General features: G+C 33.0%; 15 protein-coding genes and 1 long non-coding RNA gene across 29 annotated transcripts; 8 read left to right on the top strand and 8 right to left on the bottom strand.

Annotated features, from left to right (window-relative positions):
* The first annotated feature begins 17,502 nt into the window (after positions 1-17,502).
* Positions 17,503-20,920, top strand: LOC110821901 (10 kDa chaperonin, mitochondrial-like). Its single transcript, XM_022051862.2, has 3 exons — positions 17,503-17,744; positions 18,833-18,972; positions 20,670-20,920. Exons 1-3 carry the CDS (start codon positions 17,637-17,639, stop codon positions 20,716-20,718), a joined length of 297 nt encoding a protein of 98 aa, XP_021907554.1. The 5' UTR covers positions 17,503-17,636; the 3' UTR covers positions 20,719-20,920.
* Positions 20,921-24,459: 3,539 nt separating this feature from the next.
* Positions 24,460-25,504, bottom strand: LOC110822093 (transcription factor bHLH35-like protein). 2 transcript variants are annotated; one of them, XM_022052099.2, is made up of 3 exons: positions 25,338-25,504; positions 25,069-25,209; positions 24,460-24,953 (listed from the first exon to the last, which is right to left on the bottom strand). In XM_022052099.2, the coding sequence occupies exons 1-3, from the start codon at positions 25,449-25,451 to the stop codon at positions 24,648-24,650; spliced, it is 561 nt and encodes a 186-aa protein (XP_021907791.2). In that variant the 5' UTR covers positions 25,452-25,504; the 3' UTR covers positions 24,460-24,647. The 2 variants fall into 2 exon arrangements, with proteins under 2 accessions (XP_021907791.2, XP_021907790.2); XM_022052098.2 differs by having other exon boundaries at positions 25,069-25,215; positions 25,338-25,498.
* A 7,142-nt stretch (positions 25,505-32,646) lies between these two features.
* LOC110821969 (ras-related protein RABA1c) lies at positions 32,647-39,023 on the top strand. Its single transcript, XM_022051954.2, has 2 exons — positions 32,647-33,012; positions 38,214-39,023. The coding sequence occupies exons 1-2, from the start codon at positions 32,792-32,794 to the stop codon at positions 38,644-38,646; spliced, it is 654 nt and encodes a 217-aa protein (XP_021907646.1). The 5' UTR covers positions 32,647-32,791; the 3' UTR covers positions 38,647-39,023.
* Positions 39,024-41,643: 2,620 nt separating this feature from the next.
* Positions 41,644-43,203, bottom strand: WRKY65 (WRKY DNA-binding protein 65). Of its 2 annotated transcripts, none has more exons than XM_022051953.2 (3): positions 42,727-43,203; positions 42,433-42,576; positions 41,644-42,284 (listed from the first exon to the last, which is right to left on the bottom strand). In XM_022051953.2, exons 1-3 carry the CDS (start codon positions 42,864-42,866, stop codon positions 41,786-41,788), a joined length of 783 nt encoding a protein of 260 aa, XP_021907645.1. In that variant the 5' UTR covers positions 42,867-43,203; the 3' UTR covers positions 41,644-41,785. The 2 variants fall into 2 exon arrangements, with proteins under 2 accessions (XP_021907645.1, XP_021907644.1); XM_022051952.2 differs by having other exon boundaries at positions 42,433-42,579; positions 42,727-43,202.
* Positions 43,204-47,377: 4,174 nt separating this feature from the next.
* On the bottom strand, positions 47,378-49,756 carry LOC110821978 (uncharacterized). The gene is made up of 3 exons (XR_002541182.2): positions 49,618-49,756; positions 48,407-48,552; positions 47,378-47,903 (listed from the first exon to the last, which is right to left on the bottom strand). It is a non-coding gene; the product is annotated as an uncharacterized LOC110821978 (long non-coding RNA).
* Positions 49,757-49,909: 153 nt separating this feature from the next.
* Positions 49,910-53,149, top strand: LOC110821977 (10 kDa chaperonin). 2 transcript variants are annotated; one of them, XM_022051967.2, is made up of 3 exons: positions 49,910-50,100; positions 50,960-51,099; positions 52,867-53,149. In XM_022051967.2, the coding sequence occupies exons 1-3, from the start codon at positions 49,996-49,998 to the stop codon at positions 52,913-52,915; spliced, it is 294 nt and encodes a 97-aa protein (XP_021907659.1). In that variant the 5' UTR covers positions 49,910-49,995; the 3' UTR covers positions 52,916-53,149. The 2 variants fall into 2 exon arrangements, with proteins under 2 accessions (XP_021907659.1, XP_088063483.1); XM_088207357.1 differs by lacking the exon at positions 52,867-53,149 and having other exon boundaries at positions 50,960-51,103.
* Positions 53,150-53,358: 209 nt separating this feature from the next.
* On the top strand, positions 53,359-56,664 carry LOC110821976 (10 kDa chaperonin, mitochondrial-like). Of its 2 annotated transcripts, XM_022051966.2 has the most exons (4): positions 53,359-53,693; positions 54,792-54,931; positions 56,347-56,401; positions 56,495-56,664. In XM_022051966.2, exons 1-3 carry the CDS (start codon positions 53,589-53,591, stop codon positions 56,393-56,395), a joined length of 294 nt encoding a protein of 97 aa, XP_021907658.1. In that variant the 5' UTR covers positions 53,359-53,588; the 3' UTR covers positions 56,396-56,401; positions 56,495-56,664. The 2 variants fall into 2 exon arrangements, with proteins under 2 accessions (XP_021907658.1, XP_021907657.1); XM_022051965.2 differs by having other exon boundaries at positions 53,361-53,693; positions 56,347-56,664.
* A 2,785-nt stretch (positions 56,665-59,449) lies between these two features.
* On the top strand, positions 59,450-67,936 carry LOC110821973 (O-fucosyltransferase family protein). Of its 4 annotated transcripts, none has more exons than XM_088207076.1 (10): positions 59,450-59,895; positions 61,427-61,493; positions 61,601-61,697; positions 61,826-61,896; positions 62,283-62,371; positions 63,788-63,908; positions 64,647-64,790; positions 65,412-65,746; positions 65,860-66,100; positions 66,267-67,936. In XM_088207076.1, exons 1-10 carry the CDS (start codon positions 59,804-59,806, stop codon positions 66,573-66,575), a joined length of 1,566 nt encoding a protein of 521 aa, XP_088063202.1. In that variant the 5' UTR covers positions 59,450-59,803; the 3' UTR covers positions 66,576-67,936. The 4 variants fall into 4 exon arrangements, with proteins under 4 accessions (XP_088063202.1, XP_021907651.1, XP_088063201.1 ...); XM_022051959.2 differs by having other exon boundaries at positions 61,404-61,493; XM_088207075.1 differs by lacking the exon at positions 59,450-59,895 and adding an exon at positions 59,902-60,800 and having other exon boundaries at positions 61,404-61,493; positions 62,283-62,354; positions 63,792-63,908.
* Positions 66,670-70,030, bottom strand: LOC110821974 (Xanthine/uracil permease family protein). Its single transcript, XM_022051962.2, has 13 exons — positions 69,675-70,030; positions 69,497-69,594; positions 69,141-69,317; positions 68,807-68,907; positions 68,638-68,713; positions 68,475-68,534; positions 68,172-68,356; positions 67,956-68,052; positions 67,733-67,878; positions 67,565-67,656; positions 67,329-67,406; positions 67,086-67,246; positions 66,670-67,013 (listed from the first exon to the last, which is right to left on the bottom strand). Exons 1-13 carry the CDS (start codon positions 69,766-69,768, stop codon positions 66,801-66,803), a joined length of 1,578 nt encoding a protein of 525 aa, XP_021907654.1. The 5' UTR covers positions 69,769-70,030; the 3' UTR covers positions 66,670-66,800.
* A 1,875-nt stretch (positions 70,031-71,905) lies between these two features.
* On the bottom strand, positions 71,906-77,192 carry LOC110822040 (transcriptional regulator family protein). 4 transcript variants are annotated; one of them, XM_088207801.1, is made up of 8 exons: positions 76,516-77,191; positions 76,208-76,253; positions 75,507-75,745; positions 75,128-75,329; positions 74,265-74,501; positions 74,083-74,174; positions 73,885-74,003; positions 71,906-72,108 (listed from the first exon to the last, which is right to left on the bottom strand). In XM_088207801.1, the coding sequence occupies exons 1-8, from the start codon at positions 76,912-76,914 to the stop codon at positions 72,054-72,056; spliced, it is 1,389 nt and encodes a 462-aa protein (XP_088063927.1). In that variant the 5' UTR covers positions 76,915-77,191; the 3' UTR covers positions 71,906-72,053. The 4 variants fall into 4 exon arrangements, with proteins under 4 accessions (XP_088063927.1, XP_088063931.1, XP_088063928.1 ...); XM_088207805.1 differs by having other exon boundaries at positions 74,265-74,396; positions 76,516-77,190; XM_088207802.1 differs by having other exon boundaries at positions 75,507-75,742; positions 76,516-77,190.
* A 3,454-nt stretch (positions 77,193-80,646) lies between these two features.
* On the bottom strand, positions 80,647-83,217 carry MEE62 (Leucine-rich repeat protein kinase family protein). Its single transcript, XM_022052136.2, has 2 exons — positions 81,739-83,217; positions 80,647-81,545 (listed from the first exon to the last, which is right to left on the bottom strand). Exons 1-2 carry the CDS (start codon positions 83,105-83,107, stop codon positions 80,926-80,928), a joined length of 1,989 nt encoding a protein of 662 aa, XP_021907828.1. The 5' UTR covers positions 83,108-83,217; the 3' UTR covers positions 80,647-80,925.
* A 3,282-nt stretch (positions 83,218-86,499) lies between these two features.
* Positions 86,500-90,765, top strand: LOC110821956 (CBL-interacting serine/threonine-protein kinase 12-like). 4 transcript variants are annotated; one of them, XR_002541178.2, is made up of 3 exons: positions 86,500-88,123; positions 89,414-89,597; positions 90,470-90,765. XR_002541178.2 is itself a non-coding variant. In XM_022051936.2 (2 exons), exon 1 carries the CDS (start codon positions 86,656-86,658, stop codon positions 88,117-88,119), a length of 1,464 nt encoding a protein of 487 aa, XP_021907628.1. In that variant the 5' UTR covers positions 86,500-86,655; the 3' UTR covers positions 88,120-88,123; positions 90,470-90,765. The 4 variants fall into 4 exon arrangements, 2 of the variants coding, with proteins under 2 accessions (XP_021907628.1, XP_021907630.1); XR_015813311.1 differs by having other exon boundaries at positions 86,500-88,141; XM_022051936.2 differs by lacking the exon at positions 89,414-89,597.
* Positions 90,766-92,252: 1,487 nt separating this feature from the next.
* CIPK20 (CBL-interacting protein kinase 20) lies at positions 92,253-94,339 on the bottom strand. Its single transcript, XM_022051970.2, has one exon. The coding sequence runs from the start codon at positions 93,866-93,868 to the stop codon at positions 92,525-92,527; it is 1,344 nt and encodes a 447-aa protein (XP_021907662.1). The 5' UTR covers positions 93,869-94,339; the 3' UTR covers positions 92,253-92,524.
* Positions 94,340-95,401: 1,062 nt separating this feature from the next.
* LOC110822039 (110 kDa U5 small nuclear ribonucleoprotein component CLO) lies at positions 95,402-101,326 on the top strand. Its single transcript, XM_088207568.1, has 11 exons — positions 95,402-95,807; positions 96,074-96,825; positions 97,289-97,357; positions 97,456-98,649; positions 98,796-98,894; positions 99,033-99,191; positions 99,345-99,430; positions 99,556-99,754; positions 99,939-100,049; positions 100,276-100,482; positions 100,959-101,326. The coding sequence occupies exons 2-11, from the start codon at positions 96,085-96,087 to the stop codon at positions 101,055-101,057; spliced, it is 2,964 nt and encodes a 987-aa protein (XP_088063694.1). The 5' UTR covers positions 95,402-95,807; positions 96,074-96,084; the 3' UTR covers positions 101,058-101,326.
* Positions 101,327-107,388: 6,062 nt separating this feature from the next.
* On the bottom strand, positions 107,389-108,299 carry LOC110813033 (protein DELAY OF GERMINATION 1-like). Its single transcript, XM_022040060.2, has one exon. The coding sequence runs from the start codon at positions 108,297-108,299 to the stop codon at positions 107,517-107,519; it is 783 nt and encodes a 260-aa protein (XP_021895752.1). The 3' UTR covers positions 107,389-107,516.
* Positions 108,300-117,080: 8,781 nt separating this feature from the next.
* LOC110822038 (transcription factor-like protein) lies at positions 117,081-118,171 on the top strand. The gene has a single exon (XM_022052042.2). The coding sequence runs from the start codon at positions 117,221-117,223 to the stop codon at positions 117,938-117,940; it is 720 nt and encodes a 239-aa protein (XP_021907734.1). The 5' UTR covers positions 117,081-117,220; the 3' UTR covers positions 117,941-118,171.
* Positions 118,172-132,119: the final 13,948 nt, after the last annotated feature.

The following is a 132,119-nucleotide window of genomic DNA, read 5'->3' as shown; positions in this document are numbered from 1 at the left end:
ACCAAAACTTCATCATAGGTCTTCAATTCTAGAACTACAAGAGCATCCTGGATCTCTAGGCATAGCCCCCACTAAAATTTTCTCACCATCTGCCCTTCATCAGTCAAAATGGCTGGTGCAAAATAGATCAACTCAGTGAATCTTCGAGCATATTCAACACTAACAAGTTCCCGTGAGTGAGCTGTATGAACTCTAACTCTTTATGATGTCGGAGTCGTATTAGAAAGTACTTGGCATTGAACGCCCCCAGAAATCTCTCCTAGGTGATGGGAACAGGTAAAATAGTTTGTCTGAATTCCCACTAATGGTCAGCTTCACCCACAAGCAAACACGTAGCCAGGATCCCTTTCTGTTTAGACGTCACCCCAAAACTCGGAATGTCTTTTCAGTTTCTTTCAATCATCCTTCAACTTAAATAAAATTCTTAGTACCAGCAAATGTAGGAGGATGGAGTCTCAGGAACTTTCTATGACAGTCTAGATCCATAACGATTGGTTCTAGATTGTATGGGGCTGGTATTGGAGGAGGGCCAAGTATCCCTTTTCTAGGCTGGTTAATAGGCTCATCTACCATATGGTATAACTAGTCAATATGCTCTTGAAAAAACATATAATCGGGAGGTTGCTCCAGTAGAGTCCGTCCACGTCTCATCTTACAACCATTTATTCAAAAAAGAATGAATTAGAACATTTAAAATAATGTTTCATACTTCTCAGTACCCCAATAGTTGCAAAAATATCATATTTGAACTTTAAAATCTCATGCACAAGGGAAGATTCTTGGAATGTGGACTCTGATACCATCTGTCACGCCCCAATATTCGATATGAGGTGCAATTTCTACTCATGTCATTTCATGCAGTGAGCTCGTAAAATATATACATGTATAGATAAAAGAATATAATACAACCTAACATTTCATGTGATATGTACAGTAACTATATATACAAAACATGAAGTCGAAATTTAGAGTCTAACAGAACAAAATAAATTTTTTTGAATATATACAAAATATACAAAAATAAGAACTTTTTTACAGGTTCTACTTGTCCGACAGTGGTGCTGACTCTTCATTCTCCTATGAAAAATATTAGAATAAAATTTAATGAGCTTCACAATCTTAATAAGTATTCCTATTCTCTTAATATAGATAAAATTTCATACAAAACACACGGTAAGAGCAAAAGCAATAAAAATATTTCAGTGCCAAATTCATGTTCTTATTTTTACTATTTCACATTTTTCTAATCAATCCTATGAATTCTTTCGAATATCATATATAAATCTCAAATATATATTCATATACTCTTGAAAGTCATAAATACACTGGAATATCAATCGTCATTTTGAAACATAATCACAAATACACTCAAAATGTTATTTCTATGATTTCATCGCGCGATGCTATTTATATCATAATTGAGGAAAGGCAAAATGGATCTCATCGCACGGATAACACACACATAAATCTTATCATGGCCACAACAGGTATGTTTGTTAGGTGACTCACTCTCACAAATGCCTATCCACGTCTAAATTTGGTTTCAGACTCTATCCATGTGCTGGTTCACCATGCCTGCTGAACTTCAACCACACACACACTCTCCTCCTCGATTCAGACTAAACAAGAAGGTATTCAGGGTTCCTACCCTATTCACTCCTACCCTCTCATTCCAAAATTTTTAATTTATTTAAATGATCATTTTATAACCTCATTATTTCTTTTCCTTTCTATTTTTACCTTTTTGTTTTATTTCTTTTTCTTTTTCAATTTTTTACTTAATTGGAACTTTTCTTAATTTTTAATTTTGTACTTCATCAGTCCAAATAACTCTTAGTCCATTGAGTCTGCTTTCTGATTTTGTCTTCTCATAAGGTTCTAATTGCTTAGGTTTATTGATCATAGTTTGAGTTCTGTTTTTTATCAAAAATTGGGTCAATGTCCATTCAAATTTTTAAAATTCATATTTTTTATAAAATGAATGCACTTTTCAAAATTCAAACCCAGTTGAGATTTAGAAATACTTACTCTCCTACGCATCTTCCCAGATTTGCCTGAATGTCCTAATTTTTCTTTATACACGACTAAAATTAAATTACTTCGAAATACTAAAAATTAATTTAATCGAATTACAGGTTCCAATGACCACCCAACAAAATACCCAAAATTATCGGGATCCATACTTGGAAAATCTTTTGATTTTTCGTTTAGCAAATCAAATTTCTGATTTTTTAGGAAAAAATTTTAGCTTTCCAAACAGCCAATCGGAACCCCAAAATGATGGATCGGGTTCCCATGTTCGGGGAATACCCTTCAACTTCTAGAATGGGTCGGCTTCCCCACACCTGAGGAAGGCCTCTTGGTTCTTGAGCAGGTGAGTGGCCCGACACTGTCCTTGCTCCACTGCCGCTCAATAACCACCAAAAATACGAAAAAGCTTTACCTTTCCGGTATGGGGCCATTCGACCTTGGCTTGGCTCCCGGTCACCTCCTCTCGGTCACCCTGTGGTCCTTTAGCTCCCAAACCTACACACACACACACATGAACACTCGTTTGGTCAAAAGCACAAGCTGAAAGAAGAAAAAGAATGCACCTAGCTCAGGTGCGGTGCTCGAAAAACCTGAACAGCCTCGGTTTTGGATTCCACCATCACACGGTGCTCCTCGGCTGCGATTCCCTTTCTTTCTCTTCTCTTCTCCCCTTGCGCGGCCGTTCTCGGCTTCCCTTCTTCCCACTTGGCCACCCTCTTTCTCTTCCCTTTTCTCTCCTTTCTTTTCCCTTCCGCTCTTCCCTTCCGACCTTTCTCTTCTTTCCTCTCTTTTTTCTCTCTCTCGGCTTCCCTGCGCGACCCCCTCTTTTTCCTTCTCTCCCTGATCGCTCCTCTGTCTTATTCCTCTCTCTTTTTTGGCTACTCTTCAAAATGAAGAGAAAATCTTAATTTTTTCTCCTTTTATACCCGTTCATCCCAACCGTTGGATCTTCATGACTCGATCTGGGTCATCTATTTTCTTTTAAATCTCCTCCAATGGTTCGATCTGAGCCGTCCATTTTTCTGATTTCCTTTGCCCATTTCCACTTCCCTTTATTTTTATTTTTGCCCCCCCCCCCCCCCCCCTTTCTCACATGTTTTCATTTAAATTCTAATTCTAATTTTATTTTTTATTACATTTCTTCTCTTTTTTTTTTCTTTAGGTGGATATTACAAAGACATGAAAAATTAGAATGAGAAAGTAATTTAGAAGCCAAATTGATCAACACATTTGCTCTCCTTAAAAATTAAAAAAAAAGACATTAAAAAAACTCAAGTGATCTACCCATACAACCTTCTAATTTGAAGTCGTGGAAAACCTCATATACACATCACTACAAAGTCAACCAAAGGTTTGCAAATTTGCCTTCATCTCTTTGTATCTTCTCTTCTTTTCCTCTCCAATCTTAGTTTTTACCTAAACACTAGGATATATGCCAAATTGTGTCCATTCTCTGTATGGATAACACCTCAATCAAGCTCTTTATCTCTTTCTTTCTTTCTTTTATTTCTTTTAGTCTCTTGCACTGTTAATAAATACAAAATATATCTTATCTAAACATGCGAGTTAAAGCAATTGGTGGGGGTCCAATATAGATTCGCATAAAATATTTATATATATGTGTATATATATTATGTATTAAGGTTAAAAGAGGAATAATATAATATATAACAGGGGTAAGTGTGTCATTTTTTGAAGATATATAAATCTATATTTTGATTGTAAAAAGCATTTAGAGAAATTGACAAATAGAAACCGTACAAGGGTTTTTGCCCAGTCAACAACTCTCCTACACTTTCTCTTTCTTTGTTATTCGAAGAGTGGAACAAAATAAATTGAATAACCTTTCTTTTCATAAAAAAAAAAATCTTAATTAAAAACTATAATTTTTTTTTTCAAAATTTGAGTTTTAGATTTTTTTTTTGATAATTTAATTTGACTCGATCAAGATCGAAAACTAGATCAAAATACATTACATTTTTAGTTCTGTTATCACTGAACCAATAACTAGACTAAACAGTGTTTGGTTCTGTCTGAAACTAAGAAATGTACAATTCTAAATCTTATGTTGAGTTTGATTTAAATTTAAATTTAAATTTTATAAATATATAATAAAAACTAAATGAAAATGGTAGTCTAATTTCATGTCAATGAACAATTAGAGTTCAGCTTTTTTATAATTTGTTCCTTTATAAATGAGAATATAGAATTCATAATTGTAAAATTAAAAATATGGATGAAATTAATTTAATTGCTTATCAAAAGTTTATGTTATGATTTACTTCTTCTATGATTGTGTTTTCATAGGGATAAGATAAGTTCAAACTAAAGATTTTATGATTGTGTTTTCATCATGTTTTACTAAATGTAACCCGAAAATAAAACGTCGATGTAGCGCCCGGAAAGGGGCCGAAAAAAAAAAAAAGCCACGTCGGCAGACACGTCAGCAGGCCCGGTCAGCAGTCCCGGCCAACCGGGACCTGCCACGTGGCAAGACCACATCGTTCCGGAACGGGCCACGTTGGCGATCCGCGTAGGCGCGATCAGACGACCCAGATCAAGCGTGCGATCGAACGGCCCAGATGCAATCGCACGAAAGGCCCAAATTCAATCAAAAACGGACGACCCAGATTAAAACAAAATGGACAGCTGAGATCAAAAGGCAAAGGGTTATAAATAGAACCCCCACACCAGACCACAAACCCTAGCCGCTTGCCGCTCGCCGGAGAAGACGAACCAGAAGCTGGCCGCCGCCACCCGCCGCCACACCGGGGAAATTTCTTACCGCCGATCGAGGTAAATTTCATACCCCCGACTTGTTTTTCCACGCTGATTCCTCCTGTGGTCAAATCGGAGCCAAAATCCCGGCCAAGCGGCCGGAATACACAGCCGAAGCCCAGCGGCGCCGCCGCGCCCCTTCTCGATTTTTGCCTCCGATGAGGCCCTTCCCGGCCTCCGTTTGATGCAATTTTTATATCACCGTGATCACCATTCTTTTCTCTACAGGTTGACCGAAGCCGAATCACCAAAACACGAACCTCGCCGGAGAGCCGCCGCACCCGAGAGCGCCGCCGCTGGTAAGCTCCGTTTTTTCGTGATTTTTTGGCCCCCCGAGGGCCCTAGGGTTGTTTTCTCGCAAGGACCGATGCGAGTGTGGCCGAATTCGGCCGGAAACGGCCGAAAACGGCCAACCCGAGGCAAACCGCCGCCGGAGCACGGCGGAGCCGCCGTGCCGGAGTTGCGATACTGGCCGAAAGGGGCCCTGGGCCTAATTTTGGATTTTTTGGAACACGTGCAGGTACCAGTAGTGCGTTTCAGTTCCCCGAGAAAAATTCAGGGAAAATTAGGGACAGCCTGCAAGCGCACTGTGAAGCCGTGTTCGGACCCCGAAACGAGTAAGGACCCCTCACCCTATTTCTTATTACGGTGTTAAAGTTCAATAATGATAAAACGGTATTTCTTGAATCATTGAATGTGTGAAATTGCTTAAGGTCATTAATGGAGCCCGAGTCTAGTGTGTTTGTTGGTTAACTGTGATTTGGCATGTTTTACAGTTTTAAATGCAGTATGAGGTTTGATGTTTTTATTTTATAGTTTCGTGTACATATTTTACTGTTTTACTGATTATGGGTTGAATGACTGAGATACTGATGCTGTGTGTTGTCTGTTTGGCATAAATTACTTTTTGCTTGTTTAAATGTGAATTGATGATGCTGATTGAGGAAAAGAAGAATGAAAGATTGTATAGATTGATTATTGTATAATGTGGTCAGCCTGACTAGATATCCTGGGAGATGGTGGACGGACCGGGTCCATAGGGGACCCTACCGAGATTGTGGTCTCTCATACCGAACGGGGTATGGAGATCTTATGAGTTTTGGCGCCCATACCGGATGGGGTATGGGGACGGCCCGTTTCACCCTCATACCGGACGGGGTATTGAGATTTATAGTTTTGACGCCCATACCGGACGGGGTATGGGGACGGCCCTGGAATCTGATTTCAAGTATTAAGGGTAACGGGTAGTGGGACCCTATGGATCCCCATGGATACTAGTAGGCTGGTGAATGAGGAAAGGTGATTGTGTAAAGATTGAATTGCAAAGACGTGATAAATATTATGTTGCATAGTTTACATGATTTCATAATGATGATAATGCTATTGTTTTCGTATATTGTTTTATGAATTCCACCGAGGTAAGTGAATGGTAAAGGTTTTATTACTGATAAATGAGTTTTTTGTAAATTATGCTCCATTGGTCTTTTTGTGTTTTCTACCCGCCTTTACCTCCGTGACGGTGAGATATCGTAATGTCCTTACTGGGCTAGTGTAGCTCATTCCTTATTTAATCATTTCAGATCAGGAAGACATTGTTCCCGAGCCTGTTCCGCAAGAAGACGACGAAGGAGACGCCTAAAGACTCCATAGTTACATTCATAGCTCTTACTTTCGAATTTCCCTTTTAGTTAGCTTGATCTTTTATATTTTGAGTACGTTTTTAGTTTTAGTGTAAGGGATGTTAATCGAATTTTGACTTCGCTTCCGCATTTGATATTTTTAATATAAATTTCATTTTAAATTTCCGGGGCCGTTACAGTCGAAGTCTTTTTTTTTTCTTTTCTAATTTTGATAATAATTTGAAAGATCTACATAATATTTCATTTCAAGAAAATTTTGGCATATATACAAGATCGATCATTTAATCCTGTTTTCATAAGGTAACAATATAATTAAGATAGATGAATTATCTTGTGTAACTAATAATCAATTATTAGTAAGTTATTAAAATATAGAATAAAAATGTAAGGATTATTTGCTATGTAAATTTAAATTGAAGTTTGTTGATTGGAGTCCGTACCAAATATAATCACAATTTTGTTTTTAAAAAGAATTCCAATTAACTGATCAAATAAAGTTTAATCAGAAGAAAAAGGATTCTATTTCTGTAGAAAAGTGAAAGATGGTAAATTAATAATTATATGATCATTGTCCCATAACCTCTCTCTCTCTCTATCTATATATATATATATATATATATATATGTGTGTGTGGGTGTGTGCGTAGACAATCATACATTTGATAATTTAACTTCAAAATTAATAATTTATAGTAAATTATGTTATTTCACGTTAAGAAAAAGATAAGTTGCTGCATGGACATACATAATAGCTAGGACCAACATGTTATATACATATATATATATACATGTCCACACACACACATTTACCTTTAGAATTCTGACCTTCAAAGTATATCTACCACTGGCTTTTGGATGTAAAACCTGAAAAAATGAAAAAAAAAACGTTAATTATGATAATTAATATTACAATATTATACTGACGAAAATTGAAAGAGCTACTTAGATTGAAGATTATTAATTAATATTTATGCATGGAACTAATTATTATTCAATTATATATACATATATATAAAATGAATCTAAAAATTGTAGATTGAAAATTTTAAGAATGAATCTCCAGAAGGCTGAAAGTTTTTACTTGGTTCATTGTATATACTCTCTAGTAGGGCTCACGGTGCATTTCCAACACTGTTCAAGAAATTTTCAGAAAAGAATTTAAAGATAATTTCTATTCTTTGAATATACCTAATTATTTTTCTTATTAAATATTCGTAATACACTCAGAATTTATGAAATCATGAGAAGGCAAGGCAAAAAATTGATAATAACTAAGAGAGCTGTATATATACCCTCCTAAAAAATGATAGGAAACATGAGAACAAATTTGTATGGTGTTTGGTATCCGCACGATTTCCAGCTTCCAGTTGCCCATGAGATACATATATATATATATATATATATATATAAACTGTGAGAGGGAATGGCAGGGCAATTCTCCTTTGGCAAACCAAGAACATGAATGCATGCATCACCATGATCATTGTCGCTGGCTACATGCTGCAGCTCTCTCTGCCAAAGGAGGACTGCGCTGTTATTCCTCAACCACACTCAAAAACCCTCTTTAATTAGTCTGTTTCAGAAAAGCCAATGCATGGTATAGTTTGAGCCCTGATGATATAGTCTTGAAACATCCATATATATATATATATATATATATATATATAGATGATTATTCGCACCATGCATGGATATGCCATGCACAAAAGAGAAATAGGATATGCTATTGAAAATTCCTGTAAATGATGTTTTCCCTTTATCTTTCATGGATTTTTGGTCCCTCACCAGTACATAAAACCATGAAAGGACTTGTCTACATCCTTTAATATTTCATGTCTTGAACTTTCATGAAGCGACGTTAACTCTTCAATGCAAAAAATTTCACTGTTTTCAGAATTATATATATATATATATATAAGAGGAATTATTTGTTCTGAAATTAGAATATTTCACAATCGTCCTCGTTAAACCTTGGAAAAGCTTCTGAAATTAAAAAATCATTTTTGTCATCGCTAATTCTATATTGTTCTGAGTTTAATCTACAAGAATGAATTCATTAACAAAAATGAAGAAATTCCATATTAGATAAAAATTAATAAAGTATAGAGTTGAAAAATTCTAATCATAAATAAAACTCGTTACATTACAAGTTTAGTTACATCGCTATACTGTAAAAACAAACAAATTATTAATTTCGATTATAAATTTTTCTTTTACATTATATGAATTATTAAAGAGAACCAAACATGTTTGGTAGTTCCTCGTACCAAAAAAAAAATTAAACCTTCATTTCATTTTTAACAATGAAATCATTATCATATATTACGGTTATTTAATCAATTTAGATTCTAATGTTATCGTCATATCTTTAATTCTAAAATTGTATTTGATTTAAGTACATTATTTAGTTTTTAAATCTTAGTATTTAACATGTAGAAGCTAATTAGTTTGTATATTTTTCAATTATTGAGTCAACTTCATTCATATATATTTGATTTAACAATAATGACTTTGTATTTTGTATGACAAGAAATGAATCACAAAAATATCTTACTTCAATTAGATATAAAATTATTTTATTAATTTATTATATAATTTTTTTTTTATAAAAAAAAATGAACATGTGCATAATGCATGTAGAAAATCTAGTATTTAATATAAATAATTTTTTAATAAATACCCGAATGACAACCAATTTGAATTATTCTAAAAACACAAAAATATTATAAAAAATTAATTTGAATAAAATTAATTTATACTAGGCCTTTAAAAAGAAAGTAAGTCTCTTAAAATTAATTTATTATAAAATTTATTTTCTTTTTTTTTTTTCTTTCTAATATACAACATAACTAAAAGAAAAAAACAAAAACAGAAACTGAGAATCATCGAGCCAGCAACAAGTTTGTTTTGTTAATTTCATCGGACAGTGCAAGCAACTGCATAAGCCCATGATTTCAGATGCTCTTTCATGGCTATTCCGTCATTTAATGGCGGCATTTTCATCAGATTCTCGCCTGCGAAATCTCTCTCATACCTCTCACATGCTTCAGCTCCTTTTCCAACAAGCTGCCAATTACTTCCGCGCCTATAAAAATCTCTCCTCCAAAATTCAAAATCAACACCAAATCCATCACCTTCTCTTAGAATCTTCCTGCTTATTCGATTCCTCCTCCTCCTGTTCGTCCTTCTCTCCTCCTCGTTCTCTACTTTTCTTGCAAATTCCACCGATTTCATCGCTTCTCCAAGTGGCTGAACTGGTTGCGATCCGATCTCTCCACATTCGGGGCTTTTTTTTGGGCCAGAGATGAGAGAAATCGGAGAGGGGGTTTCAGAATTCTGCGAAATTGGAGCCACGGTTGTTGTTGCTGTTGGAGGTTATTCTTCTTTTAGTGCGTCCTCCTCAGTAGAAGGATTCAACTGCGCCTCTTCTGTTCTTCGAGAAAGCACATTGGCGAAGAACCAGAGAGAGTCCAGATTCTCCATCACCATTGCTGAAACCTCCATCGCCCCAAACCAGAAACGTCCTAAAAGAGGAGCGTCATTACCAAGGAGAGAAGAGTTGAGTGGAGAGCCGACAAAAGAAGGAAACCAACGGAAATTTTTTAAAAAGTTCTTCAAAGTTGTATTTTAAATTTTGGCCGAAATACCAAAAAAGCCCTTCTAGCGTTTGAATTTTATGCCTTTTTATTTTAAAATTTGTATTAATAAAATATTAAAATTAATAAATAAATTTAAAACTTCAAAAAAAAAAACACGAAAATATTATTCTCTCAATATTTTTTTTAGTTTGTTTATCTTGAAAGTCTAGTTAATATTATATTGTCTTATTTTTATTTTATTAAATAAAAATAATTAATTAGATTAAAAAAATCACACAGAAAATTATTCTTGAAAATAAGATAGAAAATACGTGAAAAACTGAAAAAAAAAAAACACTAATTTATGAGCTAAATTAATTAAGACATTTGCTCTTCTTAGAAAATAAAAAAAGAAGTAGAAAAAGAGAGAAAACAAACTCAAGCCATCTTTGATTCATATAGCTAACAAAAGTACTCATATAACCTTCTAATTTCAAGTCATAGAAAATCTCTCATGCACTTAACTATAAAATTGCCCTAAAGTTTTTTTAATTTGCCTTCATCTCTCTATATCTTCTCTTCTTTTCCTCTCCAACCACAGTTTTTACCAAAACACCTGCTTATATACCGAGTCACATTCGTCTTTTTTGTGGATAATACCTCAATTAAGCTCCTTATCTCTTTTTACTTCTTTTTTTTTTTTTTGTCTCTTGTATTTTTAATGGAGCATAGTTTCTTCGAAGAATTTTATAAAATAAAGTATAATAATATCACAACATATCTATAACAATAATTTGAGAGTAGTTTATAAAAAAAATGATGATGTTGAGAGAGTTACTACACATATCAAATGTTAATATTTGGGTGAATCTAAACGCAGTAGTTGAAGTTATAAAATTCAAAGTAGAAGCCTAAATCACTATAAAGATGGGGGTAGATTAGAAAAGATTAAGGTCATGGTATAATTAGGTTTAGGAAGAGCATAAGAGGATGGAGTATTAAAATAGTGATGCATTGGCATTGAAAAATTTATCCAGAATTTAGGGTGTGGAAGGATATCAAGACTGATGAAATCATGCTCTTTTGTTTGCTAAAAGTTCGCCATTAATACTACATCTTCTAAGTAAGAATCTTATTGATAATAAGTAAGTTTATTACATTAAAAGAAAATTCGATATAAGTACTTACAGATATATAGTTGTTCTTGTTACAAAAAAAAAGCTAATAAATAATCAATGAATTGATTGTATTGAAATAATTAGTCTAGCTACTAAAAACACCATACTTTATATTATCTTTGTTTTTGCATCTTCACAATAATGACCACTTCTACAATTTGACATCTCAAATGCATTTTTACATTATAACAGACATTTCGTTTCCTCATTTCTTACTTTCCAAGTTATGTATGCATATAAAATATGTGCTCTTATGGTCTCAAACAAGCACCTCAAGTTTTATTCATTTGATTAAATTCCTTTTAAATTTTTGTGGCTTTACCTTATCTAAAGTAAATGCTTTAAATTCAAAATTGATTTATATGGATGATATTATTATGGGTTTTTTTTGTTACTCGTTTATAAAGTGAATTCTCAATTTTTAATATTAGTTTTTAAATCTATTTCTTGAGAATTCCTAGATTCTTTTATCTCGAAATACATAATCATACTTTATTTGGTCCCAACATAATTAATTGTAAGCCTTGCTTGAGTCTAATAGCTTTGTCCTTCACTTTTTTTTATTTGCTCCAAGCATCTGATCAACAAGAATCATCCCATAATTTTCTACATTAATTTTCTTTTAGTTGATGTCCTCTGACTTGAGAGTTCTCTCTAATGAATATTGTTGAACCAATAAAATCATGTTAATAAATGTATTTCAGAGACTAATTTGATAGCTTATCCCTTAATGTATTCTTTAAATCCATAAGTATATATGTTTGTGATAATTGTTTTGTTCTTTAGACCCATAAGTAATATGTTGGGTAAAAAATAGTGTAGTGACAAATTAAAAGAGTTAAAAAGTTAAAATATTTCAGTTTACTTAATTCAAATATATAAACATGTTCGAACTAACTTATCAATTTAAGATTTTAATACAAAATTATATGATATTAGAATAAATCATCTAATAAATATGAAAATTAAATATGTATACTTAATGAACATAAAATTACATTCATTAATCAATATTTTGTTGGGTTTTGAGTTTCATACAGAAAAACCTAAATTTTTTTTTAGCCCACTTATTTTTGGCCAATTATGCCTATTAGAATTTTTATAGTATACCACTTTAATCCTAAAAAACAGTAGAAAAAAAAAATTTAATCTATTAAAAAGAAAAAAAAAAGAATTTTTGCTATAAAAATTACACCTAACGTGTTTTGGTTCTTCCCACAATCAATGGCTATCTTTATTCTGATCAGATTGAAATTTGGCAGCTATTTAGAAAATTCATTGTTCTTCATTTTGAATGGTGGAGATCGATTTTGGACTACTGAATTTTTGATATTTTTTCTTTAAAGTTACTGTTCATATGTTTTTCTTCTATGCATTGACCAGTTTGATTTTCTCTAACGATCAGACAGTTATTTACGGTCTGATGAGGCTGAAATTTGGTGAGCATGTTCAGGATAAGTTATTCTTTGATCTGAAAAGTGGAGATCGAATTTGAACAATTAGAACACATTCGTTTTGTATGAACAATAATTATTTTGGTGATATTTCTCAATTCATTTATTTATTTCTTTTTGTTTGATTGATTTATTATTGAGAATTCGTTTGATAATTATTGTGTTTATTTGTATTTGCTGTAAACACTAATTTTTATAGTAAAACTCTTTTATTTAAATCAAGAGAGATTTCATAATTTTTATCATTCACATTAAATGAATTTTTTAATTAAAATTTTAATATTTTTATGTGATTATTTTTAAATATCTTAATACAAATTTTATCTTATTTATTTTTTTTGAGTTTTTAGCTACTCATAAATTCATTCAATTCAATTGCTTCTCTTCGTAGTCTTAGTCACGCTCCTACATGGAAATGCTCTCCTTGTCCGTCCTCGTGCTTTTCTGTGTTATATATATATATATACACACATTTGTATACACATTATCTTTAGAAGTCTGACCTTCAAATTATATCCACCGCTCGCTTTGGATGTAAAACCTGAAAAGAAATGGAAAAGAAAACGTTAATTATGATAATTAATATCTCAATATTATATTAATGATAATAGAGAGAGCTACTCAGATTGAAGATTATTAATTAATATTTATGCACGGAATTAATTATTATATAATTATATATACACATATATAAAATGAATCTAAAAATTGTAGATTAAAAAATTTAAGAATGGGTCTCCAGAAGGCTGAAATTTTTTACTTGGTTCATTTTATATACTCTCTAGTAGGGCTCGCAGTGGATTTCCAACACTGTTCAAGAAATTTTCAGAAAAGAATTTAAAGATAATTTCTATTCTTTGAATTTACCTAATTATTTTTCTAATTAAATATTCATAATACTCTCAGAATTTATGAAATCATGAGAATGTAAGGCAAAAAATTCATAATAACTAAGAGAGCTATATATATATACCCTTCCCAGAAATAATAGGAAACATGAGAACAAATTTGTATGGTGTTTGATATCCTCACGATTTCCAGCTTCCAGTTGCCCATGAGATACATATATATATATATATAGAAACTGTGAGAGGGAATGGCAGGGCAATTCTCCTTTGGCAAACCAAGAACATGCATGCATGCATCATCATAATCGGCCTTGCTGGCTACATGCTGCAGCTCTCTCTGCCAAAGGAGGACTGCGCTGTTATTCCTCAACCACACTCAAAAACCCTCTTTAATTAGTCTGTTTCAGAAAATCCAATGCATGGCATGGTTTGAGCCCTGATGATATAGTCTTGAAACATCCATATATACATATATATAGATGATTATTCGCATCATGCATGGATATGCCATGCACAAAAGAGAAATAGGATATGCTATTGAAAATTCCTGTAAATGATGTTTTTCCTTTATCTTTCATGGATTTTTGGTCCCTCACCAGTACATAAAACCATTGAAGGACTTGTCTACATCCTTTAATATTTCATGTCTTTAACTTTCATGAAGCGACGTTAACTCCTCAATGCAAAAATTACAATGTTTCTAGAACTATATATACATATATAGAAGGGTAATTATTTGTTCTGAAATTAGAATAATTTCACAATCTCCCTCGCTAAACCTTGGAAAAACTTCTGAAAACTCTAGACAAAGTAATTTTAAAACAATATTGAAATTTCCTAAGTTACTTCATCCGACCTAATTAATACTAGTTATAAGTACCTACACATTTTAAAAGAAGAAAGAGGAGATATATGGATTCCACCATAAAAAAATCAATATCAATTATTGGTTTTCATTAGTGTAGAATGGAACTATACGTAAAACCATACTCCAGGATAAAAAATTATAAAAGAGGTGGACCGAGGCCTTAGCTAGTCTACATTTCGATATGGAGTGAATCGAAAATGAACTTTTACAAAATCTATTTTAATTAAAAATTAATAAAAATTATAAATACATAATTTATTTAATAAATTATTTATTTCTAAAAAAATAGTAAATTTAATTTATTAGCTAATTCTAATGTAATATACAACTACATTTTCAGCCTACGCTAGGAACAAGATATATTTTAAAAGAAGTTTTTATAATTATTATAAAAAATAACATAAATATTATTTTACACCAACAAAATTTTATAAAAGTAAAATAATTAATAACAAAAATGAGGTGTAAGAAACAAATAAGTGATCAAAGAGATTATCATAGTAGAAGACATACATGATAAATGAGGTGTGAAAAATAAATAAAGGATGAAGAGCTATACCATACATAATTTCGGAGTTTGTAATCAATTTAAAATTTAAATATATAATTATATAATATATTTTTTGTACTCATCTTAAAATATAATTACTTTAAGTAACAATTCATATAAAAAAAATAAGTACTTCTATTATTGCTTGTGAAATTAGAGTAGCGGGTTGAATCACAATTATTATTGTCTTCATGAGAAATTCACGCTGAGTGTTAGGAATATTATAATGGTGAAAGAAGTGTTGCTCTAATGTAGTGTTGCTCTAATGTAGTGTTGCCTGTGTGTGCTACATGCGATGTTATAGGTGAGTGGCAACGATGCAATGCTCGGTGCCTATTGATATTGTGATTGGTATTGTATATGCTGCAATAGTGAATGAGAAGATTAGAAGAAAGGAGCTAGTTGAGAGAATATTCGACTTATTAGGGTTTGTGAAAGAAATTTACAGACTGGATTAGCTGGATCCTGAATATTTTAAGGAAGACGGAGTCATACTATTTAATTAGACTTAGTTGGTTTCATTTTTTTTTTAGTTATTAATTTCAATTTTTTTAACTAGAATGGAATAGAAAGATATGAAATTTTCTTCATAATTAGCTAGAACAACATCTTATAGACAACTGCTAAATTCTTAGTAAAATTTTACTGATGACTTTAGTTGATGTTATAGGCACAAAAATTTTAGGAAAAACCTAGTATTGATGTGAAGAGGCAAATTGAAATCACCAAGTATAACTATCAAACAGGTATAAAAGGACCACTTGGTACATATACAGCACAAATTTATTTATTTACTTATTTTTTTTATAAAGAAAAAAAAGAATTAGAGCAGGATGTGCTGAGAATATGCTATTTATAAACTCCGAAAAAATAAAAATAAAATATAATCAAAATCTCCAAATATCAATTATGGCAGAAGGGTAAATATATATTACTTTAGAATTGAACATTTATTCAATGTGGGATAATAGAGCTGTAATTATCTTTGTAATTAAATTAAAAAAATAAGATAACGTAGAATTCAGAGGTCAATATCTACAAGAATATGCCATTGATGCATGGAATTATATCACCCTCCTTATATATATATATAGCATTCCCCCCTCCGACACTGTTCATCAACCCAACCCCCAAACAAAAAAACAAAAAGCAAAAGCAATTAGAGATATAGGAAGCGAAGAAGAAGAGTGTAGGTTTGCATTACTGGGCAATTACTCCTCTGGCAGGTAGCAATCCCATTTCACCATTTATAATGGAAGTAACTTGCTCACTGCCAAAGGAGATTTGCCCGGCAATTCAACCCTACTTGCAATCGATAATCCATCAAATATTTTTAACTGAGGTAATAATATTCTTTTCATCTACAATGATAATATAGTTTTAAAATTGGATCAAATTGGATTTGTAAAACTAATTAATATTTAAATAATTTAGGTTAATAATATATATATATATATATGATGCATTCTACTGTAATCATGATACATTATGAAGAAATAAAAATTTCATGAAAGAGAAGCAAATGAAAAGTTTTCATAAAAATTCTTGTAAAATCAAGCATAAAATTATCATTCTGTATATGTCCAGATCATGAATTAGTAACTGCATGTAATCTCCAAAAAAATTCCAATTGTTTCTATATATATATATATATATATATAAATATATTATATAGAGAGACACACATACAACACATGTTTTTGAAATCCAGCAACTCTGATGGCTCTGTATTATTTATTTATAATTTAGATTAAGAATAGAGATTTTTTTTTAAGAAATAAATTAGGGCTTATTGATTTAAATATTGATTTAGTGCTTAAAAATTATAGTTGTTTTATTTAGAAATAAATTAGCTTGAATTAGTGCTTAAAAATAAAGTTTATTGATTTAGAATGAAATTCTTACTATTTTTTTATTTATGTTTCTAATTTGACTGATTTTTTTAATTATATTCATTTACGCTTTAAAGTAATTTGTAGAAAAAATATTTTGTATTTGACAAAATCAATATAAAAAAATATTAGTGTTTATTTATTTATTTCTTGATTCGTAATAAGAATAATTTTTTTTAAAAAAATAAATTAAAGTGTCTAGAATTGGATCACGAAGATCTTTTAAAGCCATCTTTTTGTTTCTCATCGGAATTATTTCACAAATACTTGTCGCGGTAAGAAAAAAGTGGAGAACAAGCACATTTGAAAAATGCAATACAAGGGAGAGTCCTATAATATTTATTTGTATTATATATATTTATATATACTCAAAAATAAAAAAATTATTACAATAATAAATTAAATTTTTTATTAATTTATAACATTTATTTACGAAATACATAATTTTCAAAATGTTTTTTTTATTTCTTACATTTATTTACTCGTATTTTTTAAATTCAAAACACAAATTTAGACCCAAACGTTCCATTTAGCTTTAATGCTAAGAACATATACTTGGGCGTTACTGTAATTTCCCGGTGCCATAAATCCGATTTTAAACCCTACTCTCGGCTAAGAGCAGAAGCTTCTAGCACTCTGCTTAACATAAATCCCGCTTAAACCCTACAATTCTCGACCCAAGACAAGAGCGGAAGCTTCTAGAGCTCGGATTCACATAAATCCGACTTAAACCCTACCCTTCTTGGGTACTCCAAACAGAAGAGCAGGAGCGCCTAGCATTCTGATTGAGCTTTCAGTTTTTGTGCGATCGCATTCAGAAATGGCGCTGAAGCGTTTGATTCCATCCTTCAATCGCGTTTTGGTTCAGAAAATCCTTCCTCCCTCCAAGACCCAGTCTGGAATTTTACTCCCTGAGAAAACCCCCCAGGTTTTTATTTATTTATTTATTTATTTTCTTTTCCGTCCCCCTAGTGTATTCTGTGTAACTTCTAGTTCTCGAGTATTCATTCTTCCAAATTGTATATTTTGTTGCTTACTTCTGGAATTGGTTGTTTTCTCGAGTATTATTTTCTCTGTGTGTTGTTTCTTTTTTCCTTCTTCAAAAGTAATTTGTTTTTGCATTCTTCTTTCTGGCCTGTTGGAACTGTATAGTTCATGCAATTACTTACAGATCGGTTCGTGTCTGCTTAATCTTCTGCATGCTTATTTGCCAATTTAATCTTAATGGAAGTTGAATATACCCTTTTCTGCCTGTCTTCTATTCTGCTTGCTTTCAGTGGAAGGTTATTTAATCTACAGCAAATATCCACTTTCTTTATATATTAGACATGATTTTGATTTTATTAATTAATATCAAAACCCATGTTTCCTTTTGTTTCTGGTTATTTATAATATGTACTTCCTCTGTAACCAGTCTCCGAATCTCTTTATATGGTTTTGCACCTAAGAATACATATGTACACGTCTATATATATGTATATGTATATGTCTTACGACTGTGTATGTCATTCTGGGTAGGATAGTAGAGCTTTTTCGTTTAGATAATGGATTATTTTTAGCAGTTCTGTTTAGTTTTATTGTATTATAAGAATTCTTTTTTGTCTGTGGTTATCCGTCATTTCTCTGCTGTTGGGATTTCTTCCATGAATGCCTTGTTTTTTAAAGTCTGAAATTTAGAAAAATTAACTTTATAAGCTTTTCACCATCGTGTTCTGCAAGTAATAGATACATGATTCATCTCTGTGAAGAAGAGTGGTAGACATTTTTGATCTTTTCACCATTGACAGTTTATTAATTTCAAGACTCTAATGAAAATTTTGTTCGTTTCCTTGTGATACCTATAAGTAGGTCATTCATCCGTAATTACGGTCATTATTCTTTCAATACTCTTGAAACATTTTTAAAATTGCTTTTTGATTGGAAGCTTGATGAATTTCTTTCTGAGCCCAGAGCTTTATTTACATTTTCCATTATCTCTGATCTTGATTGTCTCATAATGCATGTTTCATTAATCAGCTGTTCTCTGGAAAAGTTGTAGCTGTCGGCCCTGGGAGTCGTGATAGAGATGGGAAGCTTATTCCTGTGGCTGTAAAGGAAGGAGACACTGTTCTTTTACCAGAGTTTGGAGGCACTCAAGTGAAGCTTGGTGAGCAAGAGTAAGTTCCACTGCCTTGATTGAAATGAGTTCGTAGTTTGATTCAAGTTTAAGATAGCAATAATATACTTCAAGTTGGATTTTTATGACTGATGCTTTCCTTTCCATGGCTGGTGTTTCCTTGTCCTAGAAACTATCGTGTGTTCAGTTTATCTAGAGAATAATTTCCTTCACATTTCTTTGCAACACCATGACTTCTTTTAATTACTCAACGATATCAAACTAAGTTATCGTATTTTTTGTTTCGGACAAAATCCCATATAAAAGGTCACTTCTTACGTAATAAAACAAGAGGCATTTCAGTGGCAAGTCTTTAGAGATTTATGAGCATTGTACTGCCTGCTTTAAGAATTCAACAGGCTTTATGTAAAATCTTGAGCTGTTTTTTTTTTAAAGAAAAAAATTATAGTGATTGCTTTAGTTATATAATTTAGTTTTTTGGTGTGCTTAGGTATATAATGTTTCCAATATCTTATGCTGCAACTCACATTGGCTTAGCATAGACCCCTCCAGATTTGGTGATCAGCTCTTGGGCAAGTTATTGAATTTTCTTCTTTCTCTCTCTCAAAAAGGTGTTTTCAAAAATGCTTTGCTCTACTTCAGTCTGCCACCAACTCATAAACTAAACATAAGTGCTGGTATTTTCTTTTGTCATGAGTCACAAAGTGAATAATATTTGCGTCTCTACTTTGAATACTTTTTAGATAAGTTTTGTCATAAGTCACAAAGTGAAGAGTATACTACTTTCCAGTTTATCATTTGGATTTTCTAAAAGTGATTTTCATTATTTGTCAGCCCGTCTTTTGCATGCTTTGCTAGTAAGGCCCAAGAATGATTTTCATCATTTGGGAGCCTTTCTTTTGCAGTCTTGGCTTGTCCTGTAAAGATTGGCCCCCTGAGGGTGCCATGAAAGTTTTAGTTCATTTTTGTCACTTCCAAACTTCTGTCAGTTGCTTCTTGTGAAATGGACGATAGCTCAGTCCTTGATTATGAAGGGACAGTCTATGACTGTACAAGCTTTATTTTTCTCTTTATTGATTGTGAAATGCGCTGAAATCGCCAATGTGTTCTTGGCATGTTTTTGTTAGACAGCAAAACCCTTGTAAAAGAAAAGAGTAACCTATAAACGAAATGTGATGAGCATACTTGTTTTTTTCCTTGTATATGTCAGTTGATATGTGTTTACATGCATGTGTTTGAGGCAAAATCAAAACAAAACATGCAATGGGGGAGGAGCTCTCCTAGTGTAGTATCTTCCATTCTGCTTTTACAAGTTTCACAGGACTTTGATGATTAATGTGATTTATAAATTCCTCAGAAAATTGCTTCTGTTTTTATTTCATTTTATTCATTTTTTGATAGAATGAAGCAATTTTATAGTCAGCTATCTTCTTGCAAGTTTGTTACAAATTTGCTGCTGCATTTATTTACAATAACATCCATTTGTTGCAAGCTATCATAAATCATCTGCTGTCGTGTATGTCGCCTCTCACGGGTACCATTAGTAATGTTCATATGCTTTTTTTTTTGTGGGTGTCTAAAGTTAATCTACTTTTTTATACGAGTTGAATTTCACTGCACATTAGCTGAAAAGATTATGAAAGGAGAGGGTTATTGCTCATTCAGCTGATATGACTCATTCACGAACCAGAAAAAACAAATACTTATTGATCTACATTCTTCTGTGTGCTATTTCAGGTATCATCTTTACAGGGATGAAGATATTTTAGGAACTCTTCACGACTAATGCATTGCATTCCTTCCATTCAATCAAAGAATTGAAAATGCCATTGCTTTTGAATGTAGTAGGATCTTTATTATGACTGTATTTCTGTTGTATCATGCAATTTTATGACTTTGAGGTTCTGGCATCTGGAGGGAACTGTTTGCACGCAGAATGTGTTATAGTATCTTCCTTTCCATAATCTAAGGTCCGAACAATGCTTACATGCTTTCATTGTTTACAAAGAATCTGCGGTATCATGTAATAATGATAAGTAACAATTAAGTCTCATTAAACTGTCAATTAATTGTGGTAACGACTTGTGAAAACTGTCATAAAAAAAACTGTGAATTTAGAAAAGGACCAAATTAAATTCATATCTGACATAGAGACTGATACATTCCATTTTTCTAAATCTGCAACTTAAATAAAATTCTGCTGCGAAATCAAATGACCATACCACGGTGATTGAAAAGTCTGAGTGGACGATGATCTTGGGAGAATTAGTGGTTAGATTATGAAGTTAAAAGCCTTGATGAAGATGTCTATGATGATTCCCTCGATAGCTTCCATAAACCATGAGATGTTCTCCGCCGCCTCTCTTGGTCAGATGCGCTGGAAGTGGCGCCTTCCTCCAAGATTGTGATAACTTGGTTAATGGAAGGATGATGCTCAAGTTGATTCAATCTTTTTTTTTTTTTTTTTTTGGTAATCCACCGGTTGTCTCATACAATGATATTAATTGATGTCTGAGAGAACTAAATTTTCAGGTCTCGTTACCCAAAGTAGCGATTGTTTAAATTTCTTTAGGAAAATAATAATAATAATAATAATTAGTAATATTTATTTATTATAATTAATATATAATTTTAAAAAATAAAGTTCAAATAATTTATACTTACATAAATTTCATGTGCTTTCCCATACATAAATGACTAGTTAAGCCTGAGTAAGGTCGTGTGCATCTTGTGTCATCGCCCAGCTCTTTTAGTCTTCAACTATAACGATGCAGCAAGTAAAATGATTGCATACCTAAATAATTTTCTGTAAAAATCAAACTTATATTATTCGTACGAGTGACTCGAGCCCTTGATAAAAGCTTAGCAATTCACATAGTTGAGATGTTAGATTTAGATATCATAATCTCCGCAACAAGATCATGTATCACAATTGTGAATCATAATATAAAGACCCACAAAATCCAAGATTGCACTAATGCATGTTTACATAATATAATTTAATACCATTTTGTAATACCTTGAGAATTGACCTTCCTTTATATGATAATTAACATTTTATAACTACACAAAATAACAATCGTTATTGGATGTTCCGTAAGATTATAAAATGCTTATAAGAACTACAAAATAAACTTAATATTAGAAACAAGCTTAAAAAAGACAAAACAAATCATTAATTGAGAGTAAATCCTATTCTATGTAAGTTTCAACGCTCTGGTTATTATTTTTTATATTTACTAAATGTTAAAAATGTGTATAAATAAGAGGAAAAAAAATAACTTTTTTCTAAATAATAAAATAGTAGAAGTCTTTTTAAATTAAGTTAATATAGTTGAGTTTAGAGATATTATAACTTAAAATATAAAAAAATATGGTAGAGAAACACATATATATATATATAGTAGATACTACCTTAAATGAAAAGATGAGATGACATTCTAAATGATATCAATAATAAATAAGATCAAGTGTCCAAATATCTTTTGAAGGCAAAAGAACAAATAAAATGCAGAAGAATTGCCGGGCAAATCTCCTTTGGCAGGAGGCTCATTGAAGAGAAAATTGCCCACCTGCCTAAAAAAGATTTCACCCAGTAATCTTCAGCTGCATCACCTCTTAACTCACCTGAGTTATTGCTAGAAACTAAGCTTGTATTTATGCTTTCCTACATGAAGCATATACCATGGAACAATACCATTCATCGTTTTATGAAAAATGGTTCCTCAACACTCTCTTTTATCTCCTTGTGATTCCACTCTTTTCAAACCTACACTGGTTTTCTTTTTCTTCTCCTTTTTCTATGCTACATGAATTTGATCCATGTCGTATCATATTTATCAAGATACGAATATATACTGATTTTTAAGCAAATATTTTGTTCTACTATTGTAATTTTTTTTTAATGTAATATTCTAATTTTACATTTTAACGATACGTGATTACTGAGTTTTATATAATTGAATTTAAATATTTGAAGATAAGTAATTTGTGTTTGAAGAGTCGTTGAATTAGTATTACTTAAAATTCTAAATGTTACAATTTATGCCACAAATTTAATTTATAACCAAATATTTTTCTAACTCAAAATCATACATTACCAAAAAGTTAAATTCAAATTGTTAGTAGTAAATCACTTTTAAAATTGATGATAACTTCTTACTACAGAGTACAACTCTAACTTATTGTAGTCACACGTCGGTTTACAAAATTTTTAATGTTTTGAACGTAAATATATTTTGTAAACCTAATAATTTTTTAATTTATAAAATATTTATAAAATTATGTTACCGAATTGTAGTACAATAATTTGTACTGCACCTTTTATTTGTTGTACTGGTATAACGCATCGCGTATATAATTTGAATAATTTTTTATGGAATTACTCAAAAAAGAGATTGTAATAAAAGTAGGGAGATTGCAATGTCGACATTGCATGGTCAATGCATGAATTTAAGTGTCTTTTTCAATATTGTACGAAAGGGGAGGAGGGATAAGTTAGATCACAAAGAGAATCAAGTTAAAGTTGTGGTTTCGACACAATGTATACACACACACACACACATATATACACACACATGTATTGTTGATAATAAATTGAAAAGGAAGATGAAAACAGGCTGTCGACAGATTCTCCCAGATTGAAGATCCGAGGGCATGTTCTGTGTACGTTTAGTTTCTTTTCATGGCTGCCAAGAGGTGTTGTATGATATGGAGTGGAGGCCAAACTGATGAAAAGGAGAAGAGAAGTACAAAAATGGACCTCAAAGTTTATTCCCATACGCGGAAACTCGAATTATGCATGAATTGTAATAATAAAAAGGGAGAGAGTCGGATCACATGACACCAATTTCTGGTCCAAATAATCAAAACCCATTATCAATGAAACAACCCTATTCCAAATTGGGCCGGATTCAAAGCCCATGGACCAAGTCCAAGCCCAAGCCCATTATTTTTCTTATGAAAACCCTATTCCAATAAACACCCATGCGGGCATGAAAATTAAATGGTCAAGTCAAAGTAATTTGAATAATTTCTAAGAATGTTTATAATCATTTAAATACTGTTTTACAATATGATTGTGTTTTTCACATATAGTTTTGAAAAATATAATACATTATTTTACTACAAGTTATTTTGACAATACTTTTAATAATTCACTATACAAACATCAGGATTTAACTTCTATCCTATTGATGCACTTATCTATATATAAATGAATTAGGGCCAAACATATTTGCTTATCCTAAAATCAAATCAAATTTTTTTCATATACCCTTTTTCCTGTGATATAACTCTTTACCATTCTGCCTGGAAAGAAAAATAGAACCTAGGTATAAAGTAATAAATTTTTGGGTGTTGTAGTTAAAATATTTCCTCAAAAGAAAATTTGAAACCAATATTTTAATCCCGGATTTCAGCAACTAGATTGGGCAGAGAGGTTTTTTTTTTTTTTTTTAATTTCTAGAACCCATTTGATCTTTTCTTGAAGAATGAATCAGTCAGTCAATTATCTGCAGCCAGAACCTCATGAGAAAATAAACATATTGAAAAACAAAAAAACAAAATCCAAGTTAAATTTCAGAGCTCATTCCCAGTCTACCCTTTTTACATTAAAGATGACAGTGACAAAGCAGTAGAGATCAGAACCTACCTACACTCATATATAAATCTTCAACACACAGGAAGTTAAATTACCGTCAATGAGAAAAATAATTAAGCATTTTCATCTGTGCTTTTACAGTCCTGGTTGATTTCTTCCTTTTGTTTTTTATCATCACCGTTAATGGCGTTAGCAAGAGCTTGAGTCATATTGCTGACGTCCAAATCTCGATCATCATCAGCTGCAGCAATGGCTTCCATGGTGAACAGATTAGAGGTGCATGAAACTCTGGCTTGAACGACATTTAGACCCATCTCCTCCAACCTCTCTAATATTGCCATAAGTCTATGATCTCCTCCTTGGTTGCAGGTTATCCTCAATAAAAACCCTTGTTCAATCTTCACTACCTTCACTAGAGCCTGCAAAAATGTAATAACATATATATATATATATATATCTACTTACCCATCAATATATATTCACACACACACACACACACATATATATATATAGAGAGAGAGAGATAGGGCAGACCTTGGGCAACTGGATCTGTTTAATTAGGTTTAAGTATTGTTTTTTGATTTCCAACAAATTAGAGTACTCTCTGTTGATAGCCTCCATCTTGAGTTTTAGCTTGAATATGTGGAGAAGAGCCTTCATAATGACTTTCTCCGTCTTTTCCTTCAAAAACCAATATGTATATTACACACATATATACAAACACAGAGGCACGTCAAGAAAGAAGAAGATTATATAGTTTGTTGTGTATATATATATATATATATATATGCGCGTGTGCGTACCTTTTTCTTTAGAGCTTTTGATGATCTCTTTCGCAATACCTTAGAAACCATTTTCTTCGTTTTCCTTTTGTGAAACTTTAAGAGATGAGTTAGTGGATTGAAAATGGTGGGCATGCTTTTTAAGTGTATGTCATAGACACATATATATATACACACACACACACACACACACGAGAGAATGTGTATTGGGATCTCTAATTTTCAAGCTACCATCCTCTGTCTTATGTGATATATATTAATAAATAAATAAATAATAATATCTGGAATTGAAAAGGAGACAAGAATAAGAAATATTTAATCAATAGAAAGGAAAAAAAAAAAAAAGAAAAAGAAAGTTTATTCGTCGTTGGTTGGTTTTGTTACTGTCTGTCAGAATTTTTCTTTTCAAAATTCCAAAAACTAGACGATGAATCCAAAATGTTTGAAAATTTTTAGAATTTTATTGTATTGGAATTATACAAACTTCTTCTCCAAGTTTTCACGTGCTGCCTACTAGACATCACACACAGTAGTTTTTTCGATAATCGTCTCAATAAATTATGTATTATAATATCAGACTCAAATTACTTCTCCAATTTTGGTAAACATACATATAATTCATGCTTTTTATTCTAATAGAATATAAATAATAAATTCATCTTTTTCTATAAATTTAAACTTATTACATAACTGGTTTAATTAATTTTTTAATCCTATAAATAATTACAAGTACTCCCTTACATTAGAATTAATATCCTTACATGGGTCTTTTTCTTTTTTCTCCGCATAATTAAATAAAATTATATTAGGGATGCAGTTTAGAATATAATCCTCCATTGTTGTATTATTTTAGAGACTTGTATAGGAATAATATTTTTGACTTGGATTTCTTTAATTTTGTAACACCTACCAAAACTTTTTTATTTATTTATTATTTTTTATTAATAAATATAATTAATTAATTATTTATTTTAATTTAATAAAAAATAGAGTAAAATATATGGAGTATTAAATTAAAAATAATTTTGAAAAAAAAGAGTAAAAAATTAGATTTTGAGAGTATTTTTGAAAGAAAAATCGGAAACTGAATGTCAAAATGCAATTTAAAAAAAAATTTACTACGTCAAACGCCCGGTCAGTAACCCCAACCAACCAAGACGCCCCAAGTGACAGAGGTGCTGACGTGGGAGGCCATGCGGGAGGAGCTAAGTTGGCGATCCACGTGAGTACGATCCAATGGCTGAGGTCCGTTCCTGCGCGCACGGACGGATCAGAGTGAATCGCGATGGACGGTTCATATTGGATCGCGATGAACGATCCAAATTCACTCCCTATTTAATCGCGATCGGACGATCCAGATCAAACGCGATGAACGGTCCAGATCAAAAGTGAATTAATATAAATAACCACCATCCACACCAAATCCTGACCCTAGCCGCCAGAACCCCTCGCTGGAGAAGACAACCCAGCCGCCGAGGAGTCGACCTCCGCCACCCGCCGTCGAATCGGAACCCTTTTCGACTGCTAAAAAAGGTAAAAAAATTTCATTTTGCACGAAATTCAATTTTAAGCCCATCTATGCCCAAATTGGAGTGAAAAAAACCGACGAATTGGCTGGAAAATACCGACGGCGCCGCCGTGGAAAATTTCACAAACTGCCTCCGATGAGACCCTTTCTGATTTTCCTTTCGCATAATTTTTCCATCATTGTGATCACTGTTTTCTTCTCTACAGGTTGACCGAAACGAAACACTCAACCACAACATGAGCCGGAGGAGCGCCGCACCGGAGACCTCCGCCGCCGGTGAGTTTCGGTTTTTCGTATTTTTTCGACCCACCGAGGCCCTTTAGCATGTGTGCTCGCAGGAATCGATGTAAAATAGGTCGAATTCGGTTGAAAATGGCCGACTCGAGGCGGACCGCCACCGCAGGCGGCGACATTATCTCTAGAGCATGGCGCAGTCGCCGTGCCGAATTTCTGGAATTGGCCGAATAGGCCCTGAGACTGATTTTGGGTTTATTTGGACCATTTATAGGTACTATAAGCATGTTTTAGTTTCCGGAGAAAAATTCAGGGAACCTAGGAACCGCCCGTAAGCGTAGTAAACCGTTTATCTTTTCAGTGTCAAATCGAGTAAGGATCTCTCACCCTATTCTCTATCATAGAATTGAAGTTTAAATAAATAATAATACAGTATTTTGTACAAATTAAATAGATGTACATAATTAATTACGGATTGCTAATGGAGCCCGAACCGGACATTGTTCTCTGTTGATTTATTTTACAGTGTAAAAGTATGATAGTATCTGATTTATCTATTTTATGGTTTAAATGCATGTATTACTGTCTTACCTGACTTCTGTTTGATTTGGGATTTGAGACATGATTGCATTACCAAGTGCATGTTTATTTGTTTATATGATTATGTTTGATTTAGTAATAAAGACTAAATAAAGACAGAAAATTAGTGTGATCAAATAAACAGATGGAATGACAACCTTACTAGATATCTTGAGAGATGGTGAACGGACCAGCTACATAGGGAACCCCATCGTGAACGTTGTCTTATATTGGATGGGGTATGAAAACTTGATAATTTGGCACTCATACCGGACAGGGTATGGGGACGACCCGCTTCACCCTCATACCGGATGGGGTACTGAGGTTCAATATCTTAGCGCTCATACTGGATGGGATTTGGAGACGGCCTTGTAATTGAGATTGTTAAGGAAAAGAGTTCACGTATAGTGGGGACACCCCTATGGATCCCTATGGATTCTAGTATGCTGGTAAAATGAGAAACAGTTATAATTTAGTTTATTGTTAATGGATATAAATTTATGATATGTTCTATGTTGCTGGTTGTTCATGAAATTATGATTTATATGGTATTATTGTCTCTACAGGTTGTTTTTATAAATTTCATTACGGTAAGTGAACGATAAATGGTTTTATGATTGATAAACGAATTTGCTAAATTTGGTACTCCATTAGTTATTTTAATTTTATACCAATCTTTATTTCTGTGTCGATGATATAGTGTGATATCCTTACTAAACTAGTGTAGCTCATCCTTTAGTTAACAATTTCAGATCAAGAGAACCTGGTTTTAGAGATCGATTCGCAAGAAGATTGCGAATAGATGCTAAATACTTTTTATTTTCTATTACTTTTCTTATTTCTCGTGTTTCTTTCAAAATATTCATTTCATAATATTATTTAGTATTTTTAAGTTATTATGTAAGGGATGTAAAACTTAACCTTTTATTTTGTTTCCGCACTTAAATTATTATATATTTTCTTTTAAATTTCCAATGGTGTTAGAAATTTGATATATTCGAATTCGATTTAATACAGTTACTTTTGTTAAATGATGGATTCGAGATGAGTTAAGATTAATAGATAAATAGTTTGAAAATTGGACGGGTTAGGGTTTTACTCATTAAGGCTCGTCTGAACCTAACTTAGTATATGTATTGATAGATATGTGCATATAAATATGAATATAAATATAATCATATTAATATTAATATAATATAATAACTTGATTGGATGAAGTTCGCATAACTTACAATTTTTTTTTTGTTTCTAATGTAAGATTATAATTTCTCTCTCGATATACAATCTAGTATGATAAGTTACTTGTTAAATGACACGAGGAAGTAACTGGGAAGAAGGGAAATATTCAACGAAATCTACTTAAAAATTTATTTTAAGCATAGAAAGCAATATAATAATATATAGAAGTGTAAATTATTGAGTATCAAAAGGGAGTCTAGGCCAATAGATGAGTTGAAATATTATAAATATGATTAATATCTCAAATCTATGTATAATTGATTAGATCATTAATTTTAGTTTGAGTCAAATTATTATCGTATGTGTGTATTTTTATTTAAAATTTATTTTTATATTATTATAATTGATGTATGTATATTACATATTTGACGAATATATAGAAATCTATATGTAACAAAAAAGAACTACTAATTTAATTAGTTGGTATCTGTGTTGGAAACTAAATACTTAAATTAGGGTATATATTATGTATGTGTGAGCAAATACAACGACATAATTATGTATAGTTAAAAGAAATTATAATTTAAAAATACTAATAACTAAAAGAAATTGTTTATATATTTAGCCAATGAATTAATGAAGAATGAAAGTATAAACAACAAATGCCAACATGATAATGCCGGATTGAAATGATAAATACATAAACAAACTCCACACTTGTCATATTTTTTGTTTGGTTTTGCCTGATCTAGCCGGAAATGCTACCGTACTTGTGAGGTAATCTGAATAAGGTTTCAGAGGTAAAGATATGTATATATATATATTAGTAAACACACAAACACACATATATATATGAGGGTGAAAAATTTTGGAGGGAGGCATGCATGGGAAGGGATACGGGAACTTGTCAGTAGTACTGAGGGGTTACAGCAGTCAGAATTTAGCTAGTCATGACTGTGCCAGTATAATCAATATATATATATATATAGACATATGTGTGTGTATATATATGGGTGGATAATAGGAGGAAGTAGAAGAGACATGGAGTCTTCACGGGCCTCTGGGTGTGTCTTGTGAGGCAGACATAGAGGGTAGAGGGTATGGTAGGTCACATGTTCTGACACTAATCACTTGTGGTTTATTCTTTATCGTTTACTTTCCTCTTGTATTCTTCCTTCTCCACTTTTCAAAAACCTACCTTTTGATCTGTTTAAAACAGAACTCTACCCATATATATATTACATATATATATATATAGCAGCAGCCGCCTTGTCTTGCCTTTTAATTTTAAATAAAAAAATTATAAGTACTGTGTGTGAACTTAATAATTATTTATGAAAGAACCTAAAAAGCAACTATATATACTAAAAAACAATAGATGTAAACAGTGAGCCGATGAGTGAGTATTCTTCTGCCTGCCTAGAAAAAGGCCAACTACATGGCATGACAAGAGCCTGTGTCTTCTTCTCTCATATCCTATTCATCACAGGCATAAATACATATAAACGCCCAAACAGTATGCAGCTAAAAAGGGCATGCAATACATATACATATAAAACCTATATGTATATACATGTATGTAGCATATTGGATTTTAGTAAGTGGGCGCCTTCTTAGATCAGTCTTAATAGCTTTGTTTTATTGTAGCCTTTTTTAGGGTAAACCATGGTTCCCATTCCTGTGTCTGCTCAAGAATATTATGAATTTTATATTGATATTTCAAAAGGTATAAACCCTAATTTCATCTGCTAGATTTGTCCATTTCTTCTTGACATCTCCTTCTCTCAAATGGGGGAATAGTGAGGCTCAATTTCTATCAAAGTCTTGTCTGCATGTTAATGGCTCTTATCCCTCTTATCTTGCTCATCCGTGGAATCAGGAGTCACATTCTGTGATGAGAATATCGTCTTTTATGTATTTCTTTATATGGAAGAGAATGTTAGATAATATATATTTATATATTTCTGGGAAAAGAGAATGATGATACAGTATTTTTTTTCTTTTGTTGTTTATGTCAAAAGAGATTTCTGATAGTAATTCTTATATCAATTCTATCAAATATGATTTCTCGGAGTAAAAATTTATATATTTCATTATATAAAAATAATACAAAATCTTAAAGATAACATATATGTAATCAGATATGATCTATAATAATTATTCGTAACGTCAATGATTAAATTTTCAAGTTTCATAAGATTTGTCATGATAAAATATTATCGAATATATTAATCAAAAGTAAAATTATGAATTTAAGAAATTTATTAAAATGAATATATATATATATAATCTAATTGAAATATAAAATAAAAAATTAATTAGAGAAATGATATATATATACATATAGTAATGATAAGAATAATTAACTGAGTAAAAAGTATATATGGGTCGGAAAAATGAAATTATATATAAATAAACATTAAGATCAAATATAACATGTCATGAAATTTTAAAAGAAAAATACAAAAATAGCAATAATCATGGAATTAAGAGAAAATGAGTGCAAATTAAAACGAGAATTATTTTCTTTAATTTCTTAATCTTTCAAAATGTCTTACAATTCCTATTCAGAATAATACAAGATATCATAAATTGATATAGAAATTAAATTAAATTATATTAGTGGAAATCTATAAATTATATTAGGCAATTTCAACTTCATAATAATAACTATATATTACCCACAATAAAATTAATCTACTTTTTATATGTATCCAAACAACTATTTCAGTATTAAATTAATTCCTACATTTGCTTTCTTTTTTTTCATTCTCATTTTGCTGATAGTTATTTATTATATGGCGCCGTCCATTATGCATACACTAATTCATAATATTATAAAGTTGTCCTGTTAATTTGTTTCCAAGTGTTTATGATACTAATTTAAATTTAATTAGATTTCAAGTAGTTATTAATGGTTAAACTCATAGGTTAATGAACAGATTAAACAAATTGCACCGAACCCACCCAAGACATAAGACTAATTTTTTTTTTTTTTATAGGAAAAAAATAAACTTAAACTTCTCCCACAGTAATTAAGTAAAAAGATCCATTCACCTACTGCTCTAGGTTTCAAAATTGCATACTCGATATAAACCATTTTCTTCTAGTACGGAGTTTGTGTAAATTATGTGCTATGATCTGGAGTTTGTACTTAAATCTAAGCAACATCGTAGTATTTAACCTTAGGTCTCTACTTCACCCATTTAATTATATTTCATATTGTGCACTCGTATTTGGCTGTACCGACAAATTTGATTCTATCTTACGATCGAATTACGATTGATCTTTTCTATAATGCAAGATTTCATATTTAATATTTATGCATGGTCAACAGCTCAAATTAATTACAATTTGAATAATGTTCCAAGACTTACACTTTTTGGAGTATTAAGAGGCAGTCGATCGTGCGAAAAAGTAAAACCTTTCTCATTCTTCTAAAATTTCTATGTATTTTGCTTTATAACGTGCATTACTAGAAAGAAAGAGTATTTCATTTTCAAATATCAAATTGTTGATGCAATAAAAAATAAATAAATAAATTCAGCTGAAGTATTAACAAAGTAACTAAGAAGTAATTAGCCAAGTAAAAGTTATATTTATTATTTTAATATTATTATTATTTTAAAAAAAAATAAAGAAAAGGCCCCCATGTCAAAATTAAAGCCCAACCCAAATGAACCAAACCCGGCCCAATTATTTAAAAATGAAAAATCAGAGCACGATCATCATCCCCCCGCGTAGACTTTATTCCTTTTGGAAATCCCGTAAATCCAGCTAAGCATGCAGCAGTCTCTCCATTTTCCAATTCATCCCTTTGGAAAGTCAATGAACCTGTAGAAAACCCAAAGAAGCTTGCTTTACAGCCAAGGAAAAACTCAAGAGACAAGAAAGGAAAAACGCTGAATCCAAAAAGGAAGCGAAGTGTTAGCTGTGTGTTGGAACAGAACGACTAATGGCTGGATACAGAGCTGAAGATGAGTATGACTACCTGTTCAAGGTGGTCTTGATCGGTGACTCGGGAGTGGGGAAGTCTAATTTGCTCTCGCGCTTCACGAGGAACGAATTCAGCCTTGAGTCCAAGTCCACAATTGGGGTCGAGTTTGCTACTCGCAGTTTGAATGTTGATGGAAAAGTTATTAAGGCCCAGATTTGGGATACTGCTGGTCAAGAGAGGTTTAGCTTCTTAATTTCCTTTTTACTTTATAGTTTTCGTCTTTATCATCTGGGTATTTGATGTTGTGTTTGCTTGCCGATACAAGTTTGGAAAGGAGGAAAATTTGGGTTCCGATGTTTCAACTGTTATAATTTTCTTTGTTTTAAACGCGTTTATATTTTTTTTTGTTTGATTTCTTATTGTTTTGCAATTTTTTTGGGATGATTTCGATGTTTTAGCTTTTAAATGGGTAAAAGAGAAGAATCCGATAGGGTAGTTGTAGTATTATGATTGATACCAGTAGAAAGATTCATGAAAAAATTGATTTGCGTTTTGATCTCTTCAACGAATTGGAGTGTGTTTTGGGTTTTACTGGGTAAAAGAAACAGATTTGGTCTGAGTAGATCTCGTGGTACCTGTGTCAAAGCAATTTAGCATGAAGTAGTTCTAATGGTGTTTTGCATTTTGCGATTTGCCTAGTAGATTCCATTTGTTGTTGTTATCGTCTCAGTTTTGGTAGATCAGACATGGGTTTCTTGTGTGGATGAGTAGATCAAGGTTTCCTGTTGCTCGTGGTGTCATTCCAGGTGCTTGATTCTATGAAGTAAAGTAGTGAATACTAGTAAAACATAGGTGGAAGTTCAATTGAGGCAATATTTAGAACAAATCTAGAAATATTTTGTTAAGCATGAATATCTATTTCGTTTTCATAAGATGAATAAAGCAATTGTTACGTGAGTGTATCATTATAGAAGGCTTTGTCTTTCCAAATCCGTTGCAGTGTAACCTACGGTGAGCTGGAGTGGATGTGTTTTGTGCCTGCTGTTACCCTTTTCTTAGTATATGCTGATTTTATGATATAAACTTCCACGTAGTAGGTTTTCCTGCTTGCTTTTTTAGTGTTCCAGGTTTGATTGGAAAAATTCACAAGCTTTATACCACTTTTTGAGCATATTGATTATTTGAATTAATTAACATTTATTCGTGCTTGTAACAAAGTTATTGGATCTAAAACATATTTTAAGCCTTTAATTGGTTTGGTGGAAGAAAGAATGAGTATACTTTTAGCAATATCATGTCGTCTTTTAGGAAAAGGCTCGAACATTGGCTTATGAACATTGGTCATATGCTTGCACATCATTGTTGCTCGACTAACTGACTACATTCTAGACCAAGTTAACAATTGTCTGTCAAAGGTATGCCAAGAGCCATCTAAGTTGTTAACAGAGACTTCTTTTCAATTATTAAAAGCACTGGTAGCTGATCAACTTCTTAATCACCCAGCAGGTCAATGTGAAATGAAATAGCTAGGATACTGTACATCGGATGATAAATAGATGTACAAAGTTTTCAGTTGACTGTTTCTACTTCTGAAATCTTAATTGACAGACAATGAAATCACATGTTAAGAAAATCTTAATTCTTGAAAGGATTGCAAAATTTAGATTATATATCTAGTCATGTTGGATCGTGGTTATGAAGGATTGATTTTAGAGATGTTCAAGCTCTTCCTGAAATCTACACAATCTTAGTGGTAGAACATTATATCTTATATATAGAAGCAATTATGACCACTTTCTTACAGAAGGCGATAACATGTTGGTAGATCTTGGTTGATCTTGGTAGAATTGCTTTCTATACTCCTACCCATGGTTTGAAGATATAACAAGAAAGTTCTGCCAAGTGCTCATGGGTTGATAGGGAGAGTTCTTGAAAGTTATGCCACCAAGCTTAAACCATTTTTGATGCAACAATAAAATATGTCGCATTCTCTTCCACGATTACAGTGATTCAGTGACCACCTCATGCAAGGAGCTATCTACTCCTATGGAGCAAGATGAGGTCAGTACCATCAATATTTACTAATGAGAGCAATTAAAAAGATCAAGTAACAAAGAGACTTACATTGACTATCCAGCTTATGAGAAGCAAGTTAGTGAATGAGTTAACTGAGGAAATTATGAAAGCTGTAAATTCTATCAAGGAAATTGAGTCATGTTCTAATGGATCTTCCAATTTAGTGGTTAGTAATGATGTCACTTGACTTGAGAATGATGATCTATTAGTTTATTTGAACTACACGAAGAAGAGTAAGGACCCACATGAAGAGGCCACACTATCTTTTTTTTCTTTTGGTATCCTAATAGTGATAAGTAAAGTTTGTTGGAGCTGAATTTGTCATGATAACTTCATTCCCTAACCCTTTGGGATACACTTAGGATATATGTTTGTTTTCTCAGGACACTCCCATGTTTTACCTTCCTTATGCTTCATCCTTCCAAAACTGAAGGTTGAGTTTTTATACGTGGATGAGAATAATATGGAAAAAGAAGACACTAGAATTGATATTTTTTAATATTATGGGATATTCATATAATTACAATGCTGATGTATGACTGAGAGAATTTAGCTTATTTAGGAATTATTTTAATGGACTTATTATTAACTTGTAGTTTTATTTCTTATGTAACTAGAAGCCTTATTTTATTATTATTTTTCTATTTAGGTGCTCTAGTCATATTAAGTTATGTAGGTGCCTATAAATTTATGGGTGATTCATCATTATTAAATAGCGGCTTATGGATAAAAATTAATTAATTTCCTGTAATGGAATTGAGTGTTTAACAACTATGTGATAGTGGTTGGGAGGATCCTGGGACAATCCAGATGTCCTTTTATGGAAGTCGCGACTTAATTAGGAATGACAATTCGAAGAAAGAAGAGTCTCTAAACTTTATTACTTTTAGGAGCCAAAGAAATTTTTTGGACTAGTACCTTTAGATGATTCCTCTTTTTTCTTCAAATGAACTAGCATATTATCGCCTTCAATCTCGGCAACATCATTGCTTACAATTAAATCCAGAGATTCATTATTAGGTGACTCAATTTGTGTGGTAGTAATCACAATATCTATCACAATCCCCTTCATTACCTGATCCCTTGACTAGTTATCATTAGTTGGATAGTCAATGGTGATCTCTTCGATGACCATTTATTAATTGCTCTTGTTACTTGGATCATCAATGATAATGACGTTGGTTTGCTTCATAGTCTCACAATTTTTAAAAGTCTTCCTAGGGACTCATGGAAGCTTTTTCTTATCTATCCCAATATTGACTGAGTGTTGGGATATGATAACTTTCTTGTATGATAGTGGTCATAATTGCTTGCTTCCATATATGAGATAACATCCTTCCTTTGAAATTGAATGATTTTAGAAAGTGATTAAATGTTTCTATAATTAAATCTTCACAATCAAGATCCAACATCAGTATATATAGTTTAGTTCTTGCAACATTTCAAGAATTAAGATCCCTCTGACATTTAATTACTTCGTCCTGTTAACTAGTAGTTTAAATGTAAAAACAGTTAGCTAAGCACTTTTTTTTTAATTTGTGCATCGTCATAAAGACTATCTGGTAAAATTTTCTAGTTAGCTCACATATATACTAAGGTCTCTATAACCGTCTTAACTCTATCAGGATCCCATGCTTTATCAATCGAAGTTGGAAGCAGTATAATCTCCTTCCTTAAAAGGTCTCCCTAACTGTCTAGCTCTAGCTTCGTCAGTTGGACTCTATTCCAAACCTTCAAGGAAAGGTCGATTTAGGACCTCCTTCCCATATTAATCTCTTCCAAGATCCAGTGACTTCAAACTCGATAGAGTCAAAATCCTTAACCACACTGCCATCTGAAGTTCCAACTTTTTGACGAAGCTCATGCGCCTTATCCCAATAGACCAGCTATGGAAAAAATAAAAAAGAAAAGCTGGTATTGCCATCTCCCTCCTCGACCCATTTTTACCCTTGATAATCATTTCCAACTAGTCTCCATCATTGACAAGAATCTCCTTGAAATCTTTGTGCACCAAATTCAGTCGCTCTCAATTCGGAGACTGTTATTAGAATCCAATCTATCCAAAAGACTCAACTAATAAGAATATCTTGCTTGTTGATTCTAATATTACCAAGACTTCCTAGTATCTCAAAAGAATATTTCCAAGACTTCCTTATTCCAAATATTCAATTTCTTTTGTATGGATTTGAGCCTCGTGAATTTGTACCCTTCTCATCATGCTTTAGAAAATTCTCCCTTTTGATGTTTCATCTGACTTGCAAAATTTGGTGTTAGAGCCACATGTTCTCAAACCAAAAAGAGTAGGGTCCTAACTTGGGCAACCAAATTCAAGTAGGATCGGAAGATGATTGGAGACTTGCAAGGCACAATCTCATGGTCCAGATCAGGAAAATTATTTTCCAAAACATTGGTCACTAAAAACCAATCAATGAGCTAAGGCATGATTCCGTCCCTAGAGGCAGACCGAGTGAATGGAGCATTCAGCTTACTACTAAGATAAAATATACAGATATAACCTAACTCTGTTATGACAGTCAATGATCATGAAACAAACTGATGAGTTTAAACCTTGATTAAGGTCTTAGCTTACTTCAGTAACAGGCATATGATGCTATATTAGTGGTACAAGCATCTACAAAGGCGTAAAGTAGAAGATTTTCTCAGAAGATTGTTATATTAGTAGTATAAGCTTCTATAATGGTGTAAACTAGAAGATGCTCTCAGAAGATTTTGTAGTCGCAAGAACTTTTCTCTTGGTGATGTAAATGTGACCAGCGGTATGTATCTGTTTAAATTCTGCATCAATCCTGCTTAAGCAGTAGTGACTTGAGGTATGCATCTGTGAAAATTCTGCTGCAATATATGTTAGCTGTCGGCTGTTGGCTGTTGGCTGTTGGCAGAGAAGAGACTGGAAGAAAAAGAAAAACTCGGGCTGAATGCTCCTATTTTGTACTTCATTTCGCCTTTGAATACCTAATATAAGTTGCTGTCCATGAGAGCTTCTTCTTGTTTGTTTTTGCTTACTACCTAGGGAGCATAAAACAAACCAAAGAAGCTTGTTCACTGACACGAGCTTTGTACCAAACATAAGCCAAAGGGCTAAAAGACATAATTTAGGAAAAACACTATAACATGATTGACAGCAAGAAAGTCAACCATTCAACAATGTCCACTAGCTTCTGCCACAAGTTGCTCTGAGTCTTTTCCAATTAGTTTATTTTGGTGATTAGATCAGATGCATGCTTACTGAACTGTACCCACTGAAACGAATTTCTAGTTTCACATAACACTCCCTGCTCATTTGTTTGGTCATCCGTTGCCTTTTCTTTTGTGCCCCTGGTGCTGATATTTTTTGTGTGCGTAGGTACCGTGCCATTACTAGTGCTTACTACCGAGGAGCTGTTGGCGCACTTCTTGTATATGATGTCACTCGCCACTCAACGTTTGAAAACGTTGAGAGGTGGTTAAAGGAACTAAGGGATCACACAGATCCCAACATTGTAGTCATGCTTGTTGGCAATAAATCAGATCTTCGTCACCTTGTAGCTGTGTCAACAGAGGATGGAACATCATTTGCTGAGAGAGAATCTCTCTACTTCATGGAGACTTCTGCTCTCGAGGCAACCAATGTGGAAAATGCATTTGCTGAGGTCCTCACTCAAATTTACCGAATAGTGAGCAAGAAGGCTATGGATGCCGGTAATGAGTCAGGTGCTTCTGCCGTTCCCTCCAAAGGCGAAAAGATCGATATTGGTAAAGATGTTTCTGCCGTGAAGAAAGGTGGGTGCTGCTCTTAATAGGATTCAAACATAGGGGGGATGTGGCTAGAGGTTCGTATTACTCCATCCTGTTTCTTTGTATACCATTATTGTATTAAAATTTTGCAGAGATGCCTACAGCAGGTATCGGAAAATCTCGGGCATTGATTTATTTTTTATTCAGAAATTTTTTTTTTCTTGATTGATTTATTTCTAACGGAGGTTTAACTAGGAATTGTTTTGCCCTCAAATATGTGAATTGTTGCTCACTTTTGGTCGAAGACTCTCCATTTAGAGATGACATTCTCCAGATCCTGTTGTCTTCCCTGAATGGATGAGAACTATCTGAATACTACCGCTGTTATTAGTTAAGATCTTAATATTTATTTAATTTTGAATTACATTAGACACTGAAATACATCTGTGTCGATGACAAATGCGAATGAAGATATTTCTACATCTGTTGTTTGATCCAATAATCTGTTCTGAGTGCAGAAGCAATGAATTGGCAATGGAATTTTAGTGAGAGAGATGTTTATGTGCTTTTATAAGGATTGAAAACCTATTTGATGAGAGAATTTAGAGTAAGTAAACTTTTGAGACTATACATATTTTATCAGGTGACAGGAAGGAAAAATTTTGAAATGCCTAAATTAAAGTATGACTCCAAAGTCCAAAGCATAGACTAAAATTAAAAGAATGTAATTGTGCATTTAAAGTGCCTTGTAGTACTCTCGAGTGTGTATGATGATGCCTTACAAATATTTGGATTAGATATTATTCTTTCTGATACATTAGCCTCTAATGAAATCTTTTCCACAACCATGACTTAATATGTGATCAAGAACTTCAACCATTGGCATGAGTAGAAATGGTGATAAAAGTCATTTTTTTTTTATATGATTTTATTTAAAAAGTTAAAGTTCACTCGTTTTGAAAATCTAATTTTAAAACAAATTTCTTTGTCAAACATTTAATGTTATCTGCTACTTTGTTCGTGATAAAACATGTACTAAAGATTTATTTGTCACTCGGCATAATTATTTTGATCACAAAAGATTATACACATATATCTTATACAAATAAAAAAAAAAAACGAGCCTAGTAAATCATGTCATTATTCATTAAAGAAACATACGTAACAGTAGAATATATCATATAACTTTAGAATTTTAACTGATTTAATAAAAATTACGAAACAGTTACTACATCAAAATAGTATTATAACATAAACTAATATAACGGTATTATAACATTGTCTACAGTCGTGGAATTTACTTTCAAAACTAGTAATTGATATTATAAGATACTTTTATGTTTAGAAAATTCTTAATTAATAATCAATTTTAAAAAAAAAAAAAAAAAAAACTGAGCATATTAAATAATTTAAATAGTCAAGAGAGGTTTTAGGAAAAATTTGTAAGAAGCATAATGAAATAAAAATAAAAATAAGAAATAAATAACTTTTAGTAATTAAAATAATCACACGAAATTTCATCAATTTATCATCAAATAATATATGCTTATAATTGTTAATATATACGTGAAGTATACATATTCCCAAACAAATTCATTAAGATTATTATACTCATTTTGTAATTTTTCAATTTTGTAACCTTTAATATCTTCAAACAATGAATTATTTTCCATTACGAACTAAATATTGTAATGCACCCATTCAACGAATTAAACATACACTAATTTATGTTGTAAATATCGATGATCTCATCATCTTATCTAAATTATATTATTTAAATCTCTAAAATAAAAATTAATTAAGGAATCCTATCTTTATTTATTTATTAAAAAAAAAAAAAAACATGATTCCATCTCTATATGTGTATATATATATAAATTACTTATAATTGCAGTAGAGCAAAATCCAAGAAGGGTTATAAAAAAAATGATGTATTTATTTGACCCACTCTCTGTTTATAAATTATTTTCCATCTGATCCTCAACCACTCCCTGCAATTTTTATTTATTTATTTATTTATTTATAATAAAGATTTTAGACATTATTGTATAAATATGGATAAGCACATGCATGAGTTTTATCCAGTTAAATTAATTATTTTTAATGGTAGAATCCAATTAATGACCTAAAAAAATCATGTGAATGCATTCCTGGTAATGGCTGTATCTGTACAGGTATTTTCCAGCTTTCCTTCTCTATAATCTAATCTCTAAAAAGTCAAAAGTCAAATCTCCTCTTCATTATTATTATTATAATATATATATGGTTTTCTTTTTCATTTACTTGACTTTTTTATCAGGCTTTGGCCGGCAGATTTGCAAATAATATTTAATCGTCCAATCAAACCATTGGTTGTTCATAGTTTAATCAAATTTCCTCTCCTCTCTACATATGTTTGTCTTCTCTGCTCATTGTAGGCTCCACCCAATTGAAGATAATTTTTATTTTTATTAAAAAAATTAGTAACTATCATTTAAAAAACCACATAAATATTGGATTTTACCTGGGTTTTTACTACTCCATATAATATTTTTTAAAAATAAAATAAAATATATGGATGTAGGAATATATAATATTAAAGTGTATGCTTTTGATTAGATCGTTTTTGTAGGACGATCAAGTCTCTCGTTAGTTATTACATTTTAATTTGTAATAATAATAAAAAAATTAATGTAAAATTTTAAAGCAATTTATTATATTCAAACGCACAGCTACACACATAATAATGTAATTTTTTTAATAAAATATAATTTTATAACAAATACAGACAACCGATTAAATTAACAAGTATTGCCTAAAATTATAAATGCCAAGCAAGTGTGAGATCATCAAATATTTATATATTTAAATTTTGCAGAAGAAGTGAGCTGGTCCAATCAAAATATCTGCACTGACGTGGCGAAATCCAAGCCGTTCAACACGGGCGGCTTTGATGCTAATTTACAGTAGGATCTCGGCAGAGTTTGGAATCAGACATGTTTTTTTTTATTATTATTCATTAGCTACACTAAACTCAAGGCATCCATCCACTATTAACGCAAAATAAGGAAATTTTGAAAAAAAAAAATATATATATATATATATAATAAAAAATTAAATTCTTTTTTTTGTTTTTTTGGGAGTTATCTTGAGGCGCACGGTGCGTACTACATCGTTTTGGCACTTTTTCTATTAGAGGAGCGAATCGGATGACGCCGCGTGTCAGCAGATTTCAACTTGTGACCCCACATTGCGGTGCCGGAACACCATGGAGCACTCTGGCAGCTCGTCTAGATCGGCGAACAGCGATTCATCTTCTTCCCTCATCGGGATAAACATCGCCACGTCAGCGTCTCCGGAAGTTCTCTCAGCGAAAATGGGACTCTCCAGCACCGTCGACGACGTCGTTTCCATCTCGCTGAACCAAGTGAACTCGTCCCCTGGAGTGGTGGCGGCCATCAGTGAATCCTCCCCCAGATTCGTGAACTTCTCCTCCGGTTCTGATCTCTCGGAATCTGCTGGATCGGGATCGGGTTCTGGGTCGGGTACGGGAGCTGTTTCGGGTTTGACTGGTTGCTTGCTGGTGCTGTTTCTAGAAGCAGGCCAAGGGTGGTTGTGCTCGCAGGAGTACGTGATGAGTAGCATAGTGGGATCCACACGGCTTCTTTCCACCTGTTTTCTTGCCGGACAACCTTTTGAACTGCTACATCTGTAATATCCTCTGCGAAAATCAATCACACATTTCTGATCAGCGGTTCACGATTGCTCGAAATGCAACTTAAGATACTACCATGTATTACACTCTATCAATTCCCTCTGAAAAATATTTTTCTTCGTCTGGGTCGTGGAAGATGACGATGGTTAATTACCTGGGATATGGGGAGCCCTTGATGGGTTTCTGACCGTACTTTCTCCAGGCCCAAGAATCAGACGGTGGAGCTGTTTCGCCCTTCAGGCGGGATCCTTCAACTTCTTTGATTGGCACTGACACTACTCTTTTCTGAATTGATTTTCTACTGTAACAAAAAAAGGAACTCATTTCACATACGTCAATTACTTCTCATAAACTCGTATACATATATATATATATATATACACACACACACAAACAACATCATATATATTTACAGTTTAATTGGAGGTGATAATTTTAGATTGGTTACCTTCTTTTAGGAGACAAAACAGAAGTAATCTTCCCGTCACCATAGGTATTGGAAGGAGGAGATTCGGGGCCGTTTTCAGGTCTGTTTTCGTTATCCTCTTGCTCAGTCATAAATGGGTTAGTATTGAAGCTGCTCGGCATGATAATATATGTGTTTGTGTATATATATACACCCGACAAAGAAAGAAAAGGACTCTGAGAGGAAAAGGAAAAAAAAAACCTTCAGCTGTCAGTGACTGCAAACGGCAAGGACAGAGACACCAGGGTAAAATTAACAGGAAGGTCTTGTTTCGACGATGATGACGTAGAGTTTGGTACAGAGAGAGAGAGAGAGAGAGAGAGAGAGAGAGAGAGAGAGAGAGAGAGAGAGGGGGTTGATGAGGAGGAAGAAGAAGAAGAAGAAGAAGAAGAGAGTGGTGAAAGAAAAACGAAAATGAAGCGGGTGGTCCTTTGAGAAAAGGGCCGTCATGTTGGACAGAAGAAGGTGTTGGGTAATATATAATTTAGATTTACAGAGGACGTGCAAGCAAATGTGAAAATTTAATTCAATTATTATTTTATTACTTCATTTTGAAAACGACTATTTCAAATTAATAATTAAATTTAAGCCCATCGATTATACTGTTTCCCATTGCATGCTACTCATGTTTCCTTTTTTTAAAAACTTTTATTATGTATAAACAAATAAATGGGTGGGTGTTGGGAGGTTGGTGTTGGTTTGAAAATAAACTTGTTTAATTTCTGTCTTATTGTGAATTAACAGTAAATAAGTTGGGTTGGCCAAACACCCTAAAAAGCTGAGTCTCATGCAAAACAAAGGTTGCCCTTTTAAAATCAGATCTAGCTTGGTCCTTCTACTTATGTTCCCAAAAAGCATCTCATAAAAAAGTTGCTTACTATCCCATGCAAAAATATTTTCCTTTTCTTTTCACACACCTATACATACATGTATAGTTTTTACGCTGTCCAAACCCTAAACCACCCAATAGATTATCTATCTAATCTTCTCCCATCACATTTCCCATTCAAACTTTTTTTTTAGGACTAATTAATTATTAGGTTTTTTAAATTTTTGTAATAAATTTTGAATTTATTTACTACCATCTTAATATTTTCGTAGATCAATTTAAGTTAATTGCTTGATTGAATATATTATAACCTCATTGATCCACGAGGCCTCCTTTTGTTACCCCTTAAATTTACCTTTCTTGCTTGCTAAGGAAAACAAAGGCATAGTTTTATTAATCCATTGCAATCTTTTTATATTGTCTTCTATCTATATTACTTACATACATGTGTATGTTCATTAGTTTTAAAAGCATCTAAAGATATTTAATTAGTAATCATAACCTTTGACATCCTTATAATTGAACAATAAATTAAGCATAAATTATTTCCCACAACTAACTATCTGCCTCTAAAGACCTTAAATTTTAGTGGCCATAAATTTTATATTAAGATCTCCCAAAATTTTAAATGAAGAAGCCATTAACATTTTATTCTCAAGTGGGTATTAATTGTTCGTAATGGGTCTATCCTTTTTTTTTTTTTTTGCCAACCTGATAGATTAATATTAAAAATGTAATGATTTGAATGCTAAGTAAGAGACTAAACAAAACTAAACTAATAGATTGATTATTAAGATGGTAGGAGTGGTTCTATGTATTTACAAATAAGCTTTGTAGAAAGCTTGATTATGCGTAGTTGACAACTAAACTTCACATCCTCTTAATTTGTAAAGAAGATAATTTGTGATTCTTAAACTTTAATCCCAACAGGAGAATTTAATATTCAAGTTTGGTAAAAAAGATGAAAAACAAACTTAAAGAATATAAGAGTAAATATTAGGAATGTGAAGTATGTAATCTCTATTTGATATTAATGTTACATACCTTTATAAATTTTGGCATCATAAAATTGAGAGTCAAGAATAGATTGAATGAAATCATACAATCTATTATATTATTAGTTTTTAAGATCTGTTTAAGATTAATGATAACCTGAAACTTAAAAATAATATTTTATTATATAGAATTATATCATAGAATTCTAAATAATAAGATTCTAAAATTAGTGCATATAAAAGTTGTTATATATATGACATACTTTTGTGTAGTAAACTTAAAGAGCACACAACAAATATGTGTATATTTTACTTATTTTAAATAAACATTTGAAAATTAGAGAACTCAACGAAAATAGAAAAACTTGACAATATGCAATATATATGAAGTTATTAACCTAGGCATCTATTTGAAGTCTATATTCGATTAGGATTAGATATGCATCGTAAAGACTGTTATATATATAGCTATACATATATATACACAGAGCATATTTACATGCATGAGAGCACATGTGAACTACATTCCATTGGATGTTTGGAGTTACGAATTATGAGTTGTACAAAACAGGATATTATAATGTATGATGTATTCCATGGTGATAATATATATCTTACAACATAATTAATTTAATTTGTAGTTAATATATATATAAATATATTTCTATGTTTTGTGGGGGAAGTATATGTTGGGTTGCTCTTAGGTATTAACTATATATATAATATTAAAAATTATCAATATGGAAATAAGAAAGCATGAGGAAGTTTCTCTGGTTCTTAAAAAAATAAAATAAATGTAAAATTTGGTAAATAATTAGAACATAAAATAAATGAACGACGCATGAAAGATGCCGTAGGTGTAGGGAAGTCAGAGATTGAAGCAGCAATTAATATAAAAATAGGCAATAAAAGAAGTCATAATTCTTCTCTACGTAAAAAAATAGGCTTAGTAGTTGAATATATATATATATATACACACACACACAAATACAGATATAAATACTATATACTATAATACCATATCTTCATCACATTGCTTCACGCATCATCAAAACTCCATTTTTACCAAGTTAGACTTTGAACTTTTTTTTTATTGTTTTTTTTTCATATTATGTAGATAGTATATGTATATATTAAGTCCTACAATCACTATATATATATGTATATATTATAAATTTTACAATTACTAATACGTTTGAAAGTGTATACTATAGGCTAATTTTGTAAAGTGTTATGGATCCTTTTGAATTTCATTTGTTAATGTTTTTGCTAAGATGAATACTGATTGATTTAGAGGAATATTTGCACAAACTAAATGGATCAAATCAATTATATATATGGATGAATACTTATTCAAATATTATATGCATATACAGATTATTGAATCATGCTTATTCTTTTTCTTCCCCATTTGATAGCTGACCTAGACCTAGTCAACAATGTAGTAATTTAAAATTATCGAGTTCTACCATTAATATATACATATATATATATATGTATATATAAGTGTTGTTGTTATATGAAGTGTGAAAATATATGTAGGCTAATAGTCAAGTGTTTTGGATCCTTTTCAATTAATTTTTTAACATTGATGTGAAAATGACTAGCAATTAAAAAGATCTCTCGATTAGATATGTTTTTTTAAATAAAAATAATAATATTAAGTTGAATCATTTTTCATTGTCATATATTAAAAATTTAATAAAAAATAATAATTAAATAATGTTCACTATTTAATCTTGGTACTTCTTTTTATTACTCGTCGTGCGTTATTATACAATATATTCGTAAAATTATAACTCTTTTTAAGGTAAATTATCATATTAGTCTCCAAAATTTGAAATATTTTATAATTTGATTCGTAACGTCTTTATTGTTACAGTTTGCTCCCTAATATTTTCTTTTTGGTTCAAATATTTATTTTTTTTTTCTATTTTTTAACAAAAAAATAAAAATAATTAATTCGTATTTGGATACTTTAAAAATGATTTAAAATAATAATTTTAATTAATTAATTAAATTAATTAGTTAAGGAATAATAACATTAGGTCAATTTTTTCTTGTTATTCATTTATTAACATAAAATAAATAGAAAATGTATAAGGATCAAAATAGAATTTTTTAAAAAAATTAAAAATTAAATTATAATAAGTGTCAAAATTTTTATCTCATTGAAAAACTCATCTCTAAACCCTAATAGTTGAAAGGAGTTAAAGAGGATGAAATAAGTGTTGAAGATCATTTTGAAAATAGAACCCTAGAAATTGGATCTTGAACACTTATTTTATGGTTACAAAGTGTTATGAGAGATCAAACTTTATACGTGCTTCTTGCTTACTTTTATATATTTAAAGCAGTCAAATTATTATTTATTAATTGTTTCACATGTTTTGTTAATATTATTCTATCTTCATTTTACTCTCTATATCACCTTAAAATTTCTTACAAGAATTATTTATAGATTTACATGACTGTTAGTTAAATATTAAAACACATTATAAAAAAAATATGGACATCCATATTTATAGACTAAAATCTTATTAGGAAGAAGAGTAAATTATTTCTTGATCACAAAAATTGCTACTAGAAAAACTCAATTGAATAAATATGAAAAGTAGACAAATGAGACCATCAATTAAGAATGAAAATCAATTATAAATGAAGAGGTTATAGAAGAGGAAAGTAGAAGGACATCAATATATCTATGGGTTTTGAAAGTCCGTAATATAATTATATATATATATATATATACATGTCCTATTAAACTTGTATTCTGAAGTATAATGCATTAGAACATGACAGAAAAGAATAAACTTGAAAAATTATCGCCAACTATCATAAAAATTTGTCTAAACTAACATTACAAAAACTCGGGCAGTGATAGGGGAGGGAAATTTTAGCCATACCCAAAAATTGCTATTGGATCTAACCCTAAGAAAATGCTTAGCCATAATTTGTACTTCTAATAACACAGTCAATCTTTTGCAACAATCTTCTAACAAGAAAACCAAAGATAAAAGTAATACCATTTGCGACGAGCTTTTGGCTTCTGTAACTCCCTCCAGTAATAGCAACACTTCCTCCTCCTCCTGAGCAGGGAACTCAGCCAGCTTCTTGCCTCAAATACAACCAAAAGTTTAGTGCTGGGACACTCATTTAGAATGGTTCCCTGCAACAATGCTGCACGTATAGCTTATTGATAAGCTTTTCTATCTGCAAGTACTACACCGATTCGTACTGATTTACAAGTGAGATGGCCGCAGATCATCCAGCACGTGCAGTTCTTCCCACTCAACGGATGTAATCCTGTTACGTTACTTGAACCTGGTAAAAAGCTAAAAGGAAATGTAAGTCAGAAGCTAATGAGATCTTCCCCGGTTTGTCAACCGTGGAACTACAGTTGCAAGGCCAGGAAGCATGATTTCGCAGTTACCAGTTACGAAACTAACAAGTTCACAAAATAATCACATACTTGACATGGGTAGAACAAATTCCTCTATAATGATGAAATTCGGAAGTAAATGTTATAAATACACAGCATAATCAATCCAGCATAATCAAGTGAGCTATCTTTGAATTTGAGGGGATATCATAATTGACAACCATATTCACAGATGGAATATCTAGCCCTCTACTTGCCACATTGTTGCATACGAGAATGTTACATTCCCCAGCTTTGAACTTGTTTAAGGCTCCAAGTCTTTTAGACAGAGAAAATTCTATTGATAGATTTGGGATGACCAAGATCAATGCGGCAGAAAGAAATGGGGTTAGGGACCAGGGGGAAACAAGCTTCAACTCTGTTGAACAACTTCATGCATATGCATTCAGTACATACCTGGCTCATATGACCATTGATAGGAATGGCCCTTAAACCAAGGTATCGAAGAACCAAAGCTAAGAACAGGTTGCATCACATGTCAGAGTGAAAACCATTGACGTAGATGAAGACATCTCAGTCAGAATATATACAAGATAACAACCCTGTAAGCATTTTAAAGGGAAGATAAATGTCAGACAAATGTTAACCATCAATAAAATAATAGTATGAAGCAATGAAATGAATGCAAGAGCATCTAATGTCAAAATGAATTTCTTAAAAGCAGCTTCAAGTTATGTCTAGCATTTCTGTCATATAACACATGCCTGAGCTAGAAACAGGGTTTCTCCCATTAGAAATTCATCCTTTTTCTACAAAGCCAAATACTGAGACTGCAGTACAGATGTCTATCCAATGCCTCCCACCCCCTACAGCAAAATCTGAAAGTTCCATGATCTAGGAAGGAAAATTTTGAAGATTGAATGGATAACAAGAATATTTCCAAGTAATTAAGAGCATTCTCGTCTGTTTATAGTTAAGAAGGGAATCAAATGTCAACAAATTAATAGGCATTTTTAGAATGGCCATCTCCTGAAAGCAATCTAGGAAAACCAATTCCATATATAGCTATTCCTGAAAAATAATCAGCTTTAATATCCAATATAAGACAAACCATCAGCATCTCTGCTAGACTTGATGAATAAAAGCAAATTTTACTTACTTAACTGTGTTTTTGCAATAATACTTGTGCAAGTGTGCATACAGAATACATATATGCATGTGATCTCTGTCTTTGTAATATCGACATAAAAATATAGGGCTATTGACAAGAAAATATGTTTCAGAAATTCAAAACTTTATCATTACAAGTTAACAGATCAGGCTGATTGATTAAATTGAAAACATAAAGTGGTATTTGATACAAATAGATACTATGGAAGTACACTTTTATGTGTGTCCCTTCATATGCAAATTAAAAATTTGAAATATGAACCCACTGAAAGCTTCTGCTTTTACAGAGTCCTTTTAGATGAAATGTTTTCCAAAGTTTTTCTCATGAAGGGTCTTCTTCTGGTGAAATTTTGAAACCAAACAGTGCAGACTATCTCCTCCCACTCCCCCAATCAGACGTAAATTTACAGGTCAGGTTTTCTTGCGCTAATTAAAAGCATTCACCTAATTTTCTACAGGACATCTTCAAAAGCACTCTAAACAAATAAAAGAAAAACCTTATGCTCGGAAGAATAAACGAAACTGCTGCTTCAGTGTGTCAATGGTGGAATATTTGGAAGCTGCTTCAATCTGAAAGGAACAGAAAACTGGTGATTTCAGTCTCGACTCTCCTCTCGTTCCTTCTGTGTTGCTCCGTCTCGGGCCTTTGTCTTCTTCCTGGAACAAGCTTCAAAACGGTCCGTTTCTGAGGACTAGGCCGAAATTGGACCGGGTCTAATTGGGCTTTGGGCTGGAAATAAACGTGTGTGTTATTGTAATTTCGTAAGGCCATAAATCCGACTTAAACCCTACTTTCCTTGGCTAGTCCAAACAGAAGAGTAGAACTTTCTAGCACTCTGATTGAGCTCTCAGTTTGTGTGTGATTGTATTCAGAAATGGCGAAGCGTTTGATTCCATCCTTCAATCGCATTTTGGTTGAGAAAATCGTTCTTCCTTCCAAAACGCAATCTGGAATTTTACTTCCTGAGAAAGCCCCCCAGGTTTTTTTTTTACTTTTCTTTTCTTCTTTCTCTAGCATAAATGTATAACCTCTGGTTCTCGAGTATTCTTTTTCCAAATTTTATATTTTGTTGCTTATTCTGGAATTGGTTGTTTTCTCGAATATTCCTTTCTGTGTATATTGTTTTTTTTTTCTGAGTCAGAAGTTTTTTTTGTGGTTTCTGCATTGTTCTCTTTGGCCTGTTAGAACTGTATAGTTCATATTATTTCTTCTTGTTATTTATAATGAGTAGTAACTAACCATTCTACGAATCTCTTTAAACGATCTTGCACCTGTGTATGTATATACAGACATGACTATACAACTGTGTATGTCATTCTGGGTAGGGTAGCTGAGCTTTTTCTATTAGATGATCGATTACTTTCACCAGTTCTGGTAATTTCATTGTATATAATTTTTTTTTTGTGCTTATCCATCATTTCTTTGCTGTTGGGATTTCTTCCATGATGCCCTTGCCTTTAGATATATGGAAATTAGAAAAATAAATTAAAATTTATGAGCTTTTCCTCACGGTGTTCTGCAAGCAATAGATACATGATACATCTATGTGAAGAAGAGTGGTTGGACTTTTTAATCTTTTTAGGGTTTAATTAACCTGATTGGCAGTCCACTATTTTCAAGCATCTAATAGAATTTTGTTGGTTTCCTAGGTGTCATAAGTTCACTATCGTCTCTATACTCTTCAAGCTTTTTAAAAATTGCTCCTCAATTGGAGTGTTGATGAATTTCTTTTTAAGCCCAGAGCTTTATTTACATTATTCATTATTTCTGGCTGCGCTAAGTTTCATTTTAATTGTTATGGGTCTTGATTGTCTCATCATGAATGCTTCGTGAATCAGCTAAACTCTGCAAAAGTTGTAGCTGTGGGCCCTGGAAGTCGTGATAGAGATGGAAAGCTTATTCCTGTGACTATAAAGGAAGGAGACACTGTTCTTTTACCAGAGTTTGGGGGCACTCAAGTGAAGCTTGGTGAGAAGGAGTAAGTTCTACTGCCTTGTTTGAAATGAATGTGTAGTTTGATTCGAGTTTAGAGTTGCTTTTTGTTAGATTTTTATGACTCATATTTTCCTTGCTATGACTGGTGTTTCATTGTCCTGTATCCTGTTTTCAGTTTGTCTAGAGAACAATTCCTTCACATTTCTCTGCAACACCATGTCTTCTTTTAATTACTTAATGATATCAAACTAAGTTATCATATTTTTTGTTTTGCACAAAAGCCCAGATACAAGATCACGTCTTATTCTATTAAAACAAGAATTGCCTTCTGTTGGTCTTACTACTTTTTTTAAAGATTTTCCTAACCACCAAATTGTCTCATCTAGGCATTTTGGTGGCAGGTCTTTCACTTTTATAAGCAACGTACTAGCTGTTTAAGCATTCAAAAGAACTACATAACTTCGCCGTTTCTTATTAACATTTTTTTGTAGTGATTGCTTACATATATAATTTTTTTTAAGGTGTGCATGGGCATATACTATTTTTAATATCTTATACTGGAACTTGCATTGGCTTAGCAAAGACTTCGCAAGGGATTGTTCCTCCAGGTTTAGAGATCATCCCATGGATAAGTCATTTACATTTATCTTTTCTTTTCTCTCTAAAAAAGCACTTTTAGTAATTGCTTATCTCCATTTTGGTCTGGCACCAACTCATGAACTAGACAAAATTACTGGTATTTGCTTTTCTGATGATGAATTCTAATTTGAATGTTGTTTAGATAAATTTTTTTACGAGTCACAAAGTGAAGAATGCCACTTTCCAGTTTATCATTTGGATTTTCTAAAAATGATTTTCATCATTTGTCAACCCATCTTTTGCATGCTTTGCTAATGACACCCAAGAATGATTTTCATCTTTTGCAAGCCTTTCTTTACATTCTTGGCCTGTTCTGTAAAAGATTGTGCCCACTAAGAGTTACCATAAAAGTTTTGCTTCATTCTCGTCTCTTCCAAACTTCTGTCAGTTGCTTCTTTCAGGATGGGCTGTACTTCAGTCTTCAATTATGGAGAAATAGTCTATGGCTGGACAATCTTCTTCATTTATCAAAATCCCTATGGCTGGATCAGCTTTATATTTTCTTCAATGATTGTGAAATGTGTTGAAATCACCAGTTTGTTATTGGCATGTTTTTGTACAATCCAAACTGGTTTACTATTGTTTTAAGTTAGAAAACAAAGATCTTTTTAATTGAAAATAAGAAGCTATAAATGAAATGTACATCTATGAGCATATTTGTTTCTTTGCCTGTGTATATAAGTTGTTATATGCCTGTGTTTTAAACACGATGCAAAAACAACACAAGGGGTGAGGGAGGAGATTAGAATTAGGCAGCTTTCCAGGTGTAGTATATGTTTCCATTTTGTTTTTACAAGTTTCATAATCAGCTTTGATGGTTAATGTAGTTTGTAAATGCCTTGGAATATTGTTTCTGTTTTTCTTTATAAATTAGAATGAAGTGTTTCAACAGTCAGCTATCCGCTTGCAAGTTTCTTGAACTTTTTGCTGGTGCTGTTATTTATAGTAACATGCATTTGTTGAAAACTACATGATTTTGGTAAAAAGTTCATATGTTTTATTTTGTGGGAATGTGAAATTAATCCACTGTGTATACAAAGCTGAATTTCACTGCACATTAGCTGAAAAGATTACAGAAGGAAAGGATTATCTGCTCATTCGGCGGATGCTAGTTACTTTAAACCATTAAATGAATACTTATTGATTTGCTTTCTTTTGTATACTCTTTCAGGTACCATCTTTACAGGGATGAAGATATTCTAGGAACCCTTCATGACTAGTGCATGGTGTTACTTCCATTCAATCAAGGAATTCAAAATGGCGATTGCTTTTGAATGTAGTGGGATGTTATCATGACTACTTGTGTTGTATCATGCGATTTTAGAAATTTCGAGGTTCTGGTACTGGAGAGAACAGTTTTTGGCGCATAATATATTATATTACCTCTTTGTGGTAATCTAAGACAATTCTAAAGTTTAAAGTAAAGCTAAAATCAAAATCAAAGGGTTGTCTCATATTCCTTTGTAGATGTATTGATTTTTTAGCCAGTAAAATTATTGTGAATGAAGAAGTTAACTGACAACTGCTCAGTAAAATTGATGTGAACAAAAAAATTAATTGACAACTTCTCAGTAAAATTGGCTCCACAATAATCCCGAAGCCAAGATGCCTAAAGATACCTTTAGATTTTTCTGTAGTAGCCTTAGAGTTTCTTCCAATTAAAAAGTTCGGGAACGAGGGGAAATCATTGTCCCTTATCCCTGGACTTCTATTTCTTCTCATCCAAGCGTACCCTTAAATTTTCCTAAAAACATAAGCGTGGGTTTTATTGTAATTCTGAACGGACATAAATCTTATTTAAACCCTAGTCTCCTGGGCTAGTCTCAACAGAAGAGCAGAACGTTCCAGCACTCTGATTGAGCTCTCAGTATCTTTCTGCGGATTGTTTTTGAAATGGCGAAGCGTTTGATTCCGTCCTTCAATCGCGTTTTGGTTCAGAAAATCCTCCCTCCTTCTAAAACAAACTCTGGAATTTTACTTCCCGAGAAAACCCCGCAGGTTTTTTTCTTTTCTTTTTTCTGTTCCTCTAGCTAATTCTATGATAACTTTTAGTTCTTGAGCATTCAACCTTCCAAATTGTGTATTTGTTGCTTACTTGTAAAAATGGCTGTTTTATTGAGTACTTTTTCTGTGAAGTTTATTTCTTTTTTTCGTTTTCAATTTTTTTATTCGACATTATTCATTGTGCGCCTGTTAGAACAGTTTAGTTCATGTAATCAGTTCCAGATTGGTTCTTGTCTGCTTAATCCCATGCATGATTATCAATGGAACTGAATGTAGTCTTTTTGGGTTGTCTTCTTTCTGGTAGCTCTCGATGAAATATTTATATCATCCACAGCGAGTAATCATATTTCTGGTTTTTGGCATGATTTTGATTTTGTTAAGTAATGTTAGAACTCATATTTCTTCTTGTTTCTGGTCATTTCTAATTTGTATTTACTCGGTAACAAGTCTGCAAATGTCTTAAAATGGTTCTGCACCTATATATATATACACATGTGTATACATTTACCTACATGTACATACATATATGTGCATACATGCGTATGTTCCATTCTGGGTAGGATAGTGTTGCCATTTCCTTTAGATGATGGATTTGTTTTACAAGTTCTAGTAATTTTTGTATATAAAAATTAATTTTTGTGTGTGGTTATCTGTCATTTCTTTGCTGTTGAGATTTCTTCCATCAATGCTTCCTCTAAAAATATCGAAATTAGAAATATAAATCAGATATATAAGCTTTTAGCCATCGTGCAAGAAATAGATGCATGATGCATTTATGTGAGGAAGACTGGTTGAGCTGTTTGAGCTTTTCTGAATCTGAATAATTAACTAAATCGACAGGTTACTATATTGAAGACCATACTTGAAATTTTATTAGATTCCTTGGACCTATGAGTAGGTTATTCATCCATGAGTTTGTTGTACTCTCTACACTCTTAAATCTTTTTGGAATTTCTCTTGAATTGGAGGGTTGATGAATTTCATTATAAGCCCAGAGCTTTATTTACATTATTTGTAATTTCTGGCTGCATGGAGTTCCATTTTTGTTGTTATTGGCCTTAATTGTCTTGTCATGAATGCTTCATGAATCAGCTGAACTCGGCAAAAGTAGTAGCTGTGGGCCCTGGGAGTCATGATAGAGATGGGAAGCTTATTCCTGTGACTGTAAAGGAAGGAGACACTGTTCTTTTACCAGAGTTTGGGGGCACTCAAGTGAAGCTTGGTGAGAAGGAGTAAGTCCTACTGCCTTGTTTGAAATGGCAGTGCAGTTTGATTCAAGTTTAACATAGCAATAACATACTTTTTGTTAAATTTTTATGACTGATGCTTTTCTTTCTGATTGGTGCTTCCTTGTCCTATAAAATGTCCCATGTTTTGTTGTCTAGGGAATAGTTCCTTCGCATTTCTCTGCAGCACTATGTCTTCTGTTAATTACAAGATGATATCAAAATGTTATTGTATTTTTTATTTTCCACAAGAACCCAGGTAGAAGACTGACTGCCTATTCTATTAACACAATGATCACCTTCTGTCGATGTTAATATTTTTAGCAGCCTTCCCTAACCCCTGAGAGCCATGGCATATTGGTGGCAAATCTTTCAGTTTTATGAGCACTGTACAGCCTGCTTTAACTGCTCAACAGGCTTTATCTACAAATTTTTGCTTTTCTTAAAAAAAAAATTTGTACAGTGATTTCTTAGGTATATAGATTTGATTTTGGATGTTCTAAGGTGTATGATATCTTTAATGTCTTCTTCTGGAACTTGCATTGGCTTAGCACAGACTTCTTAGGGGATTGTTCCTCCAGATTTGAGTATCAGTTCTCAGATAAGTTATAGAAATTCTTTTTTCTTTCCCTCTATTTCAACTCGTAGTGTTGATATTTGGTTTGCTTTTGGATGAATTCTAATTTAGGACTTCTTTGATAAATTCTGTTAGAAGGCAGAAAGGGAATAATGCACCTATTTTTGGTTTATCATGTTGATTTTCCAAAAGTGGTTTTCATCATTTTTCAAACCATCTTTTGCATGCTTTGCTAGTGTCTATTGAGGCAATCTTTATCATTTTTAAGGCTTTCTTTTGCCTGCTTGGCTTTTCCTATGAAAGACTGGGGCAGAAGGGGTGCTATGAAGGTTTTGGTTTATTCTTGTCTCTTCCAAGCTTCTGTCACTTGTTCCTTGTTAAATGGGCTGCACTTCAGTATAATAACTATGAATGGATAATCTATGGTTGGAGCAGCTTTTGTTTTTCTCTTTAACGATTGTTCTTGGCAATATAATCCAAACTGCTCTACCATACTCTAACATAGACAGCAAAAACCTCTTTCAAATGAAAAGAATAACCTACAAAGGAAGCATACATACTTGTTTTATGTAAGTTGTTCTGTTGTTATTTATAATCACATGCATTTGTTGGAAAGATATTATTAATCATGTGCTGTCTTGTTTGTTGCTTCTCCTTTGCTATGTTAGCAATATTCATATGCTTTGTTTCATGGGTGTCTAAGATTAATCTACTTTATATACAAGTTGAATTTCACTGCACATTAGCTGAGAAGACTAGGAAAGAGGAGGATTATTTTGTGGGTATCTAAAATTAATCCACTTTCTATGCTTATTGATGTGTATTCCTGTGTATATTATTTCAGGTATCATCTTTACAGGGATGAAGATATTTTAGGAACTCTTCACGACTAATACGTGGTATGTATTTGTTTCATTCAATCCGAGGAATTGAAAATGCTTTTTTGCTTTTGAATTTAGTAGGGTTTTATTATGACTGTGTTTCGGTTGTAGCATGCAATTTTAGAACTTCTGAGGTTCTAATATCTCCGAGGGAACAGTTTTCAGGCGCAGAATATGTTTAAGTTACCTTTCCATACTCTAGACAATGCTAAATGCTTTCCTTGTTTTAAGAGAGCCTGTGATTTCATATAATGATAATTCGCATTAGTGTTTATTTTGAATTTTTGTTTTTATTACGTGACTAATTAGATTGCATTTTTAATCTATCTACGATGTTCTACAAGAATGCATTTTTAAATATTATACATATATTTTTAATAATACAGGTATTATCGCACTTGCGTGTTATTTGTTTTAATTTTGAATATAAATAAATCAATTTTCAATCTCAAAACACTTAAAAAGAATCAAAATAATTGTACAAAAAGTAGGACATATTCTTTAGAATGTTCATCATTGATGAAAATGAAGTAACCATCTACTAAAATAAAGACAATTATAAATGGGGATACAAGACAACAAAACTTAGAATTTTGAAATATACCTAAAAATGGATTAAACATACTAAAAGTATAGAAATGAATAAGTCATAGATTAGAAATAATACAATTAAAAATTAGACTGCTCAGCCTAAATTTGAAGCAAGACAAAGAGTTATTATATATAGAAATGGGCTGATGCATACAAATACAAAAGGGAAGCACCTAAACAGAAAACCACATAATAAAAATGGCAATGACTTTTCAACTACAATTTTGGATAAAAACGCAAAATCAACACAAAACTAATATTTTTTTTTCTTTTTTGAAGAAAAAAGTTATTGGAGCAATAAAATTTAAGTACGGATTATCTGTAACTGAGTGACTTTGAGTCATTATATAAAAATAAAAAATTTATATAATCTCTACTATTCAAATATTCTTGTCAATATTATAAATTATCATAATAAATCACGACATAAATGTCAATAAGACCTAAAATTGTAATCACATTACTAACGCATATTCTAATACCATTGGTAATGCTTTAAACTTTTTTTATAATAATTCACATTCTGTAATGATTATCAACATTTCAAAAAATAATAATTATTATTATCCGAATAACTATCAATCGAGTATAAAATTATAAAATATATATAAAAGATAATATTTAGATGCTTGAAAGAAGCTGGACCAAAAAACAAAATTTTTTGTAAATAAAAAGAAAATTCTATAGAATTTATGATATTTTATTAGATACTACAACGATGTGTAACAAAGAAGAAAAAAATAAGAAATGGTTGAAAAATTTTAAATAATAGCTGAATGAATAAACTATATAACTAAGTTTAATGATATCAATAACTTATCATATATATATATATAAGTTATATAAAAGATAATATACACACCACTCTTAAGGAAGAGATAATATGACAGTTAAAAAGACATTCATATATCTGAAACAAAAAATGCAGAAGAATTACTGGGCAAATCTCCTTTGGCAGGGAACACACTGAGAAACAAATCTAATGGTATATCAGTGTCTTGAACACCAACCTGCCTAAGAAGATGTTGCCCTGTAATCTTCACCCGCATTGCCTCTTTGAACTCATCTGGGTATTGGCCAAAAAACCACACTTGATATTTATACTTTCCAAAAATCAAGCATATACCACAGGGACAAATTCTATATATTCCCTCCTCAACCCTTTTAATTTTTCTCTTTATAATAATCAAGCATGTGCATTTCTTGTATTACTTAAATCACTTCATATGCATAAAAATGAAAAAAAAAAATTAAAATTATATATCTTATAATATAAAAGTTGGACTTAAAAACTCTTATGTTTGTATATCATTTAATATAGTTTTTAATTTTTTTCTGAATATAAATATATCACCTTTCAATCTCAAGATACTTGTCAAAATATTATTAAGTACGATAAATAAGATTATTATCACTTTGTAAACCTGAATCAACCTATCACAACATTTTCTGACTTGTGTGGATTCAATTTTAAAAGAACAAAGTATTTTTCTTAACCCCAAACCTATCATATAATATATATATATATATATATATATAAGTTTCAATTTAGTTGGAATAGATTTGCTATCTCTAAGTATTTTCAATGATATTTTTCAAAAAAAAAAATTCTGAAAAACAAAAATTAGACGTACTACACTTTTATTTGTTTGTTGTACTATCATAACGTTCATCATGTACATGCACAATTTGGATAGGAATAAAATCACAATGGAAGATTGTAATAAAAGCAGGTAGGGAGATTACAATGTCGACATTGAATGGTTAATATCTTTTCCAACTTGGTATTTGTATCGTTGTATGTGCGTGTGTGTGTGTGTGCGTGTGTGTATATGTATATGTATAAATAGCAAAAGGGAAGAGAATCAAGTCAAAGTTGTGGTTAATTTTCCATATGATTGATTGACAATAAAATGAAAAAGGAAAGTGAAAACAGGCTGTCAAGAGATTCCGAAAAACTGAAGATCCCATGGCATGTTCTCTTCTATACTCAGTTTTAGTTTCCTTTCATGGCTACCAAGAGCTGTTAAAATGATTTGGAGCAGAGGCCAAACTAATGAAATGCAGATGTTATAAAAGAACAAAAAAAAAAAAAAGAGGAAAGGAAATAAAAACAAGTACAGAAATGGACCTCAAAGTTTATTCCTTATGCGCTGAAATTCGTAATATATATATATATATAATGTCATATTATATATACTTTATATATATATATTTTTTGTTAAATAATGAAAATTAAAAAAAAAATGCAAGAAAAATTTAAGAAGCTTTAACAAAATTGAAAGAACAAAGAAAAACAGAGATTAAAAACATTTAGTGCAGATCAGATAACTATCTAATTAGAAAATTAATAATTCAAGAAAGCAAATACATTTCATGTTCATTAAATAGCTACTAACATCATTAGTTGATTTATCAGATATATGATTATTTTTAGTTGGGTAAACTTCTTTAAAATGTCACCTAACATTTGTTCTTAAATTAAGCAAAAACAAGAGTGTAAATAAGAATAAATGAAAACACCCATTAAATTCTCTGCATTTATTAATTTCTCCACAAGAACAATACTCATCACAACCCTCAAAAACTAGGACATGTCATGGCTGATGGATTCTGATACACTCTATACAATTTCTTCTTCTCCATCACGACAAGGGACTTTGGGGAAGTTAAGACGAGAAAGGCAAGCGATCAACCGGTCCATATCAGGAACCGCCATATCTCAATTTCAACCAACAACCTTGCGCATGCCGATATTTTTTTTTTTACGTACCCTTTTCCTGCTCCTCCTTTCTGTTTTCAAAAGGCTTGGATTGAGCAACAAGGGAAATGCGTAGCAGAAAACGAAGAGTGTTTTTGTTGTGTTTGGTAGCCAGTAGCTGTTGCAGGAGTCATCGTTGCCATTATTCTTGTTTTCCAAGGTTAGTTCGTGAAAGTTCTTGTTTACTTTCAAATATGCCTTGCATTTCACTCCTCTCATGTGAAAAAGAAAAAAAAAAATGAATACCACTGTGACCTACTCCTTATCTTCACTCTGAATTCATATACTACTAGATGTTTATTGTTTTAATTTTGTTATTTTACTTTTAATATCACATTATCAAACTTGAATTTGCCTCATCTAATCAAATTTGTTGGTGGGTGAGTATCTGTTAGATAGATGGATATACGTTATATTTACACAACGCGACAGAGAAAGAGAAAGAGAAACGGCTTCTAGTGTTCCTACTAATTGTCGCCTGAAAAATGATGAATTTAGGCTAATGCAGGCTTTGTTGATCTCCTCTAAGTTGTCCTTTACTGAATTATTTCCATCTTTATGGCAACAATTGCTCAAAATTTGTTATTGATGTCGAAATGAGGGATAGGGATAGTGTTAGTGTTGTTTGTCAAGAGTGTGCCATATGAAGCTTATTTGGGAGGAGAGAATGCTATAATGGGGAAACAAGGGCCCCAAAGATGTCCACATACCATTTCTCAGGACGAGGACTTATCATTTTGGAAGAAGGATTGTCAAATTAGATGTTTGGATACTTTATCGAGCAGTGATCCTTTTATTGGGAGGCGAATTTCAGGAGGTGATCATAAGTGGAATTCCAAAGCTGTATTGCTTCAAGGGTTGAAAAATGATCATGGGAAATTCAGTTCTTACAAGGGAGTTCATGTTGAGAAAAGGCATACATGGCTTCAAAAGAATTTGAGGGCAATTGCTGTTATGCTTTCGGTCATATGTTTCATTTTCTTGCTTGATTCTCTTATGATGTCAATGTTTGATTTGGTGAATCTTCAGAGTAATTCAAGTTTAAATAGCTCAATTTGGGCCAAGGTATGAATTTGAGACTTGTATTAAAGAGAATTTGAATTCCATTTCTGAGTTTCTCTCACTGTTAGGATAGGTATATGATTATGTTGTGAGTCAATGAATGAATTGAACAATACTGCTTTGGAAGCTGCTTAGAGCTCTATTGCAACTATTTAATTAAAGCAATTATGTGGTTCACAAAAGACTATGTGAGAGCAGCTCTCTCCATTTAATGGGTACTAACCAAATGATCTGCAAACCAGCTAACTTATTCACTGAGTGGGGGATGCTTCGATTCATGCATTATCATTATTTTTTCTTCTTGTCCTAAAGTCTCTAGCAACTACTATTGTTGTTTTGTATCAGTGTCGTTATATGCACAATATTTCTTCTTCGTTGTTAGGAAAGGTTAAGATATATCTTGAATATGAAAGACTTGGACATGTGTATGAGCCTCCACGGGCACCTTGCTTTACGTTTTCACTTTCAATTTTGATCAGCCGTTTAAGTGGGTCACTGAAGCTTTATTCTGCCAAGGAATTAAAAAGTTGCAAAGTATAAATATAACACTCTAATGCATTATCGATGCTTAAATTATTTTCGTATCTCATTGGATGCATGCTGAAGGATGGAGTTTCCTACATTAGCAGCAAGGAAAAGCTGCCAGTACAAATGTATGGCCGGCTTCTCAGTTTGGCTTCCAATTCACTTGCAGAGGTTTGCTTTATCAAGTTTTAAATTCTACGTGCATGTTTAGCTAAAGCATGTACTATTAGACAATTCTATCTCCTCTTTAAAATTGTAACACTTACACTATGCTTCAGAATGAGTTGAAACACAAGAAATCAAGTTTTTGGGAGGAACCGTATTCAAATACATCTTTGTGGAAACCTTGTGCCGACAGGAAAACCAGAAGTGTAGGTAATTGGTATTTTCTTTACTACAATTTCTGGTACTATCAAATGAATGAAGGGAGCATCATGGTATTTTCTGAACAAACTGAAGGATTGCTGAGAAATTTAATTCTTTCACTTTTGCTGCTGAGACAGGGAAGCCTGACAAAAGTAATGGTTATATAATGGTCAGTGCTAACGGTGGTCTCAATCAACAACGTGTTGCTGTAAGTATCAAGATCTTTTAGTGAGCTTTCCACGTAACTTTTAGCGTGCAGGTGATGATTCTTGCAAAAACTACATTCTCTTCTTTTTTCTTGGTAACTGAGCTCAACATTGATCCCCATATACATTGTAGTAGTCTGATTTCAAGCATCTCATCAATCCAGGTGGCCATTTTTAAAAAATTTATTGTAACTTGATCTGGATACCTTCACGATTATTGGAACTTATGGTTCTGAAGCAGGCATTATCCCATTTGATTGTTTTTTTAAAAAAATTTTAAAGTAGTGTAGTTGTTTGATCTTTTCAGATGAGCATCTTGGCCTACTTTCCTATTTCATTGCTATTTTGGTTGCGACTAAATTCTTAAGTCAGATGTGTTTGCCTGCAGGTTTGTAATGCTGTTGCTGTGGCATCCTTACTTAACGCAACTCTAGTTCTTCCAAGATTTCTTTACAGCAATGTATGGAAGGATCCTAGGTCTGAGATCACATCAGAAATTATATTCTGAAATTCATTTCTTCTTTCGTTTGCTTCTCAATTATTTTTGTTCCTTCCTGAAAAATGTTTCATTTCCGCCTGCATTCTGTGGATAATACTGTATTAGTTGCTTTAATTTATCAAGCACAGAAAATCATTCTGTCAGCTTTTTTCCTGTTTAGAACCTGACTTCCTTCAACGCATATCTCTTGCTTTGTGCATCCTTCTCCTATACTTAAAGGTTTGCAATTTTTTCAAAGAAAATGCAAAATTGTCATAGTTATTCATTAACACCAGTCAACTTATTTTGGCCTGCTAGTTTGATACTTATAACCAACATGAACTCTAGGAAATTAAATAGTACTGCATACTTGTTCAGTTGAAAGGTTAAATGCAATTCCACATGTCACTCAGTTCAGGATGCTAGGCAGTTTATCAATCCATCTTATGTCCTGTTTTGACGTCTTAAGCTTTTCAAGTTACGACCAACTTTTATCAATTGATTATGAAAGCTGTGGCATGTTTAGCTCAGTTCTTATTCATTTCCTAACTAATTTGTAGTTCTAAATTTTTTTTGTTAGTCTTGATATGGATAATTACGACATAATTTCTTATCACTGAGTTATCTCTACTTCAAAGGAATTCAAGATGGAGTTGAATATGAAAAGGAGAACTAGAAATTGATTTGGAATGGAATGAATATTGAACCATGGGACCTTGGGCTGAAAAAATGAACTGTTTTTGTGGATTTCATTTTGATATCCATACTTGGTTCTATGGTGAGAGGATAGAAATTCAATTCCAAGAGAATCAATCTTTGAAATATTCACTGGAGTTGAATTTTCATCATTTTGGACTTCAGTTTTAACTTTATCGTAGTTGATGTACATAGAGATTTTCAAATTAATTTCCAAAAAATTGTTTATTTTTCCAGAGATTATAATGTTTTTGTAATGTAAGAAATCAAAGAGAAGGGACAATTATTTACTCTTCTGTGTATTAACTACCATTTAAATGCAATGTAGCTTGAAAAGAAAGGGGTTTGCAAACCAAATAATAGTTGCTTGTTTGTCTAAAACAGAGGGGTTAAATCATGATCATTGATATCTTCTGAGATTTCTGATTTTATGTTTGCTGAATATAGCACCAATTGTTTGTCATCTTGTAGTTCTATTACTTCCCCGTTTTTTCTTTTTTCTAATATGTCTATCCACCTTCTCCTATCTAAAAAGCCCATATTTACTGAATTATTATGGATCTGCAAAATCCTCTCCCCGCTCTCTCTCTCCCTCCTCTCTCTCTCTCTCTCTCTCTCTCTCTCTCTCTCTCTCTCTATATATATATATATATATATATATATATATATACATGCACCTATATAAATCTCTTTTAATTTTCTGCAATGAAAAAATGCAGCCAGTTTGGTGATATCTACCAAGAGGAGTATTTTGTGAATTATTTGAAGGATGACGTAGATATTGTAAAAGAGCTTCCTGCTCATCTGAAATCATTAGATATTGAAGCAATTGGTAGTCAGGTATGTCATACGTGATACCCCAAATTCCCACCATGCTTCAGATTAATTAAAAAGGTTTTTGGGATTATTTGTTACTTATAAGCAGTTTTAAGCACATAACCTTTTAGCAACACAAAAGAAAGTGTTTACCAAAAGAAGCTTTAAACAGATCACTTTAGTTCTAACTTCTTTTAATCTAACAGGTTTACTTAACTATTCTCTTAATTCCAGAATACAATGTTGTGAACTTTATCAAACAAGAAATTCAAACTATTTATAATTCTTTTTTATCTGGGATAAATTTTTCAGCCTTGTTTTCAGAAGCATCATACACGCACATAAAAGTTGATATTAAAATTTTTGTTCTTAAAATTAGTAATATATGTAATGTGAGGAAGAAAATGTTTGCAAATATATGCAATTGTTATTAATTTAGGTTGGAAAATTATTAAATAATTAGAATATAAGGAAAGACTGATATGTTCTTTTTGGTTATTTTAACAGCACCGAGTACTCAGTAAGCATCTTTTTATCAATCAGAATAATTGTTTATTTTTTATAATCAATTTTTTATCCAAACATGTAACTGCTTTTTGTCCAATAAGAATTTACCTAATTTAAGTAACTTGAAGCACACTACTGTTCTAAACATATTTTTTTCATCATTTCCGAACATTTTTTAGAATCGTTTTGCATACTGATGTACTGCACCTCTTAATATCCTCATACAGAATTTTCTAATTTTCAAACTGGATACAGTTAACTGATGCAGACCTTGTGAAGGAGGCAAAACCCATTGATTACATAAGGAATGTACTCTCTCTTCTAAAACGGAATGGTGTTCTTCACTTCCTTGGATTCGGAAATCGTCTTGGCTTTGATCCGTTGCCTAACAACATTCAGGTAAAAGATTTTTTGCAGGATAATTATTCGTGAAACTGGAGCATAGTATAAAAGGAATCTCCTCATACCCAAAGTTTTTGTGTGGTAGAGGAAAGAGAGACTTTAAAATCTTCCAGGATAGTCATCTTTCTACTTGACCATGTTAGTCAAATGCAATAACTTTAAGCAAGCAAATTTATTGTAGGAATTGCCAGGTTTCCATGAGGGTAGCACCTTCGTTCATGCTTGGAGTGATTACTAAGAGATGAAACAATAGATTTTTAGTAATTTTGTGTTTCCTTGGATTTCATATTTTCATTAGAGCTTTTTTGTTTTTCCCCTTTCAAATGTGCTATGTTACTGTAAGCCCGGAAAGTACCTCTGTGATGGGAGAAGTGGACTCTGTAGGAGCAAAGACCTTGAGGATAAGTTGATATCCAATCATTGCAGCCCATGTAAGGATGGTTCTCTAGGAGGTATTTAAGAATTGCTGAACAAACCAAATATCTTCTAGATGGCATCCAACCATCAAAAGAATAGAGCAGAAAATGATCTTCCTGCAACTGTATTCATCTCTGTGTCATGGTATTTTTATCTGTAATGCCTTTGCTTCAGACTGACACTTTCTTGAATTTGTTGCAGACACTAAGGTGCAAGTGTAACTTCCACGCCTTGAAGTTTGTGCCAAATATTCAACAAGTTGCTTCATTGTTGATGAAAAGGATTAGGAAATATGATTATTCACAGAGTAAGCTGGACAAACAGCTGGTTGGAAACTTCTTGTCCAACAGCTCATCTAACACGCATGATGCTCCAGAAAGAAAATCCAGATACCTCGCTTTACACTTGAGGTTTGAAGTAGACATGGTAGCCTATTCCCAATGTGATTTTGGAGGCGGAGAAAATGAGAGAGAGGAACTCCAGGCGTACAGGGAGAGACACTTCCCTCTGCTGCTGGAACGCTTGAAGAATGCAAAGTATGTGCCCTTAGAATTAGCATTAGATTCTAAATTTTACATGCCTCAATCGTTGGTTTTATGAATAGATTTATTAAACTTTGCTATTCTATTTCCTTTTCTACTGTTTGCAGGCCTGTTGCTCCATCAGAGTTGAGAAAGCTTGGAAGGTGTCCACTAACACCAGAAGAAGCAGCCCTTGTCCTTGCTGGTCTTGGTTTCAAGCGTAGGACCTACATTTACCTAGCTGGATCTCACATATATGGAGGAAAATCTCGGATGGATCCTCTCACCAATCTCTACCCTAATTTGGTCACGAAGGAAACACTACTCGCAACCAGTGAACTTGCACCTTTTGCTAATTTTTCTTCCAAGGTAAATAAATCAGTACCAATCAATCAAATAAATCGGTATTAATCAATCAAGTATAGCAAAGATGTAATAAATTTCTCCCAAACATGAAAATTTCTTCATGGAGTCCTGTCTCAACAGCATCTGAGTTTATGATGAATGACTTGGTTGAAATTTGCTCGGGATGCAGCTGGCAGCATTGGACTTTATTGCGTGTGCAGCTTCTGATGTGTTTGCCATGACAGACTCAGGGAGCCAACTGTCATCCTTGGTATCCGGATTCCGAACATATTTTGGTGGTGGCCATGCCCCTACCTTACGGCCAAACAAGAGGAGGCTAGCTGCAATTTTGTCGGAAAATAGCACAATACAGTGGAATACTTTTGCAGACAGAGTTAGAAAAATGATAGAGGAAGGTCAACGAGCCCGTGTGAGAGGTTACGGCAGAAGCATTTATCGACAGCCAAGGAGTCCAGAATGCATGTGCAGAGATGGTTAGGAAGTCCTCTCAAAGGGACCTTTTCCCTCGTAAATTTTTCTTCTTTCCGGTTTCCCATTTGATTCCTTCAATTTATAATAGGGAAAGCAACAAGTAAATCAATAAAATATTGGATTAAACCCCACTAATGAGAGTCAAATTTACACATAAGCTATGAAAAAGGTAGAGAAATTTTATGATTTCTCTGCAAGGCAAAACAAAACTAGCACAGGATTTTTGGTCAAGTCAAGAAGGTGGAAAGAAACGGTTGAGGTTGAAAGGGAGGGTGTAGAATTCTTCATTCCTGCTGTCTCCTTTGAATGTCCGGAATTTAACCCACCATGGCATCCCTCTATCTCTGGCGCTGTCCTTGTAGTCAAGAGTGTTGTCGAGCAGCACCCCCACAATCAACGCAACAGTTGGCGATGAAAAGAAGATTGTATTTAGGAAATCATTGAACTGCATCCAATAACACCACCGATAAGCCAAAGACTGAAATCACAGAAGGGAGTATTTAGAGTATAAACTCACCCATCCAGCCTTGGTATGAGAAGGACCATGAAGAGCCCTGGCCGTGTATTCCCTGAAGTACTCTGGAACAGACAAACCTAAGAAGAGGGATACTCCCACGATGAAAAGATTTCTCATCGAGTTCATGTTTGTGAATTGCAAAAACGACAGCCCGACAGAAGCTGAAATTAAAGTTAGAATGGAGCATGTAAGAACACAACCAATTGAGGAATAGAAAACAAACAAATATGAAATTCCACTCACCTACAAGACCAAACAAAACACAATACACAGCAGCGAAAATGGTAAATGGTATTGATGCAAACAATGCTCCAAATTTTCCTAGGGAAGAAGAAACCAAAGAAGAAAGTTACACAAGAGACGTGTATATGAAAGAAGTTTGTGTATCTCCAAATTTTCCTAGGGAAGAAGAAACCAAAGAAGAAAGTTACACAAGAGACGTGTATATGAAAGAAGTTTGTGTATATAAAGCCACTCACCTAACATGGAGAAAAATATCATAAAACCAGCTGATATTTGAATCACCCTGCGGCTTCCAACTCGGGTGCTTCCCAGCAACCCCACATTTTCTCTGTTATTTTCTTGGCAGTTAGTTAATGTTGTATGAAAATGAGGAATGAGAGAAAACAGAGAGAAAATTAGTTTACATAGAGACTGTTGAGCCACTTAACGTCCCAAATAATCCACTGAGTAAGATGCCGATGCCTTGCCAGCCAATTCCACGACTAAGAACATGAGCCGGAGGAGGTGTAGCGCTTGCTAGGCGTGATGCAGCCTTGTAAGCTCCAGTTGACTAAGCAACACAAAGCCAGTTATCAATCAACAAAGAATAATATTTCATTTTCTATCTAGTTCTTTACTAGTGAGTACCTCAATCAATGAGACTAGAACAGCAGCCATCATTCCAAAAGCATGACCAGCATCAAAAGTAGGAGCACCCCATTGAAGGGGGTAAGGAATCTTTATCCTGATATTATTAACATAACTCAGCCAATGAAGCAACAGCATGTATATGTGTATATATCCAGAAATAGACACATTGAACTAAAGATTGAACGAATGAAAAATTGAAGTTTTGGGACTAACCATGGAGCAGAAGATATGAGGTTTGCCTTATCGGTTCGGCAGTTTATCTGGGTTAGTTCTGGATGATGTTTGTATGCACCACTGGCTGTCAACAGGTGAGCATAAGCCCATATCACCGTAACACATATAAGAAGAGCAAACCTCTCCAGTACTGGCAATTGTCTGAAATGAAAATTCTTCAAGTACTGTGCAGAACAAATTAACATTATATAAATTAGAAAAACTGATTGTGGCATTGCTTGAAACTTGACCAACAAAAATCTAGTGCATAACAAGTTTTCCTGCTAGTGAACTTTGTCTCACCTGAGAGAAGGCAACAAATAAGATCAACATGGGAATGCCAATTTCCACACAACGTCCAACCTGATTGAAGCAAAGATAAATCTATGAACAAAAGGCCTTCTAAATTGGGTACTATGAATCTAATATTATAAATTGGCCAAAGATAAATCAGTTTTTATTATACCACAGGGAAGCCTCTATCAAAAAGACCAAAACCCACTAGTGCTATAACTGGAACCATTCCAAGTGGGCTGAAGAACCTGAAAAGGTTTAATATCACCAAAGTAAATCAAATGGGTTATGCTAAAATCCAGTGTCCTTGACTAATTCCAGTTAGAATGAAAAGTAAATACCTGGAACAGATTGCCCACATTTGACTATAGCCCAGAATAATTTGAATGCTTGATGCTACTATTAGTGCACCCTGGACTGCTCTCATGGTACTAAGAAATCTCTGTATAATCATCATACAAAATGGTTGCTTTTTAGCTAATGCCAAAAGTAACAGCATACAGCCACATTAACACAAATGCATAAATGGCCTTGAGATTTCTAACTAGTCCACACAAAATTTCTAAATCAATGAACAGAACTTGGACAAATGTGGGTCACTCAAAATTTGCTAAAAAGACTGTTACTTTATGGAGTGGAATCCAACTGCAATAGATTAAAAAACAATATACTAACCACATGGCCGTCCTCGATACTCGTCAAGGATGAATCGTGAATGATTGATATGATGGGGACCATGAACGCATACGACCCTCCAATCACGGTTGGTAGTCTAGTCCCAAACAGAGTTTGTAGAAGCGTATTAATGCCTTCAACGAATAGTAGAGTCTGTACCACTCTCACTTTATCACCCTGAAACATCAAATTTAACCCAGAAAAAAAAATCACACGAAGTTGGATACGTCAAAATGTTCAGTTTATTCCGTAACTGGGTAGGGTGTTTAGAGTGAGAAAATAAGAAAGAAAAAGAAAAAGGAAAGAGAAAGATACTTATTCAGAGAAAACGAACAAAAAGGAAGTTGATCACTCACATCATCACCTCCCATCAAAGGAACAAGAAAAGAAGGAATCATGACTGCCGTTCCTAAGGCCAAAATATAATGTTGAAAACCTAAAGCGATTGCTTCCCCTGTATTTCAGAAAATTGAAGAATGAAGTTAGTAGAAAACACAGGAAGGAACGAAGGAAATATCGAGTTTAAGAGCATACCCCAAGATGGATTTGAGTCAATACAATACTCCAAGCCTTGAAGCTGGTCCATGGGCGGATGGCTTATCTCCTCTGGTTTTGGCGCTGCTGCCATGGCTTCTTCCTTTTCCTCTAAAACCCAACTGGGTATCTACCAGACTGAGTAGTAGATGCAAACCAAAAGGATGGAATTTGATAGCATCAATGAAAAAAGATAAGAGGGAAAAAAAGAAAACAGCGACAGGAGAAAAAGAGAAGAGGCTAAGGAAGCAAAAGAGAGAAATTAAAAAAAAAAAAGGAGGGTGGGGAGGGGAGGAGGGGTTTTCAGAGGGGAGAATGGGGAAGAGAGAAGAAAATGGTGGGTTGCCGCCCACTCTGCTTTGTAGGAGAGTTTTTATGTGCTTTTTAGTATTTGCAAAAAGTTCCGTTAACTTTTATCATATTTCCCAAATTGCCCCTTAAGGAAACGCCAAACCCAATGTTACCGTTACCTAATAAATTTTACAGCTCTAATATTTGGAACTGTAATGATGATGATAGCCAAAGCATAATTATACAATAATATTTGAAAATAAAAAATACCCATGATTTTATTTTTTTATTTTTTTTTAAGAGTTATAAATCAGTTTTCATATAATTAAAAATCAATTATTTAATCCAAAACTAAATAAGTCATAAAAAAAATAAATTTATAAAAAATTTGTAGTAATTAATATTAATTCTCACATGAAATTCAACAAAATTTAATTTACAAAAACAGAAAATAAGACAAAGGTGAAAAGGTAAACTCTTAACCAGACCACGTCGACAAGCTTTGGATTTTTATATGCTAATAACTATTTCTGCCTTAAAAGAAGAGAAAGAAAATTCAAGTGAAAAAGACATTTTTTTTTTTTTTCAGTCAAAAAAAAAAAAAAATAAAAATAGAAAAAGATATGACCTAACCAAAGTTGATGGTTTTGATATTTATTTAATCACCGCCGTTGATTTCAGATCTTACGGACAGGAATACAAAGAGGTTTAAGAAAAGTTCAACCGTGTGTTTTGTTAAACACTTTTTCGAGTGAGATTAAGATGGAATTTACAGAAATTTATACCAGTCTTTTCTCCTTAATCATTTTTTTAACATTTTTAGACCAATTTTTTATATATTATAATTTCATATATTTTTTTACACCATTTTTTTCTTTTTCTATAATAGTGGGGAAAAAGAAAAAAAAAAAAAAGGTGCAGATTACAGAAGACCCAGTTGGTAATTAATTAATAGGTGTGTGTACTATTTATAACAGATGTGTAATAAATGAATGGGAGTCATTTTGTCAAGTACTTAAATTCACGTTAGTGTTTCATATTTTATGTAACAAATATAATATTATACTCGTAAAAGATTACACACCCGATGTTTTATTATCCTCACAAAAATTCAGATTATTTGATTAAAAATGATGAAATCCCAGTTTGAAAAACAAATGTGTACGAATCTACAACGACTCTAATCGAAGTCCAAAACAAGACAAAGATGCATGGAAACTGGAGCCATCTTTCTTTTTATTAAAATAAAAACATATATTATTTTCCAATTCTAAAAATATAAAATGAAATTAGTAGAGTAATTAGTGTTAATTAATTTTAATCACCAACTGTCAGTGACAGAACCTAAACTGACCTGACCGTACGTTTAAAATTAAAATGAAGCATGTGAAAGTCACACTTTCTTTGCATAGTTAGGGGAAAACATAGCGTAACGCTGTCCGGATTATTCAAGTAATTATGATTATTCTAATTAAATTAAATTAAACAATAAGTTTTGTTTATTGGAATTTAATATTTTGGAACATGTAGACTCTAATTTTTTTTAATTTTATGCACCTTTTTTTTTTTAATACTTTTAACATTTCAAAGCATTGTTTAACATTTTATTTTCAACATTGTCCTTAATCAAACTGTAATACTTAAAAATTCTATCATTTCTACTACCTTCTTCTGATTTCATTACCTAAAACACCTTTTGTTTTGTTTTTTTTTTTTTTTTTTCAGATGATCGGATAAACAAACAAATAAAGCAGCAACCACCTCTCCATAAGATAAGAACATGGATGGATTTCAAGCCACCCTGAGTTATGCGTTGTTCAGTTTTCTGTTCTGGGAACCCAAGCCAACAAAAAAAAAAAAAACCCAAATCAGCATTTAGTCTGATGCAACCACAACTCATTCGTATACTACTACCCGGAATATATAGATATAGATAGACATGAGAGAGAAACATTTATATCATTATTTTTAAGTATGAAAAAAGTAAGAAAGCTACAGGTATAACTTATCGTCACAAGTGAAACAAATGTATATTTTTCTCTTCCACTAGTAGGCCGTGTGGAAGAATTAATGGCTCCTGAACTTCTCCTACAACTTCCTTTCACCACATCTCTTTTCTTCTGCTTCTCGCCTCCTTTGTTGCCTACAAGGAAACAAATAACAAAATTATCAATATGCACTGTTCAACAAATCAAAAAAAAAAAAAAAAAATTTATACACCTCATTGACAAATTCAATCTTTAGTTCAGCCAAGTCGTAGCGTAAATTCTATAAGAAATCTTGATGGTTAATATATTTTAATTCTACGTGAAATTCTTTCTATACAGGATTAGTTTGTATCTTCTTGAGGATGTTCACCGTCACCATAGTATGGAATCCACAAAAAATTTGAAAATATTTCAAAGTCCAAACATTAATCTAAGGCAAACTTCATCGTCGTCATAATGCAATATAAGTAAACATATCCTATAGCCCGAAATCTCTACCAAGTCAGGCACAATACATCGAATTGGAGTTTGGCAAAACAAAGTAGCTTATAATGTATCCACAGAAACCTCTTAAGCTATTTTGGGAACGAACATAAAATTTTGACTTCATTTTCCAATCATTTATAAATTGAACTCATGATTGGAATAAATCACAAAATTGTAAATATATTCTGGGAAATTATTTTATTCCTTACCTGATGGGTCTTGTATGTTTATACTTGCAAAATATATGTTTATATGCTTATGCTTACTTCTAATTTAAATCACCATAATTTGTTTCTATAGTTCTGTACATTTAATGAAATTAAATAAATTATTTCAACTCAATTCAGAATCCATTTTGGAACTGAGCTTTCATATTGGAACAATCTCAAGTATAAAAACTAGGAAAGTTAAGACATTCGTTCCATGTATGAAACAAACAATTTACCGGACCCAATTTAAATCAAATGACTTCACCATCAAAACAACTCCTCCCCTTCGCATGATTTTTTTTGGTGAGATGCCACTTGCGAACATATTCTTACTATAGACAACCCAAGGAAGAAGGGCTGCATTATGATGAACAGTTGCGCAATGTGCCTCCAAGACAATAGCACTCCTTACCGTCTTCATTTGTGGTATTCAGAATGGAGAATGCTTTGGGGTTTGGGCTTAAGTCTGCAAGTAGGTCTATAAGAGCTAATTGTTTGTCTGGGATGGTTTATACACCCATACGTCTAGAAAGAAGCTCATTCCTCGGGCTATCTTTTGGTCTCTAATTTTGTTAGTTGTCAAGATAAAAGGTTTCAGACCTTAAATGTTTTCTTCAGTGGTCATCCTACTCCATGAGAAGATCTTGGATTCTGGAACCTATTCATATCTATATGATTCAGTTTTGTAAACTTTGATCTTTTTTGTAATGGATACGCCCTTGGTGGATTGCTAATACAGTATCTTTTTTTCTCTCCTCAAAAAACTCCTTCACCCACCATCATCGAACTCTGCTCCTCTTCCTCCAGTCCCACCAATTCCCTTAACGAAAAGGAAACCTAAACCCATTTAAAATGCAGAGAGTAAAAAGCCAAGTTCTTAGATTATCTACTCAAACCTGATAATATATTTCTGCAGAAACCAATAAACGCAGGTAACGGCTCTGAACAGTTTCTTAGATATTTCTGATGCATTCACATGCATGATATGACTTAAGAAAAATATATATATAATGTTTATGTAGCATTAAAGTATTTAAATTAGAGTATCTGTAGAACTTATTAATGGTGTAAATTTATTTCCAAAATCCAAAATCCAGGCCAACATTCATTGAAATGATTTGCAAACCTAACCAAAATCAAAATGCACGTGGTAGAATCCAATATGGCGGAATGCAAACACAAACTTTTGGAGCTTGGATTAATAAAACGAAGAACTTGAAAGAAGTTATCACTTACGCAAAAGCTGTGTATCCAGCACCAGCATTAGCAGCTGATAGAAGTGCTGCATGAGCACCAACAGCGGACAGAGAATCCTGGCCCCCAGAGGGCAGAGGATTCCTTCTATCGCCATCCACCTGGAGATGAAAAATTAAACCTATTAGTGGCATTACTATTAACTCGCAACATATATAAGCTTTCTGCAAAAACCTGTACCTTATCCCACTTTGTTTTTTTGTTTGGTCTACCGTCACGTACACCAGCATCAGTTGCAGAAGGCAAGCCACCAGCCACTAAAGCTGGAACACCTACAAAATTATTCAACATGTGAACTCCATTAAACAATGCAATACTGATGCCCCAAAAAAAAGCATCTGCTGCTAGTAATGTTCGCTTACCAGGGATAGGAATGTTTGGCTTCGGTGCCGAAGTAACTATTCCAGGTTGAGTTCCCCCAGAATGAAATTCAACCTTCTGGTTTTTCTTATTTTCTTGCTCCTTTCTTTCCCTTTCGCGCTTCATGTCAACCTCTATGTCGAATATGCAGTATGTAACTAGCATTAATTTTTCAGAAAATATGTGGCATAGATGCTGACAGTTAATTTTAAAAGCAACAATCAGCAAGACAGCATCACCTATCAATCACAGAACAGAAAACTTGATCCTACTGAAAGATTCTCAAGTATTTTTGTTTGCAAACTAAATATATATGTATATTTAAATGCCTAAGAGGCACGTTTAGAATAAGTATAGCAAAAACAATTAATGTAGTGCTATAAGAACTTCAATATTCCACCTAAGAGGTAGCAGTCTAACCAGATGCAGCAGACAACAGGCAATCAAATTACATTTGTTCCAATCAAACTAAGACTATACAAGCCCGATAATGTCAAAACAGACCACTAGACATGATAACAATGCTAATATGATAAATTTACAAGCGAAAGTTCTCATTTAGTGGAGTATGCAAGAAAAGATTCATTGTTAGCTTGAGACGGAACTTCTCATAGATATCAAAAAATGACCAAGAAAGCTCTAAATTTATGCATTACCTTATCAAACCCCTTCATTATTTATTAAACCCCATGGCAAAAAAACACAGAAAATTTTGCCAAATCGCAAAAGCTTATACAAGTTCACAAAAGCAAGATTTCAGAGAAACGGAAACCTAAATCAGAAATAATATGCAGAGATACATATGTGCCATAAGAGTGTGTGAGAAACATAAAAAGGCAACAAACACATTCCGAAAGCAAGTGACCTATTTCATCATAGTAGTCGCTTTTGTCATATCCATGGGGGTCAAATACATCTTTACTGAAGCAAGACCCAATCTGGTCAATATCTTGGTATCTCACTGCATGCAGCAAGAAGTCAGGGTTCCGATAATCCTTCCTATTGCGCACTTCTGCATTGAAACTTTTTCCAATTTTCTTCAAAGCAAGAAACTTGTCTATTTTCCTCTGCAATGACATCATCAGGACATTAAACATATCAAGTGAGTGTACACCATTATAGTGAAATATAATAGAGCTAATAGGATAAAATTATTCTAAAATGGGAGGTGCATAGGGTTATTACGTTAAAAACTATGTGCTGAAATCTGAAGGTAGCATATCCATGAAGCATAAAGAACTTACTTGCAGATCCTCTGTGCACTTTTCTTTTGGTGGCGGGGGAAGAAACAGATCCAAAGGATCAACATTTTCTCCACAAACGTTACAAGCATTCTCAACTTCTGCAGCCTCTGACTCAATAATAATGTGATTTGTAGCATCAGGTTTTGACAGGTCAGCATGTTCATGTGATGGTGAAGTAGCATGAAAACTAGATATTCTGTCAACTTTTCCTGGATGACCTTCCTCCTGGACATCACCTGCTAGAAGTAAATTAAAGAAATTACATAAGGAAAAGAGAACAAAATTATCAAGATTGGAAGATATCATTCGGGCAGAACGAGAACCAAGAACATCCCATCCTAATTTCCTTCTAAATGCATAGCTCTCATTCACTAATGGATTCAGAGTATTCCATTAAAAAGATATTAATCTGACTAAGAATGACCAAAAGTTGGATCCTTCAGCATGTGGCAAATTGGAGGTATGTATAAACATATATCTACTTCAAAGGCCCAGAATTTCATTTCAGAAGAAAATAACTAAGTCCAGCTAAGCTAAATTAGTAAATCTAAGATCTACAAAATATCAAGCATACTCCTAATTTCATGAACTTATTATGTGCCACTAAACCAAAAGAGTTAATCCAACACCCTTCAATCAGACACTAAAAAATGTGTGACATAAAGATGAAATAGGATCCCAAATGTTGAATAAGGCCATACCATTAGGTGCATGAAGCTCGTCACTGCTGCTCCCTACTTCTCCTTCCTGCACTTTGAAAAGCACCAAACAGAAGAATCAATCAAAACCACTCACTAGCGACCCATCATTATAAACCCGTCAATAGTACTTCGAAGGCACCTCCAATCATACACAAAAATCTCTGGAAACTAATTGAAGAATCCAATCAGCTCAAAGCCAATAAAAAAATATTGATTCCATGTACACAATACAACAAACACCACCAAAATTCCGAACTTGATAAAAGAACTTTAAAAAAAAAAACAAAACAAAAGAAATCTAAAAGTACCTCAGGCTCAGGGGACATAGCGACCTCATCATGGCCGTAGTCCACAATGGTTAGCCTCTCTTTCCCACTTCTCCTCGTATCCGCCAAAGCTACTCGCTGCTGTTGCTGTGGCGACGATGAAAATAAAACCTGCACCTGTTGCGGCGTTAAGTGACTAAACTTACCCTCTGCTGGCGTGGAATTCTGACTGAGACCTTGTGGCGTGTTTTCAAGTCCAAAGTCAGAAGAAACCCCAACTTTGTTTCTCGAATCGTCTTCTCCTCCTTCCTCCACGTTACTTACTTCTCTGTACTCATCATCTTTTTCTTCTTCCTCGATGTCTTCCATCTCCTCGTCATCTTCGTCATTATACATGGAGAGCAAGGCAATACCTTCTGCTTGTTTCTTTCTCGACGCCATGAGCAAAAACTAGGGCTACGGCTCAAGGTTCAAAATCGGAATCTGCCTGTTTTGCTTAATTAAACTGCAAAACGAAGCGGGAAGGAAGCTAGGGTTTTCGATTCGGGTAGGTACTGTCGTCTCTATGTTGTAAACACGCTTTGGATTTCAATTACAATCACAAACAAAGAAGATGAAGACTGAACTGCATGATTAAAAAAGATGAACTAGAAATGGGAGGGGGAAATAAATGGATCGTCTTTGGGATCTCTCCGTGGAGCCTGCAAACTGCAACTGGGAATACCAACACTTTCATTTAATAGGTAATGGGCTTTGCTTGACATTTCAATATGGGCTGAAGGTTTTGTTTTATTTTTTTTCTTTTATTTAGTTTTGTTTCTTAACAAAATTGTTATTATTTTATTTTGATTATTACTTTTTTGACAATTTTATATTAAATCTGACTGTTGTGGTAAGTCATAAATTTTTAAATGCTAACATTTTAAAGTGAAGATAAAAAAAATTAATTAAGTTACAAACTTTATTATTATTAAGAAAATCAATAGATGATGATGATAAGTAAATAAGAGAAAAGAGTCCACTAGTCTTTTAAAAAATTAGAGTGTTGCATTTTTCAATAAGAAGTTATATATTAATCAATTAGTAATAGATAAATATCAATCATATTATAATAGAATATAAATTTCAAAGAAGTACAGTTTAATCCTGATCAATAATTTTGTAGAGTAATAAACGTATTAATCATTCAGTTGATTAAAGTCAATAAGTATTATTAATTCAACTTTAATTATACAGTAATAAATAAATATTAAGCTTATAAATATAAATATATACATTGATCATTTTAAATATATAGTAGTTAAATCAAATTGAGTTATGAATAATTTTAAGTCATGCAACGTAGAATAAATAATCTTCAAATGTTTGAATAATATTTACAAAAAATGTATATATAGCTTTTATATTTTCATAAACCTTTTGTGTCAAAGATTGACTTTTTTATTTTTGATACTCGTATCTTAAATTCTTTGATCTCATGCTTCCAATTATGGATTCTTCAATCTCGATACTCAATACTTTAATTTTACTATTAAAGTTTTTTCATTTAACACTCGATTATTGTTAGTAATAAAACATGTTTTGTTATTTATAATAGTTAAAAATAAATATATTAACATCGACTACACCTTATTAATCGGAACTCAAAGTGTCTCCCTAAAATAAAACTCATAGGTTAGTACTCGTGAGTTCTATTTAACTTTAACCTAAGTCTAGTACTGACAGAATCTAGCCTAATGTATACATGGATTAAGGCAAAGTCAAGTATTTCTGTAGTAATTTCAATCTCTAACTCAACTTAATTTATTTAGTTAATCTTTAACTCAAAATCGATATCAATGAATGCTAATATACAAGTGATTTGGATATGCTTAAACATGTATTAAAAGTTTTTACAATAAAACATCATGTATATATAACATCAATAATCGAAAATAACATCTCTTTCCCCAGCTTTTATTATAATCAAAACAAACTTTTAAAATATTATTGTAGAATCATTATCTTCTTGTAAGATATAAGTAACTGTCACCACATCTTTTCCCACATAATAAAACTTTTTACTTTAATTAAAATAAAATTATTTACTAAAAACCTCATGATATAATGATATTTACAACATTAAATTAAAGTGTTTTTATTTTTATGGATTTTATAATTTATATTACTTGATTGCATTTTGCAACGAAATAACAATAGTAAGAGTTTGAGATAAAATGTATTTTCTTATGTGCTATCTCTCATCAATGTTGTGTGTTAAGTTTAAATGAACATTATCATAATATAATATCTGTTATCTAGAATTCATATATAATTTGATTAGTAAACAAAATAATAATTTTTAAATTATATGTATGTATATATATAAATTATTTATAAATAAAAAAACATAATTAGACGTGTCTATTTTGTTTATTATAGATTATCAAATGAGTTAATTAAACAAAAATTTAAATACTTGGTTTAAAATATACATTAAATTTACAATTAAAGTGCATATGAAATCTATATTCTACTATATATATATATACTTTGTTAAATATATTATTGTGATTAATCTATATAACCAGTTAAATAAGTATATACTAAAGATCTAAACTTATTTAAATTCAAGCCCATCAAAATTTACGTATGAACGTAGAATCGTATTAAATATTAATGGTGCTACTTTTATGAGAGAAATCTCATCCAACGACTTGCTTTTCTTTAATTACTTTAACATTTTGCCATATATATATATATATATATGACATTTATTATTACTATCTTAAAATTTATGTTAAAAGTGATTAAATGAGAATGGAACGTGCATGTCAAAAGTTGCGGATGACTGACTAGGCCACGTATATATATATACACACACACATATATATATTTGATATATAAATATTTAGAGTCAAGTTTTTGGAATTTTTTGTCCTTACATATCCTAACTTAACTGTGACGGAATAAATAACACCGTCCATTGTGTTAACAGATTTGCATGAAAGAGAGAGAGCATTGACTCATTGACTAAAAATCAACAAGTTTGACCCAAAAAAAAAATGTCAACACCGAAATTACTGATTGCTATGTTACTAACAAAATTAAAATTTATGTTGAATTCATTGTGAATTGATACTTATTTTAACTAATAAAACTTTAATATAAAAAGTAGTAATACGTTTTTAATCTTAAATTATAAGAATTTGTGTTTAATTTTTAAATGTATAAATATTTTATAATGCGTTTTTTGTATTCTAAATGGAATTTCATTTTGCTCCCAGTTTTACCTTTTGTTGCATTTTAAAGTCTACTTCCTCCTGTATAACCTATAAATATTTATGATAAATTGTGATGCATTTATTGTTATGTACAGTTAAATTAAGGCAGGATGTTGTTTGCCATTATCATAGGGGTGAAGTAGCATTTGTGATGATGCATAGAATGTTTAACTCCATAAATTATTGAGACGGTGAAAGTCCATGTTTTGATCTTCAGTTTCTAACAGATAGTTGTCATGGATAATTTCAACTATGTTATTTGAAGAAGATTCGCAAAAAGTTTATCAATACTATAACTTCTTCATCTCATTATTGTTTTTTTATTCACCTTAAATAGTTAACATTTTAGTTATGTTTTAAGGTGGTTTCGTGTTTTTATAAATTGAGATTTTACAAATTTGAACGGACAATTATGTATTCACGAACCTCATTTGTTTTTTATTTTTTGGTTGTTGGATGACTCTTATTATTTTTGTGGTTGAACATATTCTTTTATAATGATAAGAAAAAGAATAGACAAATAATGAAAACTTAGTTAACAGATTATAAAGTTCAAGACTTAATTACACAAAAATCTTCTCAAACGACTTTAATACACCCTTTGTGAAACCATTAACGGTAAATTTGGACTTAAAAGACCAATCTTTCTGTAATGTTAATTCGATTTATATTTTCTTCTAGCTAAACTAAAATATGAACTTGGAAATAAATTCCATACCCTTTTCAAATTTGTTTTACATGGTGCTTTTACTTTTCTTTAATCATGGTAGAATTTTTATCCATCACACACTACAAAAGAAAAAAAAAAAAAGAAATATTCAAAGTAAAAAAAGCAACGAATTTTCTTCTTTTTTTAAAAAAAAAAACAAAAAAGTAAAAGAAAAAACACAAAGAGACAAGGTAGAAAAGATGAAAAAATAGAAAATAAACAATAGAAAAGAAATAAAGAGTATGAAAGGGGAATGATGGTGAGTCTCCCATTAGAGACCAGCATAATAATAAGTGGGCATTGCTCTTACCTTCCTCACAAAACCAAACATAAAAACAACTCATTCTCATCATCCGATTCTAACCCCACTTTCTTTTTGTCTTTATTTACATCAAATAAAATATCAAGTTAAAAACCCATCACGTGGAATCAGAATTGCTGAAATTGGGCAGGTGAGAGTGGTTGACATGACCAGTCAACTCAGTTCAACTCCGTCATGGGATGTATGTCTTTTAGCAAACCCACGACCTGTTGCATCGTGGGTCTTTTCCGAGGCGACTCAATCGTACACAGATACCCAACTCGGAGACTCTCCACCATCTCACCCACTGAGTCGCCCCCGAGTTTTAGTCTCGAGTCCAGCACCTCGACCCCCAATCCTTCCTTTACTAACCTCCGTGCCCACTTCACTTTCTCCTCCGTCCCTTGTTTCCCACTTAACAGCTCCAATAAAACGACGCCGTAGCAATACACGTCAAACTCCACTCCCCCTTCAGCGTCCCCGCCTCGTTCTTTGATTCCGCGGATCCCGAAATCCGCAATTCTTGGCTCGAGGTGATCGGAGAGTAGGACGTTGGAGGCGACCAGGTGACCGTGAGTGGACCCCACGTGATGGAGATAAGCAAGACCACGCGCGACGCCTACGGCAATGCGGTGGCGAGTGATCCAATCGGTCTTCTCTGGGGATAAAACGCCGTTAGGATTCTCCCACGTGTCACAGCTCCAGTCCTCCACGTTGGGTTCTCCCGCGGGCAGCTCGTGTAGCCATGAGTGCAAATCTCCATTGGCCATGAACTCGTTTAACACCAATTTCTCCTTCCCTAAAAAGTTTCGAATTTTTTAAGAAAAATAAAATTTTCAAAATTTCCCATTGAAATTTATGACTGGATCTAGAAAACCCATCAAATGTAATCCGTGAAAAATCCAAAATAGTCAAACCAGAAGCATTGAATTTCAAAACCTGTGAATCCATTTAATACCCTTCTGTCAAAATCATAAAATTGGGTACAGTACCTGCAATGCAGTAACCGGAGAGAGGCAAGAGATTGGGATGTTTAAGCCGGGAGAGAAGTTCAAAATAAGCAACTGCATCATTATGAGCAACGTCTCTGGCGCTCTCCAACACTTTGATTGCCACGTGGAGGTCTCCGGGGAGGACTGCTCTGTAGACTGGCCCACACCTTCCCTCGGCGAACAGTGAATCCCTACCGAAGTATGAAGTAGCCACAATCAGGTCCTTGAACGTGAGTTTCATCAATGGTTTACAGGACATCAACACCGGTGCTGATGTTGGCTCTTTAATATCTGCAACCCAAGAAGTACCCGATTCTGTCTCGAAAGAAAATGGCCCGGATTTATCCATCTTGAACTGAAACTGGACCGGTTTGGATATTACCCATTTCTTCTTTCTGCTATTTCTCTTTCTTGCATGCGTGCAGAACACACAGAAGACAATGGAAATTAAAAGAAGAGATCCTAATGAAGATGACAACCCGATTACTAGAAACTTGCTTTTGGTGTTTGATTTCTTTTTGATGGGTTTGTTATGAAGTGGGTGGGAGATAATTTGGTTATTGTTCACGCTGATTGGGGTGGTTTTCGAGGAATTGAAAATGAACTTTCCAGCATGGATGAAAGCAGATTTGCCAAATCTTTTGTACTTATCAAATCCTACAAAACCTTTGAAGTTGTTTACCGACACGTTCAAGAAGGAAAGATTAGCAAGAGGAGGAAAATCAGAAGGGAAAGTACCATTTAAGGAGTTGACTGAGACATCTAGAAATTTCAAGGAGCGGATAACTGAAATGGTTTTTATACTGCCCCAAATCTCGCAGGCTGATATATCAAGATGCTCTAGCTTGGTGAGATTGGTTAACCCAGAAGGCAACGAACCTAAAGCGTTATGCGAGAGGTCAAGGACCCGAAGGCTTGGAAAACCAGAGAGCCTGACCGCGTTGGTGAATCGATTGGTGGAGAGGTTTAGCGTCTGAATGGGCGAAGTCGACCAGTTTCCTGAGGTGGGTTTGAAGCCAATGGTTCCACCAAATTTATTATTGGATAGATTGACGTGAACCAAGTTGGTGCGAGACCAAAACCAGCCAGGAACAGAGCCTTGCAGAGAATTATTTGAGAGGTCGAGTAAACGCAGATGGGCAATTTTCAGGAGAGATTGCCAGGAGATGGTTCCGGTGAGATTCCTTGACGGAAGCTTTATTTCACCGATTGGAGGATTGGAACAGTTGGAATCTCCATGGTTGAACCAGGAAATGTTGAAGCCAGAGACTGAACTGAAAGTTCTGGAAACAAATTCTTTGTCCGTAGTGTTGCATGTTGAATTTGCGAGTGAAACCAGAGATAGAATGAGGAAGAACCTGTAAAACATTTCCCTTGGACCTTAATTATTTGGTTTGAAGTTGGGAAGGAAGAGAACGGGTTTTAAGGGTACTGTGGGAGACGCAGAGGGGGGGGTTGGGTTTAGGTGTTTTGTGGGATTAAGTGGGAATTTCAATTAAGAGTAACCGGCGTTAAGTTAAAACGGAATTGTAGTTAAGTAATAAACAAGGAAGCAAGTCAACAAAAGCTCCTAATCTAACTCAATAAACTCAACTGTTAAGGAGGTTTATATTCTAATTTCATGGAATAGTAATACAAATATAATTTGAATAAACATAATATTATAATTCAAAGTTAATATTTTTAGGATTTTTCATTAATGTATAAGAATACAAAAGGTGAATATGATAAAAATAAATAAACTTTATCGTGTATCAAATACGTCAAGGATTATATTCTTATACGTATTAAAAATGTGTGATTTAAAAATTGAATAAAAATAAAATTAATTATTGGTCAAGAATCTCTTTATAATAGTTATTGGTGAATAATTCGTGTTTATTTGTTCAATTAATTACCTCTTTGAGGTTAGACTTAGATATTTCATTATTGACAATATTAAAATTAGTCTCATCTCACCATATTTTTAGTGGTTTCTAAATTATTTTATAATAATTTAGTAACTTAATAAAGTAACATTTAATATGAAATAACTATAAGATAGTTATGTAATATTACATCTATATAGTAAGATATAATTTCCACCCAATTAAACTACATCATTAAGTTTTTTCACAGTCAATTTAATAGATGTATGTGCATATAAGTAACTATTGAGGCAATTTATCATTTTGGACTCAAGCATAGTTTTGGTCGTTGGAATTGGACTTGAATTTTGTCTTCTATTTTGAATTGGGTTTTAAATCGAATTGGGCTGGGCCGACAGAATAAAAAAAGGGCTCTGTTATTGGTTTTGTTTTGTTTTTTTTTTGCATTTTCTTTTCTTTTCTTTTCTTTTCTTTTTTCTATGGCAACATGATTATAATGACAATAATAAAACTATATTAATGATGATATAAATTATGAATAATTTTTTTTCTAATAATGGAAAATTATGTAAATAAAAAATGTTATTAAACCAACAAGAGAGAAAATGTGAGAGAGTTAAGAATAATTAATTTATTGTTTTTATTTAATAATATTTTTTACTTAATTTGTAAGAAACTATAGTTTTCTTAATTTTAACAACAATTATTAACATAAAATGAGCAATTTAATATATTGTAATAGCACTTTGGATCTTAATATTACCGTAGTAGTTGATTTAATAATACTTGAATCTCACCTAGTTTTAAATGTATACAAATCAATAGCCCTTTAGATATTAATTAAGTTTATTAAATCTAATTTCACTCTATATAAAATTTTATTAAATATATTATTTACATGTGCAATTAATTAAAATGCATATTGTGTATATTTAATGAGTATTTAAAAATTTATCATATATAATTGGGTTAGTTTTGAACTAATTTTCTTCTTTTTTTTTTTATAATTCCAATCCAAATTTAATTACAAACTAATCTGACTCAATTTAATATTTTTTTTGGGTAAAATAATCAATATGTACCTGTTATATTATTTATTTTCTCTAATAATAATGACTTTAGGTACAAATTAATATAATAAAAAATTGTAAATGATACAAATATAAAAAATATAATAATGCATTTCGATATTATTCTTTATAAAGTAATCAATCCGAACCTTCTAATTCCTACATCCCGTGTGTAGTGCTAAAAGGCCAAATTATTTTCCCTTTTCTCATATTTTATTTTAATAAATTACAATTTTATATTTTTAAAAATTAACTAAATTGTTGCGTCTTTTAATCACCACCGACCATCAAGTTGACCTTCTGACACCAATTCCACGACCACGTAGCTTTAACTCGTCCTCATTCATTTTCCTGAACGTACCACGGTTCGCATCACTATCGATCGTACGATCAATCAATGAAAAGATACGCGATAGCATCGACGGTGATAAATCAACGATTTCGGGAAATTAATAGATTTGTTTCCACAGGATTCGAGATTTCAACGAGGTTGCATGCGTGTGGTGCACGATTACACGTAAGTTACACGTGTCATAGCAAAATGGTTGAACGGTTCGGTCGCCAACTGCAGTGACGTGTCTCGTTTCCAGTCCTCCATTTTAAAACTATTTATTTATTTTTTCCAAAAAGCCGGTTAGACGGTACCGCGATTCACGCGCTTCCGGAGTGTGTTGAAGTCGGAGCTGTTATGACTCATGAGTCACGCGCAAGTGACTGCACGGCACTCACAGTAATGACCGTTAAGCACGGCGAGAAACAGTCGTTATATATTTGTTATTGAGCTGGGTTTATAGATATTCTAAAATAATTAATGAAATTCGAATTTTTAATTAGTAATTTACTGAGTAGTCTACAATTAAATTATATTTATTATTTGAAAAGTATTATTTTTATTTGTAAATTGATGTATATATTATAAAGTATATTAAAACAATAATTATCCCATCAAATGGACAGCAACGTATGTCGTGATTTAAGGTTTCAGTACTTATCTTAGATTTGATCAATTAGGAAGGTATATCAAACATTTAATAAAGAAATCATACAATTGAAAATTAGTTATAATAAGATATCACTAGAGAGAGACTAGTCTTATAGCATTTAAAAGTATGAGTAACAAAAAGTAAAAATTTAAAAATATTTTGATTAAAAATAAATAATTTAAATTAAAATTTTTAATTATAAAATAAAAATTATTATCTAATTATAACACAATTTTCTCCAATAAATAATTATACATACATACATATCAATTTTCCCAATACACATATTTTTGAGTCTGCTGTTCCTTGTCAAAACCCGTATTTTTTTTCTTTGTAATTTAAAATAAGCACCACATAAATAACTCAACAATCCAATATATAAATTGTAATATATATATATATATAATTTATCATTCTAGTGAATATTTCAGAAAAACAAAATAAAATAAAATAGAAAAGGTAAATATAGGCAAAGAGGATTATGGTAACCCTTCTGTAATACTCATATTAATAGCGTCTTAAGTAAGTTTTAACTTACAAACCGAGTTAGATTAAGATTAGTAAACTATAAATATTAATATTTATATGCTGGCGTATTTGGTAAGATTTTTTAGCTTATAACAATTAAATTACATTAAAATTATGAAAATATAGTTCCCAACGTGCTTATCCAATTAAAAATTAATCATCATAAAAATTAAACCACGAGTATATATATATATATATATAATTATTTTCAATAATAATATTTTTGAAAAATATATACGAAGAGCTAGTTAGGGTATTCAAAATCTGAAGCTGACGTGGCAATTCTTAAAATAAGGAGTATAAATATCGGCATACGCTTCTTCGTATACATCGAAGCGAGTACCAAATTTCTCCGATTCAAAACAACCTAACGACCAAAATATACAAAACAAAAACCTCAAAATCTCCACCATCAATGGCAAATCACTGAGTTTTCACCTCCCACAACATTTCCCACGACCGTCACCAATGGCCGACTTCAATAATTTCTTCAACACAAACAAGAACACCACTACCCCGGCAACTAACAAGATCAAAGATAGCAACCAAGGGCTTCTGCTCGGCAAGTTCGAGATCGGAAAGTTGCTGGGTCACGGCACATTCGCTAAGGTCTACCATGCTCGTAATGTGAAAACAGGTGATGGGGTTGCCATCAAAGTTATCGACAAGGAGAAGATCCTAAAGGGTGGTCTTATCGCTCACATCAAGCGTGAAATATCAATTCTCCGTCGGGTTCGTCATCCGAACATCGTTCAGCTTTTCGAGGTCATGGCCACCAAGGCCAAGATCTATTTCGTTATGGAGTACGTTCGCGGCGGAGAATTGTTCAACAAAGTTGCTAAAGGAAGGTTAAAGGAGGAGGTGGCTCGGAAATATTTTCAGCAATTAATCTCTGCTGTTGGATTTTGTCACGCTCGAGGCGTTTATCACCGGGACTTGAAGCCCGAGAATCTTTTGCTCGATGAGAATGGTGATCTTAAAGTGTCTGATTTCGGGCTAAGTGCTGTTTCTGATCAAATTCGGCAAGACGGGTTGTTCCATACGTTTTGTGGGACGCCGGCTTACGTTGCGCCGGAGGTACTGGCGAGGAAAGGGTACGATGCGGCAAAGGTGGATATCTGGTCTTGTGGAGTGATTTTGTTCGTCTTGATGGCCGGGTACTTACCGTTTCATGACCAGAATATAATGGCTATGTACAAGAAGATTTACAAGGGCGAGTTTAGGTGTCCGAGGTGGTTCTCTCCGGAGCTAATTAAGCTTCTTACTCGCCTGCTCGATACGAACCCCGAGACCCGAATCACCATTCCTGAGATCATGGAAAACAGATGGTTCAAGAAGGGGTTTAAGCATATCAAGTTCTATATTGAAGATGATAAGCTTTGTAGCGTTAAAGACGATGAGGAGGAAGATGTGGGTTCATCTTCTGACCAGTCATCGTTGTCGGAATCTGAGGCTGAGTTTGAGACGAGAAGAAAGACTGCTTCTTTGCCAAGACCAGCGAGTCTGAACGCCTTCGACATCATATCGTTCTCGCCGGGGTTTGATCTATCTGGGTTGTTTGACGAAGGAGGAGAAGGGGCGAGATTTGTGTCAGGTGCCCCTGTTTCGAAGATTATATCGAAATTGGAGGAGATAGCGAAGTTGGTGAGTTTTACAGTGAGGAAAAAGGATTGTAGAGTGAGCTTGGAGGGGTCTAGGCAAGGAGTGAAAGGCCCGTTGACGATTGCAGCAGAGATATTTGAGTTAACACCTTCTCTGGTTGTTGTTGAGGTGACGAAGAAAGGAGGAGACAAAGGAGAATATGAGGACTTTTGTAACAAGGAACTAAAACCTGGGTTGGAGAATTTGATGCTGGAGAAGTCGTTATCTTTACCTCCTCGTGTTGGTGTTGAAGCCGCTTCGTCTGCTACTTTACCCTCGGATACTGAATAGAAAGGTAGGAAGAAGGGAAAGGGTATGCTTTTCTCTCGTCTTTTCTTTCTTTTGCCAATCCATTTTGTATGATAAACTTTTGTTTTCTTCTTTTAATTTCCTTACTTCCTTGGAGTGTTATGTTGGCCTTTAGATGGCTCCTTAGTTGGTATAATGTCTTGTATGTTCTGTGTATCCAGAAAGATCAACTAAATTTAAGGGAATGTCATACCCCAACTAATCTTTGCACTTCAATGTCTGAGGGTGACTTTTGTTTTGTTCATCGGACTGAAATGAAAAAGTAGTGAATGGAAATATATATCATTTTTTCTAGTTTCTTACAAAAATTCTTAGCATTAGCTTTTTTCAGTAGTTTACTGCTATGAGTAAGGAAGTAATTATCCATATATTTTTGTTGAATGTCTTGCTTCATGTGCTGCTAAATTTCTTGAAGTTATTTGCTACGGATTTTAGCTTTTCTTTGCCTAAGGTCAGTGATGGGATCTGAGAGTAGGACAGGCAAGTATGAGGGTATTACATTTTAGCAGTCTTCCGGGCAAGTTTTTCTGATATGGTATTGCCAAAGTGTTGTTCTTTTTTTTTTTTTTCTAATCTCTTAACTGAAGGATATTGTTAGATAAAATGTAATTAAATAGATGTGGTGCTTGGTAATGGGTCTCTGCATAAAATGAACGAAATGCCCTTTTGTTGTGAAGAGCAGCTTCATTGGAAATTTATATGCTTATACATAGAGGAGTTCCCTAAAAACTCCAGCGAGGAATAATCTGAGAACTCCAAATGGCATCAGATTAAATTAAATAATTTTGAAACAAGGTTTTGATTGAAGTGGAACCGCCAAACAAATAAATGGAGGTTCAGAGAAATAGAGATGGGAACCAGGAGGTGGAATATAGAGTATTTAGCACTTTTAAGCAGAAGTGAAAATGTAATTTAGAGCCTTGGAAGTTGAAAGTTTTTCATCTGTTCATACTTCTGATATGTGGAAATCGTGTTTTCACTGTCAGTTACTTGATGATCTTATTTATTTCTATAAAATGCATTGCAGCCAGCAATTCAGTTGGCGTTAGGTAATTGTAACTAGATTTAGAAGTTAGGTTGACCTGGATTTCGTGAAACGAATATTGATAAGGAGAGACAGCAAGAATAGCATGTGGAGAAGATGTGATGCATGTAAAATGGGTGTTAAAATCTCATAAGAGCTAATATTGTGTTTTCTGCATTTGTTGATAGCATAATGTAGACTGTGGGATAACATGCTGTATATATCTGGTAATCGGATGTTATCTCTCTGCAGTTATGACATCAATCTGGATGGTCCAACCAATTCCCAGGAGTCGGGGCTGCTTTTATGAAACAAAAATGATATTATGACCTATATTGTGGATAAGTTAACTGCAATATGATCAATACGTTGGAAAAATCTGATGTTGGATCCTTACGTTCCAACACGTGGTAGCTCATGCATACGTTAACCACAAGTTCGTAGCATCAGTATCTTATTATATATAAATGGAAATTACAGATAGGATGGCATGGGATGTGGGCCCACCAAAGTCTCTGAAATTACGGGTTTTCTTGTTTCATTTCATCTTAGGGCTATCTTTCCCGTTTGGGGTTGGGGGATGGGGATGTGAGAGAGCTGGATTTCCTTCACAGGACTTAGGGTTATCTTTTCCGTTTGGGGTTGGGGGATGGGGATGTGAGAGAGCTGGATTTCCTTCACAGGACTGGGGACCGGAGATCCACAGGATAGAAATTGGTAAAATTATTGATTTGAGTTGCTGCAATAAGCTAAATATGTCTATGTACAATGTCCAGAAGATAACTCCAAGAATTTTATCTGTTTGAAAGAAAAGAGAAAAATTAACCCAATTGGCACACATGACCTTCAACTTATATGCTTTTGATAATCCAACTATGCTGGATTGACTTTTCTTTTTCTTTCATTACTCAAATGACTAAAATTTGAAATAGAATTCTTGGATGATTCTCCAAATGGTAGATTATATGCAGGTTGGTCAAATCTTTTGCGTCATTGCTGTCACATTATTGAGTGTAGGCCCTATCTTGTCCAGAAGATGTTTAGAGCCAAGAATAATAAATTGTAGATTCTGTGGAAAACTTTATTATCTTTTGGAAGATTACTATTATTGTTGGTTGTCTTTGAATCATCATTTTACGTGGTGTGTTTAATCCAAGTTCCTTATCTGGACCACCCATCTCTTTTCCTGGTTAGAATTCATTGCAAAAATTGTCCTGTTTTGGCTTTATTGTAATCGTTTTCCTTCTTTATGGAAGTATCTTTCCCACATTTAAGATCACTGATTTGATTTTCTTGTCACAATTGCAGAGAAAGTCCTACCTAATCAGAAAGGGAGTGTTCATCAAGGCGGCCTAGCTAATCTTTCGATTTTATTTAACCGAAATCATACATATCGTTGATGGTTTCTGCAGCCAAAGTTAGTGTTTTGAAGATGGGTTTGAGTTATTGATTGTGTACTGAGTAGATTTTGAAATGTATACCAATATGCTTCATGTTGAACTAAATTTTAGGTTTATAATTAAGGATTTGTTTGGTGGTATATAAAATATTCTTCAGTTAAGGCATAATGAGTTACAGAGAACCAACAGCTCATTTTTTGCTTATCTTATAATTTCCTTCTTTCATTTCTGGTATTGACTGTTGTACGCGTATGCACTAAACATGCCAGCAACTCTCCAAAGAAAGCTTCATGCCTTTGGCATCTACATTTATATTATAAGACTGGCTTTTATAACACGTCAATATATGCGTGTACATATATTTGGTAATATGCTAAACCTAGATTTACATATTAACTCACACTTATTATCAATGGAATACTACCTTAAAATGAAAACGAAGAGTAATGGCTTGATTTGAAACCCTTCTCTTCTTTATTTTAGCGGAAAATTTATGCCTCCCTCTCTTTTAGGTTAGATTTAGCTCGTGGAATGTTCTCGAATCGGATCGGATTCGTTACGTTTGTCTTAAAATTTCCTTTTTTTTAGTGGAAAAAAGTTGGATTAATTTTTAATCTTCAAATAATATATTAATAATTTAAATTTTTCTCTATTCGACCAAGTACGATATATCATTTATCAATAATATGTAATATATTCAAAAAATAATAAAATTGTGATAATTATTATCTTATGATATATTTATAAAATAATAAATTTTATGATATTTAATAAAATTTAAATTTATAGTGGATCGTCATGCTCTCTAGTTTTTTATTTCTAATTTTTTTTTTGGGGTTTTTTTAGTTTGTTTGTGTATTTGCCAAAATGTCATTTTCTTTCTGCATTTCATGAATTCAGTAGATTGGTAAACAACCTTTGGAATGAAAGAAGAAAAAGACAGACAAGTGGAGGCCAATTTCAATTATTTTTATCGAATGGCTGAAAATTTTGAGCACTAATATTTTGGTAGTTTATGTTGACTTGAATCTTTCTTACAAATTTTTGGTTTAATTATAATATTTTTGATTAATTTACTCCGTGAGAATCTAAATCTAAAAATATAGAAATCAAATTTAATTTTTTTATTTATTTTCTTAATTGGGTCATCTATTTCAAAATAAAATTATGTATTGATAAAATTAGACTCTCATTGCCACTTGTTTGTTAACAATTTAGTGTAGGCTACTACGTAATAGTAGTAATAAAAGTTCAATCGTGAAAATATTCTATTCGAGAGTGAAAGTGTCTTTTTTAGTATTTAATTTTTTACGACTAATTCTTTTATTATATTCCGATAAATATGTAACTTATTTTATTTATAGTCATTGTTATAACAAGATAAGAAAGATAAATTTTTAGTTACTGTCCATGAGGAATAGAGATTCAAAATGACTTAAACAAGTATGCATCTTGTACATTTCATTTAATGTAATTTATGTGCTAAACTTATATATGTGTTGAAGTACATATAATTGTTAGGATTTGAAATTGATGGCCTTTGTTTTCATTTTCAATAACTTATGTTTGGCTGTGGATTCATGAACTGAGTTTTGGGTTTAATTTGTGATCAAGCTAGATTATCTGCAGAACCAGTCGAAGCTACCAATCTGTAATTATGGTGATGAATACTAATACCATATGGAATTGGGTAATAGATAATTGGTTTTGTGTTTGCCATTGATACCAAATACTTACAGATTCAGCAGTTGAAGACAAATAAGAAAGAAGAAGATGAAAAATCAAAGTTGAAAACGTGGAAGAAATGAAGTTGTAGCATCTGGGTAAAGCACAAACATAGGTAGCTAGATATACAACATAGCTAGTCTATATGTAAATATGTATAAAATGAAAGCACCTGCTATCCAAGAAAAATAGTCCTGATGAAGCTTCTGGCTAAATTTGTATACATACACACGTATGTCTACTGCTCACTGCCTTGCCAAGCCCATACTATATCTTGGAGAGAGGGCTTCAATTCTGTATCATAGAAGTGCTGGTATTCAATTGTATCTCCTGCAGATTTCTTCACCTCCACGACAAAAAAAGATGGAGTAACTTCGAATATTTCTGCATCAATAGCAAGCTGCCCTTTTCTTCCTTCCTTATGATGCTGCATCTTCACAGTTCCCTTGTCTTTCTTGAAGCTGAAACTCTCTGTGATTGCAATCTGTTTAAATTTGGAAACAATGTCGGATGCAGGACTTTTCGTGGTAAACCTTGACTCGAGTTTCTGGGTAGTCTTGTCTTTTTCAAATAGACCAGACAAATCGAATCCGTGCGATAGAGATGATATGATGTCAAAGGCATTAAAATTGCTTGGCCGAACAGGAGGACTTCTTGAACAATCTGCAGCAAGATGGTGATCATGGTTTGAAGATTCGAACGTGGCGTGAACATCGTTTATTATCTTATGTCTTTGTTGACCCTGAGGTGAAATTGGTGTCTCAATTTGCTTGAAGCCCTTTTTAAACCAAGAGTTCTCCATTAACTTAGACAAAGTGATTCTTGTACTTGGATTTGGATCGAGAATCCTCGGAAGAAGTTTTCGAACTTCGGGAGGAAACCATCCGGGACACTTGAAATCTCCTTTGCTTATCTTTCGATACATTTCCATAAGATTAGGATCATGGAAAGGAAGAAATCCAGCTAATAAAACATAAAGAATAACACCACAAGACCATATGTCAGCCTTGGATCCATCATAGCCTTTCTTGTTTATAACTTCTGGTGCAACATAAGCTGGAGTTCCACAAGTTGTATGAAGCAGACCATCTTGTTTTCTTGACTCTGATAATGCACTCAGGCCGAAATCTGACACTTTGAGGTTTCCATTCTCGTCTAACAATAGATTTTCAGGCTTGAGATCGCGATGATATACGCCTCTACTATGACAAAAATCAACGGCTCCAATCAATTGTTGGAAGTATCTTCTAGCAACATCTTCCTTCAATTTCCCTTTGGCAACCTTAGCGAACAGCTCTCCGCCTTTCACGAACTCCATGGCAAAATAGATCTTACTCTTGCTAGCCATAACCTCGTACAACTCCACAATATTTGGGTGTCTAACTAGTCGCATAACGGAAATTTCTCTCTTAATTTGATCAATCAAACCTACCTTCAACACTTTTTCTTTGTCGATAACCTTTATAGCTATGTTTTGACCCGACTTTAGATTTCTAGCGTGGTAAACCTTGGCAAATGTTCCTTGACCAAGCATTCTCCCGAGCTCGTACCTTTGCATTAATATTGTCCCTCTCTTCTCCATATTTTATATCAACAAAAAAAATGGGAAGCCAAGAATGACAACAGACAGATCAAAATATATGATGTTATGAAGAATTGTCGAATGAGTATTCTTTAACACCTCTTATTCAAAACGGATTACTAGCTAATGAAGATACAATTACAAATGAACTACTGAAAAAAATATTAGATAGAACCAAGTTATGAGATAAAACTGATTCTGATGTCATGTCAAGTTCCATTTAGCGTTGAACAAAATTGTCCAACATGTTGGATGAATAAAAAGAAGGAAGGTTGTGATGCTCCATTAGTAAGAATCTGATTTGGTAAAACAAGGTCAGGCACACACAGAGGAAGAATGAAGAGAAAATGAATTGATGAAGGTAAAAAGGGAAAAGAGAAAAAGCTATCGGGGGAGGGACAAAGAGAAAAAAAAATTATCTCTGCCCAATTGGCAGGAGCCAAAAGAATCCCCTTGTGAAATTTTAACACCAACAACGATTTGTATTCAAACGGGTATAAAAATAGTAAATTTTCAGTTCCTTTTTATTTCTAAATAAAAAAGATGCTTATTTTTCGGATCACAACCTATGATTATCAAATCTTTTCTAAATACAGTTTTGACTAATTTTTGAATCAAATATGTATATATATATATTACTAATAAAAATACAAATTCATAGCCACCTCATATTTAAAGTAAGTAAAATCCATCCTTCGTGTGGGTAAAACTTTCTACATGTTATCTACCTTATTTACTTATTTTAATTTTTTTTTTATAAAATATTTAAATATAATAATCAATAATAAATAATAAATACATAATATTAAATTTTAATTAATAAAAATAAAAATATTATTTAAATATAACAAAACATATCGAAATGATACTTATTTTGAGTTTATACTCAAATTTAATTAATTATAAATTTTTATTTCTCTTATTAATAGTAAAATATGTTGGATTAGATTATTGAGTATTCCACTATTGTATTAATTCATTGTATATATATATATAATATATATATACATAAAAATGTAGGATGTTATAAATGAAAATAATGTTTAGAAGATAATATGACATAACATTAAACACAAATTTTTATTGTTTTCAAACGTCTAGAAATTTTTTTTAAGGAATTTATAAAACATATTGTAACTAATTTATTCATGTAGGTTATTGAAACATATAATCAACATAATTACGTGAACTTTACAAAACATATTATTTTTTAAAAAAATTAATTAGACTGTAATTGTTAAATATAAAATAATATAAGTAACTTAAACTTTATATTATATCGTGATTATTAATTCTATGATTCGATTATGATTATATTGGGCCTTAAAAGAATATTTAAGAAAGTTTTCAAATAATTATTATCTTGATGTAGATTAAAAAATATATATATATATATATTCAATTAATCGTTAATGACATAATATTTCATATATGTTTTTAATTATTAAAAGTTTTATAATTAAAATTATCACGATTTCAGCCCAGCCCAGCCCAGCCCTTGCTGGCACCAAAATGGCCTCGTTTTACCGGTTGTTCTAGGGTTTACTTCTGGCATGAAGGAAGACTGAAGTTGAGTAGAATCGCAGGGAAAGGGGGAGGTCTTTTAGTGTTTTCTGAAACTGAAGAAAGAAGCTGAGACATTAGTGAAACGGGAAACCAAGGAGCAGAGAAGCACTACGAGGAGATACGTAGCGGGACGCGGAGATAAAGCGATAACGCGAAGAGATACGCAGAGGAACGGAAGACCTACAGAAGAGAGAGAGTCGCAAAGAAGAGACAGAAACGCCCAGAAGCGAGAGAAGATACTGTTTGTACAAAGAAAAGAACCAGAGAGGAGGGCAAGCGGGCTGAGGCTGAACGCGTGAAGGCGGAAGACGAGGAACGGGACAAGCTTGCGTGGTCGATGTGTCTGTTGAGTTTTGAACGCATATAAACTTATGTAGGAAAATACTTAACTGACATTTTTGCTTTTCAGTTAATAGCATTTCCATTTTTCAGTTCAAATCTGCCAAATTCACAGCCTCGGAGCTGAAAATGGGGGTTTTGTGTGTAGTTTTGATGATTAAAATGATGAGCAATTTGGGTCAGATAGTTAGATGTATTGATTTGTACTCTTCATTTCCGGCTGAATTTTGGTCCTTTTTTCTGTTTCAATATCATTAACTTAATTGGATAACAGAGTTCTAATTGCCATGCTTGATACAGATTTAGAAAAGATGGATGATAGCTTATACGATGAGTTCGGAAACTATATCGGACCAGAAATTGAGTCTGACCAAGAGAGTGATGTTGAGGTTGATGAGGAGCTTCCAGACAAGCCTACTGAAGAAGAAGCAATCTCTGATGGTGAGGAAGAACCTGGCGCTTCTAATATGTGGATTACTGCCTCTAATGATATTGATATGGACAATCAGATTGTTCTGGCCGAGGATAAAAAGTACTATCCAACGGCAGAAGAGGTTTATGGTGAAGATGTTGAAACATTAGTTATGGACGAAGATGAGCAGCCCCTTGAACAGCCGATAATAAAACCTGTTAGGAATATCAAGTTTGAGGTCGGGGTGAAGGATTCATCAACTTACGTGTCAACCCAGTTTCTTATTGGTCTCATGTCAAATCCTTCTCTGGTTCGGAATGTTGCTCTTGTGGGTCATCTGCAGGATGGGAAGACTCTATTCATGGATATGTTGGTGGAGCAAACCCACCATATATCCACTTTTGAGGTAAACAACGAGAAGCACATGAAGTATACGGATACACGGATTGATGAGCAAGAGAGAAATATATCAATCAAGGCAATTCCAATGTCACTTGTCCTTGAGGACAGCAATTCAAAATCATACCTTTGTAACATCATGGACACCCCTGGACATGTCAATTTTTCTGACGAAATGACTGCTGCTCTCAGGCTTGCTGATGGTGCTGTACTGGTTGTTGATGCTGCTGAAGGAGTGATGGTAAGCATTTTTTTTTGGGGTTTACAGGCTATATGATTTATGGAAATAAACGCAACTATTTTGGGATTCACATGGTTTGGCTATGCTAAAGCAGACTAGTTTTTACTTCGTTCTTTGGTTGCTTTGGGGTGTCTAGCTACAGTTAAATCTGAAGGATATTATTTTAAATGAGATTAGTTGATACATGTTTTCATGAATGTTGATATAAATTCTGGTACCATTATGCTACTCTATTATTGATGCAATATACTCTGTCAAGTTCTGAATGTATCTTGTAAATTTCCCTGAAAGTTGGGACTTCTACATGATGGTGCTGCTGTCTGTCACTTTTTCATCTGTATTGGAGTGTTTTATACATGACAAAGATCCTTGGTATCATATTGTTACTATCTCATCTGGTTGAATGTTTTAGACATGGCATGATGTCTGTTACTATCTCATTTGCTTCTCTTATATTGGACAGGTGAACACAGAAAGAGCTATTCGTCATGCAATCCAGGAACGTCTTCCAATTGTGGTTGTAATTAACAAGGTAAATGCTCCCTTATGCTTTGTGTCTTATTCTGGTGTTTGATTACTAATCAAGCAATAACTTTCTCTGATCCATGCAAATTTCTTTATTTATTAAAGGTTGACAGGCTGATAACTGAACTTAAGTTGCCTCCAAAAGATGCTTACCACAAACTAAGGCATACTCTGGAAGTCATTAACAACCAAATATCTGCTTCATCAACAACTGCTGGAAATGTGCCAATTATAGATCCAACTATTGGAAATGTTTGTTTTGCAAGTGCTACCGCTGGCTGGTCCTTCACCTTGCAGTCATTTGCTAAACTTTATCTAAAACTTCATGGCATTCCATTTGATGTTGATCAATTTGCATCTCGTCTTTGGGGGGATATGTATTACCATCCAGACACGAGAAGTTTTAAAAGAAAACCCCCTGCAGGTGGTGGAGAAAGATCATTTGTCCAGTTTGTTCTTGAACCTCTTTACAAAATATATAGCCAAGTGATTGGTGAACATAAGAAGAGTGTAGAGGCAACTCTTGAAGAATTAGGTGTCACCCTCAGCAATGCTGCTTACAAATTGAATGTGAGGCCTTTGCTAAGGTTAGCATGCAGTTCTGTTTTTGGTTCAGCATCAGGCTTCACTGATATGCTGGTGAAGCACATACCTTCTGCAAAAGATGCTGCAGATAGGAAAGTTGAGCATATATATACTGGACCCAAAAACTCGACGATCTACAAGGCCATGATAGATTGTGATCCTTCTGGCCCACTTATGGTCAATGTGACCAAGTTGTATCCCAAGTCGGATTGTAGTGTCTTTGATGCTTTTGGTAGGGTCTACAGTGGTAAAATTCAGACAGGGCAAACAGTACGTGTACTAGGAGAAGGCTATTCACCATATGATGAGGAGGACATGACTGTAAAAGAAGTAACAAAATTATGGGTTTATCAGGCTCGATATAGGTTGCCTATAAGTAGTGCCCCACCTGGTTCTTGGGTTCTGATTGAAGGTGTGGATGCATCCATAATGAAAACTGCCACTCTTTGTAATGTGGATTATGATGAAGATGTGTACATATTCCGTCCTCTACAGTTCAATACTCTTCCAGTAGTGAAAACAGCTACTGAGCCTTTAAATCCTAGTGAGTTGCCTAAAATGGTGGAGGGTCTTAGGAAGATCAGCAAAAGCTATCCACTTGCAATTACCAAAGTTGAGGAGTCTGGGGAGCATACTATTTTAGGTACTGGAGAGTTGTACTTGGATTCAATCATGAAGGACCTGAGAGAGCTCTATTCTGAAGTGGAAGTGAAGGTACCTGTTTTGTCATACTTCTCTTGCTGTGTGATCTTTCTTTCTCTAGGTTTTTCTTTTTCTTAATTTTTTATTCTGGACATCTGAGTGATGTCCTTTCTGCTAATGTATATGCCTTTCCATCTTATGCTTCACTGCGGCTGTAGGTGGCAGATCCTGTTGTCTCATTCTGTGAAACAGTGGTGGAATCTTCATCAATGAAATGTTTTGCTGAGACACCGAACAAGAAAAATAAAATAACTATGGTACGCAAGCTTCCTTGGTTCTCTTTCTATTTTTTATTTCTTTATTTTGTTTAAGGCAAAGATGAATTTGGGGAACCTTACACTTTCAGTCATCTCTCCTTGCAAAGGATTGTCTAAGTAGCTTATTTTCTTTTCAAGATTGCAGAACCATTGGAAAGAGGACTTGCTGAGGACATTGAGAATGGTGTTGTGAGCAGTGATTGGAACCGGAAGCAACTTGGGGACTTCTTTAAGACAAAGTATGACTGGGATTTGCTTGCTGCACGTTCTATATGGGCATTTGGCCCTGATAAGCAGGTAACACAAAGTGCACTTTTCTTGCTTTTTATTTAGCTATAGGTTGCTGCTATCTTTATCGTTCTCCTGCTGATGTTATAATATGAAAATGAATCTACCAGTTGATGCTCCTAATTAATTTTCATTTTTGTTGGTTTACTTTTGTGCATTAAGGGGCCTAACATTCTATTGGATGATACCCTCCCTACTGAAGTCGACAAAAACTTGCTTGGTGCTGTCAAGGATTCTATTGTTCAAGGGTAAACTAAGTTCTTATTTCTTCCTTCCAAAAATATAGTCCTTTTGTTGTTCCAAGGTATTGAAAAAAAGAAAAACTGGATTGTAATTTATTTGCTTGGAATTGAGGGTTTTAACTTTTGGATAGATTTCAATGGGGTGCACGAGAAGGGCCTCTCTGCGATGAACCCATTAGAAATGTCAAGTTCAAAATAGTTGATGCAAGGATTGCACCTGAGCCTTTGCATCGAGGGTCGGGTCAGATCATTCCCACAGCCCGACGTGTTGCCTATTCAGCTTTTCTTATGGCGACCCCCCGGCTCATGGAACCTGTATATTATGTGGAGGTACATGCTATTCCAGTTGTGATAGAATGATGTTCAAAGAGAAAGCAGAATGATTAGTAAATTTAATCAAATTGACATTTAAACTATACATTACCCATAATTCACTATCCTTCTAGAAGGTTTCTCTGGTAGATGCAAACTTGCTTAAATGCTTTTAATTCACATTAGATCTGTGAACTTTCAGATACAAACGCCAATTGATTGTGTTTCTGCAATCTACACGGTGTTATCTCGCAGACGTGGACATGTTACAGCTGATGTTCCTCAGCCAGGGACCCCAGCGTACATTGTTAAGGTTTCATTTCTAAGATTGGTCCTATAGTTGGCTGTTGATTCTAATTTAATTTCTTATGGTTTCGTGAGTTTATCATGGGAGAAATATGTCAGCTGATCAGATATCTCTGTTAGTTGAAGTGCATACTGCAATTCTTAACACAAACTCCCATGGAAATATTTATATGTAAAACCTATATAGATATGCTTGATTCTGTTCCAATCATATGTTTTCCTCTGGATTACAGGCATTTTTACCTGTGATAGAGTCATTTGGCTTTGAGACAGATTTGCGGTACCATACTCAGGGCCAAGCATTTTGCCTTTCAGTGTTTGATCACTGGGCCATAGTACCTGGAGATCCCCTTGACAAGAGTATAGTTTTACGGCCTCTTGAGCCGGCTCCAATTCAGCACCTTGCTCGTGAATTTATGGTGAAGACAAGGCGTAGAAAGGTATGGTGCTATACTGCACCTCTCACTCCTTAATCCTTATCTCATTTAACTCATTTCTTCAAGCTCTTTGATCAGGATGCCACTTCATGTTCATCTTGTTCATCTCTAGTGCTTGTCTGTCTTTGTCCCTCTTCTGTTTCATATCTCCCTGAATGAAAGAGGAGTAATTTATTAAACCACTTAAACAAAAACATATGCTGATCGATCATGTCTGAGAGGTTTGAGCATGATTTTCTTTGTTCCTGCCCTTCTTGTGTAAACTCAAAATTACCACTTAAATGAGAATATTTTTCCACCAACTGAGAAAAGATGGATATGAATGTCTCTTAGAAGAGATCTGAGGTGAATATGTAAAATTCATAGATAATTCTTGTTTCTCACCTTTTCTTTACCAAGTAACATACTTTTTTAAAACAAACTTGAAAGCATAACTCCAGCATCCAAGTATTTACATGTTTTGTATCTGACATTTTCAGGGGATGAGTGAAGATGTTAGCATCAACAAGTTCTTTGATGAGGCCATGGTGGTTGAGTTGGCTCAGCAGGCGGCTGATCTTCATCAGCAGATGATATGAGTGGACAAGTCCATACAAGGCTGGTTTCTTGTCCAACGACAGAACTCTAGATGTTGTAGACAAATGTTACCTTTTTTTTTTTTTTTTGGTTTCGTTTTCTGTTCTGTTCAAACACAGAGTGTTGAATTTACCATGGTAAAATATGCAATGTAGAGCTCTTAAAATTTAGGTTATCGAACATTACTAGTCCTAGAAACTGTAGCAGAATGTTTTATTTTGTGTCAGATCCTGCCATTTATCCTCTTGAGAGCATCCGTTTTTCTCCGTAATCTGATCTGTTTGTGTCATTTTTGCTCTCGGAAAACTCCTGCACTAAAAAAAATTAAGAATAAAGTTAACAGTTCAACAAGGAAGGTTACAATAATGTGCTGACAGTTATTATGTGGAACAAGATCTTAGGTTTAGCCCACACAAATTGTTTGAATATTGTAAATTCTGGTCTCTGGTCGGAGGGGAGGTTGGATTTTATGTAAAACGTAGTTTTATTACAGGTTATACTCTATAGAAGTTTTTAATTGTAGTGGGCATTACCCCCCAGATTACCCCGACATACTATCAATAATATTTGTTATATTACTATTAGCATGATTGACTTTAATCAGTGTCAAAAGTGGATGTCTTGGTTATTTGCTTAATGCTGGAGGTCATTAACCTTTACTCTCTCTCTCTCTCTCACACACACACACAGATATATATAAGAGTAAATGCACATGCTATAATTGTTAAGCTGTCACAGCCAAAATTGATTGTGGAGAGAATACAATGAGATATATATGGGCCTATATGTCCATTATGCGAACCATTTAGATAGTTTATGGTTTTGATAGATGAAATTACAAGATGATTACATGTACGTTTATTATCAACTCACAACCTGGTATTTGTGAAATTACTTGCAAAGATAATTCAATCAAGAATAATATAGTTTCCAAATTATACAAAGTTTGTATCGATAATGATGATGAATATATAAAGCTTTTAATAATTATTACATGGCTGTTGGAATAACTATTTGAATATTTTATATACCATGTTTATACATAAAATAATTTGATTGAATAGTTAATTTAAAAACCTTTAATTACTAGTCAAAATATTACTTACGAGAACAAACTCTCTATCTCTGTTTGGGAGACATCTTATGTTAACATGTAGAACTACTTATAACATTTTGTTATACATTATAATATAGCAGTACATGGAAATTTTGATAATAAACATTAATATTTTAACACATTTTTATACCGATAAAGTACATCCATTAAACACTCTCATAGTTGTTTGATCACTCAATATACATAAATGTTATTTTAATCTCGTGAAGATAATAAAAAATTTCTCAGTCTTAGTGAGATAGATATACTAATAATGTCTTTTACTAATAACACTCTGACTGAATGTATTATTATTTTTTTTATAAATTTATTAGTAATATATAATTATTCTCTTACAAGAAAATATTAGAATAATGTTAGACATATATTTAGATATTTTTAAAGACAATAAACATGAGTTTATTTTATTCGAAAGAGCCAAAAGAACAAATAATTAATTATACGAATGCATGATATTTATATGATTCATATCAAGTAAGATCTCAAACATGCTATTTGTTACATATGATAATACTGCAATATGTAATATGAGGTAAGCAAGGAATGTAGAGATTAATAATTCATCATATTCAAAAAGCATGTAGTCTATTTTGAACAAAAAATATGACAACCATACTCTATAAAGATAATACTACATGCACAACTCAATCGAAAGGAAGATACATTAAAAGAGACAAAATAAAAACATATTTCATCAAAATTAATTTTCACACATGATCTCCAAAACTTTGGTAATATTTAAGATCAAGTTTGTTCAAGTGACAATTTGATAGATTTATTCACTAAGTCATTATCTGCAGTTATATACGAAAAATTGATATATAACATTGAAATGTATTAACTAAAAGAAATAAAATGATATTTGTAATACCTAAGTCCAAAATTTAGTTCGAGATTAATTTTAAAATTAAAAAATATATATAAATATAATTTTTAAATTTATAAATTTTTATTTAATATAAAATTAGGAAAAAAAATAGGTAGAAGATGAAATTGAAAATAATTTTAGAAAAAAATAGCGAAAATTTGAGTTCGTAGAGTATTTTTGAAAGAAAAATCAGAAACTAGGGGGTCAAAATACAATTAAAAAAAATACGTCACGTAAGACCCCCAAGTCAGAAGTCCCGAGAATTGGAACGCGCCGCGTGGCAAGAACTTGGTGCCATGTGGGAGGCCACGCTGGCAATATATATACCCGCGATCAGACAGTTCGGATGCGTTCTCGCGCGCATGGACGGTCCGGATCCGTTCCCTCTTCAGGCGCGATCGGACAGTCGTGATTAAACACGATGAACGATTTAGATTCGTTCTCTCTTTAAATATGATCGTACAGTTGAGATCAAATAGTTATGAATGATCTAAATTTATTTTCTCTTTAAACGTGATCAGATGGTTGAAATCAAACATGATGAACGATCCAGATTTAAGAAAAACGGGTATAAATATCTCACTTCACACTGAACCTAAACTCTAGCCACCAACCCCCCGCCAGAGAAGAAGGACTAGTCATTGAGGAAGGGAGCCGACCGCCGCTTGCCGCTGCGCCGGAGCCACATCCGACCACAAAAAAAGGTAAAAATTTTTCTATTCGCTTGGAATTTGATTTTGAGCACCTCCATGACCAAATCAGAGCAAAATAAACGGTGAATGAGCTGAAAATCGTGGGTAAAGGCCGGCAACACTGCTGCAAAAAAAATAAAAAATCGACTCTGATAAGCTCTTTCTCATTTTCCGTTTCGTGCAATTTTTCCACCATTGTGTTCACCATTCTGTTTTCTATAGGTTGACTGAAGAAAAACACTCAGCTGCGAAGGTGAGCCGGCGGAGCTGCCACACCGAAAAATTTCGCTGCCGGTAAGTTTTTTTTTTTTTTTTTTTTTACTTTTTTCAGTTAACCGAGACCCCTTAACGTGTTTTCTCGTAGAGATGGGTATAAAACCGGCCGCAATTGATCAAAACTGGCCGAAAACGACCAATCCGAGGCAAACCGCCGCTGCAGGCGGCTGTGCTGTCGTCGTAGCACGGCGGTGCCGTTGTGCTGGAGTTTTAAAATTGACTGAAAAAGGTTTTTAACACCGATTTTAAATTTTTTTAGGGTATTTCTAAATATGTGAAACATGTTTTAATTTCTGGCGAAAAATTCAAGAAACTCGGGAATTACCAGTAGGCGCAGTAGAAAGTTCAGTGTTTCGGACACCGAATCGGGTAAGAATCCATCACTTTATTTTCTGTTATAAAATTGAAGTTTAATTATAAATAATATGATATTTTGCGTAATTTAGAAAACTTCGATAATTAATTACAGGTTATTAATAGAGTTAGAACTGGTTATTTATTACTGTTTGTCCTATTTTAATTGATTATTTGATTTTACAGTTTTAAATGCATGATAATACATTGAAATTGGTAAGATGATTAAGTTGTGTTTTATTAATGCATGTATTGCTTATCTTACGTGGTTTACAGTTAAATTGTAAAACAGAAAATTAAATATAAACGAAAAATTATTTGATTAAATGAATGAATGAAACGGTTGTCTTACTGGATATCTTGGGAGACGGTGGACAGACCGGGTACATAGAGAATCCTACCGTGAATGTCGTCTCGTACTGGACGGGGTATTGAGAATTAGTATTTTAACGCTCATACAGGACGATGTATGATGACGACCTTTTTCACTCTCATACCGGATGGAGTATTGACAGATAGTATTTTTGGCGCTCATACTGGACGGGGTATGGAAACGACCGGTTAGTTGACAAGTTTTGTTTGTGTTATTGTCTCTATAAGTCATTTTTAAAAATTTTGTTACGGTAAGTATGTAATAAATGATTTTATTTATGATAAATAAATTTACTAAATTTAAGAACTCTATTAGTTATTTTTATAATTTTTACAAACATTCATTTCTGTATCGATGAGTAATATAATATTTTTACTGAGTTAGTAATAGTTTGCCACCTGAACTCTCTTCAAAAGATATTGAAGGTCGTCCTAGAATACTTAATTGTTTACTTTTCATTTATTTCTTTAATTTTTCGCTTGTTCTTTTAGAATACTCATTTCTGTATCCCTATTCGGTATTCTTAATTATTGTATAAGGAATGTATACTCGAACTATATTATTTCGCTTCCGCATTCAATTTATATCTTTATCTCCATTTCAAGTTCTGGCTCGTTACAATATTTCTATCAGGAGGTGTTATTACATATTATGTTTTTTTTTTTTGCCAAGGTTTTATCTACCAGATTTTCTTAAAAAGTTTTTGACAAAATAATATTTCTATTTTATGTATCATGAAACTGTCATCACTCATAGCTTTATTTATGGAAACCCATTAATTTAATTTAATTCAATACATAAAATCTATTTATTCATCAAATCATTACACGAAAAATTGATATATAACATTACAATATATCAACTAAGAGAAATAAAATGATATTTCTATCAGGAGGTGTTGTTCCATATTGTATTTTTTTTTTTTTTTGCCAAGGTTTTATCCCACTAGATTTTCTTAACAGGTTTTTGATAAAACAATATTTTTATTTTATTTATCATGAAACTGTCATCACTTATGGTTTTATTTATGGATGCCCATTAATTAAATTTAATTTAATTCAATTTGTAACATCTATTTAGTTTAATTTTTATAATAATTTGTACTTCTATAAATAGAGATTGTAAAGTGATTTGAAAGATACATAAATTAGAGAAAATAATTCTCGTTTTACCTTATATTAATCTTTTATTAGTTAATGTTTGTTACTATTGCCATATTTTATTTAAATATTAAGTTTTTAGATATCAAACTCATTAACTATTTATTAATTAAATAATTAGTGTTTCCACATTTTTTAATAAAATTGTGAGTTTGAATTAATCTATATATTATATGTGTTTCTATTAAAAATTTTTGGTATTACATAAATTATTTTATATTATATACAGATATCACTTAATTATTAAAATATATAATTTATATTAAAAAAATAATCTAATCTTACAGATTTTAAATCATTAAACTTTTAGATTTTATTGCATCACAACAAAAAATATTGATTAAATTCTTGAAAAAAATTATTGCATAATTAGACAAATCTCAAAAGTAGAATTACAAAAATATTAATAGTGTTAAATCATAATCTTATTATAATTAAGAAATCATAATAGCAAACTTAAAGGTTTTGAAAACAATTAAAAATTTAGTTTATACAGAAATATAAATAAATTAATAATAAAAATATTCTCCTAATGCAATACATACATGTTTGTTTACATGAAATTTTGATACATTTTTATATTTACCAAAATTTATAAATTAATTAAAATAAAAAACGAATGTGTGAATTAATTAATTAATTAATCGTCTCAGCTTTGTTATATCTATTTGTGCTTTCTTTTTTTTTTTATAATACAAATGTGTTAAATTTCTGGAATTATAAAGAGCTCAGCGCCGTTTCTTGAGAGCCAATCAGAGCAGAGCACGAGAAAGACAATTGACAAACGGACGGCAGATAAGATGCCAAACACCCGTGCAGATCCTGGACGAGCTGCAGTGGGTTCCAGCTGCCACTATACGCCGTCGTTTTACTATTTTAATAATTTAAAAAAATTATTTACCTCCTTTTCAGAGTTATATTAAAATTTCACGTAATAACAAATCGGAGACGGTGTATACACGAGACATGTCAGGATAGGCATTGTACGTGAGCCCGTAGTTAAGCATGAAATCTATCTGCAATATTTCTCAAAAAATAAATATAAAAAATCTGCTCCTATTAATCCAGAAGATTATCATATCAATTACCAGGAAGATATGGATATGGTACGTATATATATATATATATATATATATATATGCAATGGCGGGGGAGGGTATTGGACGAGCTTGTAAGATGGAGGTGTTGTACATCTATATATACATATATATATATAATTTTTGTGTACAATTTATGTCATATTATATATCTTATCTAATAATTTTTTTCTTGCTACAGGGTCTATGTAATTAAATATGACCTAGACAGTATTTGGATAGTTATGCCACATAATTTATTCTAATATTATATTAAATTTTAATTCAAAATCATATAAAAATTTTTAATAAAAAATCATTTAATTAAACATATACAATAACAAAATTGTAACCTAAGTAAGAAAAACAGGCATAGAATAACATTTTAACTAGTAAACACGAGCTTATCATCCCTATCTACTCTACATTTTTGTACTTAGAGATGGAAAATTAAAATTAGATACTTAAAGAGTTAAATTTGTGTACCTACCAACCTTATGTGTGTGTATATATATGTGTATACACTTATTCACCCATTTCTTCATCTAGCTTCTTCCGTGCTTAACATCCCTACGCTTTCCCCACTCATGCATGCACAGATGAAGCTTCTTACCGGCCGCAAGAAAATCCACAGCCTGCTGTGGTTTTAATATGTCAAGCAACCCTTTAAGCGTGTTTAGCCTCAACTTATCAGCATCCTCCAGGATATTTGTCATAACCATCTCCTGTTCATCAAGCTCCTTATTCACCCTCTCGCTCTCTTCATCCACGCTCCCGAGCTCAATGGCGATGAGTGAAAATGGCTGGTCCGCCGTGTCCTCCTGTGAGCTCGCCAGCCTTTTGGATAACTTGTCTTCTTCTCTGATTGTCTTTGTACGCAGATCGTCCACCATCGCAAGCTGCTCTCCCGACAGCTTGCGGAGGGAGTCGAAAGAAGCTGCTCGAGAGGTGGACGCGCCATGGAGAGCATCTAAGACATGGGCCTCGAGATTGAAGCCGCAGAGGGCGTAGAGGAGGCGGAAATAGGAGGAAGGACGGCAGCCAGCGATCCAGAGAAGGGAATTCTCCAAGGAGCTGTTCCATGAAGGCGCAAAGAAAGGTGAGGTATCTTTGCGGCAGAGTTCTAATCGTTTGTCAGCGTAGTCCTGGAAGCGTTGGATGATTTTCTGAGAAAGCTGAGTGCATGACTCGGTGAAGTCGACGTCGGCGGTGGTTTCTTGAAGGGTTATGGTGTGGAGGAGCTCTGTCAGCTCTCGCTCTTGCAGAGCCATCCAATCGTTGAAGCAGCATTGTGAATGGTGGTGGTCAGTATTACTGGAGTTCTCCATCGATGAAATCAATCTTCTCTCTCCTTTCTGTATCTGTATTTGAAACTCGAAACATATATTTATATATGTGTACATGCCATGCCACTAGCCAAAAGAAATTGACAAAAACAGTAAGGATCGAGATTGGTTATGGTTTCTGTGCTTTTTGGGGGGGCTTGTTTTATGTGTGCATATATATATATATAAATTACTTCTTAATGTAAGCGACATATGTGTGTGTGTGTGTGTGTGTGTATGAGTTCTCCATCGATGAAATCAAGCTTCTCGTTCCTTTCTGTATTTTGTATTTGAAACTCGAAACAGATATTCATATGTGCGTACATGCCATGCCACTTGAGCCACGACAAATATATATGTGTGCGTGCGTGTGTGTGCGTGTGTGTGTGTGTGTGTGTGTGTGTGTGTGTGTGTGTGTGTGTGTGTGTGTGTGTGTGTGTGTGTGTGTGTGTGTGTGTGTGTGTGTGTGTGTGTGTGTGTGTGTGCATATATCAGGTGATAAACTTCTGAATTTTGTTGGCATTCGAGGAAGCTATTGGGTGTTATGTTTGAAAGTATACATACATATATATATAAATATATATAATCTCTTTTGAATCGGAATATTTCACTACCCGTGATAATACTATTTTCTTCTTTTTTCTAGAAGTTTTTTTAATAATAAAATGTATATCCATTTAGATTAATCATGAACTATGATTATCCAGCTTAAGCAAGAAAGTTAATAAAACAGGAGGCTTTTGAACAATCAGTATCACATTGTGCTTATGTGGTGTTACTTGATTACAACTTTTAGAACTCATTAACATAAAAAATGTTCAAACAAGAAATTGGCTTCCCTACCTAACTCATTCTCTAGAAAACAATTAGAGTAAAAAAATAATTTGTGAATCTCTCTCCACTAGGATATGTTGAGTATTACTTGTCACTAGTAGCTCAAGACCATTGATCAAAGTCATATAACGTTTGTGATATCAATCAACCTCGAGTGGGATTCTGCGCATGGTTTTGAACTCTATCTTCCAGTTCGAGGATTTGCATATTACTTCAAGTCCTATCCACTCTTTCATTACTAATGAAAGCATTAGAGTTTAGTTTGAAAATACCAACCCAGTGTGGTATTCATAATGATGTCATCATAATAGGAACTTCTATAATCACTCTTAACAATTGACTAGCTTTCAATGATTAAACATAGCTCTCAAACTCATAAACAACCGTCCTACTTTGAAAATTGTAGTATGTTTATCTATCTTGATTTGTGTACTAACTAATTTTGACTCCATCTAAAGCCTCATAAAATAAAAATAAACTTAAATAACAGAGAAAAATTTTTGGGGTGTTAAAATCATGACTCATCCAAACAATAAAACACATGTGACTTTAGGTAATCTCTTTTAGGGAATTAATTCTCCATAATTTATTTGCATATGCACAAAACTTTAACAGGTGACTAAGAGACTCATGTCTGTTGGACATCAAATAGCATAAAATATCATACAATTATGTTGTAAGTTCACTTTTAGTGGTCAGATATCTTTTATAAACTTATTATATCAGAAGTAATATATAGGTCGAGAACTATATTTTATTTTATTGGACAATGAGACAGTTAAGGATGGATATGCCTTTTCTTTAACTTATTTTAGGAATGATAAATTGTACCTTAATTTTAACTATATAATCACCATATTTAGAGTAAATTCATAAAAGTTTATTTGGTGACATTCTACCATTTAGTCATATGTTAGAAATCTACGATGTATCTTGAGGAAGAAATTTTCATTTAATAAAATCAAAATCCCATCCAAACCATTCATGAGTATAAGTGTAAAAACTCAGGTAGGATAGATGTTGGATTTTAGGTCTAATCACAATTCTTAACTTGAGATAGTAATTATTGTTTTTATCAAAATATTCACACGATACCTCTTTTTAACTTCTTTATCAAACTTTTCTTTAGCAATGCCTTACCTGATGTAGAACCCATAATTAACATGTAATTTGAACCTACACACACAATGGATGAGGAACCTGAATTAACTTGCAATATGAATCCATATATACGCTATTAACATGGAAACTTCATCTATAAATAAACTATCCATACTTAACTTACAATCAAATTGTGATTACAATTTAAATAATTGAGATAAAAGATAAATGAATTGATTAAAATACTGTAAGAATACCTTGATAAGTTGAAATCAATTTAATAAATGAATTGATTAAAAATCCATAAGAATATCTTGATAAGTTGAAATCAGTCTTTGATACAATTAGAAGGTTGAAGAAATCCTCCGTAGAAGTAAGCTAGTCGTTCGCTACATTTTGAATAACTTTATTGATTTTTTGGATGCATTAAACACTTACAATATGGTCTATTCATAGGAAAAAATCAATAAGAGTCATAATAGAAGAAGATAAATTTAAAGTAATATTCTTACCTGATAACAAAGACTCTTGATAACAACTACTTCTAGGTGATAAGAACGTTACTTAAATAATAAATTCCTCATAACATATTACATAAAATAGAACTCTTTATTACTTCATTTGGCTAACCATGACTTGTAGGATAATAACTTTTTATCGTTCATGAAATTAAGGTTGGAAATCCAACCATGTCTTCTATAAAGGGTAAAGATTTTTTATGGATTGGTTTCCTTGATTTGTAAAAGAGTAAGGGATCTTTATTCTTTATGATATTGAGGTTGAAATCTGACCATGATTTTTTAGGATAAAGAATCTTAATTTTCGCATGTTAAATATGCTTTAGGAGAGAAGTGATTGACATCGATTTTTTCAAAAAGAGTGATTAACTTCCAAAAGTGGAATACCCTAGAGTCCTAGACTTTAAGGACTCTTTTATAAGATACTAATGGTCGATTACTTATAGAAAATTTATAAAATATTTGATCGACATACTGTAGAACTCTTTATTGACCGATTATGATGAATTGTAAATTGATAAAAACTCTTGTGAATGAGCTACCGAGAGTTCATTATTTGTAGGACTTTAATGCTTAGTTTCCATGAGTTATAGGTGATTGATCCGCCTCTCCTAATAGGTTGATGCATTAGGCCTCTATCCATTATGGGTCTCCAAATTTGACCCAAGTATTCTTTCTTTATTGATCCACTCTTAGACATAATTTTAAAAGACTTACTTGAATTTCTTGTCCTAAAATCTTGTGATTGGTTCACTTAATATAATAATATTCTTTTCGTGTGCCTCAAGTCCGTCTTGAAGAGAGTCCATCCTATGCTTGTCTCCATGTGGCTCGTCTGCTCCATTATGATTGGCGTTTTGATCTTTATCATTACCTGTAAGGGTATTTCTAAGTATAACACAGTCTACCTCCTAATTGGATAGTTATAAACTTACTCTTTATAAAATATTTAACCTTTAAAAGATAGAACAGAAGAGAGGAATGATTATTTGTTAGTCTCCATGCCTTTTTTTCTAGAGTTATTGCCACATTAAAGTTATAGAGATATTTGAATCCCAAACTTTCATCAATCTCATCCTCCTCCATAATTTTGATTATGAGAACTAATAATTTTTTCAAATCCCATCTTTTTAGCTCCACTAGAACTAGGACATAACTCAACTAATCACAAACACTTACAATAAGAAGAAAATGCTTATAAGATGAGATGGCATGATATGAGTAATTGCCTTGACCATTACTTTTTTTTCCTTAATTTGATGATTTTACCATTCTCCAATTCTGTACATACTAAGCTGCTATATCTATTATAAATGTTATGTAATAAAATTAATATAGTTGACTTTAATTATATTCTCAGAAGATGAACAATATTATGTGAAATTTGTTTGCAAATAAACTATTTGGCTATGAAATCTTGTTTAGAAATTCAAAGTAGCACAATTGGTATTGGGTGCATTTATATTGAATTTTGTGAATAGTTTAGATGCTTTATTTTATATTAGATGTGTATATGATAATAGTTCAAATTTGGATGCAATAATATGTTTTGGTTGATATTTGAAGATTTTTATATTAGGAACCTTGCATTATAAAAATTCATTAAAATAATTTACAAAAATATTTATTTCATACTATATATTATTGGTATTATAACTTTATTTTAGATTATTAATATATATATATAATTTATAAAATTAAATTGTGCAACTGATAATATTATTTTGAATAAATTATTGAAGTAATAAAAAAGTGCTTTATTGAAATTCTTTAACATATCTTAATAATTTTAGCAAAAAGATAGAAATTTATTGTATAATAAGTTTAACTAACAAATGTATTAAGTTTTAATAATGAAAAATATATTATTATAGACATTTAAGATTTAATGAATGATTATATTATAACTGTTGAAATGAGTTGTAATAATAGATATTGATGTTCGTAACAACTAATAGCAAAAATATTCACCATTGAAGTTATTAGTGAATGATAGTTTTTTTTTTTTTGTTCTGATTGTATATTAGAACAAATTTATAAGATAATGATAAAAATCTTCCATCATTATATGCTCTTCTTTTGTTTTGTATGTTATGTACTTTTGGTCATCGAGGGAGTAAAAAGATAGGAAAAATGTTTTTTATAAAGGTATGGGTTAATAAAGAGACTAAGAAAGGATTGTAAGTGCTCATGAAGAAAGAAAAGAGACATTTTATAAGGTTGCAAGGTGAGAAAACAAGTAGGATTTTGATGAGACAGATAGATTTTTTGAATTTTGGTTCGAGTTATGCCTATGATTGTTCAAATTCCGATCCTAAATAAACCTGACCAAATATCAACCAAAAAAGTCAATATATTTTAATTAAGTATTTTGATTTAGATCGAAAATGTAAAAATTAAAAAAAAAATAGTTTTCATTTGTTGGCTTTAATTTTAGGTTAAATTATTAATTTAGTTCATAAACTCTAGTTTATATTTTCTTTATTAAGGACATTAATTTTAAAATTTATTAGAAAAATTAAAATTTATTTGAAATAAAAAGAAAGACTCTCTATCCTCTCTCCCTCTCTTTCTCTCCTCTTCTTCACCGAGAAGCTCTCTCCCTTTTGCATGCCAATCGACAACAGGATATTTCACCATTTTCTTAAACAATCCATAACAACAATGCTTCAGAGTTTAAGGATTTAGGAAATATAAGAAGATTTCACCATTTTCTTCAACGATCCACAGTAACAATGCTTCAAAAATAACAAGCACAAAGAGAAGCTCCAAGAGTGGGAAGAAGAAGCAGGTTTGCATATAGAAAACATGAGAATATAAAAAGTGGTTGCTGTAGGGGTGAAGTCAGAGAAAGAAACGACAGGAAAAGCCATTTTGCACGGATTAAGAAAGCTCGTTGGACCTGTAAACCTACAAAAATAAATAAGACAAAGAGGAAAAGGAGGACAACTCTTATAATAGGAAATCTCTATTGGCTTCCACTCACCGGCCAACATAGATTTCCTGGTGGCAGAAGCGAGAGGTAGAGAAGAGGCAGCTTTGCATATTTATTAATATTATATATATATATATATATATCATTTAAAAAGAACAAGGAGGGCAAGAGAGAAGCCGAAGAAGGCTTACTAATTTTGAACACAAAATATTAATATTATATATATATATATATACGTATATCATTTAGAAAAATTGTATCTATTTCAATATCATGGTAAGTTTGAATCAATTTTTGGGTGTAGTCGAGTTATGCATGTTTAATTTGGATTCGGGTCGAGAAATGAAAACTTTAAAATTCTGAATGGCTTGTATGAGTTTTTAATATAAGAAAGAAAATATACGGTTTGACCATTTATATTTTTGTATATTTTTTAAGAATATTTATTTTTTACTTGACCCCCTTATTTATAGGACCACGTATGTTTTTTTAAAAAGGATTATATATATACATGCACATATTTTATATTAAAATTTGAAAATTGACCAATAATAATTTAAATTAATATGATTTGGAATTTAATATAGGGTACAAAATTTTAGGTGTTTGTATTAGCTATGAGTTAATTGATTCCTTGAAAGGTAATTTTGTCATTTTCTAATAAACAACTTTTTATAAACTAAATTTTTGTGAGAGCCCAAACAGTCATGTCTGCATGGTGAGATTTTGGATGGGGGTGGCGCACATGGGCAATGGAAGACTTTGCATGTCTCCTCCACGCGGACTCTGCGCTCTTCCAACAAAACAATTTTGTACTATATATATATATATATATATATATACACACACACACACAACAACAAGAACAACACCAACGACAACCACATTCTCATCTCATACTATATATATATCACGTGACATTAATTCTTCCAACGCCATAATCATTTTTTATATACATATATATATATATATATAAATAGTAAAATGAGAAAATGAGCAAATGAAAAAGATATAGACATACATATATACCGGTGACATAGCAATAATAATGGAACATATGAGAATACGTGGAAGAATGGAAATTATAATTAAATAAATATCACATTTCTAAAGTAGGGATAATAAAACAAAATCGTCAAATTAGGTTGGTTGAATTCAGATTCTTTTAGAATACGTATAGACCCATTACAATGTATTTTAAATTTAATCAAATATATATACACAATTTTCATCCATACATTATATATAAGTCGTAGTAAATCTAGTTATGATGTAAAAAGTAAAACTAAATTTGTCTGAGCTTATCCGAGTTTTATTATTCACCAAGTTTATCTCTAATTTAAAAAAAAAAAAAATATATATATATATATATATAACATCATTATGTGCAGTTACTTTTGCATTGCATGTAATTAATAAAACTGATATTCAGACATTTAAATATTTAACATGCTGTGAAACATTCTAAGCATCCTCTCCCATGTGACAAACCGCTGATTCCCTCCAGCGACTTCGTGTTGCTGAGAGATGTGATGACATACACATATCTGTGCACTGTGGATGGCGACACACTGATCACCTCCAGCTGACTTCAAATCCACAATTGCATGCAGGTGCAATGCTCCACTTCCAACAAACATTCTGAATGGGGTTAAAATTCCACCATTATATTCTAATTATAAATATATTATTCCACTTTAGAGAAACATTTTAAATATATTTTCACTTTTTAATTTTTTTTCTTTAATACAAATTGAAGCAGAGGACTCGTGTGATTTTCTTCTTTATATGTATATAAGAAATGTTAGGTAATTAGTTTATGTTGTCTTAATTAGAAAATTTTAATTTTAATTAAATCGTGTTATTTTTTATAACCTTATAGGATATATTTTATTAGTTTTAAAACTTTCTTTACTAATTATTGGGCTTAAAAATAAATTTACTACTATTAACATTGTAATGATCGTATTTTTATATTATAAGTTTAATACTAATATTTTGTTATCATTTTTAATAAGTGATTCTAATCATTACTATCAATTTACTTTTATTACAGTTTTCATAAATTTTTATTTTAATTATATGATAATAATTATAATTATCTATTTCAATTTTAATATGTGGTTTTACACACTATCATACATATATACATATATATATATAGAGAGAGAGTACGGGCAAAGGTTACAAGATAATCTTTTATTTTTTTTTAAATAATTATAATAATACATGAGATTTAAAATAAATGTTTTATCTTTATATTATTATTTTTTTATTCTATTTGATTTTATACCCTTATTTTATATTAAATTAATCTACATATTTTTTTTGTGAATTATTTGAATTAATTCATTTCTGTCAGTGACTACTGACAACATTAACAACTACGTCACATGTTTACAATTTGAACGTATTTTTTATGTGATGACAAAAATATTAAATAATATTTAAATTATTTATAAAGATATAAAAAAAAAAAAAAAATCAAAATTTTTTATTTTTTCTCTCTCTCATTTCCTCTTGCTTTCCTTATTCTCAAACACAAAATAATAACATATATCAAACATTAAATTAAACAAATTTCTTATAATAAAAACAGAAATTGAAGAGCTCAAAGGACAAGTATTGAAAAAAAATAAAAAATTTAAGATACAATAACAAAAATTAATGAAATTATATTATTGGTCTTTCCTTTTTTTTTAAAAAAAAAAGTTAAGGTGTATATAATTTTTTTATGCTTTTTAAGGCTGATAATTTTAATATAATGTTCTTGATTTATATGTTTAATTGTATGTTGGAGTTATCTGATCAAGAAATGCTCTTAATTTGTAATCTAATTTAAATCAATATTATATTTTTAAAATTATTATATAATTAATTAAATATTTAATAAAAATATAATTTCACATGTAACACTGGATTAAAAATCTAACTAAATAAAAAAATAATAAAAAGTCCCTTGAATTTTGCACATTAAATTTTTTACATTCTTTGGAGACTTCATTCCCCATACAAATAATTTTACATACGTTTTTTTCCTTTGGATACATTGAATTCTTTCCATCTTCTCTTGCTTCACATAAATTAGATAATATATTTTAGTGAGTAATTAATTTCTAATGAGAGATTAGGTATCTAACCTCGTTTAACTAATTTTAATTACCGAATTACTTCACTTATACGTTAGAATTAAACTCGGAAACAAATATTAATTACCAAATTTAATGTTCCACGTTGAAGCAGAACTAATTTGATGTGTTGACACGTTTTACAGAAAGTTGAAAAAAGTGAGACCAGGTGTTACGGTGAGTGAGTGACTCCTCAGACCAGTCAAAGGTCAGACTCCCACACCGTTGCCTCTTGAAATCCGCTGCGCGTAAGCCATGCGCCAACTCCCTCAATTTCTCCCACTCGTGTCTTCCTCTCAGATCTCCATCTGTTCTTCACGTCCCATATAAGCTCTCTCTCTCTATTTCTTCACATATATATATTACAAATAGAAATTCATCGGTGTGGGAGAATAAAGAGAGAAAATAATGAAAGGCCAAGTGGGAGAGAGATTCGGTGAGTTCTACGAGAAGTGGGTTAGTGAGTTAGACGAGTGCTGGCAGCAGTTATTGAGAGTATCAAAAGAGAGAAGCCTAAGCACCAACTCGTCAGGAGAAGAAGAACAAATACAAGCCTTGGTGTCCAAACTCACTGCTCATTACAAACAGTATTACACTGTAAAATGGGTTGCAGCTCATGAGGATGTTCTCGCTTTCTTCTGCCCAATGTGGTTAAGCTCGGTGGAGATAGCTTACTCGTGGGTAACAGGGTGGAGACCTTGCATGATGTTTAGGATGGTGGAGTCAATGAGAAAAACACGTGAGCCAGGACTGAGTCTGGCGGAGATGACGGATGAACAGGTGAAGAAAATGGAGGAGTTAAGAGGGAAGATCAGAATAGAAGAAGAGAGAGTAGAGAGAGAGATGGAGAGATTGCAGGTGGTTGTGGCGGATAAGAAGATGGTGGAGTTGGTGAAGTTGCAGAGGATAAATCAGGTGGAGGCGTTGGTGGAGGTAGCATTGAAAGGGTTAACGATGGGATTAGAGAGGGTAGTAAAGGCTGCAGATTGTGTGAGGTTGAAGACGCTGAAAGGGGTTTTGGACATTTTGAGTCCTCTGCAATGTGTCAACTTTTTGGCAGGGACTTGTTTGGTTCACATTCAGCTTAGACAACAGGGAAACAGAAGAGACACCCACCATGATCAATAGAACTAAAATCTCTCTCTCTATTTATTTATTTATCTTGGGTTTGTTTTCTTAGGATGCGTTTGTGTAATTTTTTTTTTTTTTCTTTTAAATCATTTTAGGTTGTTTGGCTATCATCTTAGTTTTGTCGTGTCTTATATTATATGTGTTTTATCGAAGTTTATTCGACCAAACCCACCCATGATTGTGAGGAAATTTGAAATTGAAGGGTATATGTATATATATATATATATATTTAGAGGGATCGGATCAAAAGAGAAGTAACAAATATGACAATGGTGGTCTTCAAGTCCTGAATGATCGATCTTCTTCTTCTTTCTCCCCACTATTGGCATTTACTTCTCTCTGCATGCTTCTTAATTTGAATTTTTTTACGAGTCAAATATTTGTTTCAAAAAGTTTTGGGAACAAGTAATTAAGATATTTCAAGTCATGATCGATCAAGAGGTGTTCCTGCATGTCGTTATATTTTATTAATTAATTTTGGAAATTTTTTCATAATTCTCAAGTTTATCCTTGTTATTTTGATAATCTCTACTATTATTTGACTGTCATTTATTGTATTACTATTTATATTTATTTAAATTAGATGATAATTAAATAATATTAAAATAATAATGAACTATAATTAAATATTTTAAAAATGTAATCATAAAAGTCTTACAAAATTCTTAAGATTATGACTATCTAATTAGAATTTAAGAACATAAAATATATTAACTTCAAATTTTTTTCTTAAGATAATAGAGCAGCAACTTAATTGTTTTGTACATTTACGAATTTTAAAGAGGGTCGTTAATAGAATATATTTGGTATTTTTAGATTCAGATTAATGTCTTGATTGTTTTTGTCAGTTTTTTTTTTATTTTTATTTGGTATTTTTTAAAAAAAAAGATTTTAATTTAATGCATATTTAAAAAATAATCATCACAAAGTAATTTGATATTTATATTTATATTATAAGTAACTATTAAAATTTATTTCAGGTTTTATGCGATAGAATATGCGACTTCTTTTTTAAAAAAAAAAAAAAATTAGGGCTACAGGTTGCGGTCTTTATTGTGAATATGTATAGAACCCAAGACTTTTCGTTCCCAGATGTCATGCGATTAAATTATGTGATTATATAAAAATTTATGTTACATAAAAGAATTAATTTTGATTGGTCAAAATATTTTATAATTTTTTTTTCTATTTAATTTCTTCATTTAAATTTTTATATTATTGTTTATTTATTTCAATTTTATATTTTAAAATTTTTATTAGTTCAACTCTTAAAATTATATATATAGCTTATGATGTATTAAAATTATAATTCATAAGTAACGAGAAGGTACATGACGTGACAACTACATTAAATTATAAAATTTAAAATTATATTTTGATGAACAAGTAATTATTTTCTTCTTACCACGTACAAGAATTTATTCGCACACGTTTCCTCTCTCTCTCAAGCAACTCCCGTCCATATTTGCACATTGTTTATTTACAACTTGAATTCTTCTTATGTAACGATTTCAGAATTTTAAAAAAAATAAATTATAAATTTAGTAAGAAATTAATATAAATATTTAGAATTTATATTTTTTATACAATAATTGTAAATACTGAATTGGACCTACGAGAATAACTCTTTTAAAAGAATAATTAATAACCAATGAAATAAATTAAAAGTAATAACTAAACGTACTACTCGCAATCTTTTTGTAGATCAGCCTCTAGATCATGATTTTCTTGATCTGAAATAGTTAATAAAAGAATGAGTTATACTAATCCAGTAAGAATATCACGCTACTCACCGACACAGAAATAAAAATTGGTAGAAATCATAAAAACAACTAATAAAACTCTTAATTAAGCAAAATCGTTTATCATAAATAAAATCATTTACCATCTACTTACCATAACATTACAAAAATAACATATAAAGGTAATGACATAACACATATTATAATTTCATATGCAATCAGTTGGAATAACAATTTTCTTTTTTATCAGCTTACTGGTATTTATGTGGGGTTCATAGGGATGTCCCCACAACGTGTGAATAATTTCCTTTGACATTTTCAATTAACAAGCCGTCCCCATACCTCATCCAGTATGAGTGCCAAATTACTAAATCTCGATATCCCATCCAGTATGAAGGTGAAACGAGTCATCTCCATACCTCGTCCAGTATGAGCGCCAAATTACCAAACTTCGATACCCGAAATTGGAGCGGTCCTATATGGCGCAATGTTCCATTTCTACTCCGAAATTGGTAATGGCTGAAATAGCCCGTTTGAGCGTTGATGTTCTGCTTTGACCTGCTGACATACCAAACACTTAGAAACTAAGTCAGCCATATCTCTTTTCATCCCGTTCTACCAAAATTGGGGTCGCATACTTTGATACATCTTGGTACTTCTGAGATGCATGACAAACTTTGAGCTATGGGCCTCTGTTATGATGTCCCTTTTCAACTCACTGTCACTTGGAATATACACCATATCTTAAAATCTAAGTAACCCATCGGCAAAGACTCGAAATTCTGGATTAACTCTCTGTTCTGCATCTTTCTTGAGGCCTGCTAAGGTGGAATGGACAGATTGAGCTTCTTTTATTTTTTGGATCAATTCAGGTTGAACAGTCAAGTGGGCCAAACATGTGACTCTCTTCTGGTCATGAAGTCGTACATGTTGTGTAGCCCCTATTAGCCTGCATTCTGAAACCATCAAGTGAACTAATATACCTGCAATTTTCTTAATGAGTGAGTCGGCTACTATATTGTCCTTACTCGAGTGGTATAAGATGTTGTAATGATAGTCCTTGAAGAGTTATATCCATCTTTTTTTACGCATGTTGAGATCCTTTTGAGTGAATATGTGTTTCAAGCTCTTATGATCGGTATAGATCTGAAAGATCTCCCCATACAAGTAATAATACTAAGTCTTCAAGGCGTGGATATTTGCGACAAGTTCTAAGTCATAGGTGAGATAATTTTTTTCATGACTCTTCAACTGTCTGGACCCATAGGCTATGACCTTCATATACTGCATCAAAATCCAATCCAACCCTAGGTAGGAGGCATCACTATAAACTGTATATCAACCTGATCCACTCGGCAAGGCCAACACAAGTGCAATAGTCAACTGTTTCTTTAGTTCTGAAAAACTTCTTTCACAATCCTCGTTATACTCAAATTTGACGTTCTTCTTTGTGAGCCGAGTTAGATGAGCGGTTAGGTTACAAAATCCTTTCACAAACCTACGGTAATAACCTGTCATCTCCAGAAACCTACGAATTTCTTTGGTTGATGTCAATTTTTTTCAGCCGAGCACGACTTTAACCTTTTTGGGGTTCACTGACACCCCATCTTTTGATAAGATGTGTCTTAGGAAGGTAGTCTACTCAAGTTAAAACCCACACTTACTCAACTTTACATACAACTTCTTCTCTCTGAGAACCTGCAAAACCTGAGTCAGATGACGAGCGTGTTCCTTTCTATTTTTTTTAATAAACCAAAATATCATCGATGAACACAATGACGAATTGATCCAGGAATTGTCTGAAAACTCTATTCATCAAGTCCATGAAGATGATTGGAGCGTTGGTTAGTACAAATGGCATGACCAGTAACTCATAGTATCCGTACCTGGTTCGAAATGTTGTTTTAGAAATGTTTTCTGCTCTGATCTTTACCTGATGGTAACCTGAATGCATGTCTATATCTGAGAATACCTAGGCATCCTGCAACTGATCAAAAAGGTCATCGATCCTGGGTAAAAGGTACTTGTTCTTGATCGTGACCTTGTTCAGACCTCTGTAGTTAATACATAATCTCAATGTCCCATCTCTCTTTCTTACAAATGTGACTCCGGCACCCAAATGGGACATACTATGTCGGATGAACCCATTTTTTTGCAATTCATTGATATGTTTTCTTAGTTTTTCTATCTCAATACGACTCATGCGGTAAGGAGCAACCGAAATAGGCTGGGTGTCTAGCTAAAGGTATATGGTGAATTTGATTTTTCTATCCACTGGCAATCCATGTAGTTCATTCGAGAATACGTCTGAAAAGTCTCGGACTACTATAATCTCTTGAATATAAATTTCTTTCTCGGATTTACCTAGTTAGAGAAAATAGTCGAGTTAAAGTACTTGATAATAAGAAAATTTTTCATGAGGGAACAAATGTTAAAGAATTTTATTAATTTATAAATGATTCCTCATTAGGAATGTTGAATACAACCTTCTTGTAAAAACAATCTACGATGGCGTGATACGCCGTTAGCCAATTCATTCCTAAAATTACATTAAAGTCCCCTGTGTCAATTTCTATTATATCCACACTCAATTTCTTATATGCTATATCTATGACACAAGCTCTGTATATAACCTTCCTCGTAGTGTTATATTCCCAGTAATAGACACAAACAACACAGAATCAAGTTTTTAGACAATATATTTAATTTTGATGCAAAAATATATGAAACAAATGAATGCGAGACATCAGTATCAATCAAAATATGAGTAAGATGGCTATAGATAGTATACGTACTCTATACTACGTATGGGTTGGCTTTTGCATAATGTTAAGTGAGGTTGTAAACCTTGCCCTAGATAGGAGGTCTGGCCTGGTTCTGATTTCTCAGGCACTCCCTTGCATAATGTTGGGCGCTACCACATATGCGACAGATGTTATTGAAAATAGCAGGATCGGTCCCCATGATCCTTACCACAGTGCTAATATGTCCTACATCATCCTATTGCTGGAAGCTGAGGGGGAGCCTGAGCCATCGGCCTAGGTCTCTTGTTCTGTTGAATAAGTGCAGTAGGTGCTGGTTTGCGGTATGGGGCTAGATGGCCTGAGGTTCCCTATTGCTAGAGGAAAAATGCGAAGGTTCATCTCCACTAACTGTGTCTTGGCCAGAACAGCTGAGTACGTACTGAGCTTGAACACATACAACTACTGTCTGATCTCAGGACGGAGACCCCATTCGAACTTTTTTACCTTCCTGCCTTCATCCATCATGCTCTCAGAGGAATACTGACCCAACTCTAGGAACTTGCGAGCATATTCTGATACAATCATGTCCCCCTAGATTAAGTGTGCAAACTTCATCTCCTTCAGATGTCAGAGATGCTTTGGAAGGTACTCTGCATGAAAGGCTATCAAGAATTGTTCCCAAGTGACTGGAACGGGCAAGGTAGCCTGCTTGAGTTGTCACCAGCGGCCTGCTTCTCCCACCAGCATGTAGGTAGCAAGGATGACTCTCTGTTCGGGAATCACCCCAAGAGTAGTGAAAACCTTTTCCGTCTTAGCTAACCAGTACTCGGTCTCTTCAAATAAGGATCTCCCTGTAAAAGTAGATGAGTTTAGTCTTTTATACCTCTCGATGTAGTTTGGGTCCATCATAGAATGAACTGAGTCCCGTGGAAGAGGGACTGAACTGTGCTGAGGATGGACTGGATGGTCTTGCGTTGGTACCAGATTGTACTGTGGTGACGCCTGGTGATGCGGTTGGGGCACCTGGCCATACTGTGGTGGTGTTAGGTAATACTGTAGCTGGAGCACCAAATCATACTGTGATGGTGTCAGGTGGTACTGTGGAGGAGTAGGGTCATGCTGGGGTGGCTTGGGATCCTCTCGCTGCAAGTGTGGCTCAACTTGTGGCAGCGAGGGAGGGTTAGGAAGCTCCCTCCTTACTCTCAGGCATTTTGGGCAACGATGAGTCTTTCCAGCATCTCAAATAACCGGTCAACATCCTCTCGAAGTGAACTATCCTGGGCTGCTCGGTTTAGTTGGGGTCTTCCTCTTCTCATGTATATGTACCTGCATTTCACAAGGAATAATTGAGTGATAATTCATTATTTTTGGTGTTTTATAAGGATTTTGTATAAGAAATGGTTCCGATAAACACAGTTCTGATACCAACTGTAACAACCCCCGAAATTTCAAATGGAATAAATTATAAATTTAGTGCGGTAGTGATATAAATAGTTAGGGTTTACATTCCTTACACAATAATTGAAAGTACCGAATATGACTTACGGGAATAACCCTTCTAAAAGAACAATTATTAACTAAGAAAATAAATTAAAAGTAAACAATTGAACGTCCTACTCACAATCATCTTATGGATTGGCTCTGGATCTTGGTCCTCTTGATCTTAAATAGTTAATAAAAAAATGAGTTACACTATCCCAATAAAAATATCACGTTACTTACCGACACAGAAATTAAAGTTGGTATAAATTATAAAAACAACTAATGTAGCTCTTAATTAAGGAAAATCGTTTATCATAAATAAAATCATTTATCGTCTACTTACTGTAGTGAGATTTACAAAAATAACCTATAGAAGCAATGACATAATGCATATAATAATTTCATATGCAATTGGTTGGAACAATAATTTTCTCTTTTATCAGCCTACTAATATCCATGGGGGTTCATAGGGATATCTCTCACAATGCGTAAACTCTTTTCTTTAACATTTTCAATTAATAGGCTGTCTCCATACTCCATTCGGTATTAGCGCCAAATTACTAAATCTCGATACCCTGTCCGGTATGAGGGTGAAATGGGTCGTTCCCATACCCCGCCGATATGAGCACCAAATTACCAAACCTCGATACCCCGTTCAATATGAGGCAACGTTCACGGTAGGATTTCTTATGTACCTAGTTCGTCCACCATTTTTCAGGATATCTAGTAAGGCTGCTGTTTCATTTATTCACTAAATTAAACAATTTTCCAACTTTCTTTAATTTTCAGCTTCTCAATTCAACCATAATCACATGAAGTAAGCAATACATGCATTCAAACTATAAGATCAATCAATAAGGTATTATCATATATTCAAACTGTAAAATAACTCAACAGAATCAACAGTGAATAATTTCTAGTTCTGGCTCCATTAGTGACCAGTAATTAAGTATGGTTATTTTTTAAACTGCCCAAAACACTATATTATTATTATTAATTAGACTTCAATTCCATAACAGGGAATAAAGTGAGGGATTCTCACTCAAATTGATACCCAAAATGCTAAACTTATTGATTACACCTACTGGCAGTCCTTAGGTTCTCTGAATTTTTCTTCAGAGATTAAAACGCCTTCAAGTACCTAGAAATATTTCAAAAAATCCAAAATCAATGTTAAGACCCTCTTTTTGGTCAATTCTTAAATTTTGGCACGGCGGCTTCGCCGTGCTTCGGTGACGGCACAGCCGCTCGTGGTGGTGGTTTACCTCGGGTTGGCTGTTTTTGATCGAACTTGGCCAATTTTGTATTAACTCCTGCGAGAAAACATGTTAAGGGGTCTTGGTTAGCCAAAAATCAAAACTCACCAGCGACGAGCTTTTTTGGTGCGGCGGCTCTGCCGGCTCACTTTTACAGTTGGGTGTTTTGCTTCGATCAACCTGTAGAGAAGGAAACAGTGATTACAATGGTGGAAGAATTACGCAGAACAAAAATCGGAAAGGGCCTCAATGGATGCGTTTTTTATATTTTTCTACAATAACGCCGCCGTGTTTTGCCCGTAGTTTTCGGTTAATTCGTCGGTCTTTTTGCTCTAATTTGGTCATGAAGGTGTTTAAAATCGAATTTCGAGCAAAGAAATTTTTTTTACCTATTTTGGCGGTTGGAAGTGGTTCCGGCGATGGGGCAGTGACAGTCGGCTTCCTTTCCGGCGGCTGGGTCTTCTTTTCCGGTTGGGGGGAGGGGGGGGGTCTGGCAGATAGGGTTAGGGTTTGGTGTGAAGAAGGTTGTTTATATCCGTCCCCTTTTAATCTGGTCCATCCATCGCGTTTGATATGAACCGTCCGATCACGATTAAATAAGAAATAAATATGTGTCGTTCATTGTGATTTAATCTTGACCATCCGATCACGTTTAAATAGGAAGTGGATCTAAACTGTTCATCGTGTTTAAATCTGACTGTCCGATCGTGTCTAGGGAGGGAACAGATTCGGACCGTCCGTGCGCGCGAGAACGAATCTGGACAGTCTAATTGTAACGGCCCCGGAAATTTAAAATGAGATGGATATTAAAAATATCAAATGCGAAAGCGAAGTCAAAAATTCGATTAACATCCCTTACACTAAAACCAAAAACGTGCTCACAAAATATAAAAAGATCAAACTACCTAAAGGAGAAACTTGAAAGTAAAAGCTACGAATATGACCATGGAGTCTTTAGGCGTCCCCTTCGTCGTCCTCCTATGGAACCGACTCGGGAACAATGTCTTCCTGATCTGAAATGATTAAATAAGGAATGAGCTACACTAGCCCAGTAAAGACATCATGATATCTCACCGTCACGGAGGTAAAGGTGGGTAGAAAACACAAAAAGACCAATGGAGCATAATTTACAACAAATTCTTTTATCAATAATAAATCCTTCACCATCCACTTACCTCGGTGAAATTCATAAAACAGTATACGAAAGCAATAACATTATCATCATCATGGAATCATATATAAACTGTATAACATAATACTTATCAAGCCTTTTGTAATTCAATCGTTACACAACATATTTTCCTCATTTACCAGCCCACTAGTATCCATGGGGATCCATAGGGGTCCCGCTACCCGTTAACTCTTAACACTTGAAATCAGATTCCAGGGCCGTCCCCATACCTCGTCCGGTATGGGCACCAAAACTATAAACCTCATTACCCCGTCTGGTATGAGGGTGAAACGGGCCGTCCCCATACCCCGTCCGGTATGGGCGCCAAAACACATAAGTTCTCCATACCCCGTCCGGTATGGGAGACCACAATCCCGGTAGGATTCCCTACGGACCTGGTCCGTCCACCATCTCCCAGGATATCTAGTCAGGCTGACCCTATTATACAATTACCCATTTACATAATCTTTCATTCTCTTTTTCCTCAATCAGCATCATTAATCCATATACAAACAAGCAAAACGATAATTTATGCCAAACAGACAACATACAGCATCAATATCCCAGTCATTCAATTTATAATCAATAAAACAGTAAAATATGCACACGAAACTATAAAATGAAAACATCAAACCCCATACTGCATTTTAAACTGTAAAATAGGCCAAATAACAGTTAACCGACAAACACACTAGACTCGGGCTCCATTAGCGACCTTAAGCAATTTCACACATTCGTTGATTCAAGAAATACTGTTTTATCATTATTGAACTTTAATACCGTGATAGGAAATAGGGTGAGGGGTCCTTACTCGTTTCGGGGTCCAAACACGGCTTCATAGTGCGCTTGCAGGCTGTCCCTAATTTTTCCTGAATTTTTTTCAGGGAACTGAAACGCACTACTGGTACCTGCACGTGTTCCAAAAAATTCCAAATTAGGCCCAGGGCCCCTTTTTGGCCAATATCGTAATTCCGGCCGAATTCGGCCACATTTGCATCGGTCCTTGCGATAAAACAACCCTAGGGCCCTCGGGGGGCCAAAAAATTTACGGAAAACCGAAGCTTACCGGTGGCGGCGCTCTCGGGTGCGGCGACTCTCCGGTGAGGTTCGTGTTTTGGTGATTTGACTCCGATTAACCTGTAGAGAAAAGAATGGTGATCACGGTGATATAAAAATTGCATCAAACGGAGGCCGGGAAGGGCCTCATCGGAGGCAAAAACCGAGGAGGGGTACGGTGGCACCGCTGGGTTTCGACCGTGTTTTTCGGCCGTTTAGCCGAGATTTTGGCTCCGATTTGGCCACAGGGGAAATCAGCGTGGAAAAACGAATCGGGGGTATGAAATTTACCTCGATCGGCGGTCGAAAATCTCCCCGGTGCGGCGGCGGGTGGCGGCGGCCGGCGTCTCCGGCGTCTGGTTCGTCTTCTCCGGCGAGGGCAGGCGGCTAGGGTTTTTGTGGTCAGGTGTGGGGGTTCTATTTATACCCTTTTGCCTTTTGATCTCAGTCGTCCATTTTGTTTTAATATGGGCCATCCGTTTTTGATTGAATCTAGGTCGTCCGTGCGATTGCATCTGGGCTGTCCGTACGCACGCTTGATCTGGACCGTCCGATCGCACGTACGCAGATCGCCAACGTGGCATGTCCCCGGTCGACGTGGTTTTGCCACGTGGCAGGTCCTGGTTGGCCGGGACTACTGACTGAGTTTGCTGACGTGGCGTTTTTTTTTAAACCTAATTAAAATAATTAATAATAGAATAATAAATTTTTTTTTTATTTCCGGGCGTTACACTAATCACAGGCACGCAGATCGCATGCGTGGCCTCCTGCATGGCACCGTGTCAGCGTCCCTTGTCACGCGGCACGCTCCAGTTCGCCGAGGCTGCTGACTGGGCGTCCTGCGTTGCATAATTTTTTTAAATTACATTTTGACCTTTAGTTTCTGAATTTTTTTTTTCAAAAATACCATCAAAACCCAAATTTTTACCCATTTTTCCTAAAATTATTTTCAATTTCATCCTCCATTTAATTTTCTTTATTTTGACATTAATTAGTAATTTAAAAAATTAAAAATTAAATTTTATACATTAAATAAAAATTCAAAAACTCAAAAATTCTATTTACACACTAATTTTAAATATTTTTTAAAATTATTTAAGGACATTACATCCGACCTCATTGAAGTTGATTGTTGCATCTGCTTTATAAACCCATAGATCTCCTCCGAGACATCCCCAAGGTTTGAGAAATAGTCATGAAGCATTGTAGATGGTTGCTAGTCACCTCTGTGATCGATTTAGCGAGAGAAGTTATACACATAAGCCGTAATTTGCATGATCTTAGAGAGACTAGCGCTGAAGGCCATGTGGGTGAGTGGAACCGAGTTCTTTTATATGAGTTTTTTTTCTTGCTTGGTAAGAAGAAAGGAAGGAATTAGGGGACCTAGAAATTTTTAAATTGTTATACTAACGTGGTTATCACATTATACATTATGTCACCACTCACGTGTCATGATTTTGAAATGTCATTGATAACATATAGAACCGTTAATAGCGTTAAACGATAATTTATGTTGAGATTTAAATCAGTAAAAATTTAAAAATATATGAATAAAATAAACCAAAAAATAGTACAGAAACTTAGATGGAAAAATCAAACAATAAAAAAATTTATAGGGTATTTTGACTAATTCTAATTTATTACAAAAGCTTACATGAACTAATGATGTTTAAAAAGTATGTTATTAAATTTATTGATTTATTTATAAAAGTATTGTTGATAATAAAAAATATATTTAAAAACAATCTTTCATAAAGAAAATGGAGTGTTTTAAAGAAATTAGAATTTTTAAGAAGTTCAATAAAAGTCTTGAAAATTCAGTATAAACTCTAAAAAGAAAAGAGCAATAGAAGATTGATGATTAAAAGTTAAACAATTTACTTTTTTATTTATATTGTAATTTTTCATAAAATGGCTAAAAAAATATTGAAAAATATTCAAAAATTATATACTTTAAAATTCCTAAAATAATATAAAAAATAATTTGATGACTCAAAAAATAAATTTCAGGAAATCTTAACATATGCTTTTTAAAATCCTTGTGATATTTTTATGTCTAAAACATATTTTATATTTAGTTGAAATTTTTTAAAATTCTTCTTTGGTAGTTAAATTTGGATTTATAAGACCACCAACGATGATCTCTAAAAGTACATTAAATATTAAAAAAAAATTTATAAAATAAAAATTTTAAAAATCGCATAGTTTTCAAATATATCGTATAGATATGTGTTATATTAGCACGTAGATAAATGATTTTATGATTTTAAGGATATGGTACAAAGGATATAGTAGAGAAATCTTAAATAAGTTACTTGAGTAAAAGAATAAGAATCAAATTGTTGGCTTAACCTTTATAAATTAGTTGCACTTCTCTTTCGTAACTCATTTTACTTTTGTCATTTTCTTAGTTTGAATATTGAGAAATTAGGTTGTGAGAAATTAGCTGTTGATTTAAAATTCATATAATTCTAACAATTAATTGTTTGTAATTCTTATATTTATTACTTACTATGCTATGTGTTCTTTTGAGAATGAAAATCATAGACATTACACAACACAGGAAGTCGTATCCTACAAAATAAGAGGAATCACAAAATAGAGTGGCTCCAAAACCAAATACTAGCTATGTAAGTTATAAAGAGCTATGATTGCAAGAGTATGAGCCACCAAATTACAACCTTTAAAGATCCAATATATAAATATAACATTACAAACATGAGCTAAATAAAAAAAAAAATCATCAAAAAGTATTCCAAGTCCACAAACTAGCATTAGACTAGCTAAGAGTCACCTTACCCACATGGTGTTGTAATACTCATATGGCATGCCAATTGTAAAACAAATAAGATTGTTAATACTTCAACTACATTAATTGAAGACAGAGTAGGTAATTGTCGTGTTCTGTCAAAGATATTGATGTTGATCTTACTTTTCAATGCACCTTGCTAAATTAAGCTCATACGTCATGATGATGTTTTTCTAACATAAGGAAAGGGAATGTCCATTGTTGTTTGTATGCCTAATTATTATAACTCCACCAAATTCCTCAAAAAAATATATAAAATCATGTATAAGACTATTGAGATAAACTAGAAGAAATATTTTAAAAATTATGTATAAAATCCACCATTATTATGAAAAATAACTTGAAGGGGACTAAGCTGCCATACTTTTCTAGCATAAGAACAATCCTTGAAAGGGTGGTCGATGGTTTCTCCACTATCACCACATAAAGACCAAACTAAACACCTCTTTTTCGCACAATCAGGCTCTTATTAATAAGATATCCCTATTAAATCTCCAAACTATATGCTTCATCGACGACAAAATATTTGTAACTAAATATTTTTCTAATTTACCATTGAAGCCATAAAAGTGGAGCTTGTAATAGGAGAGAGACATTGCATCAAAGCTATCTTATACCTAAATAACGTATCAGGGGGTACAAATGATTTTTTTTTTTTGTTTTGTTCAAGTACTCACAATAACGTATCAGGAGATAGTTTGTAACTGAATAAAATTTTTAGAATTTATGCACTTCCAAGAATAAGAATGTATTACAAACTAGATCAGCATCCTACATGGCCATCCCCGACATGAATAAATCAACAATTCACTCAGTAGTACAACATTGGGAGAAAGGAGTCCATACACTTTTTGGGAATGTATTATATAGCCATTTATTTTCCCATACATGTGCATTAGCTTTATCCCCAAAGCCCATGATAATTATGATATTGATTCATAATATTTGAACATTTAGTTTCATGAGTTTTTAATTATTTAAATTAGAAAAACTCAATTGACCTCTCTCTTAGATTACCATAAAAGCTTGAGTGAATAATTTATTTAATTAAAATTTGATTAAATAAATTTTTTTAAATTCAACTAAGTTTACTCTTAGACATACACATAATTACAAACTATTCTAAAAGAGCCATTATCTAATGGTTCTCATAACCAATAAACTCAATGTCTGAATAATTATAAACCATAAACATAAGATCTAAGAAAGGTTAGAGGTCTTGAATAGCTTTCTTATATAAGTATGAGATTCTAATCTCTTTTCTGTATGCTCTCAGACATTTTAGATTTAATGTAGCACCCGGAAAGGAGGAGAAAAAAAAAAAAAAAAAAAAAAAAAAAAAAAAGGGGCGGCCACGTCAGCAGCCACGTCAGCAGGCCCGGTCAGCAGTCCCGGCCAACCAGGGCCTGCCACGTGGCAAGACCGCGTCACTCCAAAAGGAGCCACGCTGGCGATCCGCGTGGGTGCGATCCGACGGCCCAGATCAATCACGCGATCGGACGGCCCAGATTCAATCGCACGGACGGCCCAGATTCAATCAAAAACGAACGGCCCAGATTAAAACAAAATGAACGGCTGTGATCAAAAGGCAAGGGGTTATAAATAGAACCTCCACACCAGACCACAAACCCTAGCCGCCAGCCGCTCGCCGGAGAAGACGAACCAGAGGCCGACCGCCGCCACCCGCCGCCACTCGCCGCCGCACCGGGGAAATTTCCGACCGCCGATCGAGGTAAATTTCATACCCCCGACTCGTTTTTCCCCACTGATTCCTCCTATGGCCAAATCGAAGCCGAAATCCCGGCCAAACGGCCGGAATACGCGGCCGAAGCCCAGCGGCACCGCCGCGCCCCCTCTCGGTTTTTGCCTCCGACGAGGCCCTTCCCGGCCTCCGTTCGATGCAATTTTTATATCAC

The sequence above is a fragment of the Carica papaya genome, chromosome 7, assembly GCF_054855325.1.
Source record: "Carica papaya isolate Zhongbai chromosome 7, ASM5485532v1, whole genome shotgun sequence".
NCBI lineage: Eukaryota > Viridiplantae > Streptophyta > Magnoliopsida > Brassicales > Caricaceae > Carica > Carica papaya.
Note: the sequence above shows the minus strand (reverse complement) of the source record. Positions and strands in the feature narration are given on the sequence as shown.

Coding starts and splice junctions, on each gene's coding strand:
- LOC110822039 (XM_088207568.1), top strand. CDS start 96,085: ATGGATGATAGCTTATACGATGAGTTCGGAAACTATATCGGACCAGAA. Junction 96,826..97,288: donor ATGCTGCTGAAGGAGTGATG/GTAAGCATTTTT, acceptor TATATTGGACAG/GTGAACACAGAAAGAGCTAT. Junction 100,050..100,275: donor CCCCAGCGTACATTGTTAAG/GTTTCATTTCTA, acceptor TCTGGATTACAG/GCATTTTTACCTGTGATAGA.
- LOC110821974 (XM_022051962.2), bottom strand. CDS start 69,768: ATGGCAGCAGCGCCAAAACCAGAGGAGATAAGCCATCCGCCCATGGAC. Junction 69,318..69,496: donor CTTTGATGGGAGGTGATGAT/GTGAGTGATCAA, acceptor TTGATGTTTCAG/GGTGATAAAGTGAGAGTGGT. Junction 67,247..67,328: donor TGTTTTGTTTGGTCTTGTAG/GTGAGTGGAATT, acceptor CTTTAATTTCAG/CTTCTGTCGGGCTGTCGTTT.
- MEE62 (XM_022052136.2), bottom strand. CDS start 83,107: ATGTTTTACAGGTTCTTCCTCATTCTATCTCTGGTTTCACTCGCAAAT. Junction 81,546..81,738: donor CTCCGGTTACTGCATTGCAG/GTACTGTACCCA, acceptor GAAACTTTTTAG/GGAAGGAGAAATTGGTGTTA.
- CIPK20 (XM_022051970.2), bottom strand. CDS start 93,868: ATGGAGAAGAGAGGGACAATATTAATGCAAAGGTACGAGCTCGGGAGA.
- LOC110822093 (XM_022052098.2), bottom strand. CDS start 25,451: ATGCCCACCATTTTCAATCCACTAACTCATCTCTTAAAGTTTCACAAA. Junction 25,216..25,337: donor CAAAAGCTCTAAAGAAAAAG/GTACGCACACGC, acceptor TGGTTTTTGAAG/GAAAAGACGGAGAAAGTCAT. Junction 24,954..25,068: donor AACAGATCCAGTTGCCCAAG/GTCTGCCCTATC, acceptor ACATTTTTGCAG/GCTCTAGTGAAGGTAGTGAA.
- LOC110821976 (XM_022051966.2), top strand. CDS start 53,589: ATGGCGAAGCGTTTGATTCCGTCCTTCAATCGCGTTTTGGTTCAGAAA. Junction 53,694..54,791: donor TTCCCGAGAAAACCCCGCAG/GTTTTTTTCTTT, acceptor TTCATGAATCAG/CTGAACTCGGCAAAAGTAGT. Junction 54,932..56,346: donor GTGAAGCTTGGTGAGAAGGA/GTAAGTCCTACT, acceptor ATATTATTTCAG/GTATCATCTTTACAGGGATG.
- LOC110822040 (XM_088207801.1), bottom strand. CDS start 76,914: ATGGCGTCGAGAAAGAAACAAGCAGAAGGTATTGCCTTGCTCTCCATG. Junction 75,330..75,506: donor AGTGCACAGAGGATCTGCAA/GTAAGTTCTTTA, acceptor ATGTCATTGCAG/AGGAAAATAGACAAGTTTCT. Junction 74,004..74,082: donor AAAAAACAAAGTGGGATAAG/GTACAGGTTTTT, acceptor TTTCATCTCCAG/GTGGATGGCGATAGAAGGAA.
- LOC110822038 (XM_022052042.2), top strand. CDS start 117,221: ATGAAAGGCCAAGTGGGAGAGAGATTCGGTGAGTTCTACGAGAAGTGG.
- LOC110813033 (XM_022040060.2), bottom strand. CDS start 108,299: ATGGAGAACTCCAGTAATACTGACCACCACCATTCACAATGCTGCTTC.
- WRKY65 (XM_022051952.2), bottom strand. CDS start 42,866: ATGCCGAGCAGCTTCAATACTAACCCATTTATGACTGAGCAAGAGGAT. Junction 42,580..42,726: donor GTTTTGTCTCCTAAAAGAAG/GTAACCAATCTA, acceptor TTTTTGTTACAG/TAGAAAATCAATTCAGAAAA. Junction 42,285..42,432: donor AAGGGCTCCCCATATCCCAG/GTAATTAACCAT, acceptor TGATTTTCGCAG/AGGATATTACAGATGTAGCA.
- LOC110821956 (XM_022051936.2), top strand. CDS start 86,656: ATGGCCGACTTCAATAATTTCTTCAACACAAACAAGAACACCACTACC.
- LOC110821977 (XM_022051967.2), top strand. CDS start 49,996: ATGGCGAAGCGTTTGATTCCATCCTTCAATCGCATTTTGGTTGAGAAA. Junction 50,101..50,959: donor TTCCTGAGAAAGCCCCCCAG/GTTTTTTTTTTA, acceptor TTCGTGAATCAG/CTAAACTCTGCAAAAGTTGT. Junction 51,100..52,866: donor GTGAAGCTTGGTGAGAAGGA/GTAAGTTCTACT, acceptor ATACTCTTTCAG/GTACCATCTTTACAGGGATG.
- LOC110821969 (XM_022051954.2), top strand. CDS start 32,792: ATGGCTGGATACAGAGCTGAAGATGAGTATGACTACCTGTTCAAGGTG. Junction 33,013..38,213: donor GATACTGCTGGTCAAGAGAG/GTTTAGCTTCTT, acceptor TTGTGTGCGTAG/GTACCGTGCCATTACTAGTG.
- LOC110821973 (XM_022051957.2), top strand. CDS start 60,411: ATGGGGAAACAAGGGCCCCAAAGATGTCCACATACCATTTCTCAGGAC. Junction 61,897..62,282: donor TCAATCAACAACGTGTTGCT/GTAAGTATCAAG, acceptor GTTTGCCTGCAG/GTTTGTAATGCTGTTGCTGT. Junction 65,747..65,859: donor GAACGCTTGAAGAATGCAAA/GTATGTGCCCTT, acceptor TACTGTTTGCAG/GCCTGTTGCTCCATCAGAGT.
- LOC110821901 (XM_022051862.2), top strand. CDS start 17,637: ATGGCGCTGAAGCGTTTGATTCCATCCTTCAATCGCGTTTTGGTTCAG. Junction 17,745..18,832: donor TCCCTGAGAAAACCCCCCAG/GTTTTTATTTAT, acceptor TTCATTAATCAG/CTGTTCTCTGGAAAAGTTGT. Junction 18,973..20,669: donor GTGAAGCTTGGTGAGCAAGA/GTAAGTTCCACT, acceptor GTGCTATTTCAG/GTATCATCTTTACAGGGATG.